Source organism: Mustelus asterias, chromosome 16 (assembly GCF_964213995.1).
Source record: "Mustelus asterias chromosome 16, sMusAst1.hap1.1, whole genome shotgun sequence".
Taxonomy (NCBI): Eukaryota; Metazoa; Chordata; class Chondrichthyes; order Carcharhiniformes; family Triakidae; genus Mustelus; species Mustelus asterias.
The window spans coordinates 98,316,462-98,452,991 of NC_135816.1; the positions used below are offsets into that span (position 1 = coordinate 98,316,462).

A 136,530-nucleotide genomic window follows, 5' to 3' on the forward strand; every position below is an offset into this window, starting at 1 on the left:
TGCTGTCGAACTGTATGACTGTCAAGTTGCGGCGTCTCACAGCAAGAGTGAGTTTGTTGTAAAACGGCGAAACGCCACGTACACGAAGGTGCCGCTGAGATTGGAACTCAAGATCTTCTGTTTACTCGACTGGCGCTGTCACCAACTAAGCCACGGCGCCAACGGAACGCTGCAAGCAGCATTACAATTTGTAGATGAAAAAAAATGTAACCGACCGTGGACCGTGCAATCTGAAACAAAAGCAAAAACGCTGGAAAATCACAGCAGGTCTGACAGCAACTGGGCACAGAGAACAGAAACAACGTTTCGGGACATTTCTTCAACCACAGGGTGCTGAATGAGTTGAATTCACTACCACACAATTTAATTGAAGTCAAACTTTGTTTGATTTCAAGAAGAAATTACTTTTCGCTCTTGGGGCGAAAGGGATCCAGGGGTATGGGAGGAAGGGGTACGATTTGATGATCAGCCATGATCAAAATGAATGGCGGAACAGTCTCGGAGGGCCGAACGACCCTTCTAGCTTCTATATTTCCATGTCGAGATTCTGCATCCTGACGGGATGTCATCCTGACTCGAAACGTTGTCTTTGTTCTCTCTCGGCAAATGCTGAGATTTTCAAGACATTTTCTATTTTACTTTTATGTCTTTTACTCAAGCCACGTGGATGCTACTCATGCCCCTATTTCTGATGTACTGACAGACATCAACAAACACGATTATCGTTGCTTGGGAGGACAAGGAGGCCAGATTCGCCAGCAACTTTCTTCTTTTAACTGGGTACTTCGGAGACTGATCTGCAGTGTTAAATCTGTTTAATCTGCGACACCATTTCAGCCTATTCCTGAGCAATGGGAACTTTCTACCGAATGATGTGTTCATTGATAATCCAACTTATTTTTTCCGGATGGCTGGCTGGAAATAGTGAAAACAGTTTTGGAACTCAAAGGTTTCTCATTTACACTCCACATTTACAGGGTCACTCCTCATTGACAGAGGGCACTCCTCATTGACAGGGGGCTCTCCTCATTGAGAGAGGCAGTCCTCATTGACAAGGGGCGCTCCTCATTGACAAGGGGTACTCCTCATTGACAGCATCACTCCTTGACTGAGGTCACTCCTCATTGACAGAGGGCATTCCTCATTGACAGAGGGCACTCCTTATTGACAGGGGGCACTCCTAATTGACAGGGGCACACCAAACTGACAGGGGGCATTCCTCATTGTCAGGGGGCCCTCCGCATTTATAGTGGGCCCTAATCATTGACAGCGGGCATTGCACATTGACGGGTCAGGCAGTCCAAATTTACAGGGGTCACGCCTAATTGACAGGGGTCACTCCTAATTGACAGGGGGCACTCCTCATTGACAGGGGTACTCCTCATTGACTGGGGGCACTCCTCATTGACGGGGGGCACTCCTCATTGACGGGGGTATTCCTCATTGATGGGGGAGCTCCTCATTGATGGGGCGCACTCCTCATTTACAGGGTCGCTCTTCATTGACAGGGGGCACTCCTCGCTGACAGGGGGCACTCCTCATTGATAGGGGACACCTTTCACTGATAGGGGGTACCCCTCATTGATAGGGGGCACTCCTCATTGATAGGGGGCGCTCTTCATTGACAGGGGGCACTCATCATTGACAGGGGGCACTCCTCATAGATGGGGGGGGGAGCAGTCCTCATTGACAAGGTGCAGTCCTCATTGACAGGGATCACTTCTAATTGACAGGCAACACCCCTAATTGACAGGGATCACTCCTAATTGAAACGGGGCACTCCTCATTGACAGAGGGCACTCCTCATTGACACGGAGCACTCCTCATTGACAGGGGGCACTCCTCATTGACCGGATCACTTCTTGACAGAGGCCACTCCTCAGTGACAGGGTCAATCCTCATTGACAGAGGTCACTCCTCATTGACAGAGGGCACTCCTCATTGACAGGGGGCACTCCTAATTGACAGGGGGCACTCCTAATTGTCAGGGGGCATTCCTCATTGTCAAGGGGCACTCCGCATTTGTAGGGGACCCTCCTCATTGACAGGGGGCATTCCACATTGACGGGCCAGGCAGTCCAAATTTACAGGGGACATTCCTAATTTACAGGGGTTACTCCTAATTGACAGGGGTCTCTCCTCATTGACAGGGGACAGTCCTCATTGACTGGGGGCACTCCTCATTGACTGGGGGCACCCCTCATTGACTGGGGGCACCCCTCATTGACTGGGGGCACTCCTCATTGACAGGGGGCACACCTCATTGACAGGGGGTACTCCTGATAGACGGGGAGGCGGCATTCCTCATTGTCAGGGGGCACTCCACGATGACAGGGGACACCCCTCGATGACAGGGGACACTCCTCATTGAAAGGGGGCACACCTCATTGACGGGGGGCACTCTTCATTGACAGGGGGCACTCCTTATTGACAGTGGGCACTCCTCATTGACAGGGTCACTCTTTGACAGAGGGCACTACTCATTGACAGGTGGCACTCCTGATTGATGGGGTGGGGGGGTTGCACTCGTCATTTTCGGGGAGGGACTCCTAACTGACAGGGGTCACTCATCGTTGATGGGGGTCACTCCTCATCGACGGGGCAGGGACTCCAAATTTACAGGGGTCACTCCTAATTTACAGGGGTCACTCCTCATTGATGGGGGGCGGGGACAGTCGTCATTGACGGGGAGGGGGACGACTCCTAATTGACAGGGGGCTCTTCTCATTGACAGGGGACACTCGTAATTAACAGCGGGCACTCCTCATTGACAGGGGGCTCTCCTCATTGACAAGGGGCACTCCAAATTAACAGCTGGCACTCCTCATTGACAGGGTGCACTCCTCATTGACAGGGGGCACTTCTCATTGACAGAGGGCTCTCCTCATTGACCGGGGGGGGTGGGGAGACACTCCTCATTGACGGGGGGGGGGGCACTCCTCATTGACAAGGAGCATTCCACATTGACAGAGGGCACTCATCATTGACAGGGGACACTCATCATTGACAGGGGGCACTCCTCATTGACAGGGGGCTCTCCTCATTGACAGGGGGCTCTCCTCATTGACAGGGGGCACTCCTAATTAACAGCTGGGATTCCTCATTGATAGGGGGCACTCCTCATTGACAGGGCGCACTACTCATTGACAGGGGGGTGGGGGGACACTCCTCATTGACGGGGGGCACTCTTCATAGAGGGGGGGGCACTCCTCATTGACAGGGGGTACTCCTCATTGGCTGGGGCTCCCTCATTGACAGGGGGCACTCCTCATTGACAGGGGGCACTCCTCATTGACGGGGGGGCACTCCTCATTGACGGAGGGCACTCCTTTTTGACGGGGGGCACTCCTTTTTGACGGGGGCACTCCTCATTGACAGGGGGCCCTCCGCATTGACAGGGGACATTCCACATTGACGGAGGGCACTCATCATTGACAGGGGGCACTCCTCATTGACGTGGAGCACTCCTCATTGACAGGGAGCACTCCTCATTGACAGAGGGCACTCATCATTGACAGGCTCATTCCTCATTGACGGGGGGCACTCCTCATTGATGGGGGGTATTCGTCATTGTCGGGGGGAGTCCTAATTGACAGGGTCACTCCTAATTGACAGGGGGCACTCCTCGTTGACAGCGGGCACTCGTCATTGACAGGTGGCACTCCTCATTGACAGAGAGCACTCCTCATTGACGGGGGGCACTCCTCATTGACGTGGGGTATTCCTCTTTGACGGGGGGCGCTCCTCGTTGATGGGGCGCACTCATCATTTACAGGCCAACTACTCGTTGACAGTGGGCACGTGTCGTTGACAGGGGGCACTCCTGATTGATAGGGGGCACACCTCATTGACCGGGGGCATTGCTCATTTGCGGGGAGCACTCCCCATTAACGGGGGACAATTCTAATTTGCAGCGGTGACTCCTCATTGATGGGGGGGGGGCACTCCTCATTTACAGGGTCACTCCTAATTGACAGAGGGCACTCCTCATTGACAGGGGGCACTCCTCATTGACAGGGGGCATTCCTCATTGTCAAGGGGCCCTCCGCATTTATAGGGGGCCCTCCTCATTGACAGGGGGCACTCCTCATTGATTGGGGGGGCACTCGTCATTGACGTGGTTTGGACTCCTAAGTGACCGGGGTCACTCCTAATTAACAGGGGTCTCTCCTCATTGACAGGGGACAGTCGTCATTGACAGGGGGCTCTCTTCATTGACAGGGATCACACCTCGTTGACAGGGGGCCCTCCTCATTGACAGGGGACACTCCCCATTGACTGGGGGCACTCCTCATTGACAGGGATCACACCTCGTTGACAGGGGGCCCTCCTCATTGACTGGGGGCACTCCTCATTGACTGGGGGCACTCCTCATTGTCTGGGGGCAATCCTCATTGACTGCGGGCACTCCTCATTGACTGGGGGCTCTCCTCACTGACAGGGGTCACACCTCATTGACAGGGGGTACTCCAAATAGACGGGGGGGGCACACCTCATTGACGGGGGGCACTCTTCATTGACAGTGGGCATTGCTCATTGACGGGGGGCACTCCTCATTGACAGTGGGCACTCCTCATTGACAGGGGCACTCCTTATTGATAGTGGGCACTCCTCATTGACAGGGTCACTCTTTGACAGAGGGCACAACTTATTGACATGGGGCACTCCTCATTAATGGGTGGCACTCGTCATTTTCGGGGAGGGACTCCTAACTGACAGGGGGCCCTCCTCATTGACAGGGGGCTTTCCTCATTGACGTGGGGCACTCCTCATTGACAGGGAGCACTCCTCATTGACAGAGGGCATTCCTCATTGACAGGCTCATTCCTTATTGACGGGGGGCACTCCTCATTGATGGGGGGTATTCGTCATTGTCGGGGGGAGTCCTAATTGACAGGGTCACTCCTAATTGACAGGGGGCACTCCTCATTGACAGCGGGCACTCGTCATTGACAGGGGGCACTCCTCATTGACAGACAGCACTCCTCATTGACGGGGGGCACTCCTCATTGACGTGGGGTATTCCTCTTTGACGGGGGGCGCTCCTCGTTGATGGGGCGCACTCATCATTTACAGGCCAACTACTCGTTGACAGGGGGCACATGTCGTTGACAGGGGGCACTCCTTATTGATAGGGGGCACACCTCATTGACCGGGGGCATTGCTCATTTACGGGGAGCACTCCCCATTAACGGGGGACAATAGTAATTTGCAGAGGTGACTCCTCATTGATGGGGGGGGGGGCACTCCTCATTTACAGGGTCACTCCAAATTGACAGAGGGCACTCCTCATTGACAGGGGGCTCTCCTCATTGACAGGGGCACTCCTCATTGACAAGGGGCACTCTTCATTGACAAGGAGCACTCCGCATTGGCAGGGTCACTCATTGGCTGAGGGCACTCCTCATTGACAGTGGGCACTCCACATTGCCAGGGGGTACTCCTCATAGATGGGTGGGGTACTCTGATAGACGGGGGGGGGAGCACTCCTCATTGACAGGGGGCATTCATAATTAACAGCGGGCACTCCTCATTGACAGGGGGCTCTCCTCATTGACAGAAGGCTCTCCCCATTGACAGGGGGCACTGCTAATTAACAGCTTGCACTCCTCATTGACAGGGTGCACTACTCATTGACAGGGGCACTCCTCATTGACAGTGGGCACTCCTCATTGCCAGGGGGTACTCCTCATAGATGGGTGGGGTACTCTAATAGACGGGGGGGGGGGGGGGGGTTGCGGCACTCCTCATTGACAGGGGGCATATATAATTAACAGCGGGCACTCCTCATTGACAGGGGGCTCTCCTCATTGACAGAGGGCTCTCCCCATTGACAGGGGGCACTGCTAATTAACAGCTGGAGCTCCTCGTTGACAGGGTGCACTACTCATTGACAGGGGGCACTTCTCATTGACAGAGGGAACTCCTCATTGACCGGGGTGGGGGGGGAGGGACACTCCTCATTGACAGGGGGTACTCCTCATTGACAAGGAGCATTCCACATTGACAGAGGGCACTCATCATTGACAGGGGACACTCATCATTGACAGGGGCACTCATCATTGACAGGGGGCTCTCCTCATTGACAGGGGGCTCTCCTCATCGACAGGGGGCACTCCTAATTAACCGCTGGGATTCCTCATTGACAGGGTGCACTCCTCATTGACAGGGGGGATGGGTGGGGTGGCACTCCTCATTGACAGGGATCACACCTCGTTGACAGGGGGCGCTCCTCATTGACTGGGGGCACTCCTCATTGACTGGGGGCACTCCTCATTGTCTGGGGGCACTCCTCATTGACTGGGGGCACTCCTCATTGACTGGGGGCACTCCTCATTGACAGGGGGCACACCTCATTGACAGGGGGTACTCCTGATAGACGGGGGGGTGCACACCTCATTGACGGGGGGCACTCTTCTTTGACAGTGGGCATTGCTCATTGACGGGGGCACTCCTCATTGACAGTGGGCACTCCTCATTGACAGGGGCACTCCTTATTGACAGTGGGCACTCCTCATTGACAGGGTCACTCTTTGACAGAGGGCACAACTCATTGACATGGGGCACTCCTCATTGATGGGTGGCACTCGTCATTTTCGGGGAGGGACTCCTAACTGACAGAGGGCACTCCTCATTGACAGGGGGCTTTCCTCATTGACGTGAGGCACTCCTCATTGACAGGCTCATTCCTCATTGACGGGGGCCACTCCTCATTGATGGGGGGTATTCGTCATTGACGGGGGGAGTCATAATTGACAGGGTCACTCCTAATTGACAGGGGGCACTCCTCGTTGACAGCGGGCACTCGTCATTGACAGGGGGCACTCCTCATTGACGTGGGGTATTCCTCTTTGACAGGGGGCGCGCCTCGTTGATGGGGCGCACTCATCATTTACAGGCCAACTACTCGTTGACAGGGGGCACATGTCGTTGACAGGGGGCACTCCTCATTGATAGGGGGCACACCTCATTGACCGGGGGCATTGCTCATTTACGGGGAGCACTCCCCATTAACGGGGGACAATCCTAATTTGCAGAGGTGACTACTCATTGATTTGGGGGGGGGCACTCCTCATTTACAGGGTCACTCCTAATTGACAGAGGGCACTCCTCATTGACAGGGGGCTCTCCCCATTATAGAGGCACTCCTCATTGACAAGGGGCACTCTTCATTGACAAGGAGCACTCCTCATTGTCAGGGTCACTCATTGGCTGAGGGCACTCCTCATTGACAGAGGGCATTCCTCATTGACAGGGTTGCCCCTCATTTACAGGGCGCATTCCACATTGGCAGGAGCCCCTCCTCATCGACGGGGCAGGGACTCCAAATTTACAGGGGTCACTCCTAATTTACAGGGGTCACTCCTCATTGATGGGGGGGGGGGGAGGGGGCCACTAGTCATTGACGGGGGTGGGGACGACTCCTAATTGACAGGGGTCTCTCCTAATTGACAGGGGGTTCTTCTCATTGACAGCGGACACTCATCATTCACAGGGGCTCTCCGCATTGCCAGGGGGTACTCCTCATAGATGGGTGGGGTACTCTAATAGACGGGGGGGGGGGCAGTCCTCATTGACAGGGGGCATTCATAATTAACAGCGGGCACTCCTCATTGACAGGGGGCTCTCTTCATTGACAGAGGGCTCTCCCCATTGACAGGGGGCACTGCTAAGTAACAGCTGGCACTCCTCATTGACAGCGTGCACTACTCATTGACAGGGGGCACTTCTCATTGGCAGAGGGAACTCCTCGTTGACCGGGGCGGGGGGGGGGGGGGAACACTCCTCATTGGCGGGGTGAACTCCTCATTGACAGGTGGCACTCTTCATAGGCGGGGGGGCACTCCTCATTGACAGGGGGTACTCCTCATTGACAAGGAGCATTCCACATTGACAGAGGGCACTCATCATTGACAGGGGACACTCATCATTGACAGGGGGCACTCCTCATTGACAGGGGGCTCTCCTCATTGACAGGGGGCTCTCCTCATTGACAGGGGGCACTTCTAATTAACAGCTGGGATTCCTCATTGACAGGGTGCACTCCTCATTGACAGGGGTGGGGTGGGGTGGGGGGACACTCCTCATTGACGGGGTGCACTGCTCATTGACAGGGGGCACTCTTCATAGAGGGGGGGCACACCTCATTGACAGGGGATACTCCTCATTGGCTGGGGCTCCCTCATTGACATGGGGCACTCCTCATTGACGGGGGGCACTCCTCATTGACATGGGGCACTCCTCATTGACAGGGGGCCCTCCGCATTGACAGGGGACATTCCACATTGACAGAGGGCTCTCCTCAATGACAGGGGGCACTCCTAATTAACAGCTGGGACTCCTCATTGACAGGGTGCACTCCTCATTGACAGGGGGCTCTCCTCATTGACAGGGGGCTCTCCTCAATGACAGGGGGCACTCCTAATTAACAGCTGGGACTCCTCATTGACAGGGTGCACTACTCATTGACAGGGGGCACTTCTCATTGACAGAGGGAACTCCTCATTGACCGGGGCGCGGGGGACACTCCTCATTGACGGGGTGCACTCCTCATTGACTGGGGACACTGTTCATGGACGGGGGGGGGGCACTCCTCATTGACAGGGGGTACTCCTCATTGACAGGGGGCATTCGTCATTGACGGGGTGCACTGCTTTATGACGGGGGGCACTCCTAATTTACACCGGTCACTGCTCATTGACGATGGGGCACTCCTCATTTGCAGGGTCACTCCTCATTGACGGGGGTGCTCCTCATTGACAGGGGGCACACCTCATTGACAGGGAGTGCTCCTGATAGACGGGGGGGTGGTACTCCTCATTGTCAGGGGGCACTCCTCGATGACAGGGGGCACTCCTCGATGACAGGGGGCACTCCTCATTGACGGGGGGCACTCTTCATTGACAGTGGGCATTGCTCGTTGACGGGGGGCACTCCTCATTGACAGTGGGCATTCCTCGTTGACAGGGGGCACTCCTTATTGACAGTGGGCACTCATAGAAATCATAGAAACCCAACCGTGCAGAAGGAGGCCATTCGGCCCATCGAGTCTGCACCGACCACAATCCCACCCAGGCCCTATCCCCACATATTTACCTGCTAATCCCTCTAACCTACGCATCTCAGGACTCTAAGAAGCAATTTTTTTTCACCTGGCCAATCAACCTAGCCCGCACATCTTTGGACTGTGGGAGGAAACCGGAGCACCCGTAGGAAACCCACGCTGACACGAGGAGAATGTGCAAACTCCACACAGACAGTGACCCGAGCCGGGAATCGAACCCAGGACCCTGGAGCTGTGAAGCAGCAGTGCTAACCACTGTGCTACCGTGCCACTCCTCATTGACAGGGTCACTCTTTGACAGAGGGCACTACTCATTGACATGGGGCACTGCTCATTGATGGGGGGCACTCGTCATTTTCGGGGAGGGACTCCTAACTGACAGGGGTCACTCCTCATTGACAGGGGTCGCTCCTCATTGACAGGGGGCACTCCTCATTGACGGTGGGGGCACTCTTCATTGACGGGGGGCACTCTTCATTGACGGTGGGGCACTCCTCATTGACGGGGGGCACTCCTCATTGACTCGGGGAACTCCGCATTGACAGAGGGCTGTCCTCATTGAAAGGGGACACTCCTCATTCACATGGGGCACTCCTCATTGACAGGGGACACTCCTCATTGACAGGAAGCACTCCTCATTGTCAGGGGGCACTCCTCATTGACACGGGGAACTCCTCATTGACAGGGGGCATTCCATATTGAAAGGGGGCACACGTAATCGACAGTGCACACTCCTCATTGACAGGGGGGCAGTCGTCATTGACAGCGGGCACTTCCCAACGACGGTGGTGCATGCATCATTGGCTAGGGGTCACTCCTCATTGACAGTGGGGCACTCGTCATTGACGGGGGGGGGGGGGGTGGCGTTCGTCATTGACGGTGAGGCACACCTGATTGACGGGGGGGGGGGGCACTCCTCATTGACGGAGTGGCACTCCTCATTGACAAGGGGAATTCCTCATTGACAGGGGCCTCCCAATTGACAGGGGGCATTCCTAATTGACGGGGGGCACTCTTAATTGACATGGGGCACTCCCAATTGACATGGGGCACTGCTATTTGTCAGTGGGCACTCCTACTTGACATGAGGCACTCCTATTTGACAGGGGGCACTCCTTATTGACATGGGTAGCTCGTATTTGATATGGGGCACTCCTAATTGAAAGGGGGGAGTCCTAATTGACAGGGCCAATCCTCATTGACAGCGGGCACTCCTCATTGAAAAGGGGCAACCCTCATTGACAGGGGGGCACTCCGAATTGAAATGGGGTCACTCCTAATTCACAGCGGTCGCACCTAGGTGATGGGGGCACTCCTCATTGACAGGGGGCACTCCTCATTGACGGTGGGGCCACTGCTCATTGACGAGGGGCACTCTTCATTGACGGTGGGGCACTCCTCATTCACGGGGGGGCACTCCTCATTGACACAGGGAACTCCTCATTGACAGGGGGCTGTCCTCATTGAAAGGGGGCACTCCTCATTCACATGGGGCACTCCTCATTGACAGCGGGCACTCATCATTGACAGGGGGCAATCCTCATTGACAAGGGACAATCCTCATTGACAGGGGGCACTCCTCATTGACGGGGGGGGCACTCCACTTTGACCAAGGGGAATCTTCATAGACGGCGGTGGGGGGGGGGGGGGCACTACTCATTCACAGGGTGGCACTCCTCATTGACGGTGGGGCAATACTATTTGACAGGGTGAAGTCCTCATTGACAGGGGGCACTCCTAATTGACAGGGACACTTCTAATTGATAGGGGGCCACTCCTAATTGACAAGGCGCAATCCTCATTGACAGAGGGCAGGCCTAATTGACAGGGTCACTCCTAATTGGCAGGCGGCACACTTGATTGACAGGGGGCACACCTCATTGACAAGGGGCAGTATTCGTTGGCAGGCGGCACTCCTCATTGACAGGGGGCACTCCAATAGACAGGGGGCACTCCAATTGACAGGGGGCACTCCAATTGACAGGGGCCACTCCTAATTGACAGGGGCCACTCCTAATTAACAGGGGGAACTCGAATTTGACGGTGGGGCACTCCTAATTTCCTGCGTCACTCCGAATTGGCAGGGGGAACTCCAGAATGACAGAGAGGATTCCGAATTGACAGGGGGCACTCCTAACTGACAGTGGGAGCTCCTAACTGACAAGCGACACTCCTAATTGCAAGGGGGTACTCCTCATGGACGGTGCGGCACTCCTCATTGACGGTCGGACACTCCTCATTGACGGTCGGACACTCCTCATTGACAGGGGGCACTCCTCACTGACAGGCGGCACTCCTCATTGACAGGCGGCACTCCTCATTGACAGGGGGAACTGCTCATTGACAGGTGGCACTCCTCATTGACAGGGGGTGCTCCTCATTGACAGGGGGCACTCCAATCGACACGGAGCACTCCAATTGACAGGGTGCACTCTAATTGACATTTGGGCGCTCCTCATTGACAGGTGGCACTCCTCATTGACAGGGGGCACTCCGCATTGAGAGGGGACACTCCAATTGAGGGGGGCACTCCAATTGACAGGGGGCACTCCAATCGACACGGAGCACTCCAATTGACAGGGTGCACTCCAATTGACATGGGGGAACTCCTAATTGACAGGGGACACTCCTAATTGGCAGCGGGCACTCCAGATTGACAGGGTTCACTCATAATTGACGGGGGCTCTCCGAATTGACTGGGGGCACTCCCAATTCATATGGGGCACTCCTCATTGACGGTGAGGTCCACCTTATTGACGGTGGGGCACTCCGCATTGAGGGTGGGGTACTCCTGCTTGACGGGGGGGAACTCCTCGTTGACGGAGTGGCACTCCTCATTGCCAAGGGGAATTCCTCATTGACAGGGGCCTCCCAATTGACAGGGGGCACTCCTAATTGACAGGGTGCACTCTTAAATGACATGAGGCACTCCTAATTGACATGGGGCACTGCGATTTGTCAGGGGGCACTCCTAATTGACATGGGGAGCTCAAAATTGATATGGGGCACTCCTAATTGAAAGGGGGGAGTCCTAATTGACAGGGCCAATCCTCATTGACAGCGGGCACTTCTTATTGAAAGGGGGCACCCCTCATTGACAGGGGGAGCTCCTAATTGACAGCGGTCACTCCTAGGTGATAGGGGGCACACCTCATTGAAAGGGGGCACTCCCCATTGACGGTGGGGGCACTCCTCATTGACGGGGGGCACTCTTTATTGACGGTGGGGCCCTCCTCATTGATGGGGGGCACTCCTCATTGACACGGGGAACTCCTCATTGAAGGGAGGCAGTCCTCATTCACACGGGGCACACCTCATTGACGGGGAACTCATTATTGACAGGGGGCAATTCTCATTGACAAGGGGCAATCCTCATTGACAGGGTTGCACTCCTCATTGACGGTGGGGCACTCCTCATTGACGGGGGGCACTCCTCATTGACCTGGGGGGCATCGTCATAGACGGGGGGGGCACGACTCATTGACAGGGTGGCACTCCTCATTGACGGTGGGGCAATCCTCATTGACATGGTGAAGTCCTCATTGACAAGGGGCTCTCCTAATTGACAGGGGCACTCCTAATTGATAGGGGGCCACTCCTAATTGACAAGGCGCAATCCTCATTGCCAGAGGGCAGACTTAATTGACAGGGGGCACTGCTAATTGACAGGCGGCACTGCTAATTGACAGGCGGCACACTTGATTGACAGGGGGCACACCTCATTGACAAGGGGCAGTCCTCGTTGACAGGGGGCACTCCTCATTGACAGGGGGCACTCCAATAGACAGGGGACACTCCAATTGACAGGGGCACTCCAATTGACAGGGGGAACTCGAAATTGACAGGGGGCACTCCTAATTTCCTGCGTCACTCCGAATTGGCAGGGAAAACTCGAAAATGACAGGGAGGACTCCTTATTGACAGGGGGTACTCCGAACTGACAGTGGGAGCTCCTAACTGACAAGCGGCACTCCTAATTGCAAGGGGGTACTCCTCATTGACGGGGGGCACTCTGCATTGACAGGGGCACTCCGCACTGATGGTGGGGCTCTCCTCATGGGCGGTGCGGCACTCCTCATTGACGGTCGGCCACTCCTCATCGACAGGGGGCACTCCTCATTGACAGGGAGCACTCCGCATTGACAGGCCGCACTCCTCATTGACAGAGGGAACACCTCATTGACAGGGAGCACTCCTCATTGTCAGGCGGCACTCCCCATTGACAGGGGGAACTCCTCATTGACAGGGGGCACTCCTCCTTGACAGAGGGCAGTCCTCATTGACAGGGGGGCACTCCGAATTGAAAGGGGGTCACTCATAATTTACAGTGGTTGCCCCTAGGTGATAGGCGGCGCTCCTCATTGACAGGTGGCACTCTTCATTGACGGTGGGGGCACTCCTCATTGACGGGGGGGGCGCTCCTCGCTGACTCGGGGAACTCCGCATTGACAGGGGGCAGTTCTCATTGAAGGGGGACACTCCTGATACACATGGGGCACTCCTCATTGATAGGGGGCACTCCTCATTGACAGGCGGCACTCCTCATTGACAGGGGGAACTCCTCATTGACAGGAAGCACTCCTCATTGACGGGGGGGCACTCCTCATTGACAGGGGGAACTCCTCATTGACAGGGTACACTCCTCCTTGTCAGGGGGCACTCCTCATTGACAGGAGGCACTCCAAATTGGCAGGGAGCACACCTAATCGACAGTGGACACTCCTCATTGACAGGGGGGCACTCGCCATTGACAGCGGGCACTCCTCATTGACGGTGGTGCATTCGTCATTGACTAGGGGTCACTCCTCATTGACGGTGGGGCACTCGTCATTAACGCGGGGGGGGGGGGCATTCGTCATTGACGGTGGGGCACTCCTGATTGACGGGGGGGGCACTCCTCATTGACGGAGTGGCACTCCTCATTGACAAGGGGAATTCCTCATTGACAGGGGCCTCCCAATTGACAGGGGGCACTCCTAATTGACATGGGGCACTGCTATTTGTCAGGGGGCACTCCTAATTGACATGAGGCACTCCTATTTGACAGGGGCGCTCCTTATTGACATGGGGAGCTCGTATTTGTTATGGGGCACTCCTAATTGAAAGGGGGTCTCCTAATTGACAGGGCCAATCCTCATTGACAGCTGGCACTCCTCATTGAACGGGGGCACCCCTCATTGACTGGGGGGCACTCCGAATTGCAAGGGGGTCACTCCTCATTGACAGCGGTCGCCCCTAGGTGATAGGGGGCACTCCTCATTGACAGGGGGCACTCCTCATTGACGGTGGGGGCATTCCTCATTGACACGGGGAACCCCTCAATGACAGAGGGCTGTCCTCATTGAAAGGGGGCACTCCTCATTCACATGGGGCACTCCTCATTGACAGCGGGCACTCATCATTGACAGGCGGCAATCCTCATTGACAACGGGCAATCCTCATTGACAGGGGGCACTCCTCATTGACGGTGGGGCACTCCTCATTGACGGGGGGCACTCCACTTTGACCTCGGGGAATCGTCATAGACGGGAGTGGGGGGGCACTACTCATTCACAGGGTGGCACTCCTCATTGACGGTGGGGCAATCCTCATTGACAGGGTGAAGGCCTCATTGACAGGGGGCTCTCCTAATTGACAGGGGCACTCCTAATTGATAGGGGGCCACTCCTAATTGACAAGGCGCAATCCTCATTGACAGAGGGCAGGCCTAATTGACAGGGGGCACTCCTAATTGGCAGGCGGCACACTTGATTGACAGGGGGCACACCTCATTGACAAGGGGCAGTACCCGTTGACAGGCCGCACTCCTCATTGACAGGGGGAACTCCTGATTGACAGGGGGCACTCCTCCTTGACAGGGTGCACTCCTCATTGACAGGGGGCACTCCTCATTGACGGGGGGGCATTCCTCATTGACGTTGGGGCACTCCTGATTGACGGAGGGCACTCCTCATTTACGGAGTGGCACTCCTCATTGACGGAGTGGCACTCCTCATTGACAGTCGCCTCCCAATTGACAGGGGGCACTCCTAATTGCCAGGCGGCACTCCTAATTGACAGGGGGCACTCCTAATTGACAGGGGGAGCTCTTAATTGATATGGGGCACTCCTAATTGAAAGGGGGCACTCCTATTTGACAGGGGCACTCTTAATTGACATGGGGCACTCCTAATTGAATTGGGCACTGCTATTTGTCAGCGGGGACTCCTAAGTGACATCGGGCACTCCTAATTGACAGGGGGCACTCCTAATTGACATGGTGAGCTCGTAATTGATATGGGGCACTCCTAATTGAAAGGGGGCACTCCTAATTGACAGGGGATACTCCTCATTGAGAGGGGGCACTCCTCATTGATAGGGCCAATCCTCATTGACAGCGGGCACTCCTCATTGAAAGGGGGCACCTCTCATTGACAGGGGGGCTCTCCTAATTGAAAGGGGGTCACTCCTAATTGACAGTGGTCATCCCTAGGTGATAGGGGGCACTCCTCATTGACAGGGGGCACTCCTCATTGACGGCGGGCACTCTTCATTGACGGTGGGGCGCTCCTCATTGACGGGGGGGGGCACTCTTCATTGACACGGGGAACTCCTCTTTGACAGGGGGCTGTCCGCATTGAAAGGGGGCAATCGTGACTGACAAGGGGTAATTCTCATTGACAGGGGACACTCCTCATTGACGGTGGGGCACTCTTCATTGACGGGGGGGCACTCCTCATTGACGTGGGGGGAATCGTCATAGACGGGGGGGGGGGCAATACTCATTCACAGGGTGGAACTCTTCATTGACGGTGGGGCAATCCTGATTAACAGGGTGAAATCCTCATTGACAGGGGGCTCTCCGAATTGACAGGGGGCACTCCTAATTGACGGGGGCACTCTTAATTGACATGGGGCACTCCTAATTGACATGGGGCACTGCTATTTGTCAGGGGGCACTCCTAATTGACATCGGCACTCCTATTTGACAGGGGGCACTCCTTATTGACATAGGGAGCTCGTATTTGATATGGGGCACTCCTAATTGAAAGGGGGGACTCCTAATTGACAGGGCCAATCCTCATTGACAGCGGGCAATCCTCATTGAACGGGGGCACCCCTCATTGACAGGGGGGCACTCCGAATTGCAAGGGGGTCACTCCTCATTGACAGCGGTCGCCCCCAGGGTGATAGGGGGCACTCCTCATTGACAGGGGGCACTCCTCATTGACGGTGGGGGCACTCCTAATTGACAGGGGGCACTCCTAATTGACATGGGGAGCTCTTAATTGATATGGGGCACTCCTAATTGAAAGGGGGCACTCCTATTTGACAGGGGGCACTCTTCATTGACGGTGGGGCACTCCTCATTGACGGGGGGGGCACTCCTCATTGACACGGGGAACTCCTCATTGACAGGGGGCTGTCCACATTGAAAGGGGGCACTCCTCATTCACATGGGGCACTCCTCATTGACAGCGGGCACTAATCATTGACAGGGGGCAATCCTCATTGACAAGGGGCAATCCTCATTGACAGGGGGCACTCCTTATTGACGGTGGTGCACTCCTCATTGACGGGGGCACTCCACTTTGACCTAGGGGAATCGTCATAGACGGAGGTGTGGGGGGGGGCACTACTCATTCACAGGGTGGCACTCCTCATTGACGGTGGGGCAATCCTCATTGACAGGGTGAAGTCCTCATTGACAGGGGGCTCTCCTAATTGACAGGGGCACTCCTAATTGATAGGGGGCCACTCCTAATTGACAAGGCGCAATCCTCATTGACAGAGGGCAGGCCTAATTGACAGGGGGCACTCCTAATTGGCAGGCGGCACACTTGATTGACAGAGGGCACACCTCATTGACAATGGGCAGTTCCCGTTGACAGGGGGCACTCCTCATTGACAGGGAGCACTCCTCATTGTCAGGCCGCACTCCTCATTGACAGGGGGAACTCCTGATTGACAGGGGGCACTCCTCCTTGACAGGGTGCACTCCTCATTGACAGGGGGCACTCCTCATTGACGGGGGGGCATTCCTCATTGACGGTGGGGCACTCCTGATTGACGGAGGGCACTCCTCATTGACGGAGTGGCACTCCTCATTGACGGAGTGGCACTCCTCATTGACAGTCGCCTCCCAATTGACAGGGGGCACTCCTAATTGACAGGGGGCACTCCTAATTGACAGGGGGCACTCCTAATTGACATGGGGAGCTCTTAATTGATATGGGGCACTCCTAATTGAAAGGGGGCACTCCTATTTGACAGGGGGCCCTCTTAATTGACATGGGGCACTCCTAATTGAATTGGGCACTGCTATTTGTCAGCGGGCACTCCTAATTGACATCGGGCACTCCTCATTGACAGGGGGCACTCCTAATTGATATGGTGAGCTCGTAATTGATATGGGGCACTCCAAATTGAAAGGGGGCACTCCTAATTGACAGGGGCACTCCTAATTGACATGAGGCACTCCTATTTGACAGGGGGCACTCCTTTTTGACATGGGGAGCTCGTATTTGATATGGGGCACTCCTAATTGAAAGGGGGGACTCCTAATTGACAGGGCCAATCCTCATTGACAGCGGGCACTCCTCATTGAACGGGGGCACCCCTCATTGACAGGGGGGCACTGCGAATTGCAAGGGGGTCACTCCTCATTGACAGCGGTCGCCCCTTGGTGATAGGGGGCACTCCTCATTGACGGGGGGCACTCCTCATTGACGGTGGGGGCACTCCTCATTGACGGGGGGGCACTCCACATTGACACGGGGAACTCCTCATTGACAGGGGGCTGTCCTCATTGAAAGGGGGCACTCCTCATTCACATGGGGCACTCCTCATTGACAGCGGGCACTCATCATTGACAGGGGGCAATCCTCTTTGACAAGGGGCAATCCTCATTGACAGGGGCCACTCCTCATTGACGGTGGGGCACGCCTCATTGACGGGGGGCACTCCACTTTGACCTAGGGGAATCGTCATAGACGGGGGTGGGGGGGGGGCACTACTCATTCACAGGGTGGCACTCCTCATTGACGGTGGGGCAATCCTCATTGACAGAGTGAAGTCCTCATTGACAGGGGGCTCTCCTAATTGACAGGGGCACTCCTAATTGATAGGGGGCCACTCCTAATTGACAAGGCGCAATCCTCATTGACAGCGGGCAGGTCTAATTGACAGGGGGCACTCCTAATTGGCAGGCGGCACACTTGATTGACAGGGGGCACACCTCATTGACAAGGGGCAGTACCCGTAGACAGGGGGCACTCCTCATTGACAGGGAGCACTCCTCATTGTCAGGCCGCACTCCTCATTGACAGGGGGAACTCCTGATTGACAGGGGGCACTCCTCCTTGACAGGGTGCACTCCCCATTGACAGGGGGCACTCCTCATTGACGGGGGGGGGCATTCCTCATTGACGGTGGGGCACTCCTGATTGACGGAGGGCACTCCTCATTGATGGAGTGGCACTCCTCATTGATGGAGTGGCACTCCTCATTGACAGTCGCCTCCCAATTGACAGGGGGCACTCGTAATTGCCAGGGGGCACTCCTAATTGACAGGGGGCACTCCTAATTGACATGGGGAGCTCTTAATTGATATGAGGCACTCCTAATTGAAAGGGGGCACTCCTATTTGACAGGGGCACTCTTAATTGACATGGGGCACTCCTAATTGAAAGGGGGCACTCCTATTTGACAGGGGGCACTCTTAATTGACATGGGGCACTCCAAATGGAATTGGGCACTGCTATTTGTCAGCGGGCACTCCTAATTGACATCGGGCACTCCTAATTGACAGGGGGCACTCCTAATTGACATGGTGAGCTCGTAATTGATATGGGGCACTCCTATTTGAAAGGGGGCACTCCTAATTGACAGGGGCTACTCCTCATTGACAGGGCCAATCCTCATTGACAGCGTGCACTCCTCATTGAAAGGGGGCACCTCTCATTGACAGGGGGGCACTCCTAATTGAAAGGGGGTCACTCCTAAGTGACAGTGGTCATCCCTAGGTGATAGGGGGCACGCCTCATTGACAGGGGGCACTCCTCATTGACGGCGGGCACTCTTCATTGACGGTGGGGCGCTCCTCATTGACGGGGGGGGGGCACTCCTCATTGACACGGGGAACTCCTCATTGACAGGGAGAACTCCTAACTGACATGGGGCACTTCTACATGAAAGGGTGCACTTCTAATTGACAGGGGGCGCTCCTAATTGACAGGGGAGACTTGTAACTGACAGGGGGCAATCCTTATGGACAGTGAGCACTCCTCACTGACAGGGGCACTCCTCATTGACAGGGGTCGCTTCTCATTGACAGGGGGCACTCCTCATTGACAGGAGGCACTCCGCCTTGACAGGGGGCACTCCAATTGACGGGGGGGGGGTCACACCAATTGACAGGAGGCACTCCAATCGACACAGGGCACTCCAATTGACAGGGTGCATTCCAATTGACATGGGGGACTTCGAATTGGCAGGGGGCACTCCTAATTGGCAGGGGGCACTCCTCATTGAGAGGGTGCACTCATAATTGAAAGGGGGCACTCCGAATTGACTGGGGGCACTCCTAATTTATATGGGGCACTCCTCATTGACGGTGGGGTACACCTTATTGATGGTGGGGCATTCCTCATTGACCGTGGGGCACTCCTCATTGACGGGGGGCACTCCTCATTGACGTGGTGGTACTCCTCATTGACAAGTGGAATTCCTCATTGCCAGGGGCCTCCCAATTGACAGGGGGCATTCTAATTGACAGGGGGCACTCCTAATTGACCGGCGGCACACTTCATTGACAGGGGGCACACCTCATTGAGAGGGGACACTCCAATAGACAGGGGACACTCCAATAGACAGGGGACACTCCAATAGACAGGGGGCACCCCGATTGAACTGGGAGACTCCTAATTAACAGGGGCCACTCCTAATTGGCAGCGGGCACTACTAATTGGCAGGGGGCACTACTAATTGCCAGTGGGTACTGCTAATTCACAGGGGGTACTCCTATTTGACAGAGGGCACACAAAATTGACAGGGGAACTCCAAATTGACAGGGGGCACTTCTAATTTCCAGCGTCACTCTGAATTGGCAGCGGGCATTCCTAATTGACAGTGGGAGCTCCTAACTGACAAGCGCCACTCCTAATTGCATGGGGCTACTCCTCATTGACGGGGGGCACTCCACATTGACAGGGGCACTCCGCATTGATGGTGGGGCTCTCCTCATGGATGGTGCGGCACTCCTCATTGACAGTGGGACACTCCTCATTGACAGGGGGCACTCCTCATTGACAGGGAGAACTCCTAATTGACATGGGGAGCTCTTAATTGATATGGGGCACTCCTAATTGAAAGGGGGCACTCCTATTTGACAGGGGGCACTCTTAATTGACATGGGGCACTCCTAATTGAATTGGGCACTGCTATTTGTCAGCGGGCACTCCTAATTGACATCGGGCACTCCTCATTGACAGGGGGCCCTCCTAATTGACATGGTGAGCTCGTAATTGATATGGGGCACTCCTAATTGAAAGGGGGCACTCCTAATTGACAGGGGCACTCCTAATTGACATGAGGCACTCCAATTTGACAGGGGGCACTCCTTATTGACATGGGGAGCTCGTATTTGATATGGGGCACTCCTAATTGAAAGGGAGGACTCCTAATTGACAGGGCCAATCCTCATTGACAGCGGGCACTCCTCATTGAACGGGGGCACCCCTCATTGACAGGGGGGCACTCCGAATTGCAAGGGGGTCACTCCTCATTGACAGCGGTCGCCCCTTGGTGATAGGGGGCACTCCTCATTGACAGGGGGCACTCCTCATTGACGGTGGGAGCATTCCTCATTGACGGGGGGGCACTCCACATTGACACGGGGAACTCCTCATTGACAGGGGGCTGTCCTCATTGAAAGGGGGCACTCCTCATTCACATGGGGCACTCCTCATTGACAGCGGGCACTCATCTTTGACAGGGGGCAATCCTCATTGACAAGGGGCAATCCTCATTGACAGAGGGCACTCCTCATTGACGGTGGGGCACGCCTCATTGACGGGGGGCACTCCAATTTGACCTAGGGGAATCGTCATAGACGGTGGTGGGGGGGGGGGCACTACTCATTCACAGGGTGGCACTCCTCATTGACGGTGGGGCAATCCTCATTGACAGGGGGAACTCCTCATTGAAAGGGGCATCCTAATTGACAGGCGGCACTCGTAATTTACTGGGGCCATTCCTAATTGACAGGGGAGCTCCTAACTGACATGGGGCAAATCTAGATGAAAGGTGGCACTCCTAATTGACAGGGGAGACTTGTAATTGACAGGTGGCAATCATAATGGACAGTGGGCACTCCTCATTGACAGGGGGCACTCCTCAATGACAGGGGGCGCTCCCCATTGACTGAGGCACTCCTCATTGACAGGGGGCACTCCGCATTGACAGGGGGCATTCCTAATTGACAGGGGGCACTCCTAATTGACATGGGGCCCTGCTAATTCTCAGGGGTCACTCCTAATTGTCAGGGGGCACTCCTAATTGACATCGGGCACTGCTAATTGACAGGGGGCACTCCGAATTGACAGGGGAGACTTGTAATTGACAGGGGGTAATCCTAATGGACAGTGGGCACTCCTCATTGACAGGGGGCACTCCTCATTGACAGGTGGCGCTCCTCATTGACAGGGGGCACTCCTCATTGACAGCCGGCACTCCGCAATGACAGGGGGCACTCCTAATTGACAGGGGGCACTCCTAATTGACGTGCGGCACTCCTAATTGACCTGGGGCACTGCTAATTGTCGGGGGGCACTCCTAATTGACGTGCGGAACTCCTAATTGACACGGGGGCACTCCTAATTGATTTGGGCAGCTCGTAATTGATATGGGGCACTCCTAATTGAAAGGGGGCACTCCTAATTGACAGGGCCACTCCTCATTGATAGGGGGCACTCCTCATTGACAGGGGGTCACTCCTAATTGAAATGGGTCACTGCCTGGTGACAGGGGGCACTCCACATTGACAGGGGGCACTCGCCATTGACGGGGGGGGGGGGGGGGGAGGCTCCCCATTGACGGGGGGGGGGGCACTCATCATTGAAGGTGGGGCACTCCTCATTGACGGGGGGGGCACTCCTCATTGACACGGGGAACTCCTCATTGACAGAGGGCTGTCCTCATTGAAAGCGGGCTCTCCTCATTCACATGTGGCACTCCTCATTGACAGGGGGCACTCCTCATTGACAGGGAGCAATCCTCATTGACAAGGGGCAATCCTCATTGACAAGCGGCAATCCTCATTGACAGGGGGCACTCCTCAATGACGGTGGGGCACTCCTCATTGACGGGGGCGGGGCACTCCACATTGACGTGGGGCAATCGTCATAGACGGGGGGTGGGGGGGGCACTACTCATTCACAGGTTGGCACACCTCATTGACGGTGGAGCAATCCTCATTGACAGGGTGAAGTCCTCATTGACAGGGGGCTCTCCTAATTGACAGGTGTCACTCCAAATTGATAGTGGGCCACTCCTAATTGACAAGGCGCAATCCTAATTGACAGAGGGCAGACCTAATTGACAGGGGGTACTCCGAGTTGACAGGCGGCACACTTCATTGACAGGGGGCACACGTCATTGACATGGGGCACACCTCATTGATAGGGGGCACTGCAATTGACTGGGGGCACTTCAATTGACAGGGGGCACTGCAATTGACTGGGGGCACTTCAATTGACAGGGGGTACTCCAATCGACAGGGGACACTCTAATTGACGGGGTGTACTCCGGTTGACATGGGGGACTCCTAATTGACAGGGGCCACTCCTAATTGGTTGCGTGCACTACTAACTGGCAGGGGGCACTACTAATTGCCAGGGGGCACTGCTAATTGACAGGGGGTACTCTAATTTGACAGGGAGCACACCAAATTGACAGGCGGCACTCCTCATTGGCAGGGGGAACTCCTCATTGACATGGGGCACTCCTCCTTGACAGGGGGCACTCCTCATTGACAGGCGGCACTCCCCATTGACAGGGGGAACTCCTCATTGACATAGGGCACTCCTCATTGACGGGGGAGGGGGGGCACTCCTTATTGACACGGGGAACTCCTCATTGACAGGGGGCTGTCCTCATTGAAAGGGGGCACTTCTCATTCACATGTGGCACTCCTCATTGACAGGGGGCACTCCTCATTGACAGGGGGCAATCCTCATTGACAAGGGGCAATCCTCATTGACAAGAGGCAATCCTCATTGACAGGGGGCACTCCTCATTGACCGTGGGGCACTCCTCATTGGCGTGGGGGCAATCGTCATGGACGGGCGGGGGAGAACTATTCATTCACAGGGTGGCACATCTCATTGACGGTGGGGCAATCATTGACAGGGTGAAGTCCTCATTGACAGGGGGTTCTCTTAATTGACAGTGGTCACTCCAAATTGATAGGGGCCACTCCTAGTTGACAAGGCGCAATCCTAATTGTCAGAGGGCAGACATAATTGACAGGGGGAACTCCTAATTGACAGGCGACACACTTGATTGACAGGGGGCACACCTCATTGACAAGGGGCAGTACTCGTTGACAGTCGGCACTCCTCATGGGCAGGGGGAACTCCTCATTGACATGGGGCACTCCTCCTTGACAGGGGGCACTCCTCATTGACAGGCGGCACTCCCCATTGACAGGGGGAACTCCTCATTGACATAGGGCACTCCTCATTGACAGGGGAGGGGGGGCACTCCTTATTGACACGGGGAACTCCTCATTGACAGGGGGCTGTCCTCATTGAAAGGGGGCACTTCTCATTCACATGTGGCACTCCTCATTGACAGGGGGCACTCCTCATTGACAGGGGGCAATCCTCATTGACAAGGGGCAATCCTCATTGACAAGATGCAATCCTCATTGACAGGGGGCACTCCTCATTGACCGTGGGGCACTCCTCATTGACGGGGGGGGCACTCCACATTGACGTGGGGGCAATCGTCATGGACGGGCGGGGGAGAACTATTCATTCACAGGGTGGCACATCTCATTGACGGTGGGGCAATCATTGACAGGGTGAAGTCCTCATTGACAGGGGGCTCCCTTAATTGACAGTGGTCACTCCAAATTGATAGGGGCCAATCCTAATTGACAAGTCGCAATCCTAATTGTCAGAGGGCAGACCTAATTGACAGGGGGAACTCCTAACTGACAGGCGACACACTTGATTGACAGGGGGCACACCTCATTGACAGGGGGCACACCTCATTGATCGGGAGCACTTCTCATTGACAGGGATCACTCCTCATTGACAGGGGGCATTCCAGTAGACAGGGGACACACCAATAGACAGGAGGCACTCCAATTGACAGGGGGCACTGCAATTGACAGGGGGCACTCCAATCGACAGGGGGCACTCCAATTGACATGGTGTACTCCGATTGACATGGGGGACTCCTAATTGACAGGGGCCACTCCTAATTGGCAGCGGGCACTACTAATTGGCAGAGGGTACGACTAATTACGAGGGGCACGGAGATTTTAACTCAGGAATATCAGCCTACCAGACAAGTGCTTGGACGAACTGAACCACCGTTGACTTATTTTAGGACGCAATATAGTAACGAGAGAGGCAGCAAGTGAAGTGGGGATGATTTGATGGGGTCGTTGTGGTGCCAAATCGATGAAATTCTAAGCACGACTTGACTTTTGGACATTGAGAAAGTGAGACGAAATAGTCATCTTGAATTTAACGTGGATAACATGACACTTCCCCAGCCACATTAAAAAATGAACTCCCTTCCAATCTTCTCTCCTCAAGAGCGCGGCTAGTTCGACGGAGGGAAAAGATTGGCACCCAGGATGCCGGAAAGCTCAGTCGGTGGAGCATGTGACTTTTAATCTGAGGGTACAGGGTCCAGTCCATGTTCGGGCGTAGATTTCCTTCCAGCCTGAACGCAACTGTTTGAGATGTCGTTCAAATTCGCTTAACTTTAACCAATTCCTCACACGCGATTGACAATTGCAGAAGTCACCACCAGCAAAATTCACCTATTTTCATCGGTGCTTAATGGCCGGCACAGCCAAAATGCGCCTCTGGTCTTCTTTTCCTGCTGTCGAACTGTATGACTGTCAGGTTGCGGCGTCTCACAGCAAGAGTGAGTTTGTTGCAAAACGGTGAGACGCCACGTACATGAAGGTGCCGCTGAGATTCGAACTCAGGATCTCCTGTTTACTAGACAGGCGCTTTAACCAACAAAGCCACGGCGCCAATGGAACGCTGCAAGCAGCATTACAATTTGTAGATGAAAAACAATGCAACCGACCGTGGCCCCTGCAATCTGAAACAAAAGCAAAAACGCTGGAAAGTCACAGCAGGTCTGACAGCATCTGGGCACAGAGAACAGAAGCAACGTTTCGGGACATTTCTTCAACCACAGGGTGCTGAATGAGTTGAAATCGCTACCACACAATTTCATTGAAGTCAAATTTTGTTTGATTTCAAGAAGAAATTACTTTTCGCTCTTGGGGCGAAAGGGATCCAGGGGTATGGGAGGAAGGGGGATCACGATTTGATAATCAGCCATGATCAAAATGAATGGCGGAACAGTCTCGGAGGGCCGGACGACCCTTCTGGCTTCTATATTTCCATGTCGAGATTCTGCATCCTGACGGAATGTCAACCTGACTCGAAACGTTGTCTTTGTTCTCTCTCGGCAAATGCTGAGATTTTCAAGACATTTTCTATTTTACTTTTATGTCTTTACTGAAGCTAAGTGGATGCGACTCATGCCCCTATTTCTCATGTACTGCCAGACATCAACAAACACGATTATCGTTGCTTGGGAGAACATGGAGGCCAGATTCGCCAGCAACTTTCTTCTTTTAACTGGGTACTTAGGAGACTAATCTGCAGTGTTAAAACTGTTAAATCTGCGAAACCATTTCAGCCTATTCCTGGGCAATGGGAACATGCTGCCGAATGAAGTGTTCATTGACAATCCAATTTCTTTTGCACGGATGACTTGCTGGAAACAGAGAACACAGTATTGGAAATGAAATGTATTAAAGCTTCGGCAAATCATTTGTCAACGATGTACATATGAACAAAAGTCGTCGTGAATAGTTTGAAGATCAGTGCAGAGAGAACAAGAGTCAATGTTGAGATAGAACCGACACGTGCTTGATGGCCGGAACAGACTCGATGTGCCAAAGGGACACTTTCTGCTGCAGAATGCAGGACACGGAAACTGCTGGTCCTCAGAGAGATGGTGATGTACTTCAAATTGTACAACGTGAAATGCATAAACAAGTACCACGGAGAATTGAACTCAGGAATATCAACCAACTGGACAAGTGCATGAACGACCTGGACCACCGTTGACTTACTTTTGGACGCAAAATAGGAACGAGAGAGGCAGCACGTAAAGTGGGGATGATTTGATAAGGACGTTGTGATGCCAAATCGATGAAATTCTAAGCACGACTTGAATTTTGGACATTGAGAAAGTGAGGCGAAATAGTCATCTTGAATTTAACGTGGATAACATGACATTTCCCCAGCCACATTAAAAAATGAACTCTCTTCCAAGCTTCTCTCCTCTAGAGCGCGGCCAGTTGAACGGAGGGAAACGTTTAGCAGTCAGTAGCCCGGATAGCTCAGTCGGTAGAGCATCAGACTTTTAATGTGAGGGTCCAGGGTTCAAGTCCCTGTTCGGGCGTAGCTTATCTTCAAACCTGAACGCAACTGTTTGAGATGCAGTTCAATTTCGCTTCACTTGAACAAATTCCTCACACGCGATTGACAATTGCAGAAGTCGCCACCAGCAAAATTCACCTATTTTCAGCGGTGCTTTATGGCCGGCACAGCCAAAATGCGCCTCTGGTCTTCTTTTCCTGCTGTCGAACTGTATGACTGTCAAGTTGCGGCGTCTCACAGCAAGAGTGAGTTTGTTGCAAAATGGTGAGACGCCACAAACACGAAGGTGCACGCTGACATTCGAACTTAGAATCTTCCTGTTTACTGGACAGGCGCTTTAACCAACTAAGCCACGGCGCCAATGGAAGGCTGCAAGCAGCATTACAATTTGTAGATGAAAAACAATGCAACCGACCGTGGACCCTGCAATCTGAAACAAAAGCAGAAACGCTGGAAAGTCACAGCAGGTCTGACAGCATCTGGGCACAGAGAACAGAAGCAACGTTTCGGGACATTTCTTCAACCACAGGGTGCTGAATGAGTTGAATTCACTACCACACAATTTCATTGAAGTCAAACTTTGTTTTATTTCAAGAAGAAATTACTTTTCGCTCTTGGGGCTAAAGGGATCCAGGGGTATGGGAGGAAGGGGGATCACGATTTGAGAATCAGCCATGATCAAAATGAATGGCGGAACAGTCTCGGAGGGCCGGACGACCCTTCCAGCTTCTATATTTCCACGTCGAGATTCTGCACCTTGACGGAATGTCATCCTGACTCGAAACGTTGTCTTTGTTCTCTCTCGGCAAATGCTGAGATTTTCAAGACATTTTCTATTTTACTTTTATGTCTTTACTAAAGCTAAGTGGATGCGACTCATGCCCCTATTTCTCATGCACTGACAGACATCAACAAACACGATTATCGTTGCTTGGGAGAACATGGAGGCCAGATTCGCCAGCAACTTTCTTCTTTTTACTGGGTACTTAGGTGACTGATCTGCAGTGTTAAAACTGTTAAATCTGCGAAACCATTTCAGCATTTTCCTGGGCAATGGGAACATGCTGCCGAATGAAGTGTTCATTGACAATCCAATTTCTTTTGCACGGATGACTTGGTGGAAACATAGAAAACAGTTTTGGAAATCAAATGGATGAAAGCTGCGGCAAATCATTGACTCCTCATTGACGTTGGGGCACTCCTCATTGACGGTGGGGCACTCCTCATTGACGGGGGGGTGGCGTTCGTCATTGACGGTGAGGCACACCTGATTGACGGGGGGGGGGGGACACTCCTCATTGACGGAGTGGCACTCCTCATTGACAAGGGGAATTCCTCATTGACAGGGGCCTCCCAATTGACAGGGGACATTCCTACTTGACGGGGGGTACTCTTAATTGGCATGTGGCACTCCCATTTGACATGGGGCACTGCTATTTGTCAGTGGGCACTCCTAATTGACATGAGGCACTCCTAATTGACAGGGGCACTCCTTATTGACATGGGGAGCTCGTATTTGATATGGGGCACTCCTAATTGAAAGGGGGGAGTCCTAATTGACAGGGCCAATCCTCATTGACAGCGGGCACTCCTCATTGAAAGGGGGCACCCCTCATTGACAGGGGGGCACTCCGAATTGAAAGGGGGTCACTCCTCATTGACAGCGGTCGCCCCTAGGTGATAGGGGGCACTCCTCATTGACAGGGGTCACTCCTCATTGACGGTGGGGGCACTCCTCATTGACGGGGGGCACTCTTCATTGACGGTGGGGCACTCCTCATTGACGGGGGGGCACTCCTCATTGACACGGGGAACTCCTCATTGACAGGGGGCTGTCCTCAGTGAAAGGGGGCACTCCTCATTCACATGGGGCACTCCTCATTGACAGCGGGCACTCATCATTGACGGGGGCAATCCTCATTGACAACGGGCAATCCTCATTGTCAGGGGGCACTCCTCATTGACGGTGGGGTACTCCTCATTGACGGGGGGCACTCCACTTTGACCAAGGGGAATCTACATAGACGGCGGTGGGGGGGGGGCACTACTCATTCACAGGGTGGCACTCCTCATTGACGGTGGGGCAATTCTATTTGACAGGGTGAAGTCCTCATTGACAGGGGGCTCTCCTAATTGACAGGGACACTTCTAATTGATAGGGGGCTACTCCTAATTGACAAGGCGCAACCCTCATTGACAGAAGGCAGGCCTAATTGACAGGGGGCACTCCTAATTGACAGGCGGCACCCTTGAGTGACAGGGGGCAGACCTCATTGACAAGGGGCAGTACTCGTTGACAGGGGGCACTCCTCATTGACAGGGGGCACTCCAATAGACAGGGGGCACTCCAATTGACAGGGTGTACTCCGATTGAACTGGGGGACTCCTAATTAACAGGGGCCACTCCTAATTGACAGGGGGAACTCGAATTTGACAGGGGGCACTCCTAATTTCCTGCGTCACTCCGAATTGGCAGGGGGCACTCCAGAATGACAGGGAGGACTCCTAGTTGACAGGGGGCACTCCTAACTGACAGTGGGAGCTCCTAACTGACAAGCGGCACTCCTAATTGCAAGGGGGTACTCATCATTGACGGGGGGCACTCCGCATTGACAGGGGCACTCCGCATTGATGGTGGGGCTCTCCTCATGGACGGTGCGGCACTCCTCATTGACGGTCGGACACTCCTCATTGACAGGGGGCACTCCTCATTGACAGGCGGCACTCCTCATTGACAGGGGGAACTCCTCATTGACAGGGAGCACTCATCATTGGCAAGCGGCACTCCTCATTGACAGGGGGAACTCCCCATTGACAGGGGGCACTCCTCCTTGACAGAGGGCACTCCTCATAGACAGGGGGCACTCCTCATTGACAGGGGGCACACCTAATTGACAGTGGACACTCCTCGTTGACAGGAGGGCACTCGTCATTGACAGCGGGCACGCCCCATTGACGGTGGTGCATTCGTCATTGACTATGGGTCACTCCTCATTGACGGTGGGGCACTCGTCATTGACGGGGGCGGCACTCCTCATTGACAAGGGGATCTCCTCATTGAAAGGGGCTTCCTAATTGACCGGGGGCACTGCTTATTTTCTGGGGCCACTCCTAATTGAAAAGAGGAGCTCCTAACTGACAAGGGGCACTCCTGCATGAAAGGGGGCACTCCTCATTGACAGGGGAGACTTGTAATTGACAGGGGGCAATCTTTATGGACAGGGGGCACTCCTCATTGACAGAGGGTGCTCCTCATTGACAGGGGGCACTCCAATCGACACGGAGCACTCCAATTGACAGGGTGCACTCTAATTGATATGGGGGCGCTCCTCATTGACAGGGGGCACTCCTCATTGACAGGGGGCACTCCGCATTGACAGGGGACACTCCAATTGAGGGGGGCACTCCAATTGACGGGGGGCACTCCAATCGACACGGAGCACTCCAATTGACAGGGTGCACTCCAATTGACATGGGGGAACTCCTAATTGACAGGGGGCACTCCTAATTGGCAGCGGGCACTCCAAATTGACAGGGTTCACTCATAATTGACGGGGGCTCTCCGAATTGACTGGGGGCACTCCCAATTCATATGGGGCACTCCTCATTGACGGTGAGGTCCACCTTATTGACGGTGGGGCACTCCTCATTGACGGTGGGGTACTCCTGCTTGGCGGGGGGGAACTCCTCGTTGACGGAGTGGCGCTCCTCATTGCCAAGGGGAATTCCTCATTGACAGTGGCCTCCCAATTGACAGGGGGCACTCCTAATTGACAGGGCGCACTCTTAAATGACATGAGGCACTCCTAATTGACATGGGGGACTGCTATTTGTCAGGGGGCAATCCTAATTGACATGGGGAGCTCAAAATTGATATGGGGCACTCCTAATTGAAAGGGGGGAGTCCTAATTGACAGGGCCAATCCTCATTGACAGCGGGCACTTCTCATTGAAAGGGGGCACCCCTCATTGACAGGGGGAGCTCCTAATTGACAGGGGTCACTCCTAGGTGATAGGGGGCACACCTCATTGAAAGGGGGCACTCCCCATTGACGGTGGGGGCACTCCTCATTGACGGGGGGCACTCTTTATTGACGGTGGGGCCCTCCTCATTGATGGGGGGCACTCCTCATTGACACGGGGAACTCCTCATTGAAAGGGGGCAGTCCTCATTCACACGGGGCACACCTCATTGACGGGGAACTCATTATTGACAGGGGGCAATTCTCATTGACAAGGGGCAATCCTCATTGACAGGGTTGCACTCCTCATTGACGGCGGGGCACTCCTCATTGACGGGGGCACTCCTCATTGACCTGGAGGGCATCGTCATAGACGGGGGGGGCACGACTCATTCACAGGGTGGCACTCCTCATTGACGGTGGGGCAATCCTCATTGACATGGTGAAGTCCTCATTGACAAGGGGCTCTCCTAATTGACAGGGGCACTCCTAATTGATAGGGGGCCACTCCTAATTGACAAGGCGCAATCTTCATTGCCAGAGGGCAGACTTAATTGACAGGGGGCACTGCTAATTGACAGGCGGCACTCTTGATTGACAGGGGGCACACCTCATTGACAAGGGGCAGTCCTCGTTGACAGGGGGCACTCCTCATTGACAGGGGGCACTCCAATAGACAGGGGACACTCCAATTGACAGGGGCACTCCAATTGACAGGGGGAACTCGAAATTGACAGGGGGCACTCCTAATTTCCTGCGTCACTCCGAATTGGCAGGGGGCACTCGAAAATGACAGGGAGGACTCCTTCTTGACAGGGGGTACTCCGAACTGACAGTGGGAGCTCCTAACTGACAAGCGGCACTCCTAATTGCAAGGGGGTACTCCTCATTGACGGGGGGCACTCCGCATTGACAGGGGCACTCCGCACTGATGGTGGGGCTCTCCTCATGGGCGGTACGGCACTCCTCATTGACGGTCGGACACTCCTCATCGACAGGGAGCACTCCGCATTGTCAGGCGGCACTCCTCATTGACAGGGGGGCACTCCGAATTGAAAGGGGGTCACTCATAATTTACAGCGGTCGCCCCTAGGTGATAGGCGGCGCTCCTCATTGACAGGTGGCACTCTTCATTGACGGTGGGGGCACTCCTCATTGACGGGGGGGGCGCTCCTCACTGACTCGGGGAACTCCGCATTGACAGGGGGCTGTTCTCATTGAAGGGGGATACTCCTGATTCACATGGGGCACTCCTCATTGATAGGGGGCACTCCTCATTGACAGGCGGCACTCCTCATTGACAGGGGGAACTCCTCATTGACAGGAAGCACTCCTCATTGACGGGGGGGGGGGCACTCCTCATTGACAGGGGAACTCCTCATTGAAAGGGGACACTCCTCCTTGTCAGGGGGCACTCCTCATTGACAGGAGGCACTCCACATTGGCAGGGAGCACACCTAATCGACAGTGGACACTCCTCATTGACAGGGGGGCACTCGCCATTGACAGCGGGCACTCCTCATTGACGGTGGTGCATTCGTCATTGACTAGGGGTCACTCCTCATTGACGGTGGGGCACTCGTCATTAACGCGGGGGGGGGGGGGGCATTCGTCATTGACGGTGGGGCACTCCTGATTGACGGGGGGGGCACTCCTCATTGACGGAGTGGCACTCCTCATTGACAAGGGGAATTCCTCATTGACAGGGGCCTCCCAATTGACAGGGGGCACGCCTAATTGACATGGGGCACTGCAATCTGTCAGGGGGCACTCCTAATTGACATGAGGCACTCCTATTTGACAGGGGCGCTCCTTATTGACATGGGGAGCTCGTATTTGTTATCGGGCACTCCTAATTGAAAGGGGGGACTTCAAATTGACGGGGCCAATCCCCATTGACAGCGGGCACTCCTCATTGAACGGGGACACCCCTCATTGACTGGGGGGCACTCCGAATTGCAAGGGGGTCACTCCTCATTGACAGCGGTCGCCCCGAGGTGATAGGGGGCACTCCTCATTGACAGGGGGCACTCCTCATTGACGGTGGGGGCACTCCGCATTGACACGGGGAACTCCTCAATGACGGTGGGGCACTCCTCATTGACGGGGGGCACTCCACTTTGACCTAGGGGAATCGTCATAGACGGTGGTGGGGGGGGGCACTACTCATTCACAGGGTGGCACTCCTCATTGACGGTGGGGCAATCCTCATTGACAGGGTGAAGTCCTCATTGACAGGGGGCTCTCCTAATTGACAGGGGCACTCCTAATTGATAGGGGGCCACTCCTAATTGACAAGGCGCAATCCTCATTGACAGAGGGCAGGCCTAATTGACAGGGGGCACTCCTAATTGGCAGGCGGCACACTTGATTGACAGGGGGCACACCTCATTGACAAGGGGCAGTACCCGTAGACAGGGGGCACTCCTCATTGACAGGGAGCACTCCTCATTGTCAGGCCGCACTCCTCATTGACAGGGGGAACTCCTGATTGACAGGGCGAACTCCTCCTTGACAGGGTGCAGTCCTCATTGACAGGGGGCACTACTCATTGACGGGGGGGCATTCCTCATTGACGGTGGGGCACTCCTGATTGACGGAGGGCACTCCTCATTGACTGAGTGGCACTCCTCATTGACGGAGTGGCACTCCTCATTGACAGTCGCCTCCCAATTGCCAGGGGGCACTCCTAATTGCCAGGGGGCACTCCTAATTGACATGGGGAGCTCTTAATTGATATGGGGCACTCCTAATTGAAAGGAGGCACTCCTATTTGACAGGGGGCACTCTTAATTGACATGGGGCACTCCTAATTGAATTGGGCACTGCTATTTGTCAGCGGGCACTCCTAATTGACATCGGGCACTCCTAATTGACAGGGGGCACTCCTAATTGACATGGTGAGCTCGTAATTGATATGGGGCACTCCTAATTGAAAGGGGCACTCCTAATTGACATGAGGCACTCCTATTTGACAGGGGGCACTCCTTATTGACATGGGGAGCTCGTATTTGATATGGGGCACTCCTAATTGAAAGGGGGGACACCTAATTGACAGGGCCAATCCTCATTGACAGCGGGCACTCCTCATTGAACGGGGGCACCCCTCATTGACAGGGGGTCACTCCTCATTGACAGCGGACGCCCCTTGGTGATAGGGGGCACTCCTCATTGACAGGGGGCACTCCTCATTGACGGTGGGGGCACTCCTCATTGGCGGGGGGGCACTCCACATTGACACGGGGAACTCATTGACAGGGGGCTGTCCTCATTGAAAGCGGGCACTCCTCATTCACATGGGGCACTCCTCATTGACAGCGGGCACTCATCATTGACAGGGGGCAATCCTCATTGACAAGGGGCAATCCCCATTGGCAGGGTGCACTCCTCATTGACGGTGGGGCACGCCTCATTGACGGGGGGCACTCCACTTTGACCTAGGGGAATCGTCATAGACGGGGGTGGGGGGGGGGGCACTACTCATTCACAGGGTGGCACTCCTCATTGACGGTGGGGCAATCGTCATTGACAGGGTGAAGTCCTCATTGACAGGGGGCTCTCCTAATTGACAGGGGCCCTCCTAATTGATAGGGGGCCACTCCTAATTGACAAGGCGCAATCCTCATTGACAGAGGGCAGGCCTAATTGACAGGGGGCACTCCTAATTGGCAGGCGGCACACTTGATTGACAGGGGGGCACACCTCATTGACAAGGGGCAGTACCCGTAGACAGGGGGCACTCCTCATTGACAGGGAGCACTCCTCATTGTCAGGCCGCACTCCTCATTGACAGGGGGAACTCCTGATTGACAGGGGGCACCCCTCCTTGACAGGGTGCACTCCTCATTGACAGGGGGCACTCCTCATTGACGGGGGGGGGCATTCCTCATTGACGGTGGGGCACTCCTGATTGACGGAGGGCACTCCTCATTGACGGAGTGGCACTCCTCATTGACAGTCGACTCCCAATTGACAGGGGGCACTCCTAATTGCCAGGGGGCACTCCTAATTGACAGGGGGCACTCCTAATTGACATGGGGAGCTCTTAATTGATATGGGGCACTCCTAATTGAAAGGGGGCACTCCTATTTGACAGGGGCACTCTTAATTGACATGGGGCACTCCTAATTGAATTGGGCACTGCTATTTGTCAGCGGGCACTCCTGATTGACATCGGGCACTCCTAATTGACAGGGGGCACTCCTAATTGACATGGTGAGCTCGTAATTGATATGGGGCACTCCTAATTGAAAGGGGGCACTCCTAATTGACAGGGGCTACTCCTCATTGACAGGGCCAATCCCCATTGACAGCGGGCACTCCTCATTGAAAGGGGGCACCTCTCATTGACAGGGGGGCACTCCTAATTGAAAGGGGGTCACTCCTAATTGACAGTGGTCATCCCTAGGTGATAGGGGGCACGCCTCATTGACAGGGGGCACTCCTCATTGACGGCGGGCACTCTTCATTGACGGTGGGGCGCTCCTCATTGACGGGGGGGGGCACTCCTCATTGACACGGGGAACTCCTCGTTGACAGGGGGCTGTCCGCATTGAAAGGGGGCAATCGTGACTGACAAGGGGCAATTTTCATTGACAGGGGACACTCCTCATTGACGGTGGGGCACTCCTCATTGACGGGGGGGCACTCCTCACTGACGTGGGGGCAATCGTCATAGACGGGGGGGGGGGCAATACTCATTCACAGGGTGGAACTCTTCATTGACGGTGGGGCAATCCTGATTGACAGGGTGAAAACCTCATTGACAGGGGGCTCTCCTAATTGACAGGGGGCACTACTAATTGGCAGGGGGCACTGCTAATTGACAAGGGGTACTCCAATTTGACAGGGGGCACACCAAATTGACAGAGGGAACTCCAAATTGACAGGGGGCACTCCTAATTTCCAGCCTCACTCCGAATTGGCAGCGGGCATTCCAAGATGACAGCGAGCACTCCTGATTGACAGAGGGTACCCCTAACTGACAGTGGGAGCTCCTAACTGACAAGCGGCACTCCTAATTGCAAGGGGGTACACCTCATTGACGGGGGGCACTCCGCATTGACAGTGGCACTCCGCATTGGTGGTGGGGCTCTCCTCATGGGCAGTGCGGCTCTCCTCATTGACGGTGGGACACTCCTCATTGATAGGGGGCACTCCTCATTGACAGGGGGCACTCCTCATTGACAGTGGGACTCCTCATTGACAGGGTGCACTCCTCCTTGACAGGGGGCACTCCTCATTGACAGGGGGCGCTCCTCATTGACAGGGGGCAGTCCTAATTGACAGTGGACGCTCCTCATTGACAGGGGGGCGCTCGTCATTGACAGGGGGCACTCCCCATTGACGGTGGGGCATTTCTCATTGACTAGGGGTCACTCCTCATTGACGGTGGGGCAATCGTCTTTGACGGTGGGGCACTCCTCATTGACAGGGGGAACTCCTCATTGAAAGGGACGTCCTAATTGACAGGTGGCACTCCTAATTTACTGGGGCCACTCCTAATTGACAGGGAGAGCTCCTAACTGACATGGGGCACTTCTACATGAAAGGGTGCACTTCTAATTGACAGGGGGCACTCCTAATTGACAGGGGAGACTTGTAATTGACAGGGGGCAATCCTTATGGACAGTGAGCACTCCTCATTGACAGGGGCACTCCTCATTGACAGGGGTCGCTCCTCATTGACAGGGGGCACTCCTCATTGACAGGAGGCACTCCGCATTGACAGGGGGCACTCCAATTGACGGGGGGGTCACACCAATTGACAGGGGGCACTCCAATCGACACGGGGCACTCCAATTGACAGGGTGCACTCCAATTGACATGGGGGACTCCGAGCTGGCAGGGAGCACTCCTAATTGGCAGGGGGCACTCCTCATTGAGAGGGTGCACTCATAATTGAAAGGGGGCACTCCGAATTGACTGGGGGCACTCCTAATTTATATGGGGCACTCCTCATTGACGGTTGGGTACACCTTATTGATGGTGGGGCATTCCTCATTGATGGTGGGGCACTCCTCATTGACGGGGGGGCACTCCTCATTGACGGGGGGGCACTCCTCATTGACGTGGTGGTACTCCTCATTGACAAGTGGAATTCCTCATTGCCAGGGGCCTCCCAATTGACAGGGGGCATTCTAATTGACAGGTGGCACTCCTAATTGACAGGCGGCACACCTCATTGAGAGGGGACACTCCAATAGACAGGGGACACTCCAATAGACAGGGGGCACTCCGATTGACAGGGGGCACTCCAATCGAGAGGGGGTACTCCAATTGACAGAGTGCACTCCGATTGAACTGGGAGACTCCTAATTAACAGGGGCCACTCCTAATTGGCAGCGGGCACTAATAATTGGCAGGGGGCACTACTAATTGCCAGTGGGCACTGCTAATTGACAGGGGGTACTCCTATTTGACAGAGGGCACACAAAATTGACAGGGGAACTCCAAATTGACAGGGGGCACTTCTAATTTCCAGCGTCACTCTGAATTGGCAGCGGGCATTCCGAATTGACAGTGGGAGCTCCTAACTGACAAGCGCCACTCCTAATTGCATGGGGCTACTCCTCATTGACGGGGGGCACTCCACATTGACAGGGGCACTCCTCATTGATGGTGGGGCTCTCCTCATGGATGGTGCGGCACTCCTCATTGACAGTGGGACACTCCTCATTGACAGGGGGCACTCCTCATTGAAAGGGAGAACTCCTCATTGACAGGCGGCACTCCTCATTGACAGGGGAACTCCTCATTGACAGGGGGCACTCCTCCTTGACAGGGGGCACTCCTCATTGACAGGGGCACTCCTCATTGACAGGGGGCAGTCCTAATTGACAGAGGACACTCCTCATTGACAGGGGGGCACTCGTAATTGACAGGGGGCATTCCTCATTGACTAGGCGTCAGTCCTCATTGACGGTGGGGCACTCCTCATTGACAGGGGGCACTCCTCACTGACAGGGGCACTCCTAATTGACATGGGGCCCTGCTAATTCTCAGGGGGCACTCCTAATTGTCAGGGGGCACTCCTAATTGACATCGGGCACTGCTAATTGACAGGGGGCACTGCTAATTGACAGGGGAGACTTGTAATTGACAGGGGGTAATCCTAATGGACAGTGGGCACTCCTCATTGACAGGGGGCACTCCTCATTGACAGGTGGCGCTCCTCATTGACAGGGGGCACTCCTCATTGACAGCCGACACTCCGCATTGACGGGGCGCTCTCCTAATGGACAGGGGGCACTCCTAATTGACGTGCGGCACTCCTAATTGACCTGGGGCACTGCTAATTGTCAGGGGGCACTCCTAATTGACGTGCGGCACTCCTAATTGACACGGGGGCACTCCTAATTGATTTGGGCAGCTCGGAATTGATATGGGTCACTCCTAATTGAAAGGGGGCACTCCTAATTGACAGGGCCACTCCTCATTGATAGGGGGCACTCCTCATTGACAGGGGGTCACTCCTAATTGAAATGGGTCACTGCTTGGTGACAGAGGGCACTCCACATTGACAGGGGGCACTCACCATTGACGGGGGGGGGGGAGGCTCCCCATTGACGGGGGGGGGGGCACTCATCATTGAAGGTGGGGCACTCCTCATTGACGGGGGGGGAACTCCTCATTGACACGGGGAACTCCTCATTGACAGGGGGCTGTCCTCATTGAAAGCGGGCTCTCCTCATTCACATGTGGCACTCCTCATTGACAGGGGGCACTCCTCATTGACAAGGTGCAATCCTCATTGACAAGCGGCAATCCTCATTGACAGGGGGCACTCCTCAATGACGGTGGGGCACTCCTCATTGACGGGGGGGGGGGCACTCCACATTGACGTGGGGCAATCGTCATAGACGGGGGTGGGGGGGCACTACTCATTCACAGGTTGGCACACCTCATTGACGGTGGAGCAATCCTCATTGACAAGGTGAAGTCCTCATTGACAGGGGGCTCTCCTAATTGACAGGTGTCACTCCAAATTGATAGTGGGCCACTCCTAATTGACAAGGCGCAATCCTAATTGACAGAGGGCAGACCTAATTGACAGGGGGTACTCCTAGTTGACAGGCGGCACACTTCATTGACAGGGTGCACACGTCATTGACAGGGGGCACACCTCATTGATAGGGAGCACTCCTCATTGACAGGGGGCACTGCAATTGACTGGGGGCACTTCAATTGACAGGGGGTACTCCAATCGACAGGGGACACTCTAATTGACAGGGTGTACTCCGGTTGACATGGGGGACTCCTAATTGACAGGGGCCACTCCTAATTGGCAGCGTGCACTACTAATTGCAGGGGGCACTACTAATTGCCAGGGGGCACTGCTAATTGACAGGGGGTACTCTAATTTGACAGGGAGCACACCAAATTGACAGGCGGCACTCCTCATTGGCAGGCGGAACTCCTCATTGACATGGGGCACTCCTCCTTGACAGGGGGCACTCCTCATTGACAGGCGGCACTCCCCATTGACAGGGGGAACTCCTCATTGACATAGGGCACTCCTCATTGACGGGGGAGGGGGGGCACTCCTTATTGACACGGGGAACTCCTCATTGACAGGGGGCTGTCCTCATTGAAAGGGGGCACTTCTCATTCACATGTGGCACTCCTCATTGACAGGGGGCACTCCTCATTGACAGGGGGCAATCCTCATTGACAAGGGGCAATCCTCATTGACAAGAGGCAATCCTCATTGACAGGGGGCACTCCTCATTGACCGTGGGGCACTCCTCATTGACGGGGGGGCACTCCACATGACGTGGGGGCAATCGTCATAGACGGGCGGGGTAGAACTATTCATTCACAGGGTGGCACATCTCATTGACGGTGGGGCAATCATTGACACCGTGAAGTCCTCATTGACAGGGGGCTCTCTAAATTGACAGTGGTCACTCCAAATTGATAGGGGCCACTCCTAATTGACAAGGCGCAATCCGAATTGTCAGAGGGCAGACCTAATTGACAGGGGGAACTCCTAATTGACAGGCGGCACACTTCATTGACAGGGGCAAACCTCATTGACAGGGATCACTCCTCATTGACAGGGGGCACTGCAATAGACAGGGGACACACTAAGAGACAGGAGGCACTCCAATTGACAGGGGGCACTGCAATTGACAGGGGGCACTCCAATCGACACGGGGCACTTCAATTGACAGGGTGTACTCCGATTGACATGGGGGATTCCTATTTGACAGGGGCCACTCCTAATTGGCAGCGGGCACTACTAATTGGCAGAGGGCACTACTAATTACGAGGGTTCACGGAGATTTTAACTCAGGAATATCAGCCTACCAAACAAGTGCTTGAACGAACTGAACCACCGTTGACTTATTTTTGGACGCAATATCGGAACGAGAGAGGCAGCACGTCAAGTGGGGATGATTTGATGAGGTCGTTGTGGTGCCAAATCGATGAAATTCTAAGCACGACTTGACTTTTGGACATTTAGAAAGTGAGGCGAAATACTCATCTTGAATTTAACGTGGATAACATGACACTTACCCAGCCACATTAAAAAATGAACTCTCTTCCAATCTTCTCTCCTCTCGAGCGCGGTTAGTTCAACGGAGGGAAAAGATTGGCACCCAGGAGCCCGAATAGCTCAGTCGGTAGAGCATCAGACTTTTAATCTGAGGGTCCAGGGTTCAAGTCCCTGTTCGGGCGTAGATTTCCTTCAAGCCTGAACGCAACTGTTTGAGATGTGGTTCAATTTCGCTTCACTTTAACCAATTCCTCACACGCGATTGACAATTGCAGAAGTCGCCAACAGCAAAATTCACCTCCTTTCATCGGTGCTTCAGGGCCGGCAGAGCCAAAATGCGCCTCTGGTCTTCTTTTCCTGCTGTCGAACTGCATGACTGTCAAGTTGCGGCGTCTCACAGCAAGAGTGAGTTTGTTGTAAAACGGCGAAACGCCACGCACACGAAGGTGCCCTGACATTCGAACTCAAGATCTCCTATTTACTAGACAGGCGCTTTAACCAACTAAGCCACGGCGCCAATAGAGCGCTGCAAGCAGCATTACAATTTGTAGATGAAAAAAAATGTAACCGACCGTGGACCGTGCAATCTGAAACAAAAGCAAATCACACAGCAGGTCTGACAGCACCTGGGCACAGAGAACAGAAACAACGTTTCGGGACATTTCTTCAACCACAGGGTGCTGAATGAGTTGAATTCACTACCACACAATTTAATTGAAGTCAAACTTTGTTTGATTTCAAGAAGAAATTACTTTTCGCTCTTGGGGCGAAAGGGATCCAGGGGTATGGGAGGATGGGGGATCACGATTTGATGATCAGCCATGATCAAAATGAATGGCGGAACAGTCTCGGAGGGCCGGACGACCCTTCTAGCTTCTATATTTCCATGTCGAGATTCTGCATCCTGACGGAATGTCATCCTGATTCGAAACGTTGTCTTTGTTCTCTCTCGGCAAATGCTGAGATTTTCAAGACATTTTCTCTTTTACTTTCATGTCTTTACTAAGGCTAAGTGGATGCTACTCATGCCCCTATTTCTCATGTACTGACAGACATCAACAAACACGATTATCGTTGCTTGGGAGTACATGGAGGCCAGATTCGCCAGCAACTTTCTTATTTGAACTGGGTAATTAGGAGACTGATCTGCAGTGTTAAAACTGTTAAATCTGCGAAACCATTTCAGCCTATTCCTGGGCAATGGGAACGTGCTGCCGAATGAAGTGTTCATTGACAATCCAATTTCTTGTTCACGGATGACTTGGTGGAAACAGAGAACACAGTTTTGGAAATCAAATGGATTAAAGCTGCGGCAAATCATTTGTCAACGATGTACATATGAACAAAAGTCGTCGTGAATAGTTTGAAGATCAGTGCAGAGAGAACAAGAGTCAGTGTTTAGATAGAACTGCCACGTGCTTGATGGTCGGAACAGCCTCGATGTGCCAAAGGGACACTTTCTGCTGCAGAATGCAGGACACTGAAACTGGTGGTCCTCAGAGAGATGGTGATGTACTTCAAATTGTACAACGTGAAATGCATAAACAAGTACCACGGAGAATTGAACTCAGGAATATCAGAATACTGGACAAGTGCATGAACGACCTGGACCACCGTTGACTTACTTTTGGACGCAATATAGGAACGAGAGAGGCAGCACGTAAAGTGGGGATGATTTGATAAGGACGTTGTGGTGCCAAATCGATGAAATTCGAAGCACGACTTGAATATTGGACATTGAGAAAGTGAGGCGAAATACTCATCTTGAATTTAACGTGGATAACATGACACTTCCCAAGCCACTTGAAAAAATGTACTCTCTTCCAAGCTTCTCTCCTCTCGAGCGCGGACAGTTGAACGGAGGGAAACGTTTAGCAGTCCGGAGCCCGGATAGCTCAGTCGGTAGAGCATCAGACTTTTAATCTGAGGGTCCAGGGTTCAAGTCCCTGTTCGGGCGGAGCTGATCTTCAAACCTTAACGCAACTATTTGAGATGTCGTTCAATTTCGCTTCACTTTCACCAATTTCTCACACGCGATTGACGATTGCAGAGGTCGCCACCAGCAAAATTCACCTATTTTCATCGGTGCTCAATGGCCGGCACAGCCAAAATGCGTCTCTGGTCTTCTTTTCCTGGTGTCGAACTGGATGACTGTCAAGTTGCGGCGTCTCACAGCAAGAGTGAGTTTGTTGCAAAACGGCGAAACGACACGTACACGAAGGTGCCGCTGAGATTCGAACTCAGGATCTCCTGTTTACTCGACAGGCGCTTTACCCAACGAAGCCACGGCGCCAATGAAACGCGGTCAGCAGCATTACAATTTGTCGATGAAAAACAATGCAACCGACCGTGGACCCTGCAATCTGAAACAAAAGCAGAAACGCTGGAAAATCACAGCAGGTCTGACAGCATCTGGGCACAGAGAACAGAAGCAACGTTTCGGGACATTTCTTCAACCACAGGGTGCTGAATGAGTTGAATTCACTGCCACACAATTTAATTGAAGTCAAACATTGTTTGATTTCAAGAAGAAATTACTTTTTGCTCTTGGGGCTAAAGGGATCCAGGGGTATGGGAGGAAGGGGAATCACGATTTGATGATCAGCCATGATCAAAATGAAAGGCGGAACAGTCTCGGAGGGCCGGACGACCCTTCTAGCTTCTATATTTCCATGTCGAGATGGTGCTTCCTGACGGAATGCCACCCTGACTCGAAGCGATGTCTTTGTTCTCACTCGGCAAATGCTGAGATTTTCAAGACATTTTCTATTTTACTTTTATGTCTTTACTAAAGCTAAGTGGATGCTACTCATGCCCCTATTTCTCATGCACTGACAGACATCAACAAACACGATTATCGTTGCTTTGGAGTACATGGAGGCCAGATTCGCCAGCAACTATCTTCTTTTAACTGGCTACTTAGGTGACTGATCTGCAGTGTTAAAACTGTTAAATCTGCGAAACCATTTCAGCCTATTCCTGGGCAATGGCAACATGCTGCCGAATGAAGTGTTACTTGACAATCCAATTTCCTTTTCACGGATGGCTTGCTGGAAATAGAGAACACAGTTTTGGAAATCAATTTGATTAAAGCTGCGGCAAATCATTTGTCAACGATGTACATATGAACAAAAGTCGTCGTTAATAGTTTGAAGATCTGTGCAGAGAGAACAAGAGTCAATGTTTAGATAGAACCGCCACGTGCTTTATGGCCGGAACAGACTCGATGTGCCAAAGGGACACTTTCTGCTGCAGAATGCAGGACACTGAAACTGGTGGTCCTCAGAGAGATGGTGATTTACTTCAAATTGTACAACGTGAAATGCAGAAACAAGTACCACGGAGAATTGAACTCAGGACTATCAGCCTACTGGACAATTGCATGAACGACCTGGACCACCGTTGACTTACTTTTGGACGCAATTTAGGAACGAGATAGGCAGCACGTAAATTGGGGATGATTTGATAAGGACGTTGTGGTGCCAAATCGATGAAATTCGAAGCACGACTTGAATTTTGGACATTGATAAAGTGAGGCGAAATACTCATCTTGAATTCAACGTGGATAACATGACACTTCCCAAGCCAATTGAAAAAATGAACTCTCTTCCAAGCTTCTCTCCTCGAGAGCGCGGCCAGTTGAACGGAGGGAAACGAGTAGTAGTCAGGAGCCCGGATAGCTCAGTCGGTAGAGCATCAGACTTTTAATCTGAGGGTCCAGGGTTCAAGTCCCTGTTCGGGCGTAGCTTATCTTCAAACCTGAACGCAACTGTTTGAGATGTGGTTCCATTTCGCTTCACTTTAACCAATTCTTCACACGCGATTGACAATTGCAGAAGTCGCCACCAGCAAAATTCACCTATTTTCATCGGTGCTTCATGGCCGGCAGAGCCTAAATGCGCCTCTGGTCTTCTTTTCCTGATGTCGAACTGTATGACTGTCAAGTTGCGGCGTCTCACAGCAAGAGTGAGTTTGTTGTAAAATGGCGAAACGACACGTACACGAAGGTGCTGCTGAGATTCGAACTCAGGATCTCCTGCTTACTGGACAGGCGCTTTAACCAACTAAGCCACGGCGCCAATGGAACGCTGCAAGCAGCATTACAATTTGTCGATGAAAAACAATGCAACCGACCGTGGACCCTGCAATCTGAAACAAAAGCAGAAACGCTGGAAAATCACAGCAGGTCTGACAGCATCTGGGCACAGAGAACAGAAGCAACGTTTCGGGACATTTCTTCAACCACAGGGTGCTGAATGAGTTGAATTCACTGCCACACAATTTAATTGAAGTCAAACTTTGTTTGATTTCAAGAAGAAATTACTTTTTGCTCTTGGGGCTAAAGGGATCCAGGGGTATGGGAGGAAGGGGAATCACGATTTGATGATCAGCCATGATCAAAATGAAAGGCGGAACAGTCTCGGAGGGCCGGACGACCCTTCTAGCTTCTATATTTCCATGTCGAGATGGTGCTTCCTGACGGAATGCCACCCTGACTCGAAGCGATGTCTTTGTTCTCACTCGGCAAATGCTGAGATTTTCAAGACATTTTCTATTTTACTTTTATGTCTTTACTAAAGCTAAGTGGATGCTACTCATGCCCCTATTTCTCATGCACTGACAGACATCAACAAACACGATTATCGTTGCTTTGGAGTACATGGAGGCCAGATTCGCCAGCAACTATCTTCTTTTAACTGGCTACTTAGGTGACTGATCTGCAGTGTTAAAACTGTTAAATCTGCGAAACCATTTCAGCCTATTCCTGGGCAATGGCAACATGCTGCCGAATGAAGTGTTACTTGACAATCCAATTTCCTTTTCACGGATGGCTTGCTGGAAATAGAGAACACAGTTTTGGAAATCAATTTGATTAAAGCTGCGGCAAATCATTTGTCAACGATGTACATATGAACAAAAGTCGTCGTTAATAGTTTGAAGATCTGTGCAGAGAGAACAAGAGTCAATGTTTAGATAGAACCGACACGTGCTTGATGGTCCGAACAGACTCGATGTGCCAAATGGACACTTTATCCTGCAGAATGCAGGACACTGAAACTGGTGGTCCTCAGAGAGATGGTGATTTACTTCAAACTGTACAACGTGAAATGCAGAAACAAGTACCACGGAGATTTTAACTCAGGAATATCAGCCAACTAGACAAGTGCATGAACGACCAGGACCACCGTTGACTTACTTTTGGACGGAATATAGGAACGAGAGAGGCAGCACGTAAAGTCGGGATGATTTGATAAGGACGTTGTGGTGCCAAATCGATGAAATTCTAAGCACGACTTGAATTTTGGACATTGAGAAAGTGAGGCGAAATACTCATCTTGAATTTAACGTGGATAACATGACACTTCCCAAGCCTCTTGAAAAAATGAACTCTCTTCGAAGCTTCTCTCCTCTCGAGCGCGGACAGTTGAACGGAGGGAAACGTTTCGCAGTCCGGAGCCCGGATAGCTCATTCGGTAGAGCATCAGACTTTTAATCTGAGGCTCCAGGGTTCAAGTCCCTGTTCGGGCGTAGCTGATCTTCAAACCTGAACGCAACTATTTGAGATGTGGTTCAATTTCGCTTCATTTTAACCAATTTCTCACACGCGATTGACGATTGCAGAGGTCGCCACCATCAAAATTCACCTATTTTCATCGGTGCTTAATGGCCGGCACAGCCAAAATGCGCCTCTGGTCTTCTTTTCCTGCTGTCGAACTGGGTGAGGGTCAAGTTGCGGCGTCTCACAGCAAGAGTGAGTTTGTTGCAAAACGCCACGCACACGACGGTGCCGCTGAGATTCGAACTCAGGATCTCCTGTTGACGAGACAGGCGCTTTAACCAACTAAGCCACGGCGCCAACGGAACGCTGCAAGCAGCATTACAATTTGTAGATGAAAAAAAATGTAACCGACCGTGGACCGTGCAATCTGAAACAAAAGCAAAAACGGTGGAAAATCACAGCAGGTCTGACAGCAACTGGGCACAGAGAACAGAAACAACGTTTCGGGACATTTCTTCGCTCACAGGGTGCTGAATGAGTTGAATTCACTACCACACAATTTAATTGAAGTCAAACTTTGTTTGATTTCAAGAAGAAATTACTTTTCGCTCTTGGGGCGAAAGGGATCCAGGGGTATGGGAGGAAGGGGGATCACGATTTGATGATCAGCCATGATCAAAATGAATGGCGGAACAGTCATGGAGGGCCGGACGACCCTTCTAGCTTCTATATTTCCATGTCGAGATTCTGCATCCTGACGGAATGTCATCCTGACTCGAAACGTTGTCTTTGTTCTCTCTCGGCAAATGCTGAGATTTTCAAGACATTTTCTATTTACTTTTATGTCTTTACTAAAGCTAAGTGGATGCTACTCATGCCCCTATTTCTCATGATCTGACAGACATCAACAAACACGATTATCGTTGCTTGGGAGTACATGGAGGCCAGATTCGCCAGCAACTTTCTTCTTTGAACTGGGTACTTAGGAGACTGATCTGCAGTGTTAAAACTGTTAAATCTGCGAAACCATTTCAGCCTGTTCCTGGGCAATGGGAACATGCTGCCGAATGAAGTGTTCATTGACAATCCAATTTCTTGTTCACGGATGACTTGCTGGAAACAGAGAACACAGTTTTGGAAATCAAATGGATTAAAGCTGCGGCAAATCATTTGTCAACGATGTACATATGAACAAAAGTCGTCGTGAATAGTTTGAAGATCAGTGCAGAGAGAACAAGAGTCAATGTTTAGATAGAACCGCCACGTGCTTTATGGCCGGAACAGACTCGATGTGCCAAAGGGACACTTTCTGCTGCAGAATGCAGGACACTGAAACTGGTGGTCCTCAGAGACATGGTGATTTACTTCAAATTGTACAACGTGAAATGCAGAAACAAGTACCACGGAGAATTGAACTCAGGACTATCAGCCTACTGGACAATTGCATGAACGACCTGGACCACCGTTGACTTCCTTTTGGACGCAATATCGGAACGAGAGAGGCAGCACGTAAAGTGGGGATGATTTGATAAGGACGTTGTGGTGCCAAATCGATGAAATTCTAAGCACGACTTGAATTTTGGACATTGAGAAAGTGAGGCGAAATAGTCATCTTGAATTTAACGTGGATAACATGACACTTCCCAAGCCAATTGAAAAAATGAACTCTCTTCCAAGCTTCTCTCCTCGAGAGCGCGGCCAGTTGAACGGAGGGAAACGAGTAGTAGTCAGGAGCCCGGATAGCTCAGTCGGTAGAGCATCAGACTTTTAATCTGAGGGTCCAGGGTTCAAATCCCTGTTCGGGCGTAGCTTATCTTCAAACCTCAACGCAACTGTTTGAGATGTGGTTCAATTTCGCTTCACTTTAACCAATTCCTCACACGCGATTGACAATTGCAGAAGTCGCCCCAGCAAAATTCACCTATTTTCATCGGTGCTTCATGGCCGGCAGAGCCAAAATGCGCCTCTGGTCTTCTTTTCCTGCTGTCGAACTGTATGACTGTCAAGTTGCGGCGTCTCACAGAAAGAGTGAGTTTGTTGTAAAACGGCAAAACAACACGTACAGGAAGGTGCCGCTGAGATTCGAATTCAGGATCTCCTGTTTACTAGACAGGCGCTTTAACCAACTAAGCCACGGCGCCAATGGAACGCTGCAAGCAGCATTACAATTTGTAGATGAAAAACAATGCAACCGACCGTGGCCCCTGCAATCTGAAACAAAAGCAGAAACGCTGGAAAATCACAGCAGGTCTGACAGCATCTGGGCACAGAGAACAGAAGCAACGTTTCGGGACATTTCTTCAACCACAGGGTGCTGAATGAGTTGAATTCACTGCCACACAATTTAATTGAAGTCAAACTTTGTTTGATTTCAAGAAGAAATTACTTTTTGCTCTTGGGGCTAAAGGGATCCAGGGGTATGGGAGGAAGGGGAATCACGATTTGATGATCAGCCATGATCAAAATGAAAGGCGGAACAGTCTCGGAGGGCCGGACGACCCTTCAAGCTTCTATATTTCCATGTCGAGATGGTGCTTCCTGACGGAATGCCACCCTGACTCGAAGCGATGTCTTTGTTCTCACTCGGCAAATGCTGAGATTCTCAAGACATTTTCTATTTTACTTTTATGTCTTTACTAAAGCTAAGTGGATGCTACTCATGCCCCTATTTCTCATGCACTGACAGACATCAACAAACACGATTATCGTTGCTTTGGAGTACATGGAGGCCAGATTCGCCAGCAACTTTCTTCTTTTAACTGGCTACTTAGGTGACTGATCTGCAGTGTTAAAACTGTTAAATCTGCGAAACCATTTCAGCCTATTCCTGGGCAATGGGAACATGCTGCCGAATGAAGTGTTCATTGACAATCCAATTTCCTTTTCACGGATGGCTTGCTGGAAATAGAGAACACAGTTTTGGAAATCAATTTGATTAAAGCTGCGGCAAATCATTTGTCAACGATGTACATATGAACAAAAGTCGTCGTTAATAGTTTGAAGATCTGTGCAGCGAGAAAATGAGTCAATGTTTAGATAGAACCGACACGTGCTTGATGGTCCGAACAGACTCGATGTGCCAAATGGACACTTTATCCTGCAGAATGTGCCGTGGTTCCCCGTGGACGGCAAGAAGAGTTCATCAATCAGAATAGAGAGTCTGAGTCTTGATCTTCCAGGCAGCAAGGCTTTATTAGCTAATACATTTCAATAAAGCCGGGATTTCCAGATGAATCCAAAAAACCAGTGCTCTGACAGTCCTTTTTATCCACATTTAGCTTCATATTTCATCATTCTTATCTTACAGTCAAGGTTTTTTTGTTGCAGACCCCAAGGCCACTTTTCGTTAGCCACCATGGTTTACTGGACCTACGTTATCTGCCTTCTTTCTGATTGGTCACTAATGAATGTGCTGTGATATCATTGTGGTTACATCTTGCCTCCTTATCTGAAGTTTATTGTCTAATCAGCCAAGGTTGTTGCTTGTTCAACCATTGTAGGGCATCCTGCTATGCCAAGTCTTTTTTCCCGTTGTCTGACTTTCTCACGTTTATTTAAGAAATTACTTTCAGCTTCTGTGTGTTTCCTTGACTTCTTTTAACCTTTATGTTCATTTATGTGAGTATCCATGTGTACTGACCTGGTAAGGTATTGTGCACTTAAAAAGGGTACAAGTATATGCTTAATAAGATATGTGATGATATATGAGAACTTCTTAAGTAGTGATTATCTCTTCTATGTTAATTATTATCTCCTACTTGTCCTAATAATTATTCCTTCCAATATATGTTGTCTTAATGATTATCCCTTACATATCCCCTCTTTGAGACATCATTGTCTCACTAAACTATTTCTTGATATATTTTCCCAATATATGTCTTAGTTATGTTTGGTTTCACGAAATGTGGAGGAGCTTAAGTGTAGGATCAATATCCCTTTTTGTTTATTAATAGCCTAATTGCGAACTGCTCCTCCAGATTTCCTTTCCCTGATAGTTCATTAAAATACATTTTTGCATTAATACATTTCATACACTTTAGACTAACACATCTCTCCCTCCTTGATTTTGCTTGATCATTTAAGTATTTCCCTCTATGCGTATGGTATCTAGGGTCATATTATCTCCTCTTATTTTCAAACTATTGATAATGGTACATGCTGTCCATTGCCCTGTTAATTACACATCGACATAAGCATCCTGCTAACGCTATCCCTACTATTATAAGCAACAGTAACATAAATGATTTAAAAATCCAATCAAACATCCCATTTCCTACCCATCCTAACCATCCAGGTGGGTTATAATCATGGAATTCGTGACCTATCTTTTGGAGTTGGTCTGCTTGTGCCTTGATATGCTTTGCAAGGTTAGTTATATTCTCAGATTTATCTGGTATGTAAGTACAGCATTCTTGTTAAATTATGGCACATGTTCCTCCCTGCGAGGCCAATAGATAGTCCAAAGCCAGTCTATTTTGCAGGGCTACTGTGCGGACTGCCATCAGTTCTGCTGATACTTCTGTCAAGGCTTGCCCTGTTTTTCGAGCTTCAGCTGCAGTGATATTAGCCAGTTGTTCCAGGGCTGTGGCCATCAGAATTAACTCGTTTGCCGTTCTTCCTGTCCCATGTAATGGAAAGGCCATCATAAAGAACTAGTCAGTCTTACTGATTGTTCGTTTTGCTCGCGAAGGGTAGCTTCGTAGGGAAGGCATGTGGTGCATATAGGGCACTACATATCCCAGATAACAGGAGCCTGTCCAGTTCGCAGGAAGCCAGGGATATGCCTTTGTACCGCATATAAAGTAAGTTCCATTGTAGGCCGTGAAGTTCTCAGCCAGCGTCATCCAAGTTTGTACAGCTTTTCCTTCCCACACGTTGCTTGATGTGATGTTGCATATTTCAGTCCAGTCTATTTTGAACATACCAGCTGTACTTAAATCTTTCACAGGTGGTTGCCATTCTACAGTTTGCTGACATTTACTTTCTCCAACTCTTGCTCCATCCACATTTTTCTTTAAACAGAAGGATCCTGGTCCATTTGATTTTAGGACCGTCGGTACAGGTGGGAACTGGGAATGGTCGTAGGTTGGTTGGTACCATGTAGCAAACCTGGTCATTCTATACCCAGCTGACTCCCACATTGTCATGTTTCCTCCTTCCCCTGTCTTATTTTGTCTCAATATCCATTCTATAGTTTCTGAAATCTGAAAGGGGAGAGACTGGAGTGGTAGGCCTTCTTGGGAATGGCTTGGGACATGAGTGCAGACCTAACATTTGCTTATGTTCAATCTTTCTGCATACATATATGACATATATAGGTAAGTATTTATATGCGATCTGTCTTCTTCCTGTTCATTTTTACTCTTGCCACCCCCCATACTAAGTACTAGTATTATCCCCATCCATCCTACCCCTACTTTTCCCATGCTATCACAAGGAGGGAGAGTACAATTTATCACAGTTTACACAATTCTTTTCCCGCGCTTAGTCGCCGCTACTACTATTTAGTTTATACAGTCTTTCAGCTTCAATTTCAGTGTTTTCTCTTGTTTTGTCAGTTCAGTTGATAGCTCAGTTTCCTGGGTCGAATTCGGTGAACCATGAACTTGAGCGGTAGAGTTTGTGTCAACAGTCCTTGTTCCTGAGGAAGGAAAATACTGATCACTGGTATACAAATCAAATTTCCATCTTCTTTTAAGCATTGAAACAGATCTTCCCCTCTTTTGCAGTCTTTAGTGCTACATTGCAAAACAAGGAGCGTCAGTCTCAATCAAAGTTATCATGAGTCTATTCGGTGGGGGTAATTCAACTTGACCCCATTCCTGGACTTCTTGTTCGGGGATTTGTTCATTCTCTATTCGCACTACCATTTGTCGCATCATTAGTCTGGTAATAAAAGATCTCAAAGCAGGCAGTAAACAACAAAAGATTAGTCCAATTACGATCATTACTACTACTATTATAACCCCTGCCTTTGCAAACCATGCTCCCCATTGTCCGAATACATTATCAAGCCAATTCCAAATATTATGGCCAATTCTTTTGGGCCCATCATAGCTTGTATTAAGGCTTTTATTTGACTTTCATGCTGTATTGGTTCCCCACTACTTTTCATAAAGCCTCTCTGTTTCCAGATTGATCCAAACAGATGACACACTCCATGTGCATAAGCCGAATCTGTATACACTTCTACTGCCTCCCCTTTTGCTAATTCACATGCTCTGGTTAGTGCCTTAAGTTCTGCTAGTTGGGCCGAACAGGGCTGTTCACATTTTTCTGCTTCTATAACTTCAAGTCCTCCTGGTCTTTGTTCAACTATGGCATAGCCTGCGTGGTTTCCCAAGTGATCCCTGTAACATGAGCCATCTACATACAGTGTCCTCTTCTCTTCTGTCACTAGTCCCTCTGCTCTTAAGTCTTCTCTCAGTTTCATAAATGTTTTTGCTTCTCTTAAGCATTCATGTTCTTCTCCTTCATGAGGTAATGGCATGTAATCAGCTGGATTTACTCTGTTGCACTTTATTATTGTGATATCTGGAAATGTGGTTAGCATTCGATAATGATGGATCCTAGCAGGTGTCAGCACAAATTTTCCTTGCTCAATCAATTCAGCTACTTTGTGGTGTACATGTATGTTTATTAAATATCCCATTGTGATGGTAGCTGCTTTTTCGTAAGCCCACCAAGCAGCTGCCAAACCCTGATAACATGGAGGGTACCCCAGGGCCACATCGTCTAACTTGGTGCTATAATAAGCTATTGCTTGTTTCTTTCTTCCTTTACACCTGTCCTGCATTAACACAGCAGTTGCGAATCCTGTTTCCCTGTTGCTAACAAAAAGGTCAAAGGGTTTATCATACGAAGGCAGCATCAGTGCTGGTGCTTGCACCATCTCTTGTTTCATGTTATCAAATGCCTCTGAGGCCTCCCTGTCCCATATCAAGATCGCTTTTAACTCCTCACATCCGGCCTCTTTCATTATTTTCCTTAACGCTTGTGTTTTTTCTGCATAGTTTTCTATCCATTCTGAACTAAATCCTGTCATTCCTAAGAATGTCATCATCTGTCTCACTGTCTGTGGTTTTGGGATTTTCAATACTGCTTCTATCTGCTGGTGAGCTATTCTTTTTTGTCCAACAGTTATTTCCCTTCCAAGGTATTCTACTTTTCTTTGACAGAACTGTAATTTCTTTCTTGACACTTTATGTCCTCCTTTCGCCAGCTTTCCCAGCAGTTTTAAACTTTCTTCCCTACACTGTTCCTTTGTTTCTGTACACAACAACAAGTCATCCACATATTGTATCAGTGTTCCTTCTAGTTGTATCCCTGCCAAATCTGCTCTCAACACTTGGTTGAATACATGTGGGGAGTGTTTGAATCCTTGTGGCATTCTATTGTATGTGTATTGTTTTCCCTCATACTTGAAAGCAAAAAAGTACTGACTCGCTTGTGCCAAGGGCACACTGAAAAATGCTGAGCATAAGTCTATTACTGTAAACCATCTGCTTTCAGACGGTATGTTAGTCAATAAGGTGTAGGGGTTAGGGACTTCTACTGGCATATTTTCAACTACTTCATTAACTGCTCTCAGGTCGTGTACTAACCTCCACTTTTCCCCATCTGCCTTTTTAACTGGTAATAAGGGTGTGTTACATTTACTTCGGGTTTCTTTTAACACCCCTGCGTCTACTAATCCTCTGATTGTTTCTCTTATGCCTTTTACTGCTTCTGCCTTGATTGGATATTGTGGTTTATAAGGTCCTTGACATCCTGGCTTCAATTTTACTTCGACTGGGGTAGCTGTTTTAACTTTGCCTACATCTCTGTCGTTCTTTGACCACAATTCCTCAGGGAGAGAATCTAAATCTTTTTCTAACTTTGCTCTCCATTCTTGCTCTACTTCTTTATCTTTTAACTCTATTTTTACCTCTTTTGGTCTTCCAGTCATCCTTGCATTAACAGATATTTTCATCATTTGTCCGTCAGTCGACATCCAAATATTCTCATTGTTTGCTTTAATAAATTCCAGTTCCTGTGCCCTAAACGTCATAAGTCCCAAATCCTTTGGTCTGTAATCAGGATTCACCTTTAGCGTAACATGTGGTTCTGTCTCAGGCACTGAGAACCATTTTCTGACCCATTCATTCTTTCTAATTGTGAGGGCTGCTCCCTCTGGTCCGATTAAAATGCTGTCTGAATTTATTTCCTGTTCTTGTCCTGCCTCTTTATTCCACTTCTCCTGTATCTCTGACTGTTGCATTTTATCAAAAATCATTGTGCTATGTAGTTCAGTTTTTGGCCATTCGGCGTCTGGAATCTGTGCCTCTACAAATGTCCCCCAAATTTCCCATACCTGCTTTTTAATTTGTTCTTCTATGTCCCCTAGCCAATATACATTGGCCCACTCTTCTCCCCTTACCCTAATTACGTACATGCCCGTCAGATTAATTCCTTGAGTTGCACACTCTAATTTTAACCCTCACCCTAAGATTGCATCCCGGCCTAACAAATTCAGTGGTGTTTTATTGCACACTAACACAGGCACATGAGTGGTTTTGTTTCCACCGGTGATAGGCACCGGCATCGTCATTTGAGTCAATACTGCTTTCCCCGAGAACCCCATAGTTTTTACAAACTGACCTGACAATGGTAGGTGTCCTGCATATTTTTCTTGTATGCACGTACAAGTAGCTCCTGTATCTATCATCATGGGGATCTCAACCCCCCCTATTCTAACATTGATTACAGGTTCTTGATTTGCTGTGTCCGTTATTTGTACATACTGGCCTACCATTTCGGGGTTCTCTGGGCCTCCCTATAGGAAACTCTGGTGATTTACTGGCCCCTGACTCATTGGGCAGTCACTGGTTGGCACTTGCATCATTTGCTGACTCATTTGTTGTTGACCTCCTTGTCTATAGCTGTTTTGGGAACAATTCCTTTTTATGTGTCCTGTTTCCCCACATCCCCAGCATACCCCTGGAGGGCCAGGTGGTCCTCCCTGCCTGGGGCCTTGATTATATCCTTGGTTTTGTCCCCTCTGGTTCTGATAGGGTGCTTTTCCCTGTCCCTGTCCTTTTCCTCCTGCACTTCCCTTGCTATATTTACATTTTTCATCCCATTCTTCCTTACCCTCCTTCTCTTCACACCTTGCCTCACTGTCCACTGCCTCCTCACCTTTTTTACTCTGTTCTTCCTCCATTTTTCTATTTGCCCATTTTAACACCCTTACCCGAACCAACTCTTCCTCTAACTCTTGCCTCATACGGCGTATGTTATCCAGTTCTCCTTCCACTTTAGCACCTTCTTCTTCCCTTTTTACCTTTCTTTCCACCTCCTGCTTTGCCCATTGTTCGCGGGTCATGTCCCTTTCTTCATATTCCCCCTCAAAATTCACTGTCCCCTTTATTACTGGATACAGCCCAGCAAAATCTTGGTTTTCCTTATAAGGGGGCGGGGCTATATTTGGGTCTTTCAATTTTTCCTTTTCCTGAATCTGAACTGGCATTTGCATTTTCCATATGCACTTTTTCTCTTTTCCTTCCTTTTCAAATAATGTTAGTATCTCCAATTCTTTTCTTCTTTTCTGATTTCTCTTTTGTGATTTATCCCTTAGTTTATAGTTCTTTACCAGTCCTTTCTGATCCTCACATCTTTCTGTACACCAGGTGCCTCCCTCTGGCCACTGTGTGTTTAATTTACTTGTTCTTTTGGTCCATTTTTGGGAGATATGGGCTATGTCTCCTTTCAGGGCTGGGTACTTTTCTCCCAGAATTTCCACCGGTGTCTTAGTTTGATGTGGCATGTTCTGTTTCTTTGCACTGCCTTGCGGCTTAATATTTTCTGATATGTTGGTATTTGGCACTATTGTTATTTTTATGCGATATACTGTTTTCCCTTTTTCTGTCCTTGGGCTATCTTCCCACTGCACTTCCCTGACTGACACCTGTATTTCCAACCGAGGTCTCAGTATTTGCTTCCCTGTTCTTCCCTCTCCTGGTGATAATCCTTTTTCTTCTGCTAGTGGATAATATGCCTCCACTTGCTCACTGATTTCCAACAGAGCCTTACTTGGTCTGATTTCTTCTATTAATTCTGTCAATGTTTCTTCTACTGCTTCACTCGTCCAATTTTTGTATATTATTTCGTCCCAATTTATGTATGGCCACTCCTTATTCACTTCCTCCAAATTAACTACTTCAGTTATTCTTCTTAGCAGGGCATTTCTCTCACCCTCATACCACTCCCTAAAACCTCCTCCAACTATTTTTACTAGATCTTCTCTAAAAAAAATGTGTGTTAACACCACTACTTAGGAAATCTATTACTGCAATATTCCTACGTTATTCATCACTGTCGTGATCCTGCTTTACACTCCACATTTACCAACAGCTGCTTACACCGCTATTCCAGATCAACCTTTTCAGGCTTCTCCTTGTAGCCCCTTTACTTTATTTCACTACCTATCCCCTCTCTTCTTCCGGCGATCAACGTAGGTCCTTAATTACTATATCAGGTAGGAGACCAATCTCTCCTAGATCTCTCCTTCCTCTCGGCTGACGTCTCTCTCTCCGAGGTCCTGGGTAGGTTTGGACTGGCAGGCTTGCCTACACTTACTCTCCTTGGGCAAGTCGTAACCTGGAAGCCCGCTCCAAACCGCTCGACTAACCTAATTGCATCAATTAGCGTTCGGTTTTTGTAGCGTCTCACTTTTTACCCATTCGTGGACAATACAGTACATAAAACTAAAGCGTGCTTTTTACATGCAAAATTTACCCTTCCGATCAGACTCAGTCTCTCAATATTTTACACAATTTTAACTTTACCAATGCAGGTTATCTTTTGGGCAGGTGAGATCCAGGACCAGTGGAGAACCGGGTGCGCCAGGCCTCGAAAACCCCTTTCTGACAACAAGGATTTACATGCATGCAAGTCTGCTTACCTTGTTGACAGAAGGCCGGCTGGGGACTTCTCGGTTCCGGTCGGACCACCGTCTCCCTCGATCCCTCCGGGGTTGAGTCACCGGACGACCTCAACTCTGCCCTGCTCGCAAGCGACAGATTTGCCGTGGTTCCCCGTGGACGGCAAGAAGAGTTCATCAATCAGAATAGAGAGTCTGAGTCTTGATCTTCCAGGCAGCAAGGCTTTATTAGCTAATACATTTCAATAAAGCCGGGATTTCCAGATGAATCCAAAAAACCAGTGCTCTGACAGTCCTTTTTATCCACATTTAGCTTCATATTTCATCATTCTTATCTTACAGTCAAGGTTTTTTTGTTGCAGACCCCGAGGCCACTTTTCGTTAGCCACCATGGTTTACTAGACCTACGTTATCTGCCTTCTTTCTGATTGGTCACTAATGAATGTGCTGTGATATCATTGTGGTTACATCTTGCCTTCTTATCTGAAGTTTATTGTCTAATCAGCCAAGGTTGTTGCTTGTTCAACCATTGTAGGGCATCCTGCTATGCCAAGTCTTTTTTCCCGTTGTCTGACTTTCTCACGTTTATTTAAGAAATTACTTTCAGCTTCTGTGTGTTTCCTTGACTTCTTTTAGCCTTTATGTTCATTTATGTGAGTATCGATGTGTACTGACCTGGTAAGGTATTGTGCACTGAAAAAGGGTACACGTATATGCTTAATAAGATATGTGATGATATATGAGAACTTCTTAAGTAGTGATTATCTCTTCTATGTTAATTATTATCTCCTACTTGTCCTAATAATTATTCCTTCCAATATATGTTGTCTTAATGATTATCCCTTACAAATGCAGGACACTGAAACTGGTGGTCCTGAGAGAGATGGTGATTTACTTCAAACTGTACAACGTGAAATGCAGAAACAAGTACCACGGAGAATTGAACTCAGGAATATCAGCCGACTAGACAAGTGCATGAACGACCAGGACCACCGTTGACTTACTTTTGGACGCAATATAGGAACGAGAGAGGCAGCACGTAAAGTGGGGATGATTTGATAAGGACGTTGTGGTGCCAAATCGATGAAATTCGAAGCACGACTTGAATTTTGGACATTGAGAAAGTGAGGCGAAATAGTCATCTTGAATTTAACGTGGATAACATGACACTTCCCAAGCCACTTGAAAAAATGAACTCTCTTCCAAGCTTCTCTCCTCTCGAGCGCGGACAGTTGAACGGAGGGAAACAACTGGCAGTCAGGAGCCCGGATAGCTCAGTCGGTAGAGCATCAGACTTTTAATTTGAGGGTTCAGGGTTCAAGTCCCTGTTCGGGCGTAGCTGATCTTCAAACCTGAACGCAACTGTTTGAGATGTTGTTCAATTTCGCTTCACTTTAACCAATTCCTCACACGCGATTGACAATTGCAGAAGTCGCCACCAGCAAAATGCACCTATTTTCATCGGTGCTTCATGGCAGGCAGAGCCAAAATGCGTCTCTGGTCTTCTTTTCCTGCTGTCGAACTGTATGACTGTCAAGTTGCGGCGTCTCACAGCAAGAGTGAGTTTGTTGTAAAACGGCGAAACGACACGTACACGAAGGCGCCGCTGAGATTCGAACTCAGGATCTCCTGTTTACTAGACAGGCGCTTTAACCAACTAAGCCACGGCGCCAATGGAACGCTGCAAGCAGCATTACATTTGTAGATGAAAAAAAATGTAACCGACCGTGGACCGTGCAATCTGAAACAAAAGCAAAAACGGTGGAAAATCACAGCAGGTCTGACAGCATCTGGGCACAGAGAACAGAAGCAACGTTTCGGGACATTTCTTCAACCACAGGGTGCTGAATGAGTTGAATTCACTACCACACAATTTAATTGAAGTCAAACTTTGTTTGATTTCAAGAAGAAATTACTTTTTGCTCTTGGGGCTAAAGGGATCCAGGGGTATGGGAGGCAGGGGGATCACGATTTGATGATCAGCCATGATCAAAATGAATGGCGGAACAGTCTCGGAGGGCCGGACGACCCTTCTTGCTTCTATATTTCCATGTCGAGAGATTCTGCATCCTGACGGAATGTCATCCTGACTCGAAACGTTGTCTTTGTTCTCTCTCGGCAAATGCTGAGATTTTCAAGACATTTTCTATTTTACTTTTATGTCTTTACTAAAGCTAAGTGGATGCTACTCATGCCCCTATTTCTCATGTACTGACAGACATCAACAAACACGATTATCGTTGCTTGGGAGTACATGGAGGCCAGATTCGCCAGCAACTTTCTTCTTTGAACTGGGTACTTAGGAGACTGATCTGCAGTGTTTAAACTGTTAAATCTGCGAAACCATTTCAGCCTATTCCTGGGCAATGGGAACATGCTGCCGAATGAAGTGTTCATTGACAATCCAATTTCTTGTTCACGGATGACTTGCTGGAAACAGAGAACACAGTTTTGGAAATCAAATGGATTAAAGCTGCGGCAAATCATTTGTCAACGATGTACATATGAACAAAAGTCGTCGTGAATAGTTTGAAGATCAGTGCAGAGAGAACAAGAGTCAATGTTTAGATAGAACCGCCACGAGCTTGATGGCCGGAACAGACTCGATGTGCCAAAGGGACACTTTCTGCTGCAGAATGCAGGACACTGAAACTGGTGGTCCTCAGAGAGATGGTGGAGTCCATATCCACAGATCTCTAAAGGTTGCCAGTCAAGTGGATAGAGCTGTGAAGAAGGCCTACAGTGTGTTAGCTTTTATTAACAGGGGGTTGGAGTTTAAGAGCCGTGGCGTTATGCTGCAACTGTACAGGACCTTGGTGAGACCACATTTGGAATATTGTGTGCAGTTCTGGTCACCTCACTATAAGAAGGATGTGGAAGCGCTGGAAAGAGTGCAGAGGAGATTTACCAGGATGCTGCCTGGTTTGGAGGGTAGGTCATATGAGGAAAGGTTGAGGGAGCTAGGGCTGTTCTCTCTGGAGCGGAGGAGGCTGAGGGGAGACTTAATAGAGGTGTAGAAAATGATGAAGGGGATAGATAGAGTGAACGTTCAAAGACTATTTCCTCGGGTGGATGGAGCTATTACAAGGGGGCATAACTATAGGGTTCGTGGTGGGAGATACAGGACGGATATCAGAGGTAGGTTCTTTACGCAGAGAGTGGTTGGGGTGTGGAATGGACTGCCTGCAGTGATAGTGGAGTCAGACACTTTAGAAACATTTAAGCGGTTATTGGATAGGCACATGGAGCACACCAGGATGATAGGGAGTGGGATAGCTTGATCTTGGTTTCAGATAAAGCTCGGCACAACATCGTGGGCCGAAGGGCCTGTTCTGTGCTGTACTGTTCTATGTTCTATGTTCTATGACGTACTTCAAATTGTACAACGTGAAATGCATAAACAAGTATAACGGAGAATTGAACTCAGGAAGATCAGCCTACTGGACAAGTGCATGAACGACCTGGACCACCGTTGACTTACTTTTGGACGCAATATAGGAACGAGAGAGGCAGCACGTAAAGTGGGGATGATTTAATAAGGACGTTGTGATGCCAAATCGATGAAATTCTAAGCACGACTTGAATATTGGACATTGAGAAAGTGAGGCGAAATACTCATCTTGAATTTAACGTGGATAACATGACACTTCCCAAGCCTCTTGAAAAAATGAACTCTCTTCGAAGCTTCTCTCCTCTCGAGCGCGGACAGTTGAACGGAGGGAAACGTTTCGCAGTCAGGAGCCCGGATAGCTCATTCGGTAGAGCATCAGACTTTTAATCTGAGGCTCCAGGGTTCAAGTCCCTGTTCGGGCGTAGCTGATCTTCAAACCTGAACGCAACTATTTGAGATGTGGTTCAATTTCGCTTCATTTTAACCAATTTCTCACACGCGATTGACGATTGCAGAGGTCGCCACCATCAAAATTCACCTATTTTCATCGGTGCTTCATGGCCGGCAGAGCCAAAATGCGTCTCTGGTCTTCTTTTCCTGCTGTCGAACTGGATGACTGTCAAGTTGCGGCGTCTCACAGCAAGAGTGAGTTTGTTGGAAAACGGCGAAACGACACGCACACGAAGGTGCCGCTGAGATTCGAACTCAGGATCTCCTGTTTACTAGACAGGCGCTTTAACCAACTAAGCCACGGCGCCAATGGAACGCTGCAAGCAGCATTACAATTTGTAGATGAAAAACAATGCAACCGACCGTGGACCGTGCAATCTGAAACAAAAGCAGAAACGGTGGAAAATCACAGCAGGTCTGACAGCATCTGGGCACAGAGAACAGAAGCAACGTTTCAGGACATTTCTTCACTCACAGGGTGCTGAATGAGTTGAATTCGCTACCACACAATTTAATTGAAGTCAAACTTTGTTTGATTTCAAGAAGAAATTACTTTTCGCTCTTGGGGCGAAAGGGATCCAGGGGTATAGGAGGAAGGGGGATCACGATTTGATGATCAGCCATGATCAAAATGAATGGCGGAACAGTCTCGGAGGGCCGGACGACCCTTCTTGCTTCTATATTTCCATGTCGAGAGATTCTGCATCCTGACGGAATGTCATCCTGACTCGAAACGTTGTCTTTGTTCTCTCTCGGCAAATGCTGAGATTTTCAAGACATTTTCTATTTTACTTTTATGTCTTTACTAAAGCTAAGTGGATGCTACTCATGCCCCTATTTCTCATGTACTGACAGACATCAACAAACACGATTATCGTTGCTTGGGAGTACATGGAGGCCAGATTCGCCAGCAACTTTCTTCTTTGAACTGGGTACTTAGGAGACTGATCTGCAGTGTTTAAACTGTTAAATCTGCGAAACCATTTCAGCCTATTCCTGGGCAATGGGAACATGCTGCCGAATGAAGTGTTCATTGACAATCCAATTTCTTGTTCACGGATGACTTGCTGGAAACAGAGAACACAGTTTTGGAAATCAAATGGATTAAAGCTGCGGCAAATCATTTGTCAACGATGTACATATGAACAAAAGTCGTCGTGAATAGTTTGAAGATCAGTGCAGAGAGAACAAGAGTCAATGTTTAGATAGAACCGCCACGAGCTTGATGGCCGGAACAGACTCGATGTGCCAAAGGGACACTTTCTGCTGCAGAATGCAGGACACTGAAACTGGTGGTCCTCAGAGAGATGGTGGAGTCCATATCCACAGATCTCTAAAGGTTGCCAGTCAAGTGGATAGAGCTGTGAAGAAGGCCTATAGTGTGTTAGCTTTTATTAACAGGGGGTTGGAGTTTAAGAGCCGTGGCGTTATGCTGCAACTGTACAGGACCTTGGTGAGACCACATTTGGAATATTGTGTGCAGTTCTGGTCACCTCACTATAAGAAGGATGTGGAAGCGCTGGAAAGAGTGCAGAGGAGATTTACCAGGATGCTGCCTGGTTTGGAGGGTAGGTCATATGAGGAAAGGTTGAGGGAGCTAGGGCTGTTCTCTCTGGAGCGGAGGAGGCTGAGGGGAGACTTAATAGAGGTGTATAAAATGATGAAGGGGATAGATAGAGTGAACGTTCAAAGACTATTTCCTCGGGTGGATGGAGCTATTACAAGGGGGCATAACTATAGGGTTCGTGGTGGGAGATACAGGACGGATATCAGAGGTAGGTTCTTTACGCAGAGAGTGGTTGGGGTGTGGAATGGACTGCCTGCAGTGATAGTGGAGTCAGACACTTTAGAAACATTTAAGCGGTTATTGGATAGGCACATGGAGCACACCAGGATGATAGGGAGTGGGATAGCTTGATCTTGGTTTCAGATAAAGCTCGGCACAACATCGTGGGCCGAAGGGCCTGTTCTGTGCTGTCCTGTTCTATGTTCTATGTTCTATGACGTACTTCAAATTGTACAACGTGAAATGCATAAACAAGTAAAACGGAGAATTGAACTCAGGAAGATCAGCCTACTGGACAAGTGCATGAACGACCTGGACCACCGTTGACTTACTTTTGGACGCAATATAGGAACGAGAGAGGCAGCACGTAAAGTGGGGATGATTTAATAAGGACGTTGTGATGCCAAATCGATGAAATTCTAAGCACGACTTGAATATTGGACATTGAGAAAGTGAGGCGAAATACTCATCTTGAATTTAACGTGGATAACATGACACTTCCCAAGCCACCTGAAAAAATGAACTCTCTTCCAAGCTTCTCTCCTCTCGAGCGCGGACAGTTGAACGGAGGGAAATGTTTGCCAGTCAGGAGCCCGGATAGCTCAGTCGGTAGAGCATCAGACTTTTAATCTGAGGGTTCAGGGTTCAAGTCCCTGTTCGGGCGTAGCTGATCTCCAAACCTGAACGCCACTGTTTGAGATGTTGTTCAATTTCGCTTCACTTTAACCAATTCCTCACACGCGATTGACAATTGCAGAAGTCGCCACCAGCAAAATGCACCTATTTTCATCGGTGCTTCATGGCAGGCAGAGCCAAAATGCGTCTCTGGTCTTCTTTTCCTGCTGTCGAACTGCATGACTGTCAAGTTGCGGCGTCTCACAGCAAGAGTGAGTTTGTTGTAAAACGGCGAAACGACACGTACACGAAGGCGCCGCTGAGATTCGAACTCAGGATCTCCTGTTTACTAGACAGGCGCTTTAACCAACTAAGCCACGGCGCCAATGGAACGCTGCAAGCAGCATTACAATTTGTAGATGAAAAACAATGCAACCGACCGTGGACCGTGCAATCTGAAACAAAAGCAGAAACGGTGGAAAATCACAGCAGGTCTGACAGCATCTGGGCACAGAGAACAGAAGCAACGTTTCAGGACATTTCTTCACTCACAGGGTGCTGAATGAGTTGAATTCGCTACCACACAATTTAATTGAAGTCAAACTTTGTTTGATTTCAAGAAGAAATTACTTTTCGCTCTTGGGGCGAAAGGGATCCAGGGGTATAGGAGGAAGGGGGATCACGATTTGATGATCAGCCATGATCAAAATGAATGGCGGAACAGTCTCGGAGGGCCGGACGACCCTTCTTGCTTCTATATTTCCATGTCGAGAGATTCTGCATCCTGACGGAATGTCATCCTGACTCGAAACGTTGTCTTTGTTCTCTCTCGGCAAATGCTGAGATTTTCAAGACATTTTCTATTTTACTTTTATGTCTTTACTAAAGCTAAGTGGATGCTACTCATGCCCCTATTTCTCATGTACTGACAGACATCAACAAACACGATTATCGTTGCTTGGGAGTACATGGAGGCCAGATTCGCCAGCAACTTTCTTCTTTGAACTGGGTACTTAGGAGACTGATCTGCAGTGTTTAAACTGTTAAATCTGCGAAACCATTTCAGCCTATTCCTGGGCAATGGGAACATGCTGCCGAATGAAGTGTTCATTGACAATCCAATTTCTTGTTCACGGATGACTTGCTGGAAACAGAGAACACAGTTTTGGAAATCAAATGGATTAAAGCTGCGGCAAATCATTTGTCAACGATGTACATATGAACAAAAGTCGTCGTGAATAGTTTGAAGATCAGTGCAGAGAGAACAAGAGTCAATGTTTAGATAGAACCGCCACGAGCTTGATGGCCGGAACAGACTCGATGTGCCAAAGGGACACTTTCTGCTGCAGAATGCAGGACACTGAAACTGGTGGTCCTCAGAGAGATGGTGGAGTCCATATCCACAGATCTCTAAAGGTTGCCAGTCAAGTGGATAGAGCTGTGAAGAAGGCCTATAGTGTGTTAGCTTTTATTAACAGGGGGTTGGAGTTTAAGAGCCGTGGCGTTATGCTGCAACTGTACAGGACCTTGGTGAGACCACATTTGGAATATTGTGTGCAGTTCTGGTCACCTCACTATAAGAAGGATGTGGAAGCGCTGGAAAGAGTGCAGAGGAGATTTACCAGGATGCTGCCTGGTTTGGAGGGTAGGTCATATGAGGAAAGGTTGAGGGAGCTAGGGCTGTTCTCTCTGGAGCGGAGGAGGCTGAGGGGAGACTTAATAGAGGTGTAGAAAATGATGAAGGGGATAGATAGAGTGAACGTTCAAAGACTATTTCCTCGGGTGGATGGAGCTATTACAAGGGGGCATAACTATAGGGTTCGTGGTGGGAGATACAGGACGGATATCAGAGGTAGGTTCTTTACGCAGAGAGTGGTTGGGGTGTGGAATGGACTGCCTGCAGTGATAGTGGAGTCAGACACTTTAGAAACATTTAAGCGGTTATTGGATAGGCACATGGAGCACACCAGGATGATAGGGAGTGGGATAGCTTGATCTTGGTTTCAGATAAAGCTCGGCACAACATCGTGGGCCGAAGGGCCTGTTCTGTGCTGTCCTGTTCTATGTTCTATGTTCTATGACGTACTTCAAATTGTACAACGTGAAATGCATAAACAAGTAAAACGGAGAATTGAACTCAGGAAGATCAGCCTACTGGACAAGTGCATGAACGACCTGGACCACCGTTGACTTACTTTTGGACGCAAGACAGGAACGAGTGAGGCAGCACGTAAAGTGGGGATGATTTAATAAGGACGTTGTGATGCCAAATCGATGAAATTCTAAGCACGACTTGAATATTGGACATTGAGAAAGTGAGGCGAAATACTCATCTTGAATTTAACGTGGATAACATGACACTTCCCAAGCCACCTGAAAAAATGAACTCTCTTCCAAGCTTCTCTCCTCTCGAGCGCGGACAGTTGAACGGAGGGAAATGTTTGCCAGTCAGGAGCCCGGATAGCTCAGTCGGTAGAGCATCAGACTTTTAATCTGAGGGTTCAGGGTTCAAGTCCCTGTTCGGGCGTAGCTGATCTCCAAACCTGAACGCAACTGTTTGAGATGTTGTTCAATTTCGCTTCACTTTAACCAATTCCTCACACGCGATTGACAATTGCAGAAGTCGCCACCAGCAAAATGCACCTATTTTCATCGGTGCTTCATGGCAGGCAGAGCCAAAATGCGTCTCTGGTCTTCTTTTCCTGCTGTCGAACTGTATGACTGTCAAGTTGCGGCGTCTCACAGCAAGAGTGAGTTTGTTGTAAAACGGCGAAACGACACGTACACGAAGGCGCCGCTGAGATTCGAACTCAGGATCTCCTGTTTACGAGACAGGCGCTTTAACCAACTAAGCCACGGCGCCAATGGAACGCTGCAAGCAGCATTACATTTGTAGATGAAAAAAAATGTAACCGACCGTGGACCGTGCAATCTGAAACAAAAGCAAAAACGGTGGAAAATCACAGCAGGTCTGACAGCATCTGGGCACAGAGAACAGAAGCAACGTTTCGGGACATTTCTTCAACCACAGGGTGCTGAATGAGTTGAATTCACTACCACACAATTTAATTGAAGTCAAACTTTGTTTGATTTCAAGAAGAAATTACTTTTTGCTCTTGGGGCTAAAGGGATCCAGGGGTATGGGAGGCAGGGGGATCACGATTTGATGATCAGCCATGATCAAAATGAATGGCGGAACAGTCTCGGAGGGCCGGACGACCCTTCTAGCTTCTATATTTCCATGTCGAGATGGTGCTTCCTGACGGAATGCCACCCTGACTCGAAGCGATGTCTTTGTTCTCACTCGGCAAATGCTGAGATTTTCAAGACATTTTCTATTTTACTTTTATGTCTTTACTAAAGCTAAGTGGATGCTACTCATGCCGCCATTTCTCATGCACTGACAGACATCAACAAACACGATTATCGTTGCTTTGGAGTACATGGAGGCCAGATTCGCCAGCAACGTTCTTCTTTTAACTGGCTACTTAGGTGACTGATCTGCAGTGTTAAAACTGTTAAATCTGCGAAACCATTTCAGCCTCTTCCTGGGCAATGGGAACATGCTGCCGAATGAAGTGTTACTTGACAATCCAATTTCTTGTTCACGGATGGCTTGCTGGAAACAGAGAACACAGTTTTGGAAATCAAATGGATTAAAGCTGCGGCAAATCATTTGTCAACGATGTACATATGAACAAAAGTCGTCGTTAATAGTTTGAAGATCAGTGCAGAGAGAACAAGAGTCAATGTTTAGATAGAACCGACACGTGCTAGATGGCCGGAACAGACTCGATGTGCCAAATGGACACTTTCTGCTGCAGAATGCAGGACACTGAAACTGGTGGTCCTCAGAGAGATGGTGATTTACTTCAAATTGTACAACGTGAAATGCAGAAACAAGTACCACGGAGAATTGAACTCAGGACTATCAGCCTACTGGACAATTGCATGAACGACTTGGACCACCGTTGACATACTTTTGGACGCAATTTAGGAACGAGAGAGGCAGCACGTAAATTGGGGATGATTTGATAAGGACGTTGTGCTGCCAAATCGATGAAATTCTAAGCACGACTTGAATTTTGGACATTGAGAAAGTGAGGCGAAATAGTCATCTTGAATTTAACGTGGATAACATGACACTTCCCAAGCCAATTGAAAAAATGAACTCTCTTCCAAGCTTCTCTCCTCGAGAGCGCGGCCAGTTGAACGGAGGGAAACGAGTCGTAGTCAGGAGCCCGGATAGCTCAGTCGGTAGAGCATCAGACTTTTAATCTGAGGGTCCAGGGTTCAAATCCCTGTTCGGGCGTAGCTTATCTTCAAATCTGAACTCCACTGTTTGAGATGTGGTTCAATTTCGCTTCACTTTAACCAATTCCTCACACGCGATTGACAATTGCAGAAGTCGCCACTAGCAAAATTCACCTATTTTCATCGGTGCTTCATGGCCGGCAGAGCCAAAATGCGCCTCTGGTCTTCTTTTCCTGCTGTCGAACTGGGTGTGGGTCAAGTTGCGGCGTCTCACAGCAAGAGTGAGTTTGTTGCAAAACGGCGAAACGCCACGTCCACGAAGGTGCCGCTGGGATTCGAACTCAGGATCTCCTGTTTACTAGACAGGCGCTTTAACCAACTAAGCCACGGCGCCAATGGAACGCTGCAACCAGCATTACAATTTGCAGATGAAAAAAAACGCAACCGACCGTGGACCCTGCAATCTGAAACAAAAGCAAAAACGCTGGAAAATCACAGCAGGTCTGACAGCATCTGGGCACAGAGAACAGAAACAACGTTTCAGGACATTTCTTCACTCACAGGGTGCTGAATGAGTTGAATTCACTACCACACAATTTAATTGAAGTCAAACTTTGTTTGATTTCAAGAAGAAATTACTTTTCGCTCTTGGGGCTAAAGGGATCCAGGGGTATGGGAGGAAGGGGAATCACGATTTGATGACCAGCCAAGATCAAAATGAATGGCGGAACAGTCTCGGAGGGCCGGACGACCCTTCTAGCTTCTATATTTCCATGTCGAGATGGTGCTTCCTGACGGAATGCCACCCTGACTCGAAACGTTGTCTTTGTTCTCTCTCGGCAAATGCTGAGATTTTCAAGACATTTTCTATTTTACTTTTATGTCTTTACTAAAGCTAAGTGGATGCTACTCATGCCCCTATTTCTCATGTACTGACAGACATCAACAAACACGATTATCGTTGCTTGGGAGTACATGGAGGCCAGATTCGCCAGCAACGTTCTTCTTTGAACTGGGTACTTCGAAGACTGATCTGCAGTGTTAAAACTGTTAAATCTGCGAAACCATTTCAGCCTATTCCTGGGCAATGGGAACATGCTGCCGAATGAAGTGTTCATTGACAATCCAATTTCTTGTTCACGGATGACTTGCTGGAAACAGAGAACACAGTTTTGGAAATCAAATGGATTAAAGCTGCGGCAAATCATTTGTCAACGATGTACATATGAACAAAAGTCGTCGTTAACAGTTTGAAGTGCTGTGCATAGAGAAAAAGAGTCAATGTTTAGATAGAATCGACACGTTCTTGATGGCCGGAAAAGACTCGATGTGTCAAAGGGACACTTTATGCTGCAGAATGCAGGACACTGAAACTGGTGGTCCTCAGTGAGATATTGAGTCACTTCAAATTGTACAACGTGAATTGCATAAACAAGTATCACGGAGATTTCAACTCAGTGATATCAGCCTACTAGACAAGTGCATGAACGAACTGAACCACTGTTGACTTACTTTTGTAGTTGTAGGGGATTCTATTATCAGGGGGATAGATAGTATCCTTTGTGAGCAGGATAGAGTGTCCCGCATGGTATGTTGCCTGCCCGGTGCTAGGGTGCGGGACATCTCTGACCGGCTTGAAAGGATACTGGAGAGGGAGGGGGAGGATCCAGTTGTTGTGGTCCATGTTGGTACCAACAACATAGGCAAGTCTAGGAAAGAGGACCTGTTTGGAGATTATAAAGAGCTAGGATTCAAATTAAAAAACAGGTCCTCAAGGGTCATAATCTTCGGATTACTGCCCGAGCCACGTGCAAATTGGCATTGGGAGGCAAGAATAAGGGAAGTTAACACGTGGCTGAAAGAGTGGTGTGGGAAAGAGGGGTTCTTTTTCATGGGACACTGGCATCAGTTTTGGGGCAGGGGGGACCTATACCGTTGGGATGGTCTCCACCTGGACCGAGCTGGGATCAGTGTTCTGGTGAAGAGAGTAAATGGGGTGGTCAATAAGACTTTAAACTAGAGATTGGGGGGGAAGGGAAAGTCAGGGAACCAAGAGGTGAAGGAATCAGTGGGAAGCGTAGCTGCTTAGGATTACAAAAAATCACGAAAAGACAGCACTCAGGAGAGGTTACGATAGTCCCCATCTCACAAAATATGACACAGTGTCTGGAAAGGCTCAGTAAACCAAGGTCCACCACACTACGAAAACAAAAAGGGACGGTCAATAGGGAATTAAAGGTGCTATATTTAAATGCCCGCAGTGTCCGGAACAAGGTAGATGAGCTTGTGGCCCAGATTGTGACTGGCAGGTATGATGTGGTAGGCATCACAGAGACGTGGTTGCAGGGGGTTCAGGACTGGCAGTTAAACATCCAGGGATTCACAACCTATCGAAAAGACAGAGAGGTGGGTAGAGGGGGCGAGGTTGCCTTGTTAATTAGAAATGAAATTAAATCAGTAGCACTAAACGACATAGGGTCAGACGATGTGGAGTCTGTGTGGGTAGAGTTGAGGAACCACAAAGGCAAAAAAACCATAATGGGAGTTATGTACAGGCCTCCTGACAGTGGTCAGGACCAGGGACACAAAATGCACCACGAAATAGAAAGGGCATGTCAGAAAGGCAAGGTCACAGTGATCATGGGGGATTTCAATATGCAGGTGGACTGGGTAAATAATGTTGCCAGTGGACCCAAAGAAAGGGAATTCATTGAATGTTTACAGGATGGCTTTTTGGAACAGCTTGTGATGGAGCCCACGAGGGAACAGGCTATTCTGGACTTAGTGTTATGTAATGAGCCAGACGTGATAAAAGATCTTAAAGTAAGGGAACACTTAGGAAGCAGTGATCATAATATGGTAGAATTCAGTCTGCAATTTGAAAGAAGGAAGGCAGAATCAGATGTGAAGGTTCTACAGTTAAATAAAGGTAATTACAGGCGCATGAGGGAGGAACTGACAAAAATCGACTGGAAGCAGAGCCTAGTGGGAAAGACAGTAGAACAGCAATGGCAGGAGTTTCTGGGAGTAATTGAGGACACAGTGCAGAGGTTCATCCCAAACAAAAGAAAGGTTATCAGAGGGGGGATTAGGCAGCCATGGCTGACAAAGGAAGTCAGGGAATGCATCAAGGCAAAAGAGAGAGCCTATAATGTGGCAAAGAGTAGTGGGAAGTCAGAAGATTGGGAAGGGTATAAAAACAAACAGAGGATAACAAAGAGAGAAATAAGGAAGGAGAGGAACAAATATGAAGGTAGGCTAGTCAGTAACATTAGGAATGATAGTAAAAGTTTCTTTAAATACATTAAAAACAAACGGGAGGCAAAAGTAGACATTGGGCCGCTCCAAAATGACGCTGGTAATCTAGTGATGGGAGACAAGGAAATAGCTGAGGAACTTAATAAGTACTTTGCGTCAGTCTTCACAGTAGAAGACATGAGTAATATCCCAACAATTCAGGAAAGTCAGGGGGCAGAGTTGAATATGGTTGCCATCACAAAGGAGAAAGTGCAAGAGAAACTAAAAGGTCTGAAAATTGATAAATCTCCGAGCTCAGATGGGCTACATCCTCGAGTTCTAAAGGAGATAGCTGAAGAAATAGTGGAGGCGTTAGTTATGATCTTTCAAAAGTCACTGGAGTCAGGGAAAGTCCCAGAGGATTGGAAAATCGCTGTTGTAACCCCACTGTTCAAGAAGGGAACAAGAAAAAAGATGGAAAATTATAGGCCAATTAGCCTAACCTCAGTTGTTGGCAAAATTCTAGAATCCATCGTTAAGGATGAGATTTCTAAATTATTGGAAGTGCAGGGTCGGATTAGGACAAGTCAGCATGGATTTAGTAAGGGGAGGTCGTGCCTGACAAACCTGTTAGAGTTCTTTGAAGAGATAATAAATAGGTTAGACCAAGGAGAGCCAATGGATGTTATCTATCTTGACTTCCAAAAGGCCTTTGACAAGGTGCCTCACGGGAGACTGCTGAGTAAAATAAGGGCCCATGGTATTCGAGGCAAGGTACTAACATGGATTGACGATTGGCTGTCAGACAGAAGGCAGAGAGTTGGGATAAAAGGTTATTTCTCAGAATGGCAACCGGTGACAAGTGGTGTCCCGCAGGGTTCAGTGTTGGGGCCACAGCTGTTCTCTTTATATATTAACGATCTAGATGACGGGACTGGGAGCATTCTGGCCAAGTTTGCCGATGATACAAAGATAGGTGGAGGGGCAGGTAGTATTGAGGTGGGGAGGCTGCAGAAAGATTTAGACAGTTTAGGAGAGTGGTCCAAGAAGTGGCTGATGAAATTCAACGTGGGCAAGTGCGAGGTCGTACACTTTGGAAAAAAGAATAGAGGCATGGACTATTTTCTAAACGGTGACAAAATTCATAATGCTAAAGTGCAAAGGAACTTGGGAGTCCTAGTCCAGGATTCTCTAAAGGTAAACTTGCAGGTTGAGTCCGTAATTAAGAAGGCAAATGTAATGTTGTCATTTATCTCAAGAGGCTTGGAATACAAAAGCAGGGATGTACTTCTGAGGCTTTATAAAGCACTGGTTAGGCCCCATTTGGAGTACTGTGAGCAATTTTGGGCCCCACACCTCAGGAAGGAGATACTGGCACTGGAGCGGGTCCAGCGGAGATTCACACGGATGATCCCAGGAATGGTAGGCCTGACATACGATGAACGTCTGAGGATCGTGGGATTCTATTCGTTGGAGTTTAGGAGGTTGAGGGGAGATCTGATCGAAACTTACAAGATAATGAACGTCTTAGATAGGATGGACGTAGGGAAGTTGTTTCCATTAACAGGGGAGACTAGGACGCGGGGGCACAGCCTTAGAATAAAAGGGAGTCACTTTAGAACAGAGATGAGGAGAAATTTCTTCAGCCAGAGAGTGGTGGGTCTGTGGAATTCATTGCCACAGAGGGCTGTGGAGGCCGAGACGTTGAGCGTCTTCAAGACAGAAATTGATAAATTCTTGATTTCTCGAGGAATTAAGGGCTATGGGGAGAGAGCGGGTAAATGGAGTTGAAATCAACCATGATTGAATGGTGGAGTGGACACGATGGGCCGAATGGCCTTACTTCCGCTCCTATGTCTTATGGTCTTATGGACGCAATATTGGAACGAGAGAGTCGGCACGTAAAGTGGGGATGATTTGATGAGGTTGATGTGGTGCCAAATCGATGAAATTCTAAGCACGACTTGACTTTTGGTCATTTAGAAAGTGAGGCGAAATACTCATCTTGAATTTAACGTGGATAACATGACACTTCCCCTGCCAAATTAAAAATGAACTCTCTTCCAATCTTCTCTCCTCTCGAGCGCGGCTAATTCAACGGAGGGAAATGATTGGCATTCTGGAGCCCGGATAGCTCAGTCGGTAGAGCATCAGACTTTTTATTTGAGGGTCCTGGGTTCAAGTCCCTGTTCGAGCGGAGCTTTTCATCCAGCCTGCACGCAACTGTTTGAGATGTTGTTCAAGTTCGCTTAACTTTAACCAATTCCTCACACGCGATTGACAATTGCAGAAGTCGCACCAGCAAAATGCATCCATTTTCATCGGTGCTTGATGGCCCGCACAGCCAAATGCGCCTCTGGTCTTCTTTTCCTGCTGTCTCACTGGATGGGGGTCAAGTTGCGGCGTCTCACAGCAAGAGTGACTGTGTTGCAAAACGCCATGCATACGAAGGTGCCGCTGAGATTCGAACTCAGAATCGCCTGTTTATTACACCAGTCGCTTTAACCAACTAAGCCACGGCGCCAATGGAACGGCCCCAGCAGCCTTACAATTTGTATATAAAAATAAATGCAACCGACCGTGGACCCTGCAATCTGAAACAAAAGCAAAAATGCTGGAAAATCGCAGCAGGTCTGACAGCACCTGGGCACAGAGAACAGAAACAACGTTTCGGGGAATTTCTTCACCCACAAGGTACTGAATGAGTTGAATTCACTCCCACACAATTTCATTGAAGTCAAACTTTGTTTGATTTCAAGAAGAAGTTACTTTTCGCTCTTGGGGCTAAAGGGATCCAGGGGTATGGGAGGAAGGGGGATCACGATTTGATGATCAGCCAAGATCAAAATGAATGGCGGAACAGTCTCGGAGGGCCGGACGACCCTTCTAGCTTCTATATTTCCATGTCGACATTCTGCAATTTGACGGAATGTCATTCTGACTCGAAACGTTGTCTTTGTTCTCTCTCGGCAAATGCTGAGATTTTCAAGACATTTTCTATTTTACTTTTATGTCTTTACTAAAGCTAAGTGGATGCTACTCATGCCCCTATTTCTCATGTACTGACAGACATCAACAAACACGATTATCGTTGCTTGGGAGTACATGGAGGCCAGATTCGCCAGCAACTTTCTTCTTTGAACTGGGTACTTAGGTGACTGATCTGCAGTGTTAAAACTGTTAAATCTGCGAAACCATTTCAGCCTATTCCTGGGCAATGGGAACATGCTGCCGAATGAAGTGTTCATTGACAATCCAATTTCCTTTTCACGGATGGCTTGCTGGAAATAGAGAACACAGTTTTGGAAATCAATTTGATTAAAGCTGCGGCAAATCATTTGTCAACGATACACATATGAACAAAAGTCGTCGTTAATAGTTTGAAGATCTGTGCAGAGAGAATAAGAGTCAATGTTTAGATAGAACCGACACGTGCTTGATGGCCCGAACAGACTCGATGTGCCAAAGGGACACTTTCTGCTGCAGAATGCAGGACACTGAAACTGGTGGTCCTCAGAGAGATGGTGATGTACTTCAAATTGTACAACGTGAAATGCATAAACAATTACCACGGAGATTTTAACTCAGGAATATCAGCCGACTAGACAAGTGCATGAACGAACTGAACCACCGTTGAATTACTTTTGGACGCAATATAGGAACGAGAGAGGCAGCAAGTAAAGTGGGGATGATTTGATGAGGTCGTTGTGGTGCCAAATCGATGAAATTCTAAGCACGACTTGTCTTTTGGACAGTGAGAAAGTGAGGCGAAATACTCATCTTGAATTTAACGTGGATAACATGACACTTCCCCAGCCACATTAAAAAGTGAACTCTCTTCCAAGCTTCTCTCCTCGAGAGCGCGGCTAGTTCAACGGAGGGAAATGATTGGCATTCTGGAGCCCGGATAGCTGAGTCGGTAGAGCATCAGACTTTTTATTTGAGGTCCTGGGTTCAAGTCCCTGTTCGGGCGTAACTTATCTTCAAGCCTGAACGCATCTGTTTGAGATGCAGTTCAATTTCGCTTCACTTGAACCAATTCCTCACACGCGATTGACAATTGCAGAAGTCGCTACCAGCAAAATTCACCTATTTTCATCGGTGCTTCATGGCCGGCACAGCCAAAATGCGCCTCTGGTCTTCTTTTCCTGCTGTCGAACTGGGTGAGGGTCAAGTTGCGGCGTCTCACAGCAAGAGTGAGTTTGTTGCGAAACGGCGAAACGCCACGTACACGACGGTGCCGCTGAGATTCGAACTCAGGATCTCCAGTTTACGAGACAGGCGCTTTAACCACCTAAGCCACGGCGCCAGTGGAACGCTGCAAGCAGCATTACAATTTGCAGATGAAAAAAAACGCAACCGACCGTGGACCCTGCAATCTGAAACAAAAGCAAAAACGCTGGAAAATCACAGCAGGTCTGACAGCATCTGGGCACAGAGAACAGAAGCAACGTTTCGGGACATTTCTTCAACCACAGCGTGCTGAATGAGTTGAATTCACTACCACACAATTATATGAAGTCAAACTTTGTTTGATTTCAAGAAGAAATTACTTTTCGCTCTTGGGGCTAAAGGGATCCAGGGGTATGGGAGGAAGGGGAATCACGATTTGATGATCAGCCATGATCTAAATGAATGGCGGAACAGTCTCGGAGGGCCGGACGACTCTTCTAGCTTCTATATTTCCATGTCGAGATTCTGCATCCTGACGGAATGTCATCCTGACTCGAAACGTTGTCTTTGTTCTCTCTCGGCAAATGCTGAGATTTTCAAGACATTTTCTTTTATGTCTTTACGAAAGCTAAGTGGATGCTACTCATGCCCCTATTTCTCATGTACTGACAGACATCAACAAACACGATTATCGTTGCTTGGGAGTACATGGAGGCCAGATTCGCCAGCAACTTTCTTCTTTTTACTGGGTACTTAGGAGACTGATCTGCAGTGTTAAAACTGTTAAATCTGCGAAACCATTTCAGCCTATTCCTGGGCAATGGGAACATGCTGCCGAATGAAGTGTTCATTGACAATCCAATTTCCTTTTCACGGATGGCTTGCTGGAAATAGAGAACACAGTTTTGGAAATCAATTTGATTAAAGCTGCGGCAAATCATTTGTCGACGATATACATATGAACAAAAGTCGTCGTTAATAGTTTGAAGATCTGTGCAGAGAATAAGAGTCAATGTTTAGATAGAACCGACACGTGCTTGATGGCCCGAACAGACTCGATGTGCCAAAGGGACACTTTCTGCTGCAGAATGCAGGACACTGAAACTGGTGGTCCTCAGAGAGATGGTGATGTACTTCAAATTGTACAACGTGAAATGCAGAAACAAGTACCACGGAGAATTGAACTCAGGAATATCAGCCTACTAGACAAGTGCATGAACGACCAGGACCACCGTTGACTTACTTTTGGACGCAATATAGGAACGAGAGAGGCAGCACGTAAAGTGGGGATGATTTGATAAGGACGTTGTGATGCCAAATCGATGAAATTCTAAACACGACTTGAATTTTGGACATTGAGAAAGTGAGGCGAAATACTCATCTTGAATTTAACGTGGATAACATGACACTTCTCCAGCCACATTAAAAAATGAACTCTCTTCCAAGCTTCTCTCCTCTCGAGCGCGGCCAGTTGAACGGAGGGAAAAGATGAGCAGGCAGGAGCCCGGATAGCTCAGTCGGGAGAGCATCAGACCTTTAATCTGAGGGTCCAGGGTTCTTGTCCCTGTTCGGGCGTGGCTTATCTTCAAGCCTGAACGCAAATGTTTGAGATGTCGTTCAATTTCGCTTCACTTTAACCAATTCCTCACACGCGAATGACAATTGCAGAACTCGCTTCCAGCAAAATTCATCCAGTTTCATCGGTGCTTGATGGCCGGCACAGCCAAAATGCGCCTCTGGTCTTCTTTTCCTGCCGTCGAACTGGATGACGGTCAAGTTGCGGCGTCTCGCAGCAAGTGTGAGTTTGTTGCAAAACGGCGAAACGCCACGCATACGAACGTGCCGCTGAGATTAGAATTCAGGATCTCCTGTTTACTGGACAGGCGCTTCAACCAACTACGCCACGGCACCAATGAAACACTGCAAGCAGCATTACAATTTGTATATAAAAATAAATGCAACCGACCGTGGACCCTGCAATCTGAAACAAAAGCAAAAACGCTGGAAAATCACAGCAGGTCTGACAGCATCTGGGCACAGAGAATAGAAGCAACGTTTCGGGACATTTCTTCAACCACAGGGTGCTGAATGAGTTGAATTCACTACCACACAATTTAGTTGAAGTCAAACTTTGTTTGATTTCAAGAAGAAATTACTTTTCGCTCTTGGGGCGAAAGGGATCCAGGGGTATGGGTGGAAGGGGGATCACGATTTGATGATCAGCCAAGATCAAAATGAATGGCGGAACAGTCTCGGAGGGCCGAACGACCCTTCTAGCTTCTATATTTCCGTGTCGAGATTCTGCATCCTGACGGGATGTCATCCTGATCGAAACGTTGTCTTTGTTCTCTCTCGACAAATGCTGAGATTTTCAAGACATTTTCTATTTTACTTTTATGTCTTTTACTCAAGCCGCGTGGATGCTACTCATGCCCCTATTTCTGATGTACTGACAGACATCAACAAACACGATTATCGTTGCTTTGGAGTACATGGAGGCCAGATTCGCCAGCAACTTTCTTCTTTTAAGTGTTTACTTAGGAGACTGATCTGCAGTGTTAAAACTGTTAAATCTGCGACACCATTTCAGCCTATTCCTGGGCAATGGGAACATGAATGAAGTGTTCATTGACAATCCAATTTATTTTTTACGGATGGCTGGCTGGAAATAGTGAACACAGTTTTGGAAATCAAAGGTTTCTCATTGACACTCATCATTTACAGGGTCACTCCTCATTGACAGAGGGCTCTCCTCATTGACAAGGGGCGCTCCTCATTGACAAGGGGTACTCCTCATTGACAGCATCACTCATTGACTGAGGGCACTCCTCATTGACAGAGGGCATTCCTCATTGACAGAGGGCACTCCTTATTGACAGGGGGCACTCCTAATTGACAGGGGGCACACCTAACTGACAGGGGGCATTCCTCATTGTCAGGGGGCCCTCTGCATTTATAGTGGGCCCTACTCATTGACAGGGGGCATTGCACATTGACGGGTCAGGCAGTCCAAATTTACAGGGGTCACGCCTAATTGACAGGGGTCACTCCTAATTGACAGGGGGCTCTCCTCATTGACAGGGGTACTCCTGATTGATTGCGGGCACTCCCCATTGACAGGGGCCACACCTCATTGACATGGGTTACTCCTCGTAGACAGCGGTGCACTCCTCATTGACAGGGGGCACACCTCATTGACGGGGGCATTGCTCATTGACAGGGTGCATTGCCCATTGACGGGGGGCACTCCTCATTGACGGGGGGCACTCCTAATTTGCAGAGGTGACTCCTCATTGACGGCGGGGAGGGGGCACTCCTCATTGACAGGGGGCACTCCTCATTGACAGGGGGCACTCCTTATTGACAAAGGGCACTCCTCATTGACACGGTCACTCATTGACAGAGGGCACTCCTCATTGACAGGGTTACTCTTCGACAGAGGGCACTCCTCATTCACAGGGGTCACTCCTCATTGACAGGGGTCATTTCTCAATGACAGGGGGCACTCCTCATTGACAGGGAGCACTCCTGATTGTCAGGGAGCCCTCCGCATTTACAGGGGGCCCTCCCCATTGACAGGGGGCTTTCCTCATTGACAGAAGACACTCCTCATTGACTGGGGGCACTCCTCATTGACGGAGGGCACTCCTCAAAGACAGGGGGCAGTCCTCATTGCCACGGGTCACTCCTCATTGACAGGGGTCACTCCTCATTGACAGGGTCACTCCTCATTGACGGGGGGCACTCCTCATTGACGGGGGTAATCCTCATTGATGGGGGAGCTCCTCATTGATGGGGCGCACTCCTCATTTACAGGGTCGCTCCTCATTGACAGGGGGCACTCCTCGCTGACAGGGGTCACTCCTCATTGATAGGGGACACCTTTCATTGATAGGGGGTACCCCTCATTGATAGGGGGCACTCCTCATTGACAGGGGGCACTCCTCATTGACAGGGGGCACTCATCATTGACAGGGGGCACTCCTCATAGATGGGGGGGGGAGCAGTCCTCATTGACAAGGTGCAGTCCTCATTGACAGGGATCACTTCTAATTGACAGGCAACACCCCTAATTGACAGGGATCACTCCTAATTGAAACGGGGCACTCCTCATTGACAGAGGGCACTCCTCATTGACACGGAGCACTCCTCATTGACAGGGGGCACTCCTCATTGACCGGATCACTTCTTGACAGAGGCCACTCCTCATTGACAGGGTCAATCCTCATTGACAGAGGTCACTCCTCATTGACAGAGGGCACTCCTCATTGACAGGGGGCACTCCTAATTGACAGGGGGCACTCCTAATTGTCAGGGGGCATTCCTCATTGTCAAGGGGCAATCCGCATTTATAGGGGGCCCTCCTCATTGACAGGGGGCATTCCACATTGACGGGCCAGGCAGTCCAAATTTACAGGGGTCATTCCTAATTTACAGGGGTTACTCCTAATTGACAGGGGTCTCTCCTCATTGACAGGGGACAGTCCTCATTGACTGGGGGCACTCCTCATTGTCTGGGGGCACTCCTCATTGACTGGGGGCACTCCTCATTGACTGGGGGCACTCCTCAGTGACAGGGGGCACACCTCATTGACAGGGGGTACTCCTGATAGACGGGGAGGCGGCATTCCTCATTGTCAGGGGGCACTCCTCGATGACAGGGGACACCCCTCGATGACAGGGGGCACTCCTCATTGAAATGGTGCACACCTCATTGACGGGGGGCTCTCTTCATTGACAGGGGGCACTTCTCATTGACAGAGGGCTCTCCTCATTGACCGGGGGGGGGGGGAGACACTCCTCATTGACGGGGTGCACTGCTCATTGACAGGGGGCACTCTTCATTGACGGGGGGGGGGCGCACTCCTCATTGACAGGGGGCACTCCTCATTGACAGGGTGCACTGCTTCATGATGGGGGGCACTCCTAATTTACACCGGTCACTGCTCATTGACGGTGGGGCACTCCTCATTTACAGGGTCACTCCTCATTGACGAGGGTGCTCCTCATTGACAGGGGGCAATCCTCATTGACAGGGGGCCCTCCTCATTGACAGGGGGGAGTCCTCATTGACAGGATCACTTATTGACAGAGGGCACTCCTCATAGACAGAGGGTACTCCTCATTGACAGGGGGCACTCCTCATTGACAGGGGGCACTCCTAATTGACAGGGGGCACTCCTCATTGTCAAGGGGCCCTCCGCATTTATAGGGGGCCCTCCTCATTGACAGGGGGCACTCCTCATTGATTGGGGGGGCACTCGTCATTGACGTGGGTTGGACTCCTAAGTGACCGGGGTTACTCCTAATTGACAGGGGTCTCTCCTCATTGACAGGGGACAGTCGTCATTGACAGGGGGCTCTCCTCATTGACAGGAGACACTCCCCATTGACTAGGGGCACTCCTAATTGACAGGGATCACACCTCGTTGACAGGGGCGCTCCTCATTGACTGGGGGCACTCCTCATTGACTGGGGGCACTCCTCATTGTCTGGGAGCACTCCTCATTGACTGGGAGCACTCCTCATTGACTGGAGGCACTCCTCATTGACAGGGGGCACACCTCATTGACAGGGGGTACTCCACATAGACGGGGGGGCACACCTCATTGACGGGGGGCACACTTCATTGACAGTGGGCATTGCTCATTGACGGGGGGCACTCCTCATTGACAGTGGGCACTCCTCATTGACAGGGGCACTCCTTATTGATAGTGAGCACTCCTCATTGACAGGGTCACTCTTTGACAGAGGGCACTACTCATTGACATGGGGCACTCCTCATTGATGGGTGGTACTCGTCATTTTCGGGGAGGGACTCCTAACTGACAGGGGGCCGTCCTCATTGACAGAGGGCACTCCTCATTGACAGGCTCATTCCGCATTGACGGGGGGCACTCCTCATTGATGGGGGGTATTCGTCATGGACGGGGGGAGTCCTAATTGACAGGGTCACTCCTAATTGACAGGGGGCACTCCTCATTGACAGCGGGCACTCGTCATTGACAGGGGGCACTCCTCATTGACGGGGGGCACTCCTCATTGACGTGGGGTATTCCTCTTTGACGGGGGGCGCTCCTCGTTGATGGGGCGCATTCATCATTTACAGGCCAACTACTCGTTGACAGGGGGCACACGTCGTTGACAGGGGGCACTCCTCATTGATAGGGGGCACACCTCATTGACCGGGGGCATTGCTCATTTACGGGGAGCACTCCCCATTAACGGGGGACAATCCTAATTTGCAGAGGTGACTCCTCATTGATTGGGGGGGGGGGCACTCCTCATTTACAGGGTCACTCCTAATTGACAGAGGGCACTCCTCATTGACAGGGAGCTCTCCTCATTGACAGAGACACTCCTCATTGACAAGGGGCACTCTTCATTGACAAGGAGCACTCCTCATTGTCAGGGTCATTCATTGGTTGAGGGCACTCCTCATTGACAGAGGGCATTCCTCATTGACAGGGTTGCTCCTCATTGACAGGGCGCATTCCACATTGGCAGGAGCCCCTCCTCATCGACGGGGCAGGGACTCTAAATTTACAGGGGTCACTCCTAATTTACAGGGGTCACTCCTCATTGATGGGGGGGGGGGCACTCGTCATTGACGGGGGTGGGGACGACTCCTAATTGACAGGGGTCTCTCCTAATTGACAGGGGGTTCTTCTCATTGGCAGCGGACACTCATCATTGACAGGAGCACTCCGCATTGACAGCGGGCACTCCTCATTGCCAGGGGGTACTCCTCATAGATGAGTGGGGTACTCTAATAGACGGGGGGGGGCACTCCTCATTGACAGGTGGCATTCATAATTAACAGCGGGCACTCCTCATTGACAGGGGGCTCTCCTCATTGACAGAGGGCTCTCCCCATTGACAGGGGGCACTGCTAATTAACAGCTGGCACTCCTCATTGACAGGGTGCACTTTCCATTGACAGGGGCACTCCTCATTGACAGTGGGCACTCCTCATTGCCAGGGGGTACTCTTCATTGATGGGTGGGGTACTCTAATAGACGGGGGGGCACTCCTCATTGACAGGGGGCATATATAATTAACAGCGGGCACTCCTCATTGACAGGGGGCTCTCCTCATTGACAGAGGGCTCTCCCCATTGACAGGGGGCACTGCCAATTAACAGCTGGCACTCCTCATTGACAGGGTGCACTCCTCATTGACAGGGGGCACTTCTCATTGACAGAGGGAACTCCTCATTGACCGGGGCGGGGGTTGGGGACACTCCTCATTGACGGGGGGGGGGGGGGACTCCTCATTGACAAGGAGCATTCCACATTGACAGAGGGCACTCATCATTGACAGGGGACACTCATCATTGACAGGGGGCACTCTTCATTGACAGGGGGCTCTCCTCATTGACAGGGGGCTCTCCTCATTGACAGGGGGCACTCCTAATTAACAGCTGGGATTCCTCATTGATAGGGGGCACTCCTCATTGACGGGGGGCACTCTTCATAGAGGGGGGCACTCCTCATTGACGGGGGGCACTCTTCATAGAGGGGGGCACTCCTCATTGACAGGGGGTACTCCTCATTGGCTGGGGCTCCCTCATTGACAGGGGGCACTCCTCATTGACAGGGGGCACTCCTCATTAACGGGGGGGCAGTCCTCATTGACGGAGGGCACTCATTTTTGACGGTGGGGCACTCTAATAGACGGGGGGGGGGGGGTTGCGGCACTCCTCATTGACAGGGGGCTCTCCTCAGTGACAGAGGGCTCTCCCCATTGACAGGGGGCACTGCTAATTAACAGCTGGCACTCCTCGTTGATAGGGTGCACTACTCATTGACAGGGGGCACTTCTCATTGACAGAGGGAACTCCTCATTGACCGGGGCGGGGGGGGGGACACTCCTCATTGACGGGGTGCACTGCTCATTGATAGGGGGCACTCTTCATAGATGTGGGGGCACTCCTCATTGACAGGGGGTACTCCTCATTGACAAGGGGCATTCCACATTGACAGAGGGCACTCATCATTGACAGGGGACACTCATCATTGACAGGGGGCACTCCTCATTGACAGGGGGCTCTCCCCATTGACAGGGGGCACTGCTAATTAACAGCTGGCACTCCTCGTTGACAGGGTGCACTACTCATTGACAGGGGGCACTTCTCATTGACAGAGGGAACTCCTCATTGACCGGGGCGAGGGGGGGACACTCCTCATTGACGGGGTGCACTGCTCATTGACAGGGGGCACTCTTCATAGATGTGGGGGCACTCCTCATTGACAGGGGGTACTCCTCATTGACAAGGGGCATTCCACATTGACAGAGGGCACTCATCATTGACAGGGGACACTCATCATTGACAGGGGGCACTCCTCATTGACAGGGGGCACTCCTCATTGACAGGGGGCTCTCCTCATCGACAGGGGGCACTCCTAATTAACCGCTGGGATTCCTCATTGACAGGGTGCACTCCTCATTGACAGGGGGGATGGGTGGCGTGGCACTCCTCATTGACAGGGATCACACCTCGTTGACAGGGGGCGCTCCTCATTGACTGGGGGCACTCCTCATTGACTGGGGGCACTCCTCATTGTCTGGGGTTACTCCTGATAGACGGTGGGTGCACACCTCATTGACGGGGGACACTCTTCATTGACAGTGGGCGTTGCTCATTGACGGGGGCACTCCTCATTGACAGTGGGCACTCCTCCTTGACAGGGGCACTCCTTATTGATAGTGGGCACGCCTCATTGACACGGTCACTCTTTGACAGAGGGCACAACTCATTGACATGGGGCACTCCTCATTGATGGGTGGCACTCGTCATTTTCGGGGAGGGACTCCTAACTGACAGTGGGCCCTCCTCATTGACAGGAGGCTTTCCTCATTGACGTGAGGCACTCCTCATTGAGAGGCTCATTCCTCATTGACGGGGGGCACTCCTCATTGATGGGGGGTATTCGTCATTGACGGGGGGAGTCCTAATTGACAGGGTCACTCCTAATTGACAGGGGGCACTCCTCGTTGACATTGGGCACTCGTCATTGACAGGGGGCACTCCTCATTGACGTGGGGTATTCCTCTTTGACGGGGGGCGCTCCTCGTAGATGGGGCGCACTCATCATTTACAGGCCAACTACTCGTTGACAGGGGGCACATGTCGTTGACAGGGGGCACTCCTCATTGATAGGGGGCACACCTCATTGACCGGGGGCATTGCTCATTTACGGGGAGCACTCCCCATTAACGGGGGACAATCCTAATTTGCAGAGGTGACTCCTCATTGATTTGGGGGGGGGGGCACTCCTCATTTACAGGGTCACTCCTAATTGACAGAGGGCACTCCTCATTGACAGGGGGCTCTCCCCATTGACAGAGGCACTCCTCATTGACAAGGGGCACTCTTCATTGACAAGGAGCACTCCTAATTGTCAGGGTCACTCATTGGCTGAGGGCACTCCTCATTGACAGAGGGCATTCCTCATTGACAGGGTTGCCCCTCATTGACAGGGCGCATTCCACATTGGCAGGAGCCCCTCCTCATCGACGGGGCAGGGACTCCAAATTTACAGGGGTCACTCCTAATTTACAGGGGACACTCCTCATTGATGGGGTGGGGGGGGGGAGGGGGCCACTCGTCATTGACGGGGGTGGGGACGACTCCTAATTGACAGGGGTCTCTCCTAATTGACAGGGGGTCCTTCTCATTGACAGCGGACACTCATCATTCACAGGGGCTCTCCGCATTGCCAGGGGGTACTCCTCATAGATGGGTGGGGTACTCTAATACACGGGGGGGGGGCACTCCTCATTGACAGGGGGCATTCATAATTAACAGCGGGCACTCCTCATTGACAGGGGGCTCTCTTCATTGACAGAGGGCTCTCCCCATTGACAGGGGGCACTGCTAAGTAACAGCTGGCACTCCTCATTGACAGGGTACACTACTCATTGACAGGGGCACTCCTCATTGACAGTGGGCACTCCTCATTGCTAGGGGACACTCCTCATAGATGGGTGGGGTTCTCTAATAGACGGGGTGGGGGCACTCCTCATTGACAGGGGGCATTCATAATTAACAGCGGTCACTCCTCATTGACACGGGGCTCTACTCATTGACAGAGGGCTCTCCCCATTGACAGGGGGCACTGCTAATTAACAGCTGGCAATCCTCATTGACAGGGTGCACTACACATTGACAGGGGGCACTTCTCATTGACAGAGGGAACTCCTCATTGACCGGGGCGGGGGGGGGGGGGAACACTCCTCATTGGCGGGGTGCACTGCTCATTGACAGGTGGCACTCTTCATAGACGGGGGGCACTCCTCATTGACAGGGTGTACTCCTCATTGACAAGGAGCATTCCACATTGACAGAGGGCACTCATCATTGACAGGGGACACTCATCATTGACAGTGGGCACTCCTCATTGACAGTGGGCACTCCTCATTGACAGGGTCACTCTTTGACAGAGGGCACAACTCATTGACATGGGCACTCCTCATTAATGGGTGGCACTCGTCATTTTCGGGGAGGGACTCCTAACTGACAGGGGGCCCTCCTCATTGACAGGGAGCACTCCTCATTGACAGAGGGCATTCCTCATTGTCAGGCTCATTCCTCATTGACGGGGGGCACTCCTCATTGATGGGGGGTATTCGTCATTGTCGGGGGGAGTCCTAATTGACAGGGTCACTCCTAATTGACAGGGGGCACTCCTCGTTGACAGCGGGCACTCGTCATTGACAGGGGGCACTCCTCATTGACAGAGAACTCTCCTCATTGACGGGGGGCACTCCTCATTGACGTGGGGTATTCCTCTTTGACGGGGGGCGCTCCTCGTTGATGGGGCGCACTCATCATTTACAGGCCAACTACTCGTTGACAGGGGGCACTCCTCATTGATAGGGGGCACACCTCATTGACCGGGGGCATTGCTCATTTACGGGGAGCACTCCCCATTAACGGGGGACAATCCTAATTTGCAGAGGTGACTCCTCATTAATGGGGGGGGGGGGGCACTCCTCATTTACAGGGTCACTCCTAATTGACAGAGGGCACTCCTCATTGACAGGGGGCTCTCCTCATTGACAGAGGCACTCCTCATTGACAAGGGGCACTCTTCATTGACAAGGAGCACTCCTCATTGGCAGGGTCACTCATTGGCTGAGGGCACTCCTCATTGACAGTGGGCACTCCACATTGCCAGGGGGTACTCCTCATAGATGGGTGGGGTACTCTAATAGACGGGGGGGGGGAGCACTCCTCATTGACAGGGGGCATTCATAATTAACAGCGGGCACTCCTCATTTATACGGCGCTCTCCTCATTGACAGAGGGCTCTCCCCATTGACAGGGGGCACTGCTAATTAACAGCTGGCACTCCTCATTGACAGGGTGCACTACTCATTGACAGCGGCACTCCTCATTGACAGTGGGCACTCCTCATTGCCAGGGGGTACTCCTCATAGATGGGTGGGGTACTCTAATAGACGGGGGGGGGGGGGGGGGTTGCGGCACTCCTCATTGACAGGGGGCATATATAATTAACAGCGGGCTCTCCCCATTGACAGGGGGCACTGCTAATTAACAGCTGGCACTCCTCGTTGACAGGGTGCACTACTCATTGACAGGGGGCACTTCTCATTGACAGAGGGAACTCCTCATTGACCGGGGCGGGGCGGGGGGGGGGGGGGAGGGACACTCCTCATTGACGGGGTGCACTGCTCATTGACAGGAGGCACTCTTCATAGATGTGGGGGCATTCATCATTGACACGGTGTACTCCTCATTCACAAGGAGCATTCCACATTGACAGAGGGCACTCATCATTGACAGGGGACACTCATCATTGACAGGGGGCACTCCTCATTGACAGGGGGCTCTCCTCATTGACAGGGGGCTCTCCTCATCGGCAGGGGGCACTCCTAATTAACCGCTGGGATTCCTCATTGACAGGGTGCACTCCTCATTGACAGGGGGGATGGGTGGGGTGGCACTCCTCATTGACAGGGATCATACCTCGTTGACAGCGGGCGCTCCTCATTGACTGGGGGCACTGCTCATTGACTGGGGGCACTCCTCATTGTCTGGGGGTACTCCTGATAGACGGGGGGTGCACACCTCATTGACGGGGGGCACTCTTCATTGACAGTGGGCATTGCTCATTGACGGGGGCACTCCTCATTGACAGTGGGCACTCCTCATTGACAGGGGAACTCCTTATTGATAGTGAGCACTCCTCATTGACAGGGTCACTCTTTGACAGAGGGCACTACTCATTGACATGTGGCACTCCTCATTGATGGGTGGCACTCGTCATTTTCGGGGAGGGACTCCTAACTGACAGTGGGCCCTCCTCATTGACAGGGGGCTTTCCTCATTGACGTGAGGTACTCCTCATTGACAGGCTCATTCCTCATTGGCGGGGGGCACCCCTCATTGATGGGGGGTATTCGTCATTGACGGGGGGAGTCCTAATTGACAGGGTCACTCCTAATTGACAGGGGGCACTCCTCGTTGACATTGGGCACTCGTCATTGACAGGGGGCACTCCTCATTGACGTGGGGCATTCCTCTTTGACGGGGGGCGCTCCTCGTTGACGGTGGGGGTACTCCTCATTGACGAGGGGCACTCCTCATTGACGGTGGGGGTACTCCTCATTGACATGGGGCACTCTTCATTGACGGTGGGGCACTCCTCATTCACGGGGGGGCACTCCTCATTGACACAGGGAACTCCTCATTGACCGGGGCGGGGGGGGGAACACTCCTCATTGGCGGGGTGCACTGCTTATTGACAGGTGGCACTCTTCATAGACGGGGAGGCACTCCTCATTGACAGGGTGTACTCCTCATTGACAAGGAGCATTCCACATTGACAGAGGGCACTCATCATTGACAGGGGACACTCATCATTGACAGGGTGCACTCCTCATTGACAGGGGTGGGGTGGGGGGACACTCCTCATTGACGGGGTGCACTGCTCATTGACAGGGGGCACTCTTCATAGAGGGGGGCACTGCTCATTAACAGGGGATACTCCTCATTGGCTGGGGCTCCCTCATTGACATGGGGCACTCCTCATTGACGGGGGGCACTCCTCATTGACATGGGGCACTCCTCATTGACGGGGGCACTCCTCATTGACAGGGGGCCCTCCGCATTGACAGGGGACATTCCACATTGACAGAGGGCTCTCCTCAATGACAGGGGGCACTCCTAATTAACAGCTGGGACTCCTCATTGACAGGGTGCACTCCTCATTGACAAGGGGCTCTCCTCATTGACAGGGGGCTCTCCTCAATGACAGGGGGCACTCCTAATTAACAGCTGGGACTCCTCATTGACAGGGTGCACTCCTCATTGACAGGGGGCACTTCTCATTGACAGAGGGAACTCCTCATTGACCGGGGCGCGGGGGACACTCCTCATTGACGGGCTGCACTGCTCATTGACAGGGGGCATTCGTCATTGACGGGGTGCACTGCTTTATGACGGGGGGCACTCCTAATTTACACCGGTCACTGCTCATTGACGATGGGACACTCCTCATTTACAGGGTCCCTCCTCATTGACGGGGGTGCTTCTCATTGACAGGGGGCACACCTCATTGACAGGGAGTGCTCCTGATAGACGGGGGGGGGCACTCCTCATTGTCAGGGGGCACTCCTCGATGACAGGGGGCACTCCTCGATGACAGGGGGCACTCCTCATTGGAAGGGGGCACACCTCATTGACGGGGGGCACTCTTCATTGACAGTGGGCATTGCTCGTTGACGGGGGGCACTCCTCATTGACAGTGGGCATTCCTCGTTGACAGGGGGCACTCCTTATTGACAGTGGGCACTCATAGAAATCATAGAAACCCAACCGTGCAGAAGGAGGCCATTCGGCCCATCGAGTCTGCACCGACCACAATCCCACCCAGGCCCTATCCCCACATACTTACCTGCTAATCCCTCTAACCTACGCATCTCAGGACTCTAAGGGGCAATTGTTTTTCACCTGGCCAATCAACCTAGCCCGCACATCTTTGGACTGTGGCAGGAAACCGGAGCACCCGTAGGAAACCCACGCTGACACGAGGAGAATGTGCAAACTCCACACAGACAGTGACCCGAGCCGGGAATCGAACCCAGGACCCTGGAGCTGTGAAGCAGCAGTGCGAACCACTGTGCTACCGTGCCACTCCTCATTGACAGGGTCACTCTTTGACAGAGGGCACTACTCATTGACATGGGGCACTGCTCATTGATGGGGGGCACTCGTCATTTTCGGGGAGGGACTCCTAACTGACAGGGGTCACTCCTCATTGACAGGGGTCACTCCTCATTGACAGGGGGCACTCCTCATTGACGGTGGGGGCACTCCTCATTGACGGGGGGCACTCTTCCTTGACGGTGGGGCACTCCTCATTGACGGGGGGCACTCCTCATTGACTCGGGGAACTCCGCATTGACAGAGGGCTGTCCTCATTGAAAGGGGACACTCCTCATTGACAGGGGACACTCCTCATTGACAGGAAGCACTCCTCATTGTCAGGGGGCACTCCTCATTGACAGGGGGAACTCCTCATTGACAGGGGGCATTCCATATTGACAGGGGGCACACCTAATCGACAGTGGACACTCCTCATTGACAGGGGGGCAGTCGTCATTGACAGCGGGCACTCCCCATCGACGGTGGTGCATGCATCATTGGCTAGGGGTCACTCCTCATTGACAGTGGGGCACTCGTCATTGACGGGGGTGTGGCGTTCGTCATTGACGGTGAGGCACACCTGATTGACGGGGGGGGGCACTCCTCATTGACGGAGTGGCACTCCTCATTGACAAGGGGAATTCCTCATTGACAGGGGCCTCCCAATTGACAGGGGGCATTCCTAATTGACGGGGGGCACTCTTAATTGACATGGGGCACTCCCAATTGACATGGGGCACTGCTATTTGTCAGTGGGCACTCCTAATTGACATGAGGCACTCCTATTTGACAGGGGGCACTCCTTATTGACATGGGGAGCTCGTATTTGATATGGGGCACTCCTAATTGAAAGGGGGGAGTCCTAATTGACAGGGCCAATCCTCATTGACAGCGGGCACTCCTCATTGAAAGGGGGCACCCCTCATTGACAGGGGGGCACTCCGAATTGAAAGGGGGTCACTCCTAATTCACAGCGGTCGCCCCTAGGTGATAGGGGGCACTCCTCATTGACAGGGGGCACTCCTCATTGACGGTGGGGGTACTCCTCATTGACGAGGGGCACTCTTCATTGACGGTGGGGCACTCCTCATTCACGGGGGGGCACTCCTCATTGACACAGGGAACTCCTCATTGACAGAGGGCTGTCCTCATTGAAAGGGGGCACTCCTCATTCACATGGGGCACTCCTCATTGACAGGGGGCCCTCCGCATTGACAGGGGACATTCCACATTGACAGAGGGCTCTCCTCAATGACAGGGGGCACTCCTAATTAACAGCTGGGACTCCTCATTGACAGGGTGCTCTCCTCATTGACAGGGGGCTCTCCTCATTGACAGGGGGCTCTCCTCAATGACAGGGGGCACTCCTAATTAACAGCTGGGACTCCTCATTGACAGGGTGCACTACTCATTGACAGGGGGCACTTCTCATTGACAGAGGGAACTCCTCATTGACCGGGGCGCGGGGGACACTCCTCATTGACGGGGTGCACTCCTCATTGACTGGGGACACTGTTCATAGACGGGGGGGGGGCACTCCTCATTGACAGGGGGTACTTCTCATTGACAGGGGGCATTCGTCATTGACGGGGTGCACTGCTTTATGACGGGGGGCACTCCTAATTTACACCGGTCACTGCTCATTGACGATGGGGCACTCCTCATTTGCAGGGTCACTCCTCATTGACGGGGGTGCTCCTCATTGACAGGGGGCACACCTCATTGACAGGGAGTGCTCCTGATAGACGGGGGGGTGGTACTCCTCATTGTCAGGGGGCACTCCTCGATGACAGGGGGCACTCCTCGATGACAGGGGGCACTCCTCATTGACGGGGGGCACTCTTCATTGACAGTGGGCATTGCTCGTTGACGGGGGGCACTCCTCATTGACAGTGGGCATTCCTCGTTGACAGGGGGCACTCCTTATTGACAGTGGGCACTCATAGAAATCATAGAAACCCAACCGTGCAGAAGGAGGCCATTCGGCCCATCGAGTCTGCACCGACCACAATCCCACCCAGGCCCTATCCCCACATATTTACAGAGGGCTGTCCTCATTGAAAGGGGGCACTCCTCATTCACATGGGGCACTCCTCATTGACAGCGGGCACTCATCATTGACAGGGGGCAATCCTCATTGACAAGGGGCAATCCTCATTGACAGGGGGCACTCCTCATTGACGGGGGGCACTCCTCATTGACGGGGGGCACTCCACTTTGACCAAGGGGAATCTTCATAGACGGCGGTGGGGGGGGGGGTGGCACTACTCATTCACAGGATGGCACTCCTCATTGACGGTGGGGCAATCCTCATTGACAGGGTGCTCTCCTAATTGACAGGGACACTTCTAATTGATAGGGGGCCACTCCTAATTGACAAGGCGCAATCCTCATTGACAGAGGGCAGGCCTAATTGTCAGGGGCACTCCTAATTGGCAGGCGGCACACTTGATTGACAGGGGGCACGCCTCATTGACAAGGGGCAGTACTCGTTGACAGGCGGCACTCCTCATTGACAGGGGGCACTCCAATAGACAGGGGGCACTCCAATTGACAGGGGCCACTCCTAATTGACAGGGGCCACTCCTAATTAACAGGGGGAACTCGAATTTGACGGTGGGGCACTCCTAATTTCCTGCGTCACTCCGAATTGGCAGGGGGAACTCCAGAATGACAGGGAGGATTCCTAATTGACAGGGGGCACTCCTAACTGACAGTGGGAGCTCCTAACTGACAAGCGACACTCCTAATTGCAAGGGGGTACTCCTCATGGACGGTGCGGCACTCCTCATTGACGGTCGGACACTCCTCATTGACAGGGGGCACTCCTCATTGACAGGCGGCACTCCTCATTGACAGGCGGCACTCCTCATTGACAGGGGGACCTCCTCATTGACAGGGAGCACTCATCATTGGCAGGCGGCACTCCTCATTGACAGGGGGAACTCCCCATTGACAGGGGGCACTCCTCCTTGACAGAGGGCACTCCTCATAGACAGGGGGCACTCCTCATTGACAGGGGGCACACCTAATTGACAGTGGACACTCCTCGTTGACAGGAGGGCACTCGTCATTGACAGCGGGCACGCCCCATTGACGGTGGTGCATTCGTCATTGACTATGGGTCACTCCTCATTGACGATGGGACACTCGTCATTGACGGGGGCGGCACTCCTCATTGACAAGGGGATCTTCTCATTGAAAGGGGCTTCCTAATTGACCGGGGGCACTGCTTATTTTCTGGGGCCACTCCTAATTGAAAAGAGGAGCTCCTAACTGACAAGGGGCACTCCTGCATGAAAGGGGGCAATCCTCATTGACAGGGGAGACTTGTAATTGACAGGGGGCAATCTTCATTGACAGGGGGCACTCCTCATTGACAGGGGGTGCTCCTCATTGACAGGGGGCACTCCTCATTGACAGGGGGTGCTCCTCATTGACAGGGGGCACTCCAATCGACACGGAGCACTCCAATTGACAGGGTGCACTCTAATTGACATGGGGGCGCTCCTCATTGACAGGTGGCACTCCTCATTGACAGGGGGCACTCCGCATTGACAGGGGACACTCCAATTGAGGGGGGCACTCCAATTGACAGGGGGCACTCCAATCGACACGGAGCACACCAAATGACAGGGTGCACTCCAATTGACATGGGGGAACTCCTAATTGACAGGGGGCACTCCTAATTGGCAGCGGGCACTCCAAATTGACAGGGTTCACTCATAATTGACGGGGGCTCTCCGAATTGACTGGGGGCACTCCCAATTCATATGGGGCACTCCTCATTGACGGTGAGGTCCACCTTATTGACGGTGGGGCACTCCTCATTGACCGTGGGGTACTCCTGCTTGACGGGGGGGGAACTCCTCGTTGACGGAGTGGCACTCCTCATTGCCAAGGGGAATTCCTCATTGACAGGGGCCTCCCAATTGACAGGGGGCACTCCTAATTGACAGGGCGCACTCTTAAATGACATGAGGCACTCCTAATTGACATGGGGCACTGCTATTTGTCAGGCGGCACTCCTAATTGACATGGGGCAATCCTAATTGATATTGGGGCACTCCTAATTGACATGGGGAGCTCAAAATTGATATGGGGCACTCCTAATTGAAAGGGGGGAGTCCTAATTGACAGGGCCAATCCTCATTGACAGCGGGCACTTCTCATTGAAAGGGGGCACCCCTCATTGACAGGGGGAGCTCCCAATTGACAGGGGTCACTCCTAGGTGATAGGGGGCACACCTCATTGAAAGGGGGCACTCCCCATTGACGGTGGGTGCACTCCTCATTGACGGGGGGCAGTCTTTATTGACGGTGGGGCCCTCCTCATTGATGGGGGGCACTCCTCATTGACACGGGGAACTCCTCATTGAAAGGGGGCAGTCCTCATTCACACGGGGCACACCTCATTGACGGGGAACTCATTATTGACAGGGGGCAATTCTCATTGACAAGGGGCAATCCTCATTGACAGGGTTGCACTCCTCATTGACGGTGGGGCACTCCTCATTGACGGGGGGGCACTCCTCATTGACCTGGGGGGGCATCGTCATAGACGGGGGGGGGGGGGGGCGGGCACGACTCATTCACAGGGTGGCACTCCTCATTGACGGTTGGGCAATCCTCATTGACATGGTGAAGTCCTCATTGACAAAGGGCTCTCCTAATTGACAGGGGCACTCCTAATTGATAGGGGGCCACTCCTAATTGACAAGGCGCAATCCTCATTGCCAGAGGGCAGACTTAATTGACAGGGGGCACTGCTAATTGACAGGCGGCACACTTGATTGACAGGGGGCACACCTCATTGACAAGGGGCAGTCCTCGTTGACAGGGGGCACTCCTCATTGACAGGGGGCACTCCTCATTGACAGGGGGCACTCCAATAGACAGGGGACACTCCAATTGACAGGGGGCACTCCAATTGACAGGGGGAACTCGAAATTGACAGGGGGCACTCCTAATTTCCTGCGTCACTCCGAATTGGCAGGGGGCACTCGAAAATGACAGGGAGGACTCCTTCTTGACAGGGGGTACTCCGAACTGACAGTGGGAGCTCCTAACTGACAAGCGGCACTCCTAATTGCAAGGGGGTACTCCTCATTGATGGGGGGCACTCCGCATTGACAGGGGCACTCCGCACTGATGGTGGGGCTCTCCTCATGGGCGGTGCGGCACTCCACAGTGACGGTCGGACACTCCTCATCGACAGGGGGCACTCCTCATTGACAGGGAGCACTCCGCATTGACAGGCCGCACTCCTCATTGACAGGGGGAGCTCCTCATTGACAGGGAGCACTCCTCATTGTCAGGCGGCACTCCTCATTGACAGGGGGAACTCCTCATTGACAGGGGGCACTCCTCCTTGACAGAGGGCAGTCCTCATTGACAGGGGGGCACTACGAATTGAAAGGGGGTCACTCATAATTTACAGCGGTCGCCCCTAGGTGATAGGGGGCGCTCCTCATTGACAGGTGACACTCTTCATTGACGGTGGGGGCACTCCTCATTGACGGGGGGGCGCTCCTCACTGACTCGGGGAACTCCGCATTGACAGGGGGCTGTTCCCATTGAAGGGGGACACTCCTGATTCACATGGGGCACTCCTCATTGACAGGGTGCACTCCTCATTGACAGGGAACTCTCCTCATTGACAGGCGGCACTCCTCATTGACAGGGGGAACTCCTCATTGACAGGAAGCACTCCTCATTGACGGGGGGGGCACTCCTCATTGACAGGGGGAACTCCTCATTGACAGGGGGCACTCCTCCTTGTCAGGGGGCACTCCTCATTGACAGGAGGCACTCCACATTGGCAGGGAGCACACCTAATCGACAGTGGACACTTCTCATTGACAGGGGGGCACTCGCCATTGACAGCGGGCACTCCTCATTGACGGTGGTGCATTCGTCATTGACTAGGGGTCACTCCACATTGACGGTGGGGCACTCGTCATTAACGCGGGGGGGGGCATTCGTCATTGACGGTGGGGCAATCCTGATTGACGGGGGGGGGCACTCCTCATTGACGGAGTGGCACTCCTCATTGACAAGGGGAATTCCTCATTGACAGGGGCCTCCCAATTGACAGGGGGCATTCCTAATTGACATGGGGCACTGCAATTTGTCAGGGGGCACTCCTAATTGACATGAGGCACTCCTATTTGACAGGGGGCACTCCTTATTGACATGGGGAGCTCGTATTTGATATGGGGCACTCCTAATTGAAAGGGGGGACTCCTAATTGACAGGGCCAATCCTCATTGACAGCGGGCACTCCTCATTGAACGGGGGCACCCCTCATTGACAGGGGGCACTTCGAATTGCAAGGGGGTCACTCCTCATTGACAGCGGTCGCCCCGAGGTGATAGGGGGCACTCCTCATTGACGGGGGGCACTCCTCATTGACGGTGGGGGCACACCTCATGACGGGGGGGCACTCCTCAATGACACGGGGAACTCCTCATTGACAGGGGGCTGTCCTCATTGAAAGGGGGCACTCCTCATTCACATGGGGTACTCCTCATTGACAGCGGGCACTCATCATTGACAGGGGGCAATCCTCATTGACAAGGGGCAATCCTCATTGACAAGGGGCAATCCTCATTGACGGTGGGGCACTCCTCATTGACGGGGGGCACTCCACTTTGACCTAGGGGAATCGGCATAGACGGGGGTGGGGGGGGGGGCACTACTCATTCACAGGGTGCCACTCCTCATTGACGGTGGGGCAATCCTCATTGACAGGGTGAAGTCCTCATTGACAGGGGGCTCTCCTAATTGACAGGGGCACTCCTCATTGATAGGGGGCCACTCCTAATTGACAAGGCGCAATCCTCATTGACAGAGGGCAGGCCTAATTGACAGGGGGCACTCCTAATTGGCAGGCGGCACACTTGATTGACAGGGGGCACACCTCATTGACAAGGGGCAGTACCCGTTGACAGGAAGCACTCCTCATTGGCAGGCCGCACTCCTCATTGACAGGAGGAACTCCTGATTGACAGGGGGCACTCCTCCTTGACAGGGTGCACTCCTCATTGACAGGGGGCACTCCTCATTGACGGGGGGGGGGCACTCCTCATTGACGGTGGGGCACTCCTGATTGACAGGGGCTACTCCTCATTGACAGGGCCAATCCTCATTGACAGGGGGCACTCCTAATTGAAAGGGGGTCACTCCTAATTGACAGTGGTCATCCCTAGGTGATAGGGGGCACTCCTCATTGACACGGGGCACTCCTCATTGACGGCGGGCACTCTTCATTGACGGTGGGGCGCTCCTCATTGACGGGGGGGGCACTCCTCATTGACACGGGGAGCTCCTCGTTGACAGGGGGCTGTCCGCATTGAAAGGGGGCAATCCTGACTGACACGGGGCAATTCTCATTGACAGGGGACACTCTTCATTGACGGTGGGGCACTCCTCATTGACGGGGGGGGGCACTCCTCATTGACGTGGGGGGAATCGTCATAGACGGGGGGGCAATACTCATTCACAGGGTGGAACTCTTCATTGACGGTGGGGCAATCCTGATTGACAGGGTGAAATCCTCATTGACAGAGGGCTCTCCTAATTGACAGGGGGCACTCCTAATTGACGGGGGCACTCTTAATTGACATGGGGCACTCCTAATTGACATGGGGCACTGCTATTTGTCAGGGGGCACTCCTAATTGACATGAGGCACTCCTATTTGACAGGGGGCACTCCTTATTGACATGGGGAGCTTGTATTTGATATGGGGCACTCCTAATTGAAAGGGGGGACTCCTAATTGACAGGGCCAATCCTCATTGACAGCGGGCACTCCTCATTGAACGGGGGCACCCCTCATTGACAGGGGGGCACTCCGAATTGCAAGGGGGTCACTCCTCATTGACAGCGGTCGCCCCTAGGTGATAGGGGGCACTCCTCATTGACAGGGGGCACTCCTCATTGACGGTGGGGGCACTCCTCATTGACGCGGGGCACTCTTCATTGACGGTGGGGCACTCCTCATGACGGGGGGGCACTCCACATTGACACGGGGAACTCCTCATTGACAGGGGGCTGTCCTAATTGAAAGGGGGCACTCCTCATTCACATGGGGCACTCCTCATTGACAGCGGGCACTCATCATTGACAGGGGGCAATCCTCATTGACAAGGGACAATCCTCATTGACAGGGGGCACTCCTCATTGACGGTGGGGCACTCCTCATTGACGGGGGGCACTCCACTTTGACCTAAGGGAATCGTCAGAGACGGGGGTGGGGGTGGCACTACTCATTCACAGGGTGGCACTCCTCATTGACGGTGGGGCAATCCTCATTGACAGGGTGAAGTCCTCATTGACAGGGGGCTCTCTTAATTGACAGGGGCACTCCTCATTGATAGGGGGCCACTCCTAATTGACAAGGCGCAATCCTCTTGGACAGAGGGCAGGCCTAATTGACAGGGGGCACTCCTAATTGGCAGGCGGCACACTTGATTGACAGGGGGCAAACCTCATTGACAAGGGGCAGTACCCGTTGACAGGGGGCACTCCTCATTGACAGGGAGCACTCCTCATTGTCAGGCCGCACTCCTCATTGACAGGGGGAACTCCTGATTGACAGGGGGCACTCCTCCTTGACAGGGTGCACTCCTCATTGACAGGGGGCACTCCTAATTGACGGTGGGGCACTCCTGATTGATGGAGGGCACTCCTCATTGACGGAGTGGCACTCCTCATTGACAAGCGAAATTCCTCATTGACAGTCGCCTCCCAATTGACAGGGGCACTCCTAATTGCCAGGGGCACTCCTAATTGACAGGGGGCACTCCTAATTGACATGGGGAGCTCTTAATTGGTATGGGGCACTCCTAATTGAAAGGGGGCACTCCTATTTGACAGGGGGCACTCTTAATTGACATGGGGCACTCCTAATTGAATTGGGCACTGCTATTTGTCAGCGGGCACTCCTAATTGACATCGGGCACTCCTAATTGACAGGGGGCACTCCTAATTGACATGGTGAGCTCGTAATTGATATGGGGCACTCCTAACTGAAAGGGGGCACTCCTAATTGACAGGGGCTACTCCTCATTGACAGGGCCAATCCTCATTGACAGCGGGCACTCCTCATTGAAAGGCGGCACCTCTCATTGACAGGGGGGCACTCCTAATTGAAAGGGGGTCACTCCTAATTGACAGTGGTCATCCCTAGGTGATAGGGGGCACTCCTCATTGACAGGGGGCACTCCTCATTGACGGCGGGCACTCTTCATTGACGGTGGGGCACTCCTAATAGACATGGTGGGCTCGTAATTGATATGCGGCACTCCTAATTGAAAGGGGGCACTGCTATTTGTCAGGGGGCACTCCTAATTGACATGAGGCACTCCTATTTGACAGGGGGCACTCCTTATTGACATGGGGAGCTAGTATTTGATATGGGGCACTCCTAATTGAAAGGGGGGACTCCTAATTGACAGGGCCAATCCTCATTGACAGCGGGCACTCCTCATTGAACGGGGGCACCCCTCATTGACAGGGGGGCACTCCGAATTGCAAGGGGGTCACTCCTCATTGACAGCGGTCGCCCCTTGGTGATAGGGGGCATTCCTCATTGACAGGGGGCACTCCTCATTGACGGCGGGCACTCTTCATTGACGGTGGGGCGCTCCTCATTGACGGGGGGGGGGCACTCCTCATTGACACGGGGAACTCCTCGTTGACAGTAGGCTGTCCGCATTGAAAGGGGGCAATCGTGACTGACAAGGGGCAATTCTCATTGACAGGGGACACTCCTCATTGACGGTGGAGCACTTCTCATTGACGGGGGGGCACTCCTCATTGACGTGGGGGGAATCGTCATAGACTGGGGGGGCAAGACTCATTCACAGGGTGGAACTCTTCATTGACGGTGGGGCAATCCTGATTGACAGGGTGAATTCCTCATTGACAGGGGGCTCTCCTCCTTGACAGGGGGCAGTCCTAATTGACAGTGGACACTCCTCATTGACAGGGGGGCACTCGTAATTGACAGGGGGCATTCCTCATTGACTAGGGGTCAGTCCTCATTGACGGTGGGGCACTCCTCATTGACAGGGGGAACTCCTCATTGAAAGGGGCATCCTAATTGACAGGCGGCACTCGTAATTTACTGGGGCCATTCCTAATTGACAGGGGAGCTCCTAACTGACATGGGGCAAATCTATATGAAAGGTGGCACTCCTAATTGACAGGGGAGACTTGTAATTGACAGGAGGCAATCATAATGGACAGTGGGCACTCCTCATTGACAGGGGGCACTCCTCATTGACAGGGGGCGCTCCCCATTGACGGGGCACTCCTCATTGACAGGGGGCACTCCGCATTGACAGGGGGCCCTCCTAATTGACAGGGGGCACTCCTAATTGACATGGGGCCCTGCTAATTCTCAGGGGGCACTCCTAATTGTCAGGGGGCACTCCTAATTGACATCGGGCACTGCTAATTGACAGGGGGCACTCCTAATTGACAGGGGAGACTTGTAATTGACAGGGGGTAATCCTAATGGACAGTGAGCACTCCTCATTGACAGGGGGCACTCCTCATTGACAGGTGGCGCTCTTCATTGACAGGGGGCACTCCTCATTGACAGCCGACACTCCGCATTGACAGGGGGCACTCCTAATTGACAGGGGGCACTCCTAATTGACGTGCGGCACTCCTAATTGACATGAGGCACTGCTAATTGTCAGGGGGCACTCCTAATTGACGTGCGGCACTCCTAATTGACACGGGGGCAATCCTAATTGATTTGGGCAGCTCGTAATTGATATGGGGCACTCCTAATTGAAAGGGGGCACTCCTAATTGACAGGGCCACTCCTCGTTGATAGGGGGCACTCCTCATTGACAGGGGGTCACTCCTAATTGAAATGGGTCACTGCTTGGTGACAGGGGGCACTCCACATTGACAGGGGGCACTCGCCATTGACGGGGGGGGGGAGGCTCCCCATTGACGGGGGGGGGGCACTCATCATTGAAGGTGGGGCACTCCTCATTGACGGGAGGGGCACTCCTCATTGACACGGGGAACTCCTCATTGACAGGGGGCTGTCATTGAAAGCGGGCTCTCCTCATTCACATGTGGCACTCTTCATTGACAGGGGGCACTCCTCATTGACAAGGGGCAATCCTCATTGACAAGGGGCAATCCTCATTGACAGGGGGCACTCCTCAATGACGGTGGGGCACTCCTCATTGACGGGGGGGGGCACTCCATATTGACGTGGGGCAATCGTCATAGACGGGGGGTGGGGTGGCACTACTCATTCACAGGTTGGCACACCTCATTGACGGTGGAGCAATCCTCATTGACAGGGTGAAGTCCTCATTGACAGGGGGCTCTCCTAATTGACAGGTGTCACTCCAAATTGATAGTGGGCCACTCCTAATTGACAAGGCGCAATCCTAATTGACAGAGGGCAGACCTAATTGACAGGGGGTACTCCTAGTTGACAGGCGGCACACTTCATTGACAGGGTGCACACGTCATTGACAGGGGGCACACCTCATTGAGAGGGAGCACTCCTCATTGACAGGGGGCACTGCAATTGACTGGGGGCACTTCAATTGACAGGGGGTACTCCAATCGACAGGGGACACTTTAATTGACAGGGTGTACTCCGGTTGACATGGGGGACTCCTAATTGACAGGGGCCACTCCTAATTGGCAGCGTGCACTACTAATTGGCAGGGGGCACTACTAATTGCCAGGGGGAACTCCTCATTGACATAGGGCACTCCTCATTGACGGGGGAGGGGGGGGGCACTCCTTATTGACACGGGGAACTCCTCATTGACAGGGGGCTGTCCTCATTGAAAGGGAGCACTTCTCATTCGCATGTGGCACTCCTCATTGACAGGGGGCAATCCTCATTGACAAGGGGCAATCCTCATTGACAAGAGGCAATCCTCATTGACAGGGGGCACTCCTCATTGACCGTGGGGCACTCCTCATTGACGGGGGGGCACTCCACATTGACGTGGGGGCAATCGTCATAGACGGGCGGGGGAGAACTATTCATTCACAGGGTGGCACATCTCATTGACGGTGGGGCAATCATTGACAGGGTGAAGTCCTCATTGTCAGGGGGCTCTCTTAATTGACAGTGGTCACTCCAAATTGATAGGGGCCACTCCTAATTGACAAGGCGCAATCCTAATTGTCAGAGGGCAGACCTAATTGACAGGGGGAACTCCTAATTGACAGGCGGCACACTTCATTGACAGGGGGCACACCTCATTGACAGGGGGCACACCTCATTGATTGGGAGCACTCCTCATTGACAGGGATCACTCCTCATTGACAGGGGGCACTCCAATAGACAGGGGACACACCAATAGACAGGAGGCACTCCAATTGACAGGGGGCACTCCAATCGACACGGGGCACTCCAATTGACAGGGTGTACTCCGATTGACATGGGGGATTCCTAATTTACAGGGGCCACTCCTAATTGGCAGCGGGCACTACTAATTGGCAGAGGGCACTACTAATTACGAGGGGACACGGAGATTTTAACTCAGGAATATCAGCCGACCAAACAAGTGCTTGAACGAACTGAACCACCGTTGACTTATTTTTGGACGCAATATAGGAACGAGAGGGGCAGCACGTAAAGTGGGGATGATTTGATGAGGTCGGTGTGGTGCCAAATCGATGAAATTCTAAGCACGACTTGACTTTTGGACATTTAGAAAGTGAGGCGAAATACGCATCTTGAATTTAACGTGGATAACATGACACTTACCCAGCCACATTAAAAAATGAACTCTCTTCCAATCTTCTCTCCTCTCGAGCGCGGGTAGTTCAACGGAGGGAAAAGATTGGCACCCAGGAGCCCGGATAGCTCAGTCGGTAGAGCATCTGACTTTTAATCTGAGGGTCCAGGGTCCAGTGCATGTTCGGGCGTAGCTTTCCTTCCAGAAAGAACGCAACTGATTGAGATGTTGTTCAAATTCGCTTAGTTTTAACCAATTCCTCACACGCGATTGACAATTGCAGAAGTCACCACCAGCAAAATTCATCCATTTTCATCGGTGCTTGATGGCCGGCAAGGCCAAAATGCGCCTCTGGCCTTCTTTTCCTGCTGTCGAACTGGATGACGGTCAAGTTGCGGCGTCTCACAGCAAGTGAACAGATACAACGTTTCGGGAAACTTCTTCACCCACAGGGTGCTGAATGAGTTGAATTCGCTGCCACACAATTTAATTAAAGTCAAACTTTGTTTGCGAAACCATTTCAGCCAAGTTGCGGCGTCTCACAGCAAGAGTGAGTTTGTTGTAAAACGGCGAAACGCCACGTACACGAAGGTGCCGCTGAGATTCGAACTCACGATCGCCTGTTTACTAGACAGGCGCTTTAACCAACTAAGCCACGGCGCCAGTGGAACGCTGCAAGCAGCATTACAATTTGTAGATGAAAAAAAATGTAACCGACCGTGGCCCCTGCAATCTGAAACAAAAGCAAAAACGGTGGAAAATCACAGCAGGTCTGACAGCATCTGGGCACAGAGAACAGAAACAACGTTCCGGGACATTTCTTCAACCACAGGGTGCTGAATGAGTTGAATTCACTACCACACAATTTAATTGAAGTCAAACTTTGTTTGATTTAAAAGATGTGCGGGTTAGGTTGATTGGCCAGGTTAAAAATTGCCCCTTAGAGTCCTGAGATGCGTAGGTTAGTGGGATTAGCGGGTATAATATGTGGGGGTAGGGCCTGGGTGGGATTGTGGTCGGTGCAGACTCGATGGGCCGAATGGCCTCCTTCTGCACTGTAGGGTTTCTATGATTTCTATGATTTCAAGAAGAAATTACTTTTCGCTCTTGGGGCGAAAGGGATCCAGGGGTATGGGAGGAAGGGGGATCACGATTTGATGATCAGCCATGATCAAAATGAATGGCGGAACAGTCTCGGAGGGCCGGACGACCCTTCTAGCTTCTATATTTCCATGTCGAGATTCTGCATCCTGACGGAATGTCATCCTGACTCGAAAAGTTGTCTTTGTTCTCTCTCGGCAAATGCTGAGATTTTCAAGACATTTTCTATTTTACTTTTATGTCTTTACTAAAGCTAAGTGGATGTTACTCATGCCCCTATTTCTCATGCACTGACAGACATCAACAAACACGATTATCGTTGCTTTGGAGTACATGGAGGCCAGATTCTCCAGCAACTTTCTTCTTTTTACTGGCTACTTCGGTGACTGATCTGCAGTGTTCAAACTGTTAAATCTGCGAAACCAATTCAGCCTCTTCCTGGGCAATGGGAACATGCTGCCGAATGAAGTGTTACTTGACAATCCAATTTCCTTTTCACGGATGGCTTGCTGGAAATAGAGAACACAGTTTTGGAAATCAATTTGATAAAAGCTGCGGCAAATCATTTGTCAACGATGGACATATGAACAAAAGTCGTCGTTAATAGGTTGAAGATCTGTGCAGAGAGAAAATGAGTCAATGTTCAGATAGAACCGACACGTGCTTGATGGCCCGAACAGACTCGATGTGCCAAATGGACACTTTATCCTGCAGAATGCAGGACACTGAAACTGCTGGTCCTCAGGGAGATGGTGATTTCCTTCAAACTGTACAACGTGAAATGCAGAAACAAGTACCACGGAGATTTTAACTCAGGAATATCAGCCGACTGGACAAGTGCATGAACGAACTGAACCACCGTTGACTTACTTTTGGACGGAATATAGGAACGAGAGAGGCAGCAAGTAAAGTGGGGATGATTTGATGAGGTAGTTGTGATGCCAAATCGATGAAATTCTCAGCACGACTTGACTTTTGGACATTGAGAAAGTGAGGCGAAATACTCATCTTGAATTTAACGTGGATAACATGACACTTCCCAAGCCAATTGAAAAAATGAACTCTCTTCCAAGCTTCTCTCCTCGAGAGCGCGGCCAGTTGAACGGAGGGAAACGATTCGCAGTCAGGAGCCCGGATAGCTCAGTCGGTAGAGCATCAGACTTTTAATCTGAGGGTCCAGGGTTCAAGTCCCTGTTCGGGCGTAGCTTATCTTCAAACCTTAACGCAACTATTTGAGATGTCGTTCAATTTCGCTTCACTTTAACCAATTCCTCACACGCGATTGACAATTGCAGAAGTCGCCAACAGCAAAATTCACCTATTTTCATCGGTGCTTCATGGCCGGCAGAGCCAAAATGCGCCTCTGGTCTTCTTTTCCTGGTGTCGAACTGTATGACTGTCAAGTTGCGGCGTCTCACAGCAAGAGTGAGTTTGTTGTAAAACGGCGAAACGCCACGCAGACGAAGGTACCGCTGAGATTCGAACTCAGGATCTCCTGTTTACTCGGCGCTTGAACCAACTAAGCCACGGCGCCAACGGAACGCTGCAAGCAGCATTACAATTTGTAGATGAAAAAAAATGTAACCGAACGTGGACCGTGCAATCTGAAACAAAAGCAAAAACGGTGGAAAATCACAGCAGGTCTGACAGCATCTGGACACAGAGAACAGAAACAATGTTTCGGGACATTTCTTCACCCACAGGGTGCTGAATGAGTTGAATTCACTACCACACAATTTAATTGAAGTCAAACTTTGTTTGATTTCAAGAAGAAATTACTTTTCGCTCTTGGGGCGAAAGGGATCCAGGGGTATGGGAGGAAGGGGGATCACGATTTGATGATCAGCCATGATCAAAATGAATGGCGGAACAGTCTCGGAGGGCCGGACGACCCTTCTCGCTTCTATATTTCCATGTCGAGATGGTGCTTCCTGACGGAATGCCACCATGACTCGAAGCGATGTCTTTGTTCTCACTCGGCAAATGCTGAGATTTTCAAGACATTTTCTATTTTACTTTTATGTCTTTACTAAAGCTAAGTGGATGTTACTCATGCCCCTATTTCTCATGCACTGACAGACATCAACAAACACGATTATCGTTGCTTTGGAGTACATGGAGGCCAGATTCGCCAGCAACTTTCTTCTTTTAACTGGCTACTTAGGTGACTGATCTGCAGTGTTAAAACTGTTAAATCTGCGAAACCATTTCAGCCTATTCCTGGGCAATGGCAACATGCTGCCGAATGAAGTGTTACTTGACAATCCAATTTCCTTTTCACGGATGGCTTGCTGGAAATAGAGAACACAGTTTTGGAAATCAATTTGATTAAAGCTGCGGCAAATCATTTGTCAACGATGTACATATGAACAAAAGTCGTCGTTAATAGTTTGAAGATCTGTGCAGAGAAAATGAGTCAATGTTTAGATAGAACCCGACACGTGCTTGATGGTCCGAACAGACTCGATGTGCCAAATGGACACTTTATCCTGCAGAATGCAGGACACTGAAACTGGTGGTCCTCAGAGAGATGGTGATTTCCTTCAAAATGTACAACGTGAAATGCAGAAACAAGTACCACGGAGATTTTAACTCAGGAATATCAGCCTACTCGACAAGTGCATGAACGAACTGAACCACCGTTGACTGACGTTTGGACGGAATCTCGGAACGAGAGAGGCAGCACGTAAAGTGGGGATGATTTGATAAGGACGTTGTGGTGCCAAATCGATGAAATTCTAAGCACGACTTGAATTTTGGACATTGAGAAAGTGAGGCGAAATAGTCATCTTGAATTTAACGTGGATAACATGACACTTCCCAAGCTAATTGAAAAAATGAACTCTCTTCCAAGCTTCTCTCCTCGAGAGCGCGGCCAGTTGAACGGAGGGAAACAATTCGCAGTCAGGAGCCCGGATAGCTCAGTCGATAGAGTATCAGACTTTTAATCTGAGGGTCCAGGGTTCAAGTCCCTGTTCGGGCGTAGCTTATCTTCAAACCTGAACGCAAATGTTTGAGATGTCGTTCAATTTCGCTTCACTTTCACCAATTCCTCACACGCAATTGACAATTGCAGAAGTCGCCACCAGCAAAATTCACCGATTTTCATCGGTGCGTGATGGCCGGCAGAGCCAAAATGCGCCTCTGGTCTTCTTTTCCTGGTGTCGAACTGTATGACTGTCAAGTTGCGGCGTCTCACAGCAAGAGTGAGTTTGTTGCAAAACGGCGAAACGCCACGTACACGAAGGTGCCGCTGAGATTCGAACTCAGGATCTCCTGTTTACAAGACAGGCGCTTTAACCAACTAAGCCACGGCGCCAATGGAGCGCTGCAAGCAGCATTACAATTTGTAGATGAAAAAAAATGTAACCGACCGTGGACCGTGCAATCTGAAACAAAAGCAGAAACGGTGGAAAATCACAGCAGGTCTGACAGCATCTGGGCACAGAAACAGAAACAATGTTTCGGGACATTTCTTCACTCACAGGGCGCTGAATGAGTTGAATTCACTACCACACAATTTAATTGAAGTCAAACTTTGTTTGATTTCAAGAAGAAATTACTTTTCGCTCTTGGGGCTAAAGGGATCCAGGGGTGTGGGAGGAAGGGGAATCACGATTTGATGATCAGCCATGATCAAAATGAATGGCGGAACAGTCTCGGAGGGCCGAACGACCCTTCTAGCTTCTATATTTCCATGTCGTGATTCTGCATCCTGACGGAATGCCATCCTGACTCGAAACGTTGTCTTTGTTCTCTCTCGGCAAATGCTGAGATTTTCAAGACATTTTCTATTTTACTTTTATGTCTTTACTAAAGCTAAGTGGATGCTACTCATGCCCCTAATTCTCATGTACTGACAGACATCAACAAACAGGATTATCGTTGCTTGGGAGTACATGGAGGCCAGATTCGCCAGCAACTTTCTTCTTTGTACTGGGTACTTAGGAGACTGATCTGCAGTGTTAAAACTGTTAAATTTGCGAAACCATTTCAGCCTATTCCTGGGCAATGGGAACATGCTGCCGAATGAAGTGTTCATTGACAATCCAATTTCCTTTTCACGGATGAGTTGCTGGAAACAGAGAACACAGTTTTGGAAATCAATTTGATTAAAGCTGCGGCAAATCATTTGTCAACGATGTACATATGAACAAAAGTCGTCGTTAACAGTTTGAAGAGCTGTGCATAGAGAAAAAGAGTCAATGTTTCGATAGAATCGACACGTTCTTGATGGCCGGAACAGACTCGATGTGTCAAAGGGACACTTTATGCTGCAGAATGCAGGACACTGAAACTGGTGGTCCTCAGTGAGATGGTGATTCACTTCAAATTGTACAACGTGAAATGCATAAACAAGTATCACGGAGATTTCAACTCAGGGATATCAGCCCACTAGACAAGTGCATGAACGAACTGAACCACTGTTGACTTACTTTTGTAGTTGTAGGGGATTCTATTATCAGGGGGATAGATAGTATCCTTTGTGAGCAGGATAGAGTGTCCCGCATGGTATGTTGCCTGCCCGGTGCTAGGGTGCGGGACATCTCTGACCGGCTTGAAAGGATACTGGAGAGGGAGGGGGAGGATCCAGTTGTTGTGGTCCATGTTGGTACCAACAACATAGGCAAGTCTAGGAAAGAGGACCTGTTTAGAGATTATAAAGAGCTAGGATTCAAATTAAAAAACAGGTCCTCAAGGGTCATAATCTTCGGATTACTGCCCGAGCCACGTGCAAATTGGCATAGGGAGGCAAGAATAAGGGAAGTTAACACGTGGCTGAAAGAGTGGTGTGGGAAAGAGGGGTTCTTTTTCATGGGACACTGGCATCAGTTTTGGGGCAGGGGGGACCTATACCGTTGGGATGGTCTCCACCTGGACCGAGCTGGGATCAGTGTTCTGGTGAAGAGAGTAAATGGGGTGGTCAATAGGACTTTAAACTAGAGATTGGGGGGGAAGGGAAAGTCAGGGAACCAAGAGGTGAAGGAATCAGTGGGAAGCGTAGCTGCTTAGGATTACAAAAAATCACGAAAAGACAGCACTCAGGAGAGGTTACGATAGTCCCCATCTCACAAAATATGACACAGTGTCTGGAAAGGCTCAGTAAACCAAGGTCAACCACACTACGAAAACAAAAAGGGACGGTCAATAGGGAATTAAAGGTGCTATATTTAAATGCCCGCCGTGTCCAGAACAAGGTAGATGAGCTTGTGGCCCAGATTGTGACTGGCAGGTATGATGTGGTAGGCATCACAGAGACGTGGTTGCAGGGGGTTCAGGACTGGCAGTTAAACATCCAGGGATTCACAACCTATCGAAAAGACAGAGAGGTGGGTAGAGGGGGCGGGGTTGCCTTGTTAATTAGAAATGAAATTAAGTCAATAGCACTAAACGACATTGGGTCAGACGATGTGGAGTCTGTGTGGGTAGAGTTGAGGAACCACAAAGGCAAAAAAACCATAATGGGAGTTATGTACAGGCCTCCTGACAGTGGTCAGGACCAGGGGCACAAAATGCACCACGAAATAGAAAGGGCATGTCAGAAAGGCAAGGTCACAGTGATCATGGGGGATTTCAATATACAGGTGGACTGGGTAAATAATGTTGCCAGTGGACCCAAGAAAGGGAATTCATTGAATGTTTACAGGATGGCTTTTTGGAACAGCTTGTGATGGAGCCCACGAGGGAACAGGCTATTCTGGGCTTAGTGTTATGTAATGAGCCAGACGTGATAAAAGATCTTAAAGTAAGGGAACACTTAGGAAGCAGTGATCATAATATGGTAGAATTCAGTCTGCAATTTGAAAGAAGGAAGGCAGAATCAGATGTGAAGGTTCCACAGTTAAATAAAGGTAATAACAGGCGCATGAGGGAGGAACTGACAAAAATCCACTGGAAGCAGAGCCTAGTGGGAAAGACAGTAGAACAGCAATGGCAGGAGTTTCTGGGAGTAATTGAGGACACAGTGCAGAGGTTCATCCCAAACAAAAGAAAGGTTATCAGAGGGGGGATTAGGCAGCCATGGCTGACAAAGGAAGTCAGGGAATGCATCAAGGCAAAAGAGAGAGCCTATAATGTGGCAAAGAGTAGTGGGAAGTCAGAAGATTGGGAAGGGTATAAAAACAAACAGAGGATAACAAAGAGAGAAATAAGGAAGGAGAGGATCAAATATGAAGGTAGGCTAGTCAGTAACATTAGGAATGATAGTAAAAGTTTCTTTAAATACATTAAAAACAAACGGGAGGCAAAAGTAGACATTGGGCCGCTCCAAAATGACGCTGGTAATCTAGTGATGGGAGACAAGGAAATAGCTGAGGAACTTAATAAGTACTTTGCGTCAGTCTTCACAGTAGAAGACATGAGTAATATCCCAACAATTCAGGAAAGTCAGGGGGCAGAGTTGAATATGGTTGCCATCACAAAGGAGAAACTGCTAGAGAAACTAAAAGGTCTGAAAATTGATAAATCTCGGAGACCAGATGGGCTACATCCTCGAGTTCTAAAGGAGATAGCTGAAGAAATAGTGGAGGCGTTAGTTATGATCTTTCAAAAGTCACTGGAGTTAGGGAAAGTCCCAGAGTATTGGAAAATCGCTGTTGTAACCCCACTGTTCAAGAAGGGAACAAGAAAAAAGATGGAAAATTATAGGCCAATTAGCCTAACCTCAGTTGTTGGCAAAATTCTAGAATCCATCGTTAAGGATGAGATTTCTAAATTCTTGGAAGTGCAGGGTCGGATTAGGACAAGTCAGCATGGATTTAGTAAGGGGAGGCCGTGCCTGACAAACCTGTTAGAATTCTTTGAAGAGATAATAAATAGGTTAGACCAAGGAGAGCCAATGGATGTTATCTATCTTGACTTCCAAAAGGCCTTTGACAAGGTGCCTCACGGGAGACTGCTGAGTAAAATAAGGGCCCATGGTATTCGAGGCAAGGTACTAACATGGATTGACGATTGGCTGTCAGACAGAAGGCAGAGAGTTGGGATAAAAGGTTCTTTCTCAGAATAGCAACCGGTGACAAGTGGTGTCCCGCAGGGTTCAGTGTTGGGGCCACAGCTGTTCTCTTTATATATTAACGATCTAGATAACGGGACTGGGAGCATTCTGGCCAAGTTTGCCGTGATACAAAGATAGGTGGAGGGGCAGGTAGTATTGAGGAGGTGGGGAGGCTGCAGAAAGATTTAGACAGTTTAGGAGAGTGGTCCAAGAAGTGGCTGATGAAATTCAACGTGGGCAAGTGCGAGGTCTTGCACTTTGGAAAAAAGAATAGAGGCATGGACTATTTTCTAAACGGTGACAAAATTCATAATGCTAAAGTGCAAAAGGACTTGGGAGTCCTAGTCCAGGATTCTCTAAAGGTAAACTTGCAGGTTGAGTCCGTAATTAAGAAAGCAAATGTAATGTTGTCATTTATCTCAAGAGGCTTGGAATACAAAAGCAGGGATGTACTTCTGAGGCTTTATAAAGCACTGGTTAGGCCCCATTTGGAGTACTGTGAGCAATGTTGGGCCCCACACCTCAGGAAGGACATACTGGCACTGGAGCGGGTCCAGCGGAGATTCACACGGATGATCCCAGGAATGGTAGGCCTGACATACGATGAACGTCTGAGGATCGTGGGATTGTATTCGTTGGAGTTTAGGAGGTTGAGGGGAGATCTGATAGAAACTTACAAGAAAATGAACGGCTTAGATAGGATGGACGTAGGGAAGTTGTTTCCATTAACAGGGGAGACTAGGACGCGGGGGCCTTAGAATAAAAGGGAGTCACTTTAGAACAGAGATGAGGAGAAATTTCTTCAGCCAGAGAGTGGTGGGTCTGTGGAATTCATTGCCACAGAGGGCTGTGGAGGCCGAGACGTTGAGCGTCTTCAAGACAGAAATTGATAAATTCTTGATTTCTCGAGGAATTAAGGGCTATGGGGAGAGACCGGGTAAATGGAGTTGAAATCAACCATGATTGAATGGTGGAGTAGACTCGATGGGCCGAATGGCCTTACTTCCGCTCCTATGTCTTCTGGTCTTATGGTCTTATGGACGCAATATTGGAACGAGAGAGTCGGCACGTAAAGTGGGGATGATTTGATGAGGTTGTTGTGGTGCCAAATCGATGAAATTCTAAGCACGACTTGACTTTTGGTCATTTAGAAAGTGAGGCGAAATACTCATCTTGAATTTAACGTGGATAACATGACACTTCCCCAGCCACATTAAAAATGAACTCTCTTCCAATCTTCTCTCCTCTAGAGCGCGGCTAGTTCAACGGAGGGAAATGACTGGCATTCTGGAGCCCGGATAGCTCAGTCGGCAGAGCATCAGACTTTTTATTTGAGGGTCTTGGGTTCAAGTCCCTGTTCGAGCGGAGCTTTTCATCCAGCCTGCACGCAACTGTTTGAGATGTTGTTCAAGTTCGCTTAACTTTAACCAATTCCTCACACGCGATTGACAATTGCAGAAGTCGCCACCAGCAAAATGCATCCATTTTCATCGGTGCTTGATGGCCCGCACAGCCAAATGCGCCTCTGGTCTTCTTTTCCTGCTGTCTAACTGGATGGCGGTCAAGTTGCGGCGTCTCACAGCAAGAGTGAGTTTGTTGCAAAACGCCATGCACACGAAGGTGCCGCTGAAATTCGAACTCAGAATCGCCTGCTCATGACACCAGGCGCTTTAACCAACTAAGCCACGGCGCCAACGGAACGGCCCCAGCAGCATTACAATTTGTATATAAAAATAAATGCAACCGACCGTGGACCCTGCAATCTGAAACAAAAGCAAAAATGCTGGAAAATCGCAGCAGGTCTGACAGCATCTGGGCACAGAGAACAGAAACAACGTTTCGGGACATTTCTTCAACCACAGGGTGCTGAATGAGTTGAATTCACTACCACACAATTTCATTGAAGTCAAACTTTGTTTGATTTCAAGAAGAAATTACTTTTCGCTCTTGGGGCTAAAGGGATCCAGGGGTATGGGAGGAAGGGCGATCACGATTTGATGATCAGCCATGATCAAAATGAATGGCGGAACAGTCTCGGAGGGCCGGACGACCCTTCGAGCTTCTATATTTCCATGTCGAGATTCTGCATCCTGACGGGATGTCATTCTGATCGAAACGTTGTCTTTGTTCTCTCTCGACAAATGCTGAGATTTTCAAGACATTTTCTATTTTACTTTTATGTCTTTTACTCAAGCCACGTGGATGCTACTCATGCCCCTATTTCTGATGTACTGACAGACATCAACAAACACGATTATCGTTGCTTGGGAGTACATGGAGGCCACATTCGCCAGCAACTTTCTTCTTTGAACTGGGTACTTAGGAGACTGATCTGCAGTGTTAAAACTGTTAAATCTGCGACACCATTTCAGCCTATTCCTGGGCAATGGGAACATGCTACCGAATGAAGTGTTCATTGACAATCCAATTTATTTTTTACGGATGGCTGGCTGGAAATAGTGAACACAGTTTTGGAAATCAAAGGTTTCTCATTTACGCTCCTCATTTACAGGGTCACTCCTCATTGACAGAGGGCTCTCCTCATTGACAAGGGGCGCTCCTCATTGACAAGGGGTACTCCTCATTGACAGCATCACTCATTGACAGAGGGCACTCCTCATTGACAGGGGGCTCTCCTCATTGAGAGAGGCAGTCCTCATTGACAAGGGGCGCTCCTCATTGACAAGGGGTACTCCTCATTGACAGCATCACTCATTGACTGAGGGCACTCCTCATTGACAGAGGGCATTCCTCATTAACAGAGGGCACTCCTTATTGACAGGGGGCACTCCTAATTGACAGGGGGCACACCAAACTGACAGGGGGCATTCCTCATTGTCAGGGGGCCCTCCGCATTTATAGTGGGCCCTACGCATTGACAGGGGGCATTGCACATTGACCGGTCAGGCAGTCCAAAGTGACAGGGGTCACGCCTAATTGACAGGGGTCACTCCTAATTGACAGGGGGCTCTCCTCATTGACAGGGGGCACTCCTAATTGACAGGGGACACACCAAACTGACAGGGGGCATTCCTCATTGTCAGGGGGCCCTCCGCATTTATAGTGGGCCCTACGCATTGACAGGGGGCATTGCACATTGACGGGTCAGGCAGTCCAAAGTGACAGGGGTCACGCCTAATTGACAGGGGTCACTCCTAATTGACAGGGGGCTCTCCTCATTGACAGGGGTACTCCTGATTGACTGCGGGCACTCCTCATTGACAGGGGGCACACCTCATTGACATGGGTTACTCCTCGTAGACAGCGGTGCACTCCTCATTGACAGGGGGCACACCTCATTGACGGGGGCATTGCTCATTGACAGGGTGCATTGCCCATTGACGGGGGGCACTCCTCATTGACGGGGGGCACTCCTAATTTGCAGAGGTGACTCCTCATTGACGGCGGGGAGGGGGCACTCCTCATTGACAGGGGGCACTCCTTATTGACAAAGGGCACTCCTCATTGACACGGTCACTCATTGACAGAGGGCACTCCTCATTGACCGGGTTACTCTTCGACAGAGGGCTCCTCATTCACAAGGGTCAATCCTCATTGACAGGGGTCATTCCTCAATGACAGGGGGCACTCCTCATTGACAGGGAGCACTCCTGATTGTCAGGGGGCCCTCCCCATTGACAGGGGGCTTTCCTCATTGACAGGAGAACTCCTCATTGACTGGGGGCACTCCTCATTGACGGGGGGCACTCCTCAAAGACAGGGGGCACTCCTCATTGCCACGGGTCACTCCTCATTGACAGGGGTCACTCCTCATTGACGGGGGGCACTCCTCATTGACGGGGGTAATCCTCATTGATGGGGGAGCTCCTCATTGATGGGGCGCACTCCTCATTTACACGGTCGCTCCTCATTGACAGAGGGCACTCCTCGCTGACAGGGGGCACTCCTCGCTGACAGGGGGCACTCCTCATTGATAGGGGACACCTTTCATTGATAGGGGGTACCCCTCATTGATAGGGGGCACTCCTCATTGACAGGGGGCACTCCTCATTGACAGGGGGCACTCATCATTGACAGGGGGCACTCCTCATAGATGGGGGGGGGGAGCAGTCCTCATTGACGAGGTGCAGTCCTCATTGACAGGGATCACTTCTAATTGACAGGCAACACCCCTAATTGACAGGGATCACTCCTAATTGAAACGGGGCACTCCTCATTGACAGAGGGCACTCCTCATTGACACGGAGCACTCCTCATTGACAGGGGGCACTCCTCATTGACCGGATCACTTCTTGACAGAGGCCACTCCTCATTGACAGGGTCAATCCTCATTGACAGAGGTCACTCCTCATTGACAGAGGGCACTCCTCATTGACAGGGGGCACTCCTAATTGACAGGGGGCACTCCTAATTGTCAGGGGGCATTCCTCATTGTCAAGGGGCATTCCGCATTTATAGGGGGCCCTCCTCATTGACAGGGGGCATTCCACATTGACGGGCCAGGCAGTCCAGATTTACAGGGGTCATTCCTAATTTACAGGGGTTACTCCTAATTGACAGGGGTCTCTCCTCATTGACAGGGGACAGTCCTCATTGACTGGGGGCACTCATCATTGTCTGGGGACACTCCTCATTGACTGGGGGCACCCCTCATTGACTGGGGGCACTCCTCATTGACTGGGGGCACACCTCATTGACAGGGGGTACTCCTGATAGACGGGGAGGCGGCATTCCTCATTGTCAGGGGGCACTCCTCGATGACAGGGGACACCCCTCGATGACAGGGGGCACTCCTCATTGAAAGGGGGCACACCTCATTGACGGGGGGCACTCTTCATTGACAGGGGGCACTCCTTATTGACAGTGGGCACTCCTCATTGACAGGGTCACTCTTTGACAGAGGGCACTACTCATTGACAGGTGGCACTCCTGATTGATGGGGTGGGGGGGGTGCACTTGTCATTTTCGGGGAGGGACTCCTAACTGACAGGGGTCACTCATCGTTGATGGGGGTCACTCCTCATCGACGGGGCAGGGACTCCAAATTTACAGGGGTCACTCCTAATTTACAGGGGTCACTCCTCATTGATGGGGGGCGGGGACACTCGTCATTGACGGGGAGGGGGACGACTCCTAATTGACAGGGGGCTCTTCTCATTGACAGGGGACACTCGTAATTAACAGCGGGCACTCCTCATTGACAGGGGGCTCTCCTCATTGACAAGGGGCACTCCAAATTAACAGCTGGCACTCCTCATTGACAGGGTGCACTCCTCATTGACAGGGGGCACTTCTCATTGACAGAGGGCTCTCCTCATTGACCGGGGGGGGGGGGAGACACTCCTCATTGACGGGGTGCACTGCTCATTGACAGGGGGCACTCTTCATAGACGGGGGGGGGGCGGCACTCCTCATTGACAGGGAGTACTCCTCATTGACAGGGGGTACTCCTCATTGACAGGGGGCATTCGTCATTGACGGGGTGCACTGCTTCATGATGGGGGGCACTCCTAATTTACACCGGTCACTGCTCATTGACGGTGGGGCACTCCTCATTTACAGGGTCACTCCTCATTGACGGGGGTGCTCCTCATTGACAGGGGGCAATCCTCATTGACAGGGGGCCCTCCTCATTGACAGGGGGCACTCCTCATTGACAGGATCACTTATTGACAGAGGGCACTCCTCATAGACAGAGGCCACGCCTCATTGACAGTGTCAATCCTCATTGACAGAGATCACTCCTCATTGACAGAGGGTACTCCTCATTGCCAGGGGGCACTCCTAATTGATAGGGGGGACTCCTCATTGTCAAGGGGCCCTCCGCATTTATAGGGGGCCCTTCTCATTGACAGGGGGCACTCCTCATTGATTGGGGGGCACTCGTCATTGACGTGGGTTGGACTCCTAAGTGACCGGGGTTACTCCTAATTGACAGGGGTCTCTCCTCATTGACAGGGGACAGTCGTCATTGACAGGGGACTCTCCTCATTGACAGGAGACACTCCCCATTGACTAGGGGCACTCTAAATTGACAGGGATCACACCTCGTTGACAGGGGGCGCTCCTCATTGACTGGGGGCACTCCTCATTGACTGGGGGCACTCCTCATTGTCTGGGGGCACTCCTCATTGACTGGGGGCACTCCTCATTGACTGGAGGCACTCCTCATTGACAGGGGGCACACCTCATTGACAGGGGGTACTCCTGATAGACGGGGGGGGGCACACCTCATTGACGGGGGGCACACTTCATTGACAGTGGGCATTGCTCATTGACGGGGGGCACTCCTCATTGACAGTGGGCACTCCTCATTGACAGGGGCACTCCTTATTGATAGTGAGCACTCCTCATTGACAGGGTCACTCTTTGACAGAGGGCACTACTCATTGACATGGGGCACTCCTCATTGATGGGTGGTACTCGTCATTTTCGGGGAGGGAGTCCGAACTGACAGGGGGCCCTCCTCATTGACAGAGGGCACTCCTCATTGACAGGCTCATTCCTCATTGACGGGGGGCACTCCTCATTGATGGGGGGTATTCGTCATGGACGGGGGGAGTCCTAATTGACAGGGTCACTCCTAATTGACAGGGGGCACTCCTCATTGACAGCGGGCACTCGTCATTGACAGGGGGCACTCCTCATTGACAGAGAGCACTCCTCATTGACGGGGGGCACTCCTCATTGACGTGGGGTATTCCTCTTTTACGGGGGGCGCTCCTCGTTGATGGGGCGCATTCATCATTTACAGGCCAACTACTCGGTGACAGGGGGCACATGTCGTTGACAGGGGGCACTCCTCATTGATAGGGGGCACACCTCATTGACCGGGGGCATTGCTCATTTACGGGGAGCACTCCCCATTAACGGGGGACAATCCTAATTTGCAGAGGTGACTCCTCATTGATTGGGGGGGGGCACTCCTCATTTACAGGGTCACTCCTAATTGACAGAGGGCACTCCTCATTGACAGGGGGCTCTCCTCATTGACAGAGACACTCCTCATTGACAAGGGGCACTCTTCATTGACAAGGAGCACTCCTCATTGTCAGGGTCATTCATTGGTTGAGGGCACTCCTCATTGACAGAGGGCATTCCTCATTGACAGGGTTGCTCCTCATTGACAGGGCGCTTGCAAATTGGCAGAAGACCCTCCTCATCGACGGGGCAGGGACTCCAAATTTACAGGGGTCACTCCTAATTTACAGGGGTCACTCCTCATTGATGGGGGGGGCACTCGTCATTGACGGGGGTGGGGACGACTCCTAATTGACAGGGGTCTCTCCTAATTGACAAGGGGTTCTTCTCATTGACAGCGGACACTCATCATTGACAGGAGCACTCCGCATTGACAGCGGGCACTCCTCATTGCCAGGGGGTACTCCTCATAGATGAGTGGGGTACTCTAATAGACGGGGGGGGGCACTCCTCATTGACAGGGGGCATTCATAACTAACAGCGGGCACTCCTCATTGACAGGGGGCTCTCCTCATTGACAGAGGGCTCTCCCCATTGACAGGGGGCACTGCTAATTAACAGCTGGCACTCCTCATTGACAGGGTGCACTTCCCATTGACAGGGGCACTCCTCATTGACAGTGGGCACTCCTCATTGCCAGGGGGTACTCTTCATAGATGGGTGGGGTACTCTAATAGACGGGGGGGGGCACTCCTCATTGACAGGGGGCATATATAATTAACAGCGGGCACTCCTCATTGACAGGGGGCTCTCCTCATTGACAGAGGGCTCTCCCCATTGACAGGGGGCACTGCCAATTAACAGCTGGCACTCCTCATTGACAGGGTGCACTATTCATTGAGAGGGGGCACTTCTCATTGACAGAGGGAACTCCTCATTGACCGGGGCGGGGGGAGGGACACTCCTCATTGACGGGGGGGGGGGGGGGGCACTCCTCATTGACAAGGAGCATTCCACATTGACAGAGGGCACTCATCATTGACAGGGGACACTCATCATTGACAGGGGGCACTCCTCATTGACAGGGGGCTCTCCTCATTGACAAGGGGCACTCCTAATTAGCAGCTGGGATTCCTCATTGATAGGGGGCACTCCTCATTGACAGGGTGCACTCCTCATTGACAGGGGTGGGGTGGGGGGACACTCCTCATTGACGGGGGGCACTCTTCATAGAGGGGGGGGCACTCCTCATTGACAGGGGGTACTCCTCATTGGCTGGGGCTCCCTCATTGACAGGGGGCACTCCTCATTGACAGGGGGCACTCCTCATTGATGGGGGGGGGCACTCGTCATTGACGGGGGTGGGGACGACTCCTAATTGACAGGGGTCTCTCCTAATTGACAGGGGGTTCTTCTCATTGACAGCGGACACTCATCATTGACAGGAGCACTCCGCATTGACAGCGGGCACTCCTCATTACCAGGGGGTACTCCTCATAGATGAGTGGGGTACTCTAATACACGGGGGGGGGGGGCACTCCTCATTGACAGGGGGCATTCATAATTAACAGCGGGCACTCCTCATTGACAGGGGGCTCTCCTCATTGACAGAGGGCTCTCCCCATTGACAGGGGGCACTGCTAATTAACAGCTGGCACTCCTCATTGACAGGGTGCACTTCCCATTGACAGGGGCACTCCTCATTGACAGTGGGTACTCCTCATTGCCAGGGGGTACTCCTCATAGATGGGTGGGGTACTCTAATAGACGGGGGGGGGCACTCCTCATTGACAGGGGGCATATATAATTAACAGCGGGCACTCCTCATTGACAGGGGGCTCTCCTCATTGACAGAGGGCTCTCCCCATTGACAGGGGGCACTGCCAATTAACAGCTGGCACTCCTCATTGACAGGGTGCACTATTCATTGAGAGGGGGCACTTCTCATTGACAGAGGGAACTCCTCATTGACCGGGGCGGGGGGGGGGGGACACTCCTCATTGACGGGGGGGGGGGGGGGGGGGCACTCCTCATTGACAAGGAGCATTCCACATTGACAGAGGGCACTCATCATTGACAGGGGACACTCATCATTGACAGGGGGCACTCCTCATTGACAGGGGGCTCTCCTCATTGACAAGGGGCACTCCTAATTAGCAGCTGGGATTCCTCATTGATAGGGGGCACTCCTCATTGACAGGGTGCACTCCTCATTGACAGGGGTGGGGTGGGGGGACACTCCTCATTGACGGGGGGCACTCTTCATAGAGGGGGGGCACTCCTCATTGACAGGGGGTACTCCTCATTGGCTGGGGCTCCCTCATTGACAGGGGGCACTCCTCATTGACAGGGGGCACTCCTCATTGACGGGGGGGCACTCCTCATTGACAGAGGGCGTTCATTTGTGACGGGGGGGCACTCCTTTTTGACGGGGGCACTCCTCATTGACAGGGGGCCCTCCGCATTGACAGGGGACATTCCACATTGACGGAGGGCACTCATCATTGACAGGGGGCACTCCTCATTGACGTGGGGCTCTCCTCATTAACAGGGAGCACTCCTCATTGACAGAGGGCGCTCCTCATTGACAGGCTCATTCCTCATTGACGGGGGGCACTCCTCATTGATGGGGGGTATTCGTCATTGTCGGGGGGAGTCCTAATTGACAGGGGGCACTCCTCGTTGACAACGGGCACTCGTCATTGACAGGTGGCACTCCTCATTGACAGAGAGCACTCCTCATTGACGGGGGGCACTCCTCATTGACGTGGGGTATTCCTCTTTGACGGGGGGCGCTCCTCGTAGATGGGGCGCACTCATCATTTACAGGCCAACTACTCGTTGACAGAGGGCACGTGTCGTTGACAGGGGGCACTCCTCATGATAGGGGGCACACCTCATTGACCGGGGGCATTGCTCATTTACGGGGAGCACTTCCCATTAACGGGGGACAATCCTAATTTGCAGCGGTGACTCCTCATTGATGGGGGGGGGGGGCACTCCTCATTTACAGGGTCACTCCTAATTGACAGAGGGCACTCCTCATTGACAGGGGGCACTCCTAATTGACAGGGGGCATTCCTCATTGTCAAGGGGCCCTCCGCATTTATAGGGGGCCCTCCTCATTGACAGGGGGCACTCCTCATTGAGTGGGGGAGCACTCGTCATTGACGAGGTTTGGACTCCTAAGTGACCGGGGTCACTCCTAATTAACAGGGGTCTCTCCTCATTGACAGGGGACAGTCGTCATTGACAGGGGGCTCTCTTCATTGACAGGGAGCACATCCCGTTGACAGGGGGCCATCCTCATTGACAGGGGACACTCCCCATTGACTGGGGGCACTCCTCATTGACAGGGATCACACCTCGTTGACAGGGGGCCCTCCTCATTGACTGGGGGCACTCCTCATTGACTGGGGGCACTCCACATTGTCTGGGGGCAATCCTCATTGACTGCGGGCACTCCTCATTGACTGGGGGCACTTCTCATTGACAGGGGGCACACCTCATTGACAGGGGGTACTCCAGATAGACGGGGGGGGGCACACCTCATTGACGGGGGGCACTCTTCATTGACAGTGGGCATTGCTCATTGACGGGGGGCACTCCTCATTGACAGTGGGCACTCCTAATTGACAGGGGCACTCCTTATTGATAGTGGGCACTCCTCATTGACAGGGTCACTCTTTGACAGAGGGCACAACTCACTGACATGGGGCACTCCTCATTAATGGGTGGCACTCGTCATTTTCGGGGAGGGAATCCTAACTGACAGGGGGCCCTCCTCATTGACAGAGGGCTTTCCTCATTGACGTGGGGCACTCCTCATTGACAGGGAGCACTCCTCATTGACAGAGGGCATTCCTCATTGACAGGCTCATTCCTCATTGACGGGGGGCACTCCTCATCGATGGGGGGTATTCGTCATTGTCGGGGGGAGTCCTAATTGACAGGGTCACTCCTAATTGACAGGGGGCACTCCTCGTTGACAGCGGGCACTCGTCATTGACAGGGGGCACTCCTCATTGACAGAGAACACTCCTCATTGACGGGGGGCACTCCTCATTGACGTGGGGTATTCCTCTTTGACGGGGGGCGCTCCTCGTTGATGGGGCGCACTCATCATTTACAGGCCAACTACTCGTTGACAGGGGGCACATGTCGTTGACAGGGGGCACTCCTCATTGATAGGGGGCACACCTCATTGACAGGGGGCATTGCTCATTTACGGGGAGCACTCCCCATTAACGGGGGACAATCCTAATTTGCAGAGGTGACTCCTCATTAATGGGGGGGGCACTCCTCATTTACAGGGTCACTCCTAATTGACAGAGGGCACTCCTCATTGACAGGGGGCTCTCCTCATTGACAGAGGCACTCCTCATTGACAAGGGGCACTCTTCATTGACAAGGAGCACTCCTCATTGGCAGGGTCACTCATTGGCTGAGGGCACTCCTCATTGACAGTGGGCACTCCACATTGCCAGGGGGTACTCCTCATAGATGGGTGGGGTACTCTAATAGACGGGGGGGGGAGCACTCCTCATTGACAGGGGGCATTCATAATTAACAGCGGGCACTCCTCATTGACAGGGGGCTCTCCTCATTGACAGAGGGCTCTCCCCATTGTCAGGGGGCACTGCTAATTAACAGCTGGCACTCCTCATTGACAGGGTGCACTACTCATTGACAGGGGCACTCCTCATTGACAGTGGGCACTCCTCATTGCCAGGGGGTACTCCTCATAGATGGGTGGGGTACTCTAATAGACGGGGGGGAGGGGGGTTGCGGCACTCCTCATTGACAGGGGGCATATATAATTAACAGCGGGCACTCCTCATTGACAGGGGGCTCTCCTCATTGACAGAGGGCTCTCCCCATTGACAGGTGGCACTGCTAATTAACAGCTGGCACTCCTCGTTGACAGGGTGCACTACTCATTGACAGGGGGCACTTCTCATTGACAGAGGGAACTCCTCATTGACCGGGGCGGGGGGGGGGGGGGAGGGACACTCCTCATTGACGGGGTGCACTGCTCATTGACAGGGGGCACTCTTCATAGATGTGGGGGCACTCCTCATTGACAGGGTGTACTCCTCATTGACAAGGAGCATTCCACATTGACAGAGGGCACTCATCATTGACAGGGGACACTCATCATTGACAGGGGGCACTCCTCATTGACAGGGGGTCTCCTCATTGACAGGGGGCTCTCCTCATCGACAGGGGGCACTCCTAATTAACCGCTGGGACTCCTCATTGACAGGGTGCACTCCTCATTGACAGGGGGGATGGGTGGGGTGGCACTCCTCATTGACAGGGATCACACCTCGTTGACAGGGGGCGCTCCTCATTGACTGGGGACACTGCTCATTGACTGGGGGCACTCCTCATTGTCTGGGGGTACTCCTGATAGACGGGGGGTGCACACCTCATTGACGGGGGGCACTCTTCATTGACAGTGGGCATTGCTCATTGACGGGGGCACTCCTCATTGACAGTGGGCACTCCTCATTGACAGGGGCACTCCTTATTGATAGTGAGCACTCCTCATTGACAGGGTCACTCTTTGACAGAGGGCACTACTCATTGACATGGGGCACTCCTCATTGATGGGTGGCACTCGTCATTTTCGGGGAGGGACTCCTAACTGACAGTGGGCCCTCCTCATTGACAGGGGGCTTTCCTCATTGACGTGGGGCACTCCTCATTGACAGGGAGCACTCCTCATTGACAGAGTGCATTCCTCATTGACAGGCTCATTCCTCATTGACGGGGGGCACTCCTCATTGATGGGGGGTATTCGTCATTGTCGGGGGGAGTCCTAATTGACTGGGTCACTCCTAATTGACAGGGGGCACTCCTCGTTGACAGCGGGCACTCGTCATTGACAGGGGGCACTCCTCATTGACAGCGAACACTCCTCATTGACGGGGGGCACTCCTCATTGACGTGGGGTATTCCTCTTTTACGGGGGGCGCTCCTCGTTGATGGGGCGCACTCATCATTTACAGGCCAACTACTCGGTGACAGGGGGCACATGTCGTTGACAGGGGGCACTCCTCATTGATAGGGGGCACACCTCATTGACCGGGGGCATTGCCTATTTACGGGGAGCACTCCCCATTAACGGGGGACAATCCTAATTTGCAGAGGTGACTGCTCATTAATGGGGGGGGGGGGCACTCCTCATTTACAGGGTCACTCCTAATTGACAGAGGGCAGTCCTCATTTACAGGGGGCTCTCCTCATTGACAGAGGCACTCCTCATTGACAAGGGGCACTCTTCATTGACAAGGATCACTCCTCATTGTCAGGGTCACTCATTGGCTGAGGGCACTCCTCATTGACAGTGGGCACTCCACATTGCCAGGGGGTACTCCTCATAGATGCGTGGGGTACTCTAATAGACGGGGGGGGGAGCACTCCTCATTGACAGGGGGCATTCATAATTAACAGCGGGCACTCCTCATTGACAGGGGGCTCTCCTCATTGACAGAGGGTTCTTCCAATTGACAGGGGGCACTGCTAATTAACAGCTGGCACTCCTCATTGACAGAGAACACTCCTCATTGACGGGGGGCACTCCTCATTGACGTGGGGTATTCCTCTTTGACGGGGGGCGCTCCTCGTTGATGGGGCGCACTCATCATTTACAGGCCAACTACTCGTTGACAGGGGGCACATGTCGTTGACAGGGGGCACTCCTCATTGATAGGGGGCACACCTCATTGACCGGGGGCATTGCTCATTTACGGGGAGCACTCCCCATTAACGGGGGACAATCCTAACTTGCAGAGGTGACTCCTCATTAATGGGGGGGGCACTCCTCATTTACAGGGTCACTCCTAATTGACAGAGGGCACTCCTCATTGACAGGGGGCTCTCCTCATTGACAGAGGCACTCCTCATTGACAAGGGGCACTCTTCATTGACAAGGAGCACTCCTCATTGGCAGGGTCACTCATTGGCTGAGGGCACTCCTCATTGACAGTGGGCACTCCACATTGCCAGGGTGTACTCCTCATAGATGGGTGGGGTACTCTAATAGACGGGGGGGGGGAGCACTCCTCATTGACAGGGGGCATTCATAATTAACAGCGGGCACTCCTCATTGACAGGGTGCACTACTCATTGACAGGGGCACTCCTCATTGACAGTGCGCACTCCTCATTGCCAGGGGGTACTCCTCATAGATGGGTGGGGTACTCTAATAGACGGGAGGGGGGGGGGTTTGCGGCACTCCTCATTGACAGGGGGCATATATAATTAACAGCGGGCACTCCTCATTGACAGGGGGCTCTCCTCATTGACAGAGGGCTCTCCCCATTGACAGGGGGCTCTGCTAATTAACAGCTGGCACTCCTCGTTGACAGGGGGGATGGGTGGGGTGGCACTCCTCATTGACAGGGATCACACCTCGTTGACAGGGGGCGCTCCTCATTGACTGGGGGCACTGCTCATTGACTGGGGGCACTCCTCATTGTCTGGGGGTACTCCTGATAGACGGGGGGTGCACACCTCATTGACGGGGGGCACTCTTCATTGACAGTGGGCATTGTTCATTGACGGGGGCACTCCTCATTGACAGTTGGCACTCCTCATTGACAGGGGCACTCCTTATTGATAGTGAGCACTCCTCATTGACAGGGTCACTCTTTGACAGAGGGCACTACTCATTGACATGGGGCACTCCTCATTGATGGGTGGCACTCGTCATTTTCGGGGAGGGACTCCTAACTGACAGTGGGCCCTCCTCATTGACAGGGGGCTTTCCTCATTGACGTGAGGTACTCCTCATTGACAGGGGGCACTGCAAAGTAACAGCTGGCACTCCTCTTTGACAGGGTACACTACTCATTGACAGGGGCACTCCTCATTGACAGTGGGCACTCCTCATTGCTAGGGGGCACTCCTCATAGATGGGTGGGGTTCTCTAATAGACGGGGGGGGGCACTCCTCATTGACAGGGGGCATTCATAATTAACAGCGGTCACTCCTCATTGACACGGGGCTCTCCTCATTGACAGAGGGCTCTCCCCATTGACAGGGGGCACTGCTAATTAACAGCTGGCACTCCTCATTGACAGGGTGCACTACTCATTGACAGGGGGCACTTCTCATTGACAGAGGGAACTCCTCATTGACCGGGGCGGGGGGGTGGAACACTACTCATTGGCGGGGTGCACTGCTCATTGACAGGTGGCACTCTTCATAGACGGGGGGGGGCACTCCTCATTGACAGGGTGTACTCCTCATTGACAAGGAGCACTACACATTGACAGAGGGCACTCATCATTGACAGGGGACACTCATCATTGACAGTGGGCACTCCTCATTGACAGTGGGCGCTCCTCATTGACAGGGGCACTCCCTATTGATAGTGGGCACTCCTCATTGACAGGGTCACTCTTTGACAGAGGGCACAACTCATTGACATGGGGCACTCCTCATTAATGGGTGGCACTCATCATTTTCGGGGAGGGACTCCTAACTGACAGGGGGCCCTCCTCATTGACAGGGGGCTTTCCTCATTGACGTGGGGCACTCCTCATTGACAGGGAGCACTCCTCATTGACACAGGGCATTCCTCATTGACAGGCTCATTCCTCATTGACGGGGGGCACTCCTCATTGATGGGGGGTATTCGTCATTGTCGGGGGGAGTCCTAATTGACAGGGTCACTCCTAATTGACAGGGGGCACTCCTCGTTGACAGCGGGCACTCGTCATTGACAGGGGGCACTCCTCATTGACAGAGAACACTCCTCATTGACGGGGGGCACTCCTCATTGACGTGGGGTATTCCTCTTTGACGGGGGGCGCTCCTCGTTGATGGGGCGCACTCATCATTTACAGGCCAACTACTCGTTGACAGGGGGCACATGTCGTTGACAGGGGGCACTCCTCATTGATAGGGGGCACACCTCATTGACCGGGGGCATTGCTCATTTACGGGGAGCACTCCCCATTAACGGGGGACAATCCTAACTTGCAGAGGTGACTCCTCATTAATGGGGGGGGGGCACTCCTCATTTACAGGGTCACTCCCAATTGGCAGAGGGCACTCCTCATTGACTTAGGCCTCTCCTCATTGACAGAGGCACTCCCCATTGACAAGGGGCACTCTTCATTGACAAGGAGCACTCCCATTGGCAGGGTCACTCATTGGCTGAGGGCACTCCTCATTGACAGTGGGCACTCCACATTGCCAGGGGGTACTCCTCATAGATGGGTGGGGTACTCTAATAGACGGGGGGGGGGAGCACTCCTCATTGACAGGGGGCATTCATAACTAACAGCGGGCACTCCTCATTGATAGGGGGCTCTCCCCATTGACAGAGGGCTCTCCCCATTGACAGGGGGCACTGCTAATTAACAGCTGGCACTCCTCATTGACAGGGTGCACTACTCATTGACAGGGGCACTCCTCATTGACAGTGGGCACTCCTCATTGCCAGGGTGTACTCCTCATAGATGGGTGGGGTACTCTAATAGAGGGGGGGGGGGGGTTGCGGCACTCCTCATTGACAGGGGGCATATATAATTAACAGCGGGCACGCCTCATTGACAGGGGGCTCTCCTCATTGACAGAGGGCTCTCCCCATTGACAGGGGGCACTGCTAATTAACAGCTGGCACTCCTCGTTGACAGGGTGCACTACTCATTGACAGGGGGCACTTCTCATTGACAGAGGGAACTCCTCATTGACCGGGGGGGGGGGGGGGAGGGACACTCCTCATTGACGGGGTGCACTGCTCATTGACAGGGGGCACTCTTCATAGTTGTGGGGGCACTCCTCATTGACAGGGTGTACTCCTCATTGACAAGGAGCATTCCACATTGACAGAGGGCACTCATCATTGACAGGGGACACTCATCATTGACAGGGGGCACTCCTCATTGACAGGGGGCTCTCCTCATTGACAGGGGGCTCTCCTCATCGACAGGGGGCACTCCTAATTAACCGCTGGGATTCCTCATTGACAGGGTGCACTCCTCATTGACAGGGGGGATGGGTGGGGTGGCACTCCTCATTGACAGGGATCACACCTCGTTGACATGGGGCGCTCCTCATTGACTGGGGGCACTGCTCATTGACTGGGGGCACTCCTCATTGTCTGGGGGTACTCCTGATAGACGGGGGGTGCACACCTCATTGACGGGGGGCACTCTTCATTGACAGTGGGCATTGCTCATTGACGGGGGCACTCCTCATTGACAGTGGGCACTCCTCATTGACAGGGGCACTCCTTATTGATAGTGAGCACTCCTCATTGACAGGGTCACTCTTTGACAGAGGGCACTACTCATTGACATGGGGCACTCCTCATTGATGCGTGGCACTCGTCATTTTCGGGGAGGGACTCCTAACTGACAGTGGGCCCTCCTCATTGACAGGGGGCTTTCCTCATTGACGTGAGGTACTCCTCATTGACAGGCTCATTCCTCATTGACGGGGGGCACTCCTCATTGATGGGGGGTATTCGTCATTGACGGGGGGAGTCCTAATTGACAGGGTCACTCCTAATTGACAGGGGGCACTCCTCGTTGACATTGGGCACTCGTCATTGACAGGGGGCACTCCTCATTGACGTGGGGTATTCCTCTTTGACGGGGGGCGCTCCTCGTTGATGGGGCGCACTCATCATTTACAGGCCAACTACTCGTTGACAGGGGGCACATGTCGTTGACAGGGGGCACTCCTCATTGATAGGGGGCACACCTCATTGACCGGGGGCATTGCTCATTTACGGGGAGCACTCCCCATTAACGGGGGACAATCCTAATTTGCAGAGGTGACTCCTCATTGATTTGGGGGGGGGCACTCCTCATTTACAGGGTCACTCCTAATTGACAGAGGGCACTCCTCATTGACAGGGGGCTCTCCCCGTTGACAGAGGCACTCCTCATTGACAAGGGGCACTCTTCATTGACAAGAAGCACTCCTCATTGTCAGGGTCACTCATTGGCTGAGGGCACTCCTCATTGACAGAGGGCATTCCTCATTGACAGGGTTGCCCCTCATTTACAGGGCGCATTCCACATTGGCAGGAGCCCCTCCTCATCGACGGGGCAGGGACTCCAAATTTACAGGGGTCACTCCTAATTTACAGGGGTCACTCCTCATTGATGGGGGGGGAGGGGGCCACTCGTCATTGACGGGGGTGGGGACGACTCCTAATTGACAGGGGTCTCTCCTAATTGACAGGGGGTCCTTCTCATTGACAGCGGACACTCATCATTCACAGGGGCTCTCCGCATTGCCAGGGGGTACTCCTCATAGATGGGTGGGGTACTCTAATAGACGGGGGGGGGGCACTCCTCATTGACAGGGGGCATTCATAATTAACAGCGGGCACTCCTCATTGACAGGGGGCTCTCTTCATTGACAGAGGGCTCTCCCCATTGACAGGGGGCACTGCTAAGTAACAGCTGGCAGTCCTCATTGACAGGGTGCACTACTCATTGACAGGGGGCACTTCTCATTGACAGAGGGAACTCCTCATTGACCGGGGCGGGGGGGGGGCAACACTCCTCATTGGCGCGGTGCACTGCTCATTGACAGGTGGCACTCTTCATAGACGGGGGGGCACTCCTCATTGACAGGGTGTACTCCTCATTGACAAGGAGCATTCCACATTGACAGAGGGCACTCATCATTGACAGGGGACACTCATCATTGACAGGGGGCACTCCTCATTGACAGGGGGCTCTCCTCATTGACGGGGGCTCTCCTCATTGACAGGGGGCACTTCTAATTAACAGCTGGGATTCCTCATTGACAGGGTGCACTCCTCATTGACAGGGGTGGGGTGGGGGGACACTCCTCATTGACGGGGTGCACTGCTCATTGACAGGGGGCACTCTTCATAGAGGGGGGGGGGGCACTCCTCATTGACAGGGGATACTCCTCATTGGCTGGAGCTCCCTCATTGACATGGGGCACTCCTCATTGACGGGGGGCACTCCTCATTGACATGGGGCACTCCTCATTGACGGGGGCACTCCTCATTGACAGGGGGCCCTCCGCATTGACAGGGGACATTCCACATTGACAGAGGGCTCTCCTCAATGGCAGGGGGCACTCCTAATTAACAGCTGGGACTCCTCATTGACAGGGTGCACTCCTCATTGACAAGGGGCTCTCCTCATTGACAGGGGGCTCTCCTCAATGACAGGGGGCACTCCTAATTAACAGCTGGGACTCCTCATTGACAGGGTGCACTCCTCATTGACAGGGGGCACTTCTCATTGACAGAGGGAACTCCTCATTGACCGGGGCGTGGGGGACACTCCTCATTGACGGGCTGCACTGCTCATTGACAGGGGGCATTCGTCATTGACGGGGTGCACTGCTTTATGACGGGGGGCACTCCTAACTTACACCGGTCACTGCTCATTGACGATGGGGCACTCCTCATTTACAGGGTCACTCCTCATTGACGGGGGTGCTTCTCATTGACAGGGGGCACACCTCATTAACAGGGAGTGCTCCTGATAGACGGGGGGGGGGGCACTCCTCATTGTCAGGGGGCACTCCTCGATGACAGGGGGCACTCCTCGATGACAGGGGGCACTCCTCATTGGAAGGGGGCACACCTCATTGACGGGGGGCACTCTTCATTGACAGTGGGCATTGCTCGTTGACGGGGGGCACTCCTCATTGACAGTGGGCATTCCTCGTTGACAGGGGGCACTCCTTATTGACAGTGGGCACTCATAGAAATCATAGAAACCCAACCGTGCAGAAGGAGGCCATTCGGCCCATCGAGTCTGCACCGACCACAATCCCACCCAGGCCCTATCCCCACATATTTACCTGCTAATCCCTCTAACCTACGGATCTCAGGACTCTAAGGGGCAATTATTTTTTCACCTGGCCAATCAACCTAGCCCGCACATCTTTGGACTGTGGGAGGAAACCGGAGCACCCGTAGGAAACCCACGCTGACACGAGGAGAATGTGCAAACTCCACACAGACAGTGACCCGAGCCGGGAATCGAACCCAGGACCCTGGAGCTGTGAAGCAGCAGTGCTAACCACTGTGCTACCGTGCCACTCCTCATTGACAGGGTCACTCTTTGACAGAGGGCACTACTCATTGACATGGGGCACTGCTCATTGATGGGGGGCACTCGTCATTTTCGGGGAGGGACTCCTAACTGACAGGGGTCACTCCTCATTGACAGGGGTCACTCCTCATTGAGAGGGGGCACTCCTCATTGACGGTGGGGGCACTCCTCATTGACGGGGGGCACTCTTCATTGACGGTGGGGCACTCCTCATTGACAGGGGGCACTCCTCATTGACGGTGGGGGCACTCCTCATTGACGGGGGGCACTCTTCATTGACGGTGGGGCACTCCTCATTGACGGGGGGCACTCCTCATTGACGCGGGGAACTCCGCATTGACAGAGGGCTGTCCTCATTGAAAGGGGACACTCCTCATTCACATGGGGCACTCCTCATTGACAGGGGACACTCCTCATTGACAGGAAGCACTCCTCATTGTCAGGGGGCACTCCTCATTGACAGGGGGAACTCCTCATTGACAGGGGGCTTTCCATATTGACAGGGGGCACACCTAATCGACAGTGGACACTCCTCATTGACAGGGGGGCACTCGTCGTTGACAGCGGGCACTCCCCATCGACGGTGGTGCATGCATCATTGGCTAGGGGTCACTCCTCATTGACAGTGGGGCACTCGTCATTGACGGGGGGGTGGCGTTCGTCATTGACGGTGAGGTACACCTGATTGACGGGGGGGGGCACTCCTCATTGACGGAGTGGCACTCCTCATTGACAAGGGGAATTCCTCATTGACAGGGGCCTCCCAATTGACAGGGGGCATTCCTAATTGACGGGGGGCACTCTTAATTGACATGGGGCACTCCCAATTGACATGGGGCACTGCTATTTGTCAGTGGGCACTCCTAATTGACATGAGGCACTCCTATTTGACAGGGGGCACTCCTTATTGACATGGGGAGCTCGTATTTGATATGGGGCACTTCTAATTGAAAGGGGGGAGTCCTAATTGACAGGGCCAATCCTCATTGACAGCGGGCACTCCTCATTGAAAGGGGGCACCCCTCATTGACAGGGGGGCACTCCGAATTGAAAGGGGGTCACTCCTAATTCACAGCGGTCGCCCCTAGGTGATAGGGGGCACTCCTCATTGACAGGGGGCACTCCTCATTGGCGGTGGGGGCACTCCTCATTGACGAGGGCCACTCTTCATTGACGGTGGGGCACTCCTCATTCACGGGGGGGCACTCCTCATTGACACAGGGAACTCCTCATTGACAGAGGGCTGTCCTCATTGAAAGGGGGCACTCCTCATTCACATGGGGCACTCCTCATTGACAGCGGGCACTCATCATTGACAGGGGGCAATCCTCATTGACAAGGGGCAATCCTCATTGACAGGGGGCACTCCTCATTGACGGGGGGCACTCCTCATTGACGGGGGGCACTCCACTTTGACCAAGGGGAATCTTCATAGACGGCGGTGGGGGGGGGGGGCACTACTCATTCAAAGGGTGGCACTCCTCATTGACGGTGGGGCAATCCTCATTGACAGGGTGAAGTCCTCATTGACAGGGGGCTCTCCTAATTGACAGGGACACTTCTAATTGATAGGGGGCCACTCCTAATTGACAAGGCGCAATCCTCATTGACAGAGGGCAGGCCTAATTGTCAGGGGCACTCCTAATTGGCAGGCGGCACACTTGATTGACAGGGGGCACACCTCATTGACAAGGGGCGGTACTCGTTGACAGGCGGCACTCCTCATTGACAGGGGGCACTCCAATAGACAGGGGGCACTCCAATTGACAGGGGCCACTCCTAATTGACAGGGGCCACTCCTAATTAACAGGGGGAACTCGAATTTGACGGTGGGGCACTCCTAATTTCCTGCGTCACTCCGAATTGGCAGGGGGAACTCCAGAATGACAGGGAGGATTCCTAATTGACAGGGGGCACTCCTAACTGACAGTGGGAGCTCCTAACTGACAAGCGACACTCCTAATTGCAAGGGGGTACTCCTCATGGACGGTGCGGCACTCCTCATTGACGGTCGGACACTCCTCATTGACAGGGGGCACTCCTCATTGACAGGCGGCACTCCTCATTGACAGGCGGCACTCCTCATTGACAGGGGGACCTCCTCATTGACAGGGAGCACTCATCATTGGCAGGCGGCACTCCTCATTGACAGGGGGAACTCCCCATTGACAGGGGGCACTCCTCCTTGACAGAGGGCACTCCTCATAGACAGGGGGCACTCCTCATTGACAGGGGGCACACCTAATTGACAGTGGACACTCCTCGTTGACAGGAGGGCACTCGTCATTGACAGCGGGCACGCCCCATTGACGGTGGTGCATTCGTCATTGACTATGGGTCACTCCTCATTGACGATGGGACACTCGTCATTGACGGGGGCGGCACTCCTCATTGACAAGGGGATCTCCTCATTGAAAGGGGCTTCCTAATTGACCGGGGGCACTGCTTATTTTCTGGGGCCACTCCTAATTGAAAATAGGAGCTCCTAACTGACAAGGGGCACTCCTGCATGAAAGGGAGCACTCCTCATTGTCAGGGGAGACTTGTAATTGACAGGGGACAATCTTTATGGACAGGGGGCACTCCTCATTGACAGGGGGTGCTCCTCATTGACAGGGTGCACTCCTCATTGACAGGGGGTGCTCCTCATTGACAGGGGGCACTCCAATCGACACGGAGCACTCCAATTGACAGGGTGCACTCTAATTGACATGGGGGCGCTCCTCATTGACAGGTGGCACTCCTCATTGACAGGGGGCACTCCGCATTGACAGGGGACACTCCATTTGAGGGGGGCACTCCAATTGACAGGGGGCACTCCAATCGACACGGAGCACACCAAATGACAGGGTGCACTCCAATTGACATGGGGGAACTCCTAATTGACAGGGGGCACTCCTAATTGGCAGCGGGCACTCCAAATTGACAGGGTTCACTCATAATTGACGGGGGCTCTCCGAATTGACTGGGGGCACTCCCAATTCATATGGGGCACTCCTCATTGACGGTGAGGTCGACCTTATTGACGGTGGGGCACTCCTCATTGACGGTGGGGTACTCCTGCTTGACGGGGGGGAACTCCTCGTTGACGGAGTGGCACTCCTCATTGCCAAGGGGAATTCCTCATTGACAGGGGCCTCCCAATTGACAGGGGGCACTCCTAATTGACAGGGCGCACTCTTAAATGACATGAGGCACTCCTAATTGACATGGGGCACTGCTATTTGTCAGGGGGCACTCCTAATTGACATGGGGCAATCCTAATTGATATTGGGGCACTCCTAATTGACATGGGGAGCTCAAAATTGATATGGGGCACTCCTAATTGAAAGGGGGGAGTCCTAATTGACAGGGCCAATCCTCATTGACAGCGGGCACTTCTCATTGAAAGGGGGCACCCCTCAATGACAGGGGGAGCTCCCAATTGACAGGGGTCACTCCTAGGTGATAGGGGGCACACCTCATTGAAAGGGGGCACTCCCCATTGACGGTGGGTGCACTCCTCATTGACGGGGGGCAGTCCTTATTGACGGTGGGGCCCTCCTCATTGATGGGGGCACTCCTCATTGACACGGGGAACTCCTCATTGAAAGGGGGCAGTCCTCATTCACACGGGGCACACCTCATTGACGGGGAACTCATTATTGACAGGGGGCAATTCTCATTGACAAGGGGCAATCCTCATTGACAGGGTTGCACTCCTCATTGACGGTGGGGCACTCCTCATTGACCTGGGGGGCATCGTCATAGTCGGGGAGGGGGGGCACGACTCATTCACAGGGTGGCACTCCTCATTGACGGTGGGGCAATCCTCATTGACATGGTGAAGTCCTCATTGACAAAGGGCTCTCCTAATTGACAGGGGCACTCCTAATTGATAGGGGGCCACTCCTAATTGACAAGGCGCAATCCTCATTGCCAGAGGGCAGACTTAATTGACAGGGGGCACTGCTAATTGACAGGCGGCACACTTGATTGACAGGGGGCACACCTCATTGACAAGGGGCAGTCCTCGTTGACAGGGGGCACTCCTCATTGACAGGGGGCACTCCAATAGACAGGGGACACTCCAATTGACAGGGGCACTCCAATTGACAGGGGGAACTCGAAATTGACAGGGGGCACTCCTAATTTCCTGCGTCACTCCGAATTGGCAGGGGGCACTCGAAAATGACAGAGAGGACTCCTTATTGACAGGGGGTACTCCGAACTGACAGTGGGAGCTCCTAACTGACAAGCGGCACTCCTAATTGCAAGGGGGTACTCCTCATTGACGGGGGGCACTCCGCATTGACAGGGGCACTCCGCACTGATGGTGGGGCTCTCCTCATGGGCGGTGCCGCACTCCACAGTGACGGTCGGACACTCCTCATCGACAGGGGGCACTCCTCATTGACAGGGAGCACTCCGCATTGACAGGCCGCACTCCTCATTGACAGGGGGAGCTCCTCATTGACAGGGAGCACTCCTCATTGTCAGGCGGCACTCCTCATTGACAGGGGGAACTCCTCATGGACAGGGGGCACTCCACCTTGACAGAGGGCAGTCCTCATTGACAGGGGGGCACTCCGAATTGAAAGGGGGTCACTCATAATTTACAGCGGTCGCCCCTAGGTGATGGGGGGCGCTCCTCATTGACAGGTGACACTCTTCATTGACGGTGGGGGCACTCCTCATTGACGGGGGGGGCGCTCCTCACTGACTCGGGGAACTCCGCATTGACAGGGGGCTGTTCCCATTGAAGGGGGACACTCCTGATTCACATGGGGCACTCCTCATTGACAGGGTGCACTCCACATTGACAGGGAACTCTCCTCATTGACAGGCGGCACTCCTCATTGACAGGGGGAACTCCTCATTGACAGAAAGCACTCCTCATTGACGGGGGGCACTCCTCATTGACAGGGGGAACTCCTCATTGACAGGGGGCACTCCTCCTTGTCAGGGGGCACTCCTCATTGACAGGAGGCACTCCACATTGGCAGGGAGCACACCTAATCGACAGTGGACACTTCTCATTGACAGGGGGGCATTCGCCATTGACAGCGGGCACTCCTCATTGACGGTGGTGCATTCGTCATTGACTAGGGGTCACTCCACATTGACGGTGGGGCACTCGTCATTAACGCGGGGGGGGGGGGGGGGCATTCGTCATTGACGGTGGGGCACTCCTGATTGACGGGGGGGGGGGCACTCCTCATTGACGGAGTGGCACTCCTCATTGACAAGGGGAATTCCTCATTGACAGGGGCCTCCCAATTGACAGGGGGCATTCCTAATTGACATGGGCAATTTGTCAGGGGGCACTCCTAATTGACATGAGGCACTCCTATTTGACAGGGGGCACTCCTTATTGACATGGGGAGCTCGTATTTGATATGGGGCACTCCTAATTGAAAGGGGGGACTCCTAATTGACAGGGCCAATCCTCATTGACAGCGGGCACTCCTCATTGAAAGGGGGCACCCCTCATTGACAGGGGGGCACTTCAAATTGCAAGGGGGCACTCCTCATTGACGGGGGGCACTCCTCATTGACGGTGGGGGCACACCTCATGACGGGGGGGCACTCCTCAATGACACGGGGAACTCCTCATTGACAGGGGGCTGTCCTCATTGAAAGGGGGCACTACCTCATTCACATGGGGCACTCCTCATTGACAGCGGGCACTCCTCATTGACAGCGGGCAATCCTCATTGACAAGGGGCAATCCTCATTGACAGGGGGCACTCCTCATTGACGGTGGGGAACTCCTCGTTGACGGGGGGCACTCCACTTTGACCTAGGGGAATCGGCATAGACGGGGGTGGGGGGGCACTACTCATTCACAGGGTGGCACTCCTCATTGACGGTGGGGCAATCCTCATTGACAGGGTGAAGTCCTCATTGACAGGGGGCTCTCCTAATTGACAGGGGCACTCCTAATTGATAGGGGGCCACTCCTAATTGACAAGGCGCAATCCTCATTGACAGAGGGCAGGCCTAATTGACAGGGGGCACTCCTAATTGGCAGGCGGCACACTTGATTGACAGGGGGCACACCTCATTGACAAGCGGCAGTACCCGTTGACAGGGAGCACTCCTCATTGGCAGGCCGCACTCCTCATTGACAGGAGGAACTCCTGATTCACAGGGGGCACTCCTCCCTAACAGGGTGCACTCCTCATTGACAGGGGGCACTCCTCATTGACGGGGGGGCACTCCTCATTGACGGTGGGGCACTCCTGATTGACGGAGGGCACTCCTCATTGACGGAGTGGCACTCCTCATTGACAAGCGGAATTCCCCATTGACAGTCGCCTCCCAATTGATAGGGGCACTCCTAATTGCCAGGGGCACTCCTAATTGACAGGGGGCACTCCTAATTGACATGGGGAGCTCTTAATTGTTATGGGGCACTTCTAATTGAAAGGGGGCACTCCTATTTGACAGGGGGCACTCTTAATTGACATGGGGCACTCCTAATTGAATTGGGCACTGCTATTTGTCAGCGGGCACTCCTAATTGACATCGGGCACTCCTAATTGACAGGGGGCACTCCTAATTGACATGGGGAGCTTGTATTTGATATGGGGCACTCCTAATTGAAAGGGGGGACTCCTAATTGACAGGGCCAATCCTCATTGTCAGCGGGCACTCCTCATTGAACGGGGGCACCCCTCATTGACAGGGGGGCACTCCGAATTGCAAGGGGGTCACTCCTCATTGACAGCGGTGGCCCCTAGGTGATAGGGGGCACTCCTCATTGACAGGGGGCACTCCTCATTGACGGTGGGGGCACTCCTCATTGACGCGGGGCACTCTTCATTGACGGTGGGGCACTCCTCATGACGGGGGGGGGCACTCCACATTGACACGGGGAACTCCTCATTGACAGGGGGCTGTCCTCATTGAAAGGGGGCACTCCTCATTCACATGGGGCACTCCTCATTGACAGCGGGCACTCATCATTGACAGGGGGCAATCCTCATTGACAAGGGACAATCCTCATTGACAGGGGGCACTCCTCATTGAC

General features: G+C 51.7%; 28 non-coding genes across 28 annotated transcripts; 16 read left to right on the forward strand and 12 right to left on the reverse strand.

Annotated features, from left to right (window-relative positions):
• Positions 1-25,249: 25,249 nt before the first annotated feature.
• Positions 25,250-25,323, reverse strand: trnat-agu (transfer RNA threonine (anticodon AGU)). The gene has a single exon. It is a non-coding gene; the product is annotated as a tRNA-Thr (tRNA).
• A 1,377-nt stretch (positions 25,324-26,700) lies between these two features.
• Positions 26,701-26,773, forward strand: trnak-uuu (transfer RNA lysine (anticodon UUU)). The gene has a single exon. It is a non-coding gene; the product is annotated as a tRNA-Lys (tRNA).
• Positions 26,774-40,324: 13,551 nt separating this feature from the next.
• trnak-uuu (transfer RNA lysine (anticodon UUU)) lies at positions 40,325-40,397 on the forward strand. Its single transcript has one exon. It is a non-coding gene; the product is annotated as a tRNA-Lys (tRNA).
• A 1,702-nt stretch (positions 40,398-42,099) lies between these two features.
• Positions 42,100-42,172, forward strand: trnak-uuu (transfer RNA lysine (anticodon UUU)). The gene has a single exon. It is a non-coding gene; the product is annotated as a tRNA-Lys (tRNA).
• Positions 42,173-43,885: 1,713 nt separating this feature from the next.
• trnak-uuu (transfer RNA lysine (anticodon UUU)) lies at positions 43,886-43,958 on the forward strand. Its single transcript has one exon. It is a non-coding gene; the product is annotated as a tRNA-Lys (tRNA).
• Positions 43,959-44,220: 262 nt separating this feature from the next.
• Positions 44,221-44,294, reverse strand: trnat-agu (transfer RNA threonine (anticodon AGU)). The gene has a single exon. It is a non-coding gene; the product is annotated as a tRNA-Thr (tRNA).
• A 1,377-nt stretch (positions 44,295-45,671) lies between these two features.
• Positions 45,672-45,744, forward strand: trnak-uuu (transfer RNA lysine (anticodon UUU)). Its single transcript has one exon. It is a non-coding gene; the product is annotated as a tRNA-Lys (tRNA).
• Positions 45,745-45,998: 254 nt separating this feature from the next.
• Positions 45,999-46,072, reverse strand: trnat-cgu (transfer RNA threonine (anticodon CGU)). The gene has a single exon. It is a non-coding gene; the product is annotated as a tRNA-Thr (tRNA).
• A 1,376-nt stretch (positions 46,073-47,448) lies between these two features.
• Positions 47,449-47,521, forward strand: trnak-uuu (transfer RNA lysine (anticodon UUU)). The gene has a single exon. It is a non-coding gene; the product is annotated as a tRNA-Lys (tRNA).
• Positions 47,522-47,782: 261 nt separating this feature from the next.
• trnat-agu (transfer RNA threonine (anticodon AGU)) lies at positions 47,783-47,856 on the reverse strand. Its single transcript has one exon. It is a non-coding gene; the product is annotated as a tRNA-Thr (tRNA).
• A 10,043-nt stretch (positions 47,857-57,899) lies between these two features.
• On the forward strand, positions 57,900-57,972 carry trnak-uuu (transfer RNA lysine (anticodon UUU)). Its single transcript has one exon. It is a non-coding gene; the product is annotated as a tRNA-Lys (tRNA).
• A 262-nt stretch (positions 57,973-58,234) lies between these two features.
• trnat-agu (transfer RNA threonine (anticodon AGU)) lies at positions 58,235-58,308 on the reverse strand. The gene has a single exon. It is a non-coding gene; the product is annotated as a tRNA-Thr (tRNA).
• A 2,068-nt stretch (positions 58,309-60,376) lies between these two features.
• trnak-uuu (transfer RNA lysine (anticodon UUU)) lies at positions 60,377-60,449 on the forward strand. Its single transcript has one exon. It is a non-coding gene; the product is annotated as a tRNA-Lys (tRNA).
• A 262-nt stretch (positions 60,450-60,711) lies between these two features.
• On the reverse strand, positions 60,712-60,785 carry trnat-agu (transfer RNA threonine (anticodon AGU)). The gene has a single exon. It is a non-coding gene; the product is annotated as a tRNA-Thr (tRNA).
• Positions 60,786-62,854: 2,069 nt separating this feature from the next.
• Positions 62,855-62,927, forward strand: trnak-uuu (transfer RNA lysine (anticodon UUU)). The gene has a single exon. It is a non-coding gene; the product is annotated as a tRNA-Lys (tRNA).
• Positions 62,928-63,189: 262 nt separating this feature from the next.
• Positions 63,190-63,263, reverse strand: trnat-agu (transfer RNA threonine (anticodon AGU)). The gene has a single exon. It is a non-coding gene; the product is annotated as a tRNA-Thr (tRNA).
• Positions 63,264-65,332: 2,069 nt separating this feature from the next.
• Positions 65,333-65,405, forward strand: trnak-uuu (transfer RNA lysine (anticodon UUU)). The gene has a single exon. It is a non-coding gene; the product is annotated as a tRNA-Lys (tRNA).
• A 262-nt stretch (positions 65,406-65,667) lies between these two features.
• On the reverse strand, positions 65,668-65,741 carry trnat-cgu (transfer RNA threonine (anticodon CGU)). The gene has a single exon. It is a non-coding gene; the product is annotated as a tRNA-Thr (tRNA).
• Positions 65,742-67,117: 1,376 nt separating this feature from the next.
• Positions 67,118-67,190, forward strand: trnak-uuu (transfer RNA lysine (anticodon UUU)). Its single transcript has one exon. It is a non-coding gene; the product is annotated as a tRNA-Lys (tRNA).
• A 262-nt stretch (positions 67,191-67,452) lies between these two features.
• trnat-agu (transfer RNA threonine (anticodon AGU)) lies at positions 67,453-67,526 on the reverse strand. The gene has a single exon. It is a non-coding gene; the product is annotated as a tRNA-Thr (tRNA).
• Positions 67,527-72,493: 4,967 nt separating this feature from the next.
• trnak-uuu (transfer RNA lysine (anticodon UUU)) lies at positions 72,494-72,566 on the forward strand. Its single transcript has one exon. It is a non-coding gene; the product is annotated as a tRNA-Lys (tRNA).
• Positions 72,567-74,270: 1,704 nt separating this feature from the next.
• trnak-uuu (transfer RNA lysine (anticodon UUU)) lies at positions 74,271-74,342 on the forward strand. The gene has a single exon. It is a non-coding gene; the product is annotated as a tRNA-Lys (tRNA).
• Positions 74,343-74,604: 262 nt separating this feature from the next.
• On the reverse strand, positions 74,605-74,678 carry trnat-cgu (transfer RNA threonine (anticodon CGU)). Its single transcript has one exon. It is a non-coding gene; the product is annotated as a tRNA-Thr (tRNA).
• A 1,366-nt stretch (positions 74,679-76,044) lies between these two features.
• trnak-uuu (transfer RNA lysine (anticodon UUU)) lies at positions 76,045-76,117 on the forward strand. The gene has a single exon. It is a non-coding gene; the product is annotated as a tRNA-Lys (tRNA).
• Positions 76,118-102,048: 25,931 nt separating this feature from the next.
• Positions 102,049-102,122, reverse strand: trnat-agu (transfer RNA threonine (anticodon AGU)). Its single transcript has one exon. It is a non-coding gene; the product is annotated as a tRNA-Thr (tRNA).
• Positions 102,123-103,689: 1,567 nt separating this feature from the next.
• Positions 103,690-103,762, forward strand: trnak-uuu (transfer RNA lysine (anticodon UUU)). Its single transcript has one exon. It is a non-coding gene; the product is annotated as a tRNA-Lys (tRNA).
• A 1,708-nt stretch (positions 103,763-105,470) lies between these two features.
• trnak-uuu (transfer RNA lysine (anticodon UUU)) lies at positions 105,471-105,543 on the forward strand. The gene has a single exon. It is a non-coding gene; the product is annotated as a tRNA-Lys (tRNA).
• Positions 105,544-105,805: 262 nt separating this feature from the next.
• Positions 105,806-105,879, reverse strand: trnat-ugu (transfer RNA threonine (anticodon UGU)). Its single transcript has one exon. It is a non-coding gene; the product is annotated as a tRNA-Thr (tRNA).
• Between the last annotated feature and the right edge of the window lie 30,651 nt (positions 105,880-136,530).